Here is a 144,179-nt window from a genome sequence, read left to right as displayed (position 1 = left end):
GAGGTTAACGGTTTGAACCGGAAAGTGGAAGGGAGATGGAGAAAGGGACAAGCGGGAAAGAGATTAAAGGCTACACTGATCATCACTGATCATCACTGGTGCCCAGGGGTTGGAGGGAGCACGGCAGTGAAGAAGACAAGCCAAAGAGGCGATAGTGATGGAGTTTACCAAGCCAGAGCTGCTGTAGGAGGAAGTTTCTAAGCCAGACACATGGACTTAGGGGGCTTCCAGGTATCGGTGGGAATTGCAGCCAAGGGTATGATCGTCCAGGGATGAGGGGAGGGAGAAGAGAAGAAACTGGAGTCCTGGGAAACACTGTTGATATGGACAGGTGAATGCAAAGGTGTGGCCAGGGAAGTGGGAGGAGTACCCAGAGCCGCTGGTACCCTGGAGACAGAAGGGGGGTTCCTTGAAGAGGTGGGAAGTGCCCAGCGCACCACACGACGCCACACTAAGATAAATCGCAGGACATTCTCCATGAGACCTGACAACAAGGGGTCATCGGTAACCAAGGTGTGAGCGGTTCCACCGCTGTGGTGGGGCTCATGGCAGATTGCAGTGGTTTAAGTGGAGACGCATCCTCCAAACCTCCACCTGGGAGAAGGGAGACAGCAGTGGCCAAAGGGAGACATGGGGTCAGTGAGGGATGTTTTAGAATGGAGGAAATTGAGAAGGTTCTTGGGCTGAGAGGAAGTTCTGGAACTCAACTTTGCACAACTTGTGTTATCTCAGGCTTGCTTCCTGACCCGAGGGCTGGCACAGAACGCACACACTCAACATTTAAGGGACTGACATTTGGTCGTGTTGTCCACCACCTCATCCTCTACCCTACGGACCTCTTACCCATTCTTTTAAGGTAGCTGGGAACCTCCTGCCAAAATGAAGCCAGCACCAGGGAGAGCGCAGCCAGTTTGCCTGGGAGCCCAGTCCCCCGGAGGTATCGGAGGTGTTGGCTACTGTGACTGGTCAGGAGGTTCACGTGTCGACCCCTAGGGAAGACACCAGCCTCCTGGGGAGGAGGCAGTCTCTGGCTCACTGCTCTGTGCCCATGGATTTTGAGGGTGTAGGGATGGAGGAGTGAAGGGGAGGCTGGTCCCTCTGCTCCTGTTTTATCAACACCTAAGCCTAGGAGGCGCTATTGTGCTCCACGCATCACCCCCAATCTGCACCTGTTACCCAGAAAGCCTTTCTTCTGCGCACCAATTCAAGACTGCTTTCAGCCCTGGTAAGGGTTCCTCACATTTCTTTCTTCTTCCTTGTGGCTGGATCCTGGATTCCATGTCTTCCTCTTGCTGCTCTCGTTTAACCCAGGGATGGGGGGGGATTTGGAATCAGCAGCTATCTTGGCAGAGAAAACTCGCCCAAGAGTAGATGTGCTTCTTGAAGAAGTGCTTGGGGTCAGCCCCCAGCCACCTAGTGCGCACCGTGGGTAGTATTCCCTAGGCCAGCCTGCACCCCCCTCCCCCTCTCCCACCCTGCCCAGCTGCAGTGTTGTGGGGGCACAGGCCTAGGCGTATGCAGCTCCCTTCTCCCCCGCTGATGGGGCCTGGCTTCGGGGATGGCTCTGCAGGGAGCAAGGGTGCCAGCCCCCATTCTGCTCACCAAGCAGTGAGCCAGGGGACCTCCCTCTGCCTGGAAACGGGGTACCTTTTAAAAATTTGCATAGAGGAATCTTATAGACTAGCAGGTGCTTCTGCCTGTATCCCCCAAGGTTCCCAAGCCCTAGAAGCTCATCCGACCCCATTCCAGGGAGAGAAGGTGGGGCCTTCTCAGGAGGGACAGGAGGCCTTGCTGCCACCTAAGACAGGCCCTGAAGCAGAGGCAAGGGTCTCACTCTTCCCTCCGGCTGCCTAAAGCCTAAATCCCTTCTCCGGGGAGAGGGGAGAGGAGTCCTTCCAGAAAGCAGGGCTTCCTGAGGGAAAAGATGAGGGTACCTGAGGTGGGAATGAAGAGGGGCCTGAGGACCAAAGGGTTTACCTGTTTCTCCCTGAGCCTGTTTTTGCACCTGCAAGACGGCATGGGAGCTGGGCTTATAGTAAACACATGATGCTGTCATTGAGGTTTCGCTAAGACTTTGGCCTATCCCATGTGTCAGAGCAACCTTATCTCTTGAAGGCAAGGCTGGAATGAAGGGGGCTGAAAACCCTCAGTCCCAGGTGGGAAAGAGGCAGCTGGAGCTGAGGATTTCAGTTCCCTTGGACCCTTGCTCAAAGCCCTTTGCAACTCTTGGGGGCAGGATTGCAGGAGGAGGGGCCTAGGGGTGGGAGTGAGTGATAAAACACCCCCTCCTCATTGCCCTGCTCTTGTCTTCCCCGTGGAGCTTCGTAGCAGCCTGGTGAGGTGGGCAGCATGGGGCGCGAGTCCACCTTCATCCTAGCCGTTGGCCCATGCTTAGTAAGGGAGAGGGCCAGAAAGAGGATCCGACTTTTGACTGCTGCTATAATTCTCCTCCCTGTTGCATCTGGGCATGCGGCCTCCCTGTTTTCACTTGGGGCATGTCACTTGATAAATCCCTCTGGTTTCTGGTGGGTACCCTAGGGAAGTTTGTGGAAAAGGCATATTCCTGGGCCCTGCCCCCAGAGATTCTGATATCTGGACCTCCAGGCCAGCCCAGGAATCTGCAGCTGAGACAGATCCCCAGATGTGACTGACGCAGGGGGTCCTTGCCTGCATGTTGAGAAACACAGCTGTCCGTGGGTGAGTCAGCCCGTGGCAGGGCAGGGTGGCCAGGTGCCTGTCTCTGCAGACAGGAGAGCTTGGCAAAGGACGCCGCAGGGCAGGGCCACCAGGTGGGGTGTCTTGGAGCTGGCTTCTCGTTCTAGCTCTGACTCGGACTTGGAGCAGCTGTCTCAGGCCACCCTTCCCCCTCTGCGGTGCGAGGCTGGACCAGGAGGTGTTTCCACAGCTCTCTCCACAGCTGCCTTTGGCTGTTCTGTTTCCATAGGCCGGGTTAGGAAGGAAAGGCGCCCCCAGAGGAGGGTGACCTGAGCTGGGCCTCAGAGGACGGATCCTGGGGGGGGTGGGCCAGCAGGGAGGGAGGCAGGGAGCCCCGTGCCCCAGCCACACGGCTTGTTTCTGTGGTGCTGCTTCAGTCCTCCAGCCGCTCCACTTCCATCGCTTCGGAGCCCAGAGGTGGGCGCGCGCTGCCTGCTGCTGGCTCCTCCCCTCGCGGGGGTTGCTGGCTGCAGCTCATGCCTGGCCGGCTCCCTTCCTCATCCCCCAGCCCCACATCCCCTGGGCTGCTGCCTTGCTTATAAAGAAGCGGCAAGATTCCTTTTATAGGAGGTTCCTAGAGGAGTCAACCTCAGAAACAGAAAGTAGAACGGTGCTGGCAGGGGCGGGGGATGGGGAATTCGTGTCTAGTGAGTACGATGGAAAACTTCTGGAGACGGATGGTGGTGACAGTTGCGTGACAGTGCGAATGTACTTAATGCCACAGTACGCTTTTAGAAATGGCTAAAATGGTAAAATTTGCGTTACGTGTATTTTACCACAATCTTAAAAGAGGACAAAGGAGAAGGAGAAGCAGCAGGAGAAATTCTCTTCGGACCAGGCCCTGTTCCCCTCTGTCCTGGCTTGCACTTTTTGCTTTGGGAGCCTCACAACTGGGAATTTGGAGTGGATGTGGCTGGTGTGACATTTCAGGGGCGACAAAGACCAAATTTCAATGTCAGTACAGTTAGATGGATTGAACAGCAACCAGAGAAACCAGGCCCATGGTGGTTACACTGCTTGAGTATACCATGCGGAGTCCAAAACGTCTGGGTCCAAAGGCCAGCTCACCATCCAATGCCCGAGTGACCTGGGCCGCTTCCTTAATCTCTGTGAGCTTCAGCTTCCCTCTCTGCAAAACGAGAACCACACGTGAGGAGGGCTGGCCCAGGGCCCAGCACTTATTGGTATACAGTAAATGGCAAAGGTTAATTTCATAAAGAATTGGAAAATTCACATCATTTAACCCATCTCTCTGGCAGAGGGGAAACTGAGGCCCATAGAAGGGATCTGACTTGCCCAAGGCCACACAACAAGTCCGTTACTGAGCTGTGACCTCAGGATATCTTGGACCTCAACCCAGATTTCTGTCCACCCACTCGGAGCCATCCTACAGTTAAGCACGGGTCCCCTACCCGGGAGATCAGGAAGCCAGGTGAGAATGGACATCAGGCTGTCACATGACCCTCGCGGTTGTCAAAGATGCCGCCAGCACCCCACCTATGCATTCCTTCATGAGAACAGGATAGTCTTTTATAAGGAGGAGGTGAATTTTATCAGCCAAGCCGATCTGTGGTTTAAATGTGGGTGGAGATCCATGGGCTTTCGGCAGCTTTGTTGAGTTCACGTGCTGGCCCTGTACTGCAGCTCGTGGGAGAAGAGACACCGTCTGGTGTGAATTACTGTGAACTAGTCATCTTGGTTTAAGGAAGGGCCTCCAGACAAATGTACCAGCATGTCTAAGTATTCTCTTTGGAGGGAGATGTATGTAGCCTTGATGAGGAAACCTGGCCTGAAGGCAGCAGCATTGGAATGACTTACTAGGGGTTTTAAGGAATTAGTCATTCACACGTGCATTTGTTCATTCACCCAAACCTCACAAGCATTCCGTGTCTACTCTATGTCAGGGATTAGGGGTAATGGAGAGAAATCGGTGTCTCTTGAGCCTTGACTGGGGCATCAGGGAGGTAATCACCACAAGGTACGATGAAGTGCCACAGAAGAGTGACTGATGTTCCAAGTTCTACAGGAACGCCAAGGAAAGAGGCACTGAGCCCAGGGGATGTGGGAGAACCTCACAGAGGTGACATCTGAGCAGAGGCCAGAAGGACAGGAAGGCCTTTTCCAGGTAGAGAAAGGAGAGGGCATAGTTGCTTAGCACACAGGCCATGCTGCTCTAAAAGAAAACAGAAAACACAAGGGCTTCAACAAGGCAGGGTCCACTTCGCTCTCATGGAAGGACAGGTGGGGTGAACAGTTCAGGCAGACGTGGTGGTGTGGGGCTGCTGGGGACCCAGAATGCCTCCATCTTGTCGCCCAGCCCGCCCTACCTGAGGATGGCTCACCACCATACCTGCACATTCTAGTCTTTGGGAAGAGGGAAAGAGGAGAAGGAGCCTAATACCTTCCACGGCTGGGAAATGTCAGCTGTAGCTGGGTGACCATGCTAATTATCCAGTTATTCTCTAAGAAAGAAGAGATGGGGTGGGGAGAGGTGTGAACAGACAGTCTGCCACATGCAAAGGCAAGGCAAAAGAGGAAAGAGCTTACATGTTTGTAGATTTGTGGCATAGACAGGAGTGCAGGAGATGACTCTGGAAAGGGAGATGGGCCTGAGTGTTTTTTCAAAGGATAGGAGTATATTCTCTATGTCCTGGGAGCCCTGCAGGGTGTTGGGGTGCAGGGGGAGGTTTGCACAGATCGTGACACAAACCAGGAGCTGAGGCAGAGTGTGGTAGAGAGAGCATGTGGGCTGAGAAACAGCAGATGGTGAAGATGTTTTCCGTTACTGAACAAGGATGCAGAGCCCCGATTCTGAGCTCCAGAATCTTCTCTGCTGGGGGGAGGGAGGGGCAGGGGCTGGAGAGCAGTAACTATAATCTCTTCTCTCATTTCCTCTCCTCAGACTGTTCTGCGGATTGTGGTGCTTGGGATCTGGGATTATATTGAAAACAAAATCGAGGTAAAGGCCAGTGTCCACACCCACCCCCCATGCTGGCCGTCCTGGGAGCTGGAAAATGTCCCTCCGGATGGGAGCATCAAAAAGGCCTGCTCCTTCCACACTGGATGCAGGAGTTTCTGCAGCTGTGTTGTTGGGGTTGTGGGGAGGGGGCAGGCAGACGCAAAAAGTTCCTGGCAAAGGGACGGTCTAAAAATTCTCCTCAAAATTCGGCAAGATTTAAAAAGTTTTTCTTGAATCATTTGGAAAAGCTTTGAAATGTGTCTTAAAACAAATGAGTCCACTCTAAAATGGCCCAGTGGTTAGAGAGCTGGGCCAGAAACCATCTAGGCACTTCTCAGCCTTGTTTCAGCAGAGCATCCAGCTGCTCTGCTTCGTGTAGAAGGGCCTGGTGCAGTGAGTGGGGATGAGGGGCCGAGGAAGCCTGGCTGTCGCTGGGAATTTTGTGCACTTAGAACAAGGCAAGGCGGTCAGTGTCTGCTGTCCATTCCTTCCTCGCCCACCCCCCACCCCACATCCACATTGTAGCATCTTTGGGCCTAATGCTAACAGAGGCCTGGCCCATAGAAGTCTAGATGAACCCAAGCTTGAGCAGGTAGATAGAAGGTCAGGGCTCAAGGCTGAATCACCCCATGCTGAATTGCCTATGCTGGGCCCCCTCTTCTTCTAGCCCTGCCTCCCTGTGTGGTGAGAGACTCAGCATCAGATAGAAATGAGATGTGGGCTCTGGGCTCCTGTGCTACCCAAGGGGAAGGGTCCTGTCTTCAGCTCCCACTGCCAGTGAGGGATTCAGCGAGGCTAGAACAGGAACCCTGGGACATGGAATACAGTCCCCATCGCAGGAAGGGACGAGACGCTGGGAAAAGATGCTGGGAGCAACCCCAGGCCATCAGAACAAAGGCTGGGGATGGGCTGAGGTCACTTAAGAGGAAAGAGAGTGCTCAGGAGCATGTCTAGGAGCTAGTAGGTCACTAAAGAGACTGAGGAGAGTCAGGAGAGACAGCCAGGGATAGGGGAGCCTGATGTGGGGACAGATCTCCTGGAGAAACCTGCCAGCACCAGCTGCTTTGCCTGACCTGCTTCCAGGACATTCAGGAAGGTGGCCCAAGACACTGAAATCTAATTCCTCTCACAGGTGTTTGACGGGGCTGTGATCATCCTGTCCTTAGCCCCAATGGTGGCGTCCACTGTGGCCAATGGGCCCAGGAGCCCCTGGGATGCCATCAGCCTCATTATCATGCTCCGGATCTGGCGGGTGAAGAGGGTCATTGATGGTGAGTGGTCCAAAAAGGGTCAGCAGAGCTGGCTGGGTGGCAGGTGGCTGCTACCGAACCTGGAGCTATCAACTAAGAAAGGAGAGAGACCACGTGTTACGGGATAGGAGGGAGGGATGACCCAGCCAGCCTCAGGGATTGGAGGAAGGAGACTGCTGGCTCAGGGAGACCAAGCCTGTCACTGCTCATTCCATGTCACGTGTTCGGAAACTGCACACGGTGCCCAGATGTCACATGCAAACACTTGAGCGTTCATTCCAACAGACCTATTTATTTTATGTCCCGACGGCCAGTGCCTCGCATGAGAACTTACAGCAGGGCTTGCCATTCCAGAACGCCAGTGTTGTACATCCTGAGTGTTTGGATGCACGCCTGCCACTGACTCACCACTGGCTTTGTCCAGCTGACTGGTCAAAGGGTTGCTCCCTGTGGGGCCCATCTCCCCACTGTGTCCAACAAGGGGTGCCCCACCCAAGCCTGTCGACCCACAAACAACTCGAGAGTGTTTCCAGGGAGGTGCTGGCTTGGTCTGGGTTTTGGCTTGTTTTAGTCAGTTTCAGTGACGCATGCTCCCATCTGGGCCTCCATTCCCAGAGAATGTCTGATCCACTCTGCTCTCTCCCTGCCTTCTACCTTCAGAGTCAAAGGCCACCCTTCCCACGGGGCCACCTCATTTAGAGAGCTCTGCCCTAACCCGGATGGTTCATCTATTTCCAGAAAGTGGTGACAGACCCGAGTGTGTCTCCCACCCCAAACCCCCCCCCCCCCACAACCACCACAGGAAGGGACGCCTGGCTGAGAGAAGACTGGAGACCTCGTCCCCGAAGAACAGGACAGGGAACTAGAATGGGGTGGCCTGGGGATGGGGAAGATGGAGGAGCCAACTCCAGGTTCCAGAGGGTGGTCCTTGGACCTCGCAGAACATGACAGGGAGGCCCACCTCACCTCAGCCAGACTAGGCACAGAGCCACTGCAGATGGGCTGGTCTGCCTCTCTAGGAGGTGGGCTCCTGCGGGAGTGTGGGCAGCCTGAGCCAGGTGGTCGTGTGGAGGGGCAAGGCCCGACAAGGAGGTTGTACAAATGATGATTCCCAAGCTTTTTTTAAGTAGCAAAACCCTTTCTTCTGCAAAATCTTATGCAGCTCTCCAGTGTGAAAGATAGATTAAAAGTGGAGCGTTTTGGTTGACTCGGAGTGGGGGGCCAGAGCCCACTTCCTTGCCTCTCTTCTCCAGGGGGCATCTCTAAGGACCTTCTGAGCCTCTAGAGCAGGTTCAAACCACTGGGATACACTGTTAAGACTATAGACTGTATAGTATATAGACTCTAAGGTCACTCTGGCCCGGAATTTGGGTTGCAAATGTCGGAAATCGTGGCTATGAGAATACCCCAACAGCATTTGCCAGGCAGTGGGGGGAGGGTATGAGGCAAGAAGGACAGCCTCTGGGGTCTCTCATCCCCTGGCAGGGCACCCTCTCCCTTTCCCTGCCCCCACATCCCACCCAGTTAGCTCTGTTGGGTGTGATGTCTTGTCAGGGAGCTAGCTCCTAATCCAGAATCTTCATCAAACTGGAATGTGACTGGTCCAACTTTGGAAGGCCCAAACTGGGAAGGCGCTGAGAGGTCGTCTAGTCCATTCCTGTCACTTGACAGATGGGGAAACTGAGGCTAAGAGGGATAAGGGTCACACAGCAAAGCAGGCTGTGAGCCCGAAGTGGAGCTCAGGCCCACTGGCAACCACCAGTGTGCTCTTTGTCTGTTCACTCACCCCCATCTGCTCAGGGCGCTGTCCTTGGCTCCATTCACGAGAACATCCTTTCCCTGCCGAACAGGAACAGCGCCTTCTGGCTCTTCTCTGCCGGCCCTGAACAGCTGGACACCCTCACACTGATGGATCTGACAGCCCATTGTGAATGCTCTTCCCAGCTGCTCCCCCTTTTTCCTGACACAACAGGCGTGGCTGTGCCACTGGGAGCCTCAGGATAGGGATGTGCTGTGTGGTTGTGGGGGTGTTAATTTGCTTCTCTCACCCTGGGTGTGAACTGGCTTCAGCAGAGATCTGAGGAGGCAGAAGCCGCTGGGGCCAGCCTCTGGAACCCACAGCCACACAGGAGACTCAAAAATCCAGCCCTTGCTCCGGGCAGCTGTGCACATGGCCAGAATGAAGTGTGCTGTCACTAGGGCAAAGGAGGAAAACGGATCTCTTGGTCACCGCGGGTTGGGGTTCTAGCCCTCTTAGACTGTCTGGGTGCTGTGGGGGGGGCCTAGCATCCCTCCAACCCCCGCACTCCCTGGCTCCTCTAGGAACTGCTCCCAGACTTGAACCTGCAGCTGGCTGGCTGCTGGCACCGGCCCCTCCCCCGCCTGAGTCCCGCTACTGCCAAGTTCTTCACGGAGCTGTCTCTGTCTTCCAGCCTACGTCCTGCCGGTGAAGGTGGAGATGGAGATGGTCATCCAGCAGTACGAGAAGGCCAAGGTCATCCAAGATGAGCAGCTGGAGAGACTGACGCAGATCTGTCAGGAGCAAGGGGTAACACCCTGCCACTTCCGGTTCTGTTCAGGGCCCAGGGTCCCGGTGGTGCCCATAAAGCCACAGGAGGCCAGAACTGCAGGGCCCCCCAAGGACACATGGGGAACCTAAGGCCCAGAGAGTGGGAAACCAGTCTCTTAAGGTCACTCCTGCTCAGCCTAGCCAGGCCTGGGCTCGGCACCGACTCCTAGGTCGGGGTGCTTTTTCTTTGTACCACAGTGACCAGTCAGCTCTCCAGCCTGAGCCAGCCGAGTCACCGACTCAGTTCATCAGAGTCTTCTCGACACAGTGGTCTCTAGAGCAGGGGACAACTTCTGTCTGCAGAGGTTGCTGGGCAACACTGTGGGCCAGTCACCACCCAGGACCCCCAGACACCCCCAAAGAGGTGTTAATAGTTCTCTGTGCTTCCCAGGAGCTGTGGGGAAGACAGAGAGGTGACAGGCCCCATGAGGCCATGCTCAGCAGAGCCAAGGGGGCGGGCAGCTGGGTCCTGCAGCAAGGCTACAAAGCTCTGTAGAAACACAGCCTCCAGGGAACGAATGATCTGGTACCCGGTATGCAAGGTGGGAATGCCATAGAGGGGACCAGCTAGCAAGGTGGTAGAAAGTGTGGAGGAGAATAGACGAACTGACATATATGGTCATTCTGGCTTTTCCGTTGCATTCTGGGGAAACAACAGGGCCACTGCCCTTTGCTCTATGAGCCACATAAGCTATGCCCCCCACCCTTAGTCCCCAGGGCCAATCCAGGCATAGTATGCCCCAGCTACTTATCCCGTGTGGGGCTCAGCACTCTGGCTTGCAGTGCAGTGGGGCTGGACACCCGTCGGTCCCTCCCCCTGCCCCACTGCCAAGCACCTGGGCACTCCCCATGGGGTCTGAGGGCCGCACGCGTCTGCCTAGCTTGTCAACGTCATACCTCCTTCATCTCGTACATAAACACTCTGACCGAGTCAGATGGAGTCACCTGCCCTTCTGACAAGCCCCGTGCCATCCCATCCCTTCGTTCTGGTTGTGCTGTGCCCTTTGCCTGAACCCTTGCCAGCCCTGCCTAACTAATTTGTGTGCAGCCTGCAAGTCCTGGCTTTTCCACTAAACACGGCACTCCCCTCCCACAGCAGTCGCTGCTCCCTTACTCCCCAGCCCTTCTGTGGGCCTCCACAGAGCACTGGGCACTCACTGCCGTGGGCTCTGGTTACCTGCACGCGGGACTGCTTCTCCTGCTGAATGCGATGCTCCCCCAGGGCAGGCCTCGTCTGACTCACATTTGCCTGCAGCCCAGCGCCCATTCGTGGTGGGTCTCCTGGCTCCTCCACCCCAACCTCTCCTAGTTGGAGGAAGAGCTGGAGGGAGTGGGAAACCTGTGGAATGTCAGCACAAATTAATCCCTAGAAATGTCCCACAGGAACAGGCACACAGAGTCTTCAAAATCATCTCCTTGGAATGTCTGTCAGGGAGCCAGGTCTTTTTATCTACTTTGGGAACACCATGGCCTTTCATTTTAGCACAACATGCTTATGAGTGACAAGAGGGGACATCAGGGGACACAGCCCTCAGGAGCACATCATCCGTGGGATCCTGGGTGTGGGGCAGTCTTTACAGGATTGTGGACCTGGGAAGACCAGTGTTCTAGTCCCAAAGTGGCTGGCATCAGCTTCATTCTCCCCTGTGCATCTGGTCCACCAGCACCATCCCAACCTGTGCTGGGCACTGGGGGCACTGCCGTGGAGAGGATTTGGCCCCTACCCCCAGGAGGCTCTGGGTGACTCGAGTCTGGCAGGCCCATAAATAAACAGGGGCAGTCTGGTGCATGCATGTTTCAGCAGGGACAAGTCTGGGGTTCTGCACGCCAGGGCTCGGGGGCAGGGGAGTGGATGGGTTTCTAGAGGAGCCGACGTTGGGCAGGGCCACTTGGAGAAGGGTGCCTGGCAGAGGGGACAGGTGAGGCATTAGAGTGGGTGTCGTACCAGGGGAGCTCAAGGCCATTCAGGGTATGAGCAGAGAGAGGAGGTAGGAGGATCTGGAGGCAGGCTTGGGAAAGGCCTACGTGGCTGACCAGGGAATTTAGGCTCCACCCTGTAGGGAAGGGGGAGGCCTGGGGGTATTAGAAGCAGGGGTGGGAGGTCTGCTCAGGTTGGAGTTTTTGATGGATCTCTCTGGCAGCTGTTGGAGGCAGGATGGGCGAGGGCAAGGAATGGAGATAGAAAGCCTGGGTTGAGAGGCTGTTGTAACCAACCAGGGGAGAGAGGCCTAGGTTTGGGGCAGACAGAGGTCTAGAGGAAGAGGGGAGAGGACAGATCTGGGTGTCATCCAGGACCTGGCTGGAGCTTGGTCAGGCAGCTCTCAGTCTACTGTCTAATAGGAAAATGAACACCACGGGGCTGCGGTTGGCCATGTGACAGACACCGACAGGGTGCCACATCTGCCCTTCATAAACTCTCACACAGCCTCCCAGCCCGGCAGAGAACAAGCTGACCCTACTGCATGCCCCACAGTAACAGCGTATGGGCCACGGGGCTGAGAGAAAACCCTAATGGCAACCCCACCCCCAGTGCTTTCCATCAGGAACCCCCGTCCTGAGCCCACAGAGACCCCACATGTGGCCTCCTTGCCAGGGGTCCTGGCCAGAGGGAGACTCCCTTGGATTCTGCACAGGAAAGAGCTAATAAATAAAGACAGATTCCCTCTAGGTAGCGACATCTGGAAAAGAGATGAACAGAAACAAACCATTTTAATTTAAAAAACACCTGAAGCCTGTCATCTTAGTTGAGACAGCAAAAAGGGCCAGCTGGGCTGGAATCCCAGCGGGCCACAGGGAAGGCGGGGCGGGGGGGGGACCGGTAAGAGCAGAGAAACCAGGACTGCTGCTCTCCCAAAGCTGAGTGATGCCCACTCCACGGGGTGGGGCACGTGGACGCCTCATTTTCAGCTCTGTTTTAGGACCAGGTTTGAGACTTGACTGGGTCACAAATATCCTTAAAAAAAAATGAGAGTGCCGGCTCATTACACATCAGGGATAGCCAAATGCTTTGAGAGAGTAGTGTCTAGAACGGTTAAGAATAGACTTTAGGGACAGACCTGAGTGCAAAGCCAGCCTGGCCACTTATGGGCCTTGTGGCTTTGCTTACTGAGGGGACCTGCATGGCCCTTGATTTTCCTAATATGAAAAAGAGGAATAGTAATAAAATCCTTGAAGGATGGTTGTGAGATGGTGTAGCCTAAAGCCTAACCCATGATGAATGGTGACTATGCGAGCCCATCCCCTCTCCCCCACATAGACCCATTTATTTTATAGATAAGATGACAGAGCAGTGGGTGACTTGCCCGAGAGCTCACGGCTAGTTGAGGGCTTTTAGAGCCAGGAATAGACCCAGCTGTCCTAATGGAACACTGTTCTTTCCCAGCCCACCTTGCTTAGGGTCATTTTTCTACCCATGTCACTTCTCGGCTCTTGGTGGAGACATTGGCCAGATAAGGCGCCAGGGTATCTTTAAACCAGAGCCTGCGTGCAGCTCAGCTGTCTCAGTGGCATTTCCAAAGAGTCCCTTGCTGCTACCCACCTCCCTGCCACCCCCGACTCCCCTTCAGGTCATTCTAGTCCTCTTTGTCAAAAACTCTTGCTCTCTCTCTGCCTGCTGGAATTCTCAGTTTAATAAAGCAATCTCCACTCTAATTCATATGTGCTACCTAAAACACTGAAATTTACCAAAGTTCCCATGAAACGTGTAGAATCTCAGTTTAAATGAAACAGTCAATTTGCATTCATCCCGCTCTCTCCCTGAGATATATCTGTATAAATAGTTCCCAAGATTTTATTCATCTTAGCTCTTTTTTTAAATAAACTTTATTTTTTAGAACGGTTTCAGATATATAGAAGAGTGGTAAAGATGGTACAGAGTTCCCACATACCCCATACCCAATTTCCCCTGTTAACATCTCACATTAGTATTGTGTGTTTGTTACAATTAATGAATCAATATTGGTATGTTATTATTAAAGTCCATACATTTTTCCGATTTCCTTAGTTTTTAGCTAATGTCCTTGATCTGTTCCAGGATCCCATTCAGGACACTGCATTACATATGGTTATCATATCTCTTTAGGCTCCTCCTGGCTATAAAAGTTCCTCAGACTTCCTTTGTTTTTGATGACATTGACCATTTGGAGTACCGGGCAGGTATTGCGTAGGATGCCCCGTGACTGGGATTTGTCTGATGTTTTTCTCATGATTAGACTGGAGTTACGGGTTTTGGCAAGGAAGATCATCACATCACATCACATCACATCACATCACATCACATCACATCGAGGGTGCCTACTATCAACATGACTTCTCACCGCTGATGTTGACCTCACCTGGCTGAGGTAGCGTTTGTCAGATCTCTGCTCTGTAAAGTCACTCTGTTTTATTCATCTTAGCTTTTTTAGAAAGCTTAAATTGCTTGTTGCTGTGACCCTGTAGAGACTCCCGGGTGACACAGTTTGCTGGTTTCTTGCCTGAATATCTTGTACAGTTGATCTTTTGCGCCCCGTGGTAGCTCCTTTCTTACCACAGGCACACCCAACATGCCCCAGAACCACTGTATGTTATAAATGAAAGGGTCTTTAGAGGGCATCTGGCCCAATCCTAGATTCGGCAGATGGGGGTGCTCTGAGGCACAGAGAAGGGGAGAGGTGTGCCCAACATCACACAGCAGTTAGGAGATGAGGATGGAAACAGGGGTCTCTTAGGGCTCATTGCAGTGCTTCCCCCCTGGACCACACTGGCCTCTGGTCTTTGCAGGGAGACAGGATACAGTGTTTCCCTCATTTTCATCATCTCTTCTGACCCCTGGGCTCACCTCATCCTTAGCAGATTCCTCCTGGAAATCTGGGGCCAACAGAGAAGGAGGATGCTCTGTTGGGCAGTCTTACCTTTCCGAAGCCCTGGCTGGCCTTCGGTGGTCTGCTTCCAGATTGCTCACTTCTGCAACAGAAGCAGATAGCCTCAGACCCTCTGCGGAAAGTTCCTCCCCATTCACTTGTGTTTTGCTCTCTGTCTGGATCCTGGCCAGATTTTCTTAGGCATTAATCTTGCTGGTACACAGATGGATTCCAGAGGTGGGATGCTAGTTACTGTCCTCCAGAGAGATGGTGTTCAAAATTTAAACTGTTTCAAAATTAAAAATTAAAACTTCAAAAATTAAAACTGTTTTAGATGCAGTGGTTAAGTCACTGCAATGATCTATTCTTCCAACTCATCTTAAGAAACCACTCCTGAGGTTTTATGTACAGCTGTGTGCAGGATCTAGCTCGAATTTTGAAACATATTCTGAAGTCCCTGTAAGCTTTGCCTTTGGCCTAGAGTTAATAGGATCCAACTTGGCCCACTGTCAAAATGTATTTCTCTTCTCTGCTGGGTCCTGTGGGAAGGATGGAAGGAAGTTAATTTCTCTTTCCTCAGTACCATTCACCCTGAGACCATTAGCAAAAACCCAGGTATCTAGGGTGACTTGAGGCCCAGCCTGCAAAGGAGGCCCATGAAGCTCTGTGAACCCCTTAGGACAGCCTCAGGCCTTGGGCCAGCATCAGTCCCTGAATAAGGAGTCCTCCGTGGGGGCAGCCCAGAGGGGTGGAGGGAGTCCGCTTAGACGAGGAGCCAACAAGCGAGATTCTAACCTCCACTCCAACAATGACTAGTCTCCCCCTTAATCCCTGGACCTTGTTGGGAAAATGGAGGAAACAAGGCTTATGTCACGAGGATGCTGTAAGGATCAGACTAATTCAAGTAACATATATGAAGTCTAGTCTGGAGTCTTTCAGTAAATGTAAAAAAAAAAAAAAAAGGAAAGAGAAAGTAATACTAAATCACTCATATAATGGTGACCACTTAACAAATGCACTCTCATGTATTTTAGCTTCCTTTAACCTTATGGTCAGAGCGGGTAGGCTAGGTCTTATTAACCCCTTTATAGATGGAAAGACAACAGCTGGGAGAGGCCGTTGCTTGCCAGGGTGGCAGTTTGTGGTGCAAGGGCTGGGGGTGGAACTCGGCGGCAGGGTCTGTTTCCCTATGCCAGAAACAGGATGTCTGGACAAGTCACTGTCAGGAGTAACACAAGCTGCTACATGAAACAAATCCAGAGCTCGCAGTGGCCTAACACAAGAAGAGTTTGTCACTCACATCACAGCCCAGAGCAGGTTGCTGTGGGCAGTGGGTGACGAGCCACCATTCCCCAGTCACTCTGGCCTCCAGGCGCCTCCCATTTTCTAGCTGCTGCCTCTAAGTCCTCGGGGCTTTCTCCCTTCAACAGGGGAGAAGTAGAGAATTGTGCAGTTAGCCAGGCTTCTGCCCCGTTTCGTAAGTGGGACTCACTTACGCCGTCACACTTGAGGCACCTGACGCATACTGAAGTGGTCTGTGTGCCCAAGAACATTCTCTGCCCCTTTCCCTAGTCCCACGGGCACAGTCACATTCAGTAATCCTCCCTGGGTGATGCAAGTCTCCCCGGCCCTTTTCTGGGAGAAACTGGATGATAATCTTGACCTCAAGCAACAGGCTTTTCCGGTGGCAGTCGGCAGTGTGGGGAGGGGCGGCGTCCTGCTCCTCCCCCTCCATCCATCCTACTTTCCTGTGCAGGGGGTCGAAGCCCACTTGTTAGGTGGTGGGAGGTGACTTGGGGGCCTTGCTCTGCACCCACAGCGCCCTGGTGCTCAGCACCCCTGAGAGAAGGCCGATGGCTGCACAAATTCTCACCTTTGAGGCTGGGCCGCCAGCCCTGAGAAGGGCCTCTGTGGCCATCAGGAGATGGGAAACCACAGAAAAGGGGTCCTACCCTGGTTCTGGGGCTGGTGCTTGATGCTGGCTCATTCCAGAGAGTCCCCTCTTTTCCTGCAGAGCCCACAAGTCCCCAGCTCAGCACAATCGCCTTTGTTACCTGGATTATTCAAGATCTCCACTGTGGGAAAGGAAGTGTGTGTGTGTGTGTGTGTGTGTGTGTGTGTGTGTTTAAGCATGGGAAGTGATTTGTAAAACAGCAGATAGCTTTAATGACAAGCCTATTTAGCTGATAAAATTAGCCATCAGAGGAATAACTTATGTTATCCTTTTGCCATAATTTAAATTTATGGCCAACTACCAGTCATCTTCACAATGGATGGAAAGGGGCCAAGGTCGAATTCAGCCTCCCCCACTGCTAACTCATTAGTTTGCAAACTGTCTCCTGATTTTTATTGTTACCAACAATGGCAAAACTAATGGAAATAAACATTGGATGCCATCCAAATAGCAGATAGGTTTAAAGGCAGGGCAGGCTGTGCAGACAGCACTAATAGGATGGAAGAAAATTACTGCTGTTGCATTAGGATGCCATTGAGCTTCTGGCCAGAATGTGCATTGATCAGGCCAAAGCCATGTCAAGCGTACTCCACAAACCAGACCGTTAAAGGCAGAGATGGACTGGGTGGGCCGGCCCTGCAGCCCCAGGGGTCTGGCCCCACCGAGCAGGCACTAAAAGCCCAGCCCCAATGGAAGGGGCCTGACTCACTCTGTAATGCATGCTGAGGACTTCCCTGTGGATCCTGGCCAATCTGCTCAGGTTATCTGATAGAAATACTTAGCTAATGATGCGCGTTAAGAAGGGCTGTGACTACACTTTCATTTTTCCTGAGTCTCGGGATGGTCTTTATTTCCCCAGGCCAGTGTGCCAATGGAAAATATGCTTCATTTTGTCCTCAAAGCCCCCATGTGCCTTCAGCCCTGGAGGCCCACGCAAGCCCTGGAGAGCCTGAGTGTTTCTTCTTACCTGTTTTCATCAGTTTGACTGCAGAGGGTCCAGGGGTGGGGTTTTGTATTTATCCTGTTTAGGATTCTGAGTTTCTTGAATTTGTGGATTGATGTTTTTCATTAGATTTGGAAAGTTCTTGGCCACGGTTTGTTGACTGATTGCTTCTGTCTTCATCCTTTCATCCTCCTTCTGGAGCTGTGGTTGCATGTTAGGCCCTTGGATCATGTCTCCCATCTTAGACCCTCTTCCGTTCACTCACTCTCCCCCCTGCCTTTTTTTTTTTCCTTTTCTGGCCATAAGTTTAGATGTTTTTCTATAGACGTATCCTCAAGTTCAACAGTCTTATCTTCTACTATGTCCAGTCTGCTGCTATATCCATCCAGTGGAATACCCAATTTCAGACATTGCATGTTGAGTGAGGTTCTAGAAGTTCTATTGGATTCCTCTTATAGTTTCTGTTTCTCTGCTGAAATGCTACATCCATTCTGTTTATCTTTCCCCCACTTTAACATATTAATCACAGTTATTTTGAAGTTCTTATCTGCTAACTCAAATAGAACATAGGTCCACTTCAGTGGGAATTCTAAGCAGCCTCTGAACTGCTTTATGTCTTGATAATCTATCACCTTTTTTGCTTATTTGCATGACTAGTAATTCTTATTGTGTGCTACACACTGTTGATAATGTGTTTTAGAGATTCTGGATTATGTTATCTTTCTGTAAAGAGCCGGCCCTCTGGAAATGGGGCATTTCATCAAGGAGCAGGGGGTGGCCCTCAAAACAGGAGCTACCTGTCATTTGTACTTTATTCCCTCCCAGCGGGGGTCCCAGAGCCAGCACGGAGCTTGTCGTAGACTCAGAGTTCAGCTGGTCCATTTGCCTTATTGAACACAGTAAAACTGATGCCCAGAGAGGAAAAGAGACTCACCACAAGTCAGAGTGAGGGAGGGTGATGGGCCCAGAACTCAGGCTCCTGCCTCCTCCAGCCCTTGCTTTTTTCCCACTTGGGAACCTCCTGCTCCTTCCCGGCCCCTGTAACCATCAAGCCCTCTGTATTCTGCTTGAGCTCAGTCTCTTCCATCTCGCCCCTAAGGCTTCCCCTTGACACAAAGTCTGTGAAGCTAGAGGCCAGAGGCCTGGGTTGCAGGCCTGGCTTTGCTTTTGATGCATCCTGTAGCCTTAGCTTTTCCCTACCCTGTCTGCAGGACAGAGGCTCCTTCCCACCCTAGAGCCCCAGCTCACCCACTGACTAATGAGGTCCTGATAGCTCAGGACCCCCGACAGCCCCTCAGTCAGCTGGGGAAGCACACGTGGCCCTGTTCAGTATGGGGGAAGCAGCAGCCAGGCTCTGAGGGTCCCAGGGTCCTGCCAGCCCCCTGGAGCTGAGCTGGGCTGAGCTATCTGCAGTTCCCCTATAAGGAATCCATCATTCCTTCTCAGGGCAAGGGCCGAGAGCATCCAGCCACCCACACCCTCTGAAGCTTGTGAACTTATATCCCTCTCCTTCACCCATTCCATTCATGCCCATGCCCACACTTTGACCTCCTAAATAGCTCCCTTACCTCCTGTCTCCACTGTCCCCAACCTCGTCCAAATTCTGGTCATCAGGTCTGGGTTGCAGAAGTAGCATCTTGGCTGCCACTCCCGCCTCCACCCTGGCCCATCTCTGTCCAATCCTCTGTTCTGCTGCCAGCACCATCCTCCTAGAGTGCTCGTCTGAATCACCGCAACACCTCCTCCAACACTCTGCTTTTCTGCTCGAAAGATTTCAGTGGTTTCTTGTTGCTTTTTTTTAAAAGGCTGACATCCTTGTAACATCTTACCGGGGCTAACAGGCTCTGCCTGGTGTGGCCCCTGCTGATCTCCCCAGCCTCTCTCACCCCCCAGCCCCCTGTCTCGCAGACACACCATGGTCAGCCCTTGAGACTGTCATGGGAGATTTGCTGCGATGCAGCAGACACTGCCCCCCTCGCTTGGGGCCACTGAGGACTCACTTCCAAGCTGGGAGAGGCATTTCCATTCTAAAACACGTAACAGTTTGAACATAGCCCTCACCATGCTTTACCTGAGTAAGTGAATGAATGCATGCCTGCCTAGGAGAATTCCCATACACTTGGGGTTCATATCTCTAGCCTAAAACTTGTCTTAATGTATGTGCCCATGTCTGCACATGTGGGCTTGGGCTGGGCAAGCCCCGGCCTCTGGCTGTCTGGCCTGAATTCCAGTGGGACACTCAGGGGTAGCTCTGGATCAATTACAAGTTATCAATAATGCATCTGTTCAGAGTGGCCTAGGAGGCCATTAGATGGGCCTACTGGCCCTGATGAGCAGCCTTGGAGAAAGTGGGCTACGTATGCCCATGGGAAGTTCAGATCAGCCTGGGCAAGAGGAGCTCAGGAGGTTGCCTCATAGGCCCTATGTGACCTCTGAGAACTTGCTGCCAGAGGGGTAGCTTGAACTCTCTCCCCATGCACAGAAGTCCACCCTATAGTAAGCCAGCCTCACTTTCTCAGCCTCTGCAAACGATAGACCCATTTAAGTACTGGGTTGTTGAGGTCCAGAGTCTGAGCCTAGACCGAGAGCAGAGTCATGGCTCAGTGTATGATCAGGCTTGGGACTCAGTGTGTGAGCAGGTGTAGGGCTCAGAGTAACTACGGCTGGGGCTCAGTATGTGACCATGGTCAGAGCTTAGTGTGTGAGCAGGGTCAGGGCTTACACTTTGTCTCAGCTTTGGGCTAGGAGTGGGGCTCAGCCTGAAACCACAGAATTGAGCAAAGCTGAATAGTTTCATTCATTCATTTATTCAACAATATTTATTGAGGGCCTTCTCTATACCAGGCAGCAAAACAGACAAGATCCCTGCTCTGACAGAGACTATATTTTATTAAGGGGTGAAGGGTAGCAGTGGTGGGCTGGAGCTCTCGCTCCGGAGAGCCAATTAAGGACACCTCTTCCCAGTTCTCCATGACACTGTGTTGGTAGTTTGAAATTGGCCATGGTGGAGTATTTGCACCACAGAGGTTAGCATAAACTACTCATTGGGGCTTTTTTTTTTTTTTCTTTTAACCAGCATACTATCACTGCAGTGAGAGAGAGGGAAAACCGATAGGCAGTTCTTAAAATGGTGGAGTGACCACACATATTTATCTGATCTCCTTTCCCAAACTCCACTAAAATGATAATTTAAAAACCATGAACACATAAGAATTAAGAAAGTGTCTCTTTAAGGCCTGTCCATAACGTCAAAGAGGATAGAGATTTCAGTGGATTTGAAGAAAATGAACAGCGGATGAGAAAGGGGTAACCGATCTACTGGAGTGGAGAATTTATAACTAAAGTGCTTGCGGAGGATAGTGAGGGAAATGGGTTAATTCTCCCCTCAGAACCCCTGAGAGTTTGGGAGAAAGCGGGTGAATGGGAAGCTGACCAAAGGGAGAGGGGTTGACTAAATGCCTGTACACACAATATTTGAGCCCCCTAGGTCCCCTCCCAATCCTGCACAGCCAGGAGACCACACCCGCCCCCACCCTGCAAGAATCATAGAGGTTTGTTCTCTGGAGAAACTGAACCAGAGGGCTCTGCAAGTGGGCCCTGGGTTAGGCAGGGCTGAAACCAAGGATTCATTGAAAATCCTTCCATGTAATGGTGGGACCCTCTACACCATCCCCCTGCCCTGCTCCCACACAGAGGCAGCCAGAGGCTGATGAGCTCTCTGAAAAACTGAGTGGTTTTTCACTCAGAGACAAAGTCTGTGGACACTGACATTGGGAGGTTGCCCCGATGTCAGTCTGCTGCCTGGCGTCCCTAATGTTAGTGAATGCTTTAATTGTGCATTTCACTGATGCCAAAAGAAAAATATTAAAATAGATTTTAAAATATCAGAAGGTGATAAGTACAATGCAGAGAATTCAAACAGGCTGGTGTGACAAAATACCTGGGTGGCTGCCTTGGGTGGGGTGTCAGGTCTGAGATAGGCAGGGTCAGACCATGCACTGCTTTGTAAGTCAAGGGTAAAGAGTTGGGTTTTCTCCCAACGGTCCTCAGTTGTCACAAGGGGGGGTGACATGATCTGATCTAGGTTTGTGAGAATCCCTGTGATTCCTATTGGGGGGATAGATTTAGTAAAAGGCTGTAGAAGTTGGAGTTGCCAAGGTGGTGGAGGTGGAGGGGGTAGACAGGGTTGGGATAGCACTTGGAGGTGGAGTTGGACTTGGGGACAGATTGGATGGTGGGGGAGGGAAAGCAAGGAAGCAAAGGAGGTGATTACATTTTTGGCTCCAGCTAAGATGAGATGGAACCACCTGAGGAGCAAGTTTTTAGATACAGTGAAGAGTCCTATTCTGACCAGGTCATTTTTGTGATTCCTGTAAGCCAATTCCGTGTTGCTGTCAAGTAGGAGTTGGAGATGTGAAGCTAACTTTACAGGGAGGGGTCAGGGCTGGTCACTGAGCATCATGGGGAAGTAGGTAATCTAGGTAGGGATCCCAGGCACTGGGCCTCCCTGGGACCACACCCGCCCCCCCTTCAGGCCTTTGGGGGTTTGCCGGCAGGTTGTGCACAGCGATGCAATGTGTGCTTGGGGCACTAGGTGGCAGTGAAAGCTCTCCTTACCTGAGCCCACAGCCAGGCCCTTCAAGGTCAGACCCAAACTTTGTCTTGGCCCAGATGGCCCAGAAAGGTCCGAGTGTAAACAGCTATTTCAGCCACGAACCCAAGAGGCATCTGGGAACCTCTTTAAAGAGCTTTTCCCAACAACAACAAAATTAACCAAAATCAAAATGTGTGCAGCGTTTTACAAAGCCCTTATTTAGCACTCAAGTCCTCAAAGAGATCCAGGGGGCTGAGAACCCCTATGATACAGATAAGGGAACCGAGGCCACACGGCCAGAAAGCTACAGAGCGGGGGCTAGAGCCCAGTCCTTTCTGAACACCTCCTAGAAGAGGAGTGTGGGTGTTGCTGGAAGACAAATGGATGGTGGACAGACAGCCCAGCGAGCACATGATGCCAGGATGGGCTCCCAAGGCTGGTTAGGCTGGTCCTGGATGTTCCCGGGCATGCGGTCTTCCACTCAGCATCAGTATAAGACACCTAAATAAGGCTTTCACTTTGGCAAGCACCACCTGGGTCGCACATTTAGGCAAGGAACTAGATAGAACAAGATTCAAACCCGGGTTTTTCGCCCCCCCCCCCCCCCCCCGCCCTTCAGTACCCTTCCCACAGACCACAGCTGTGTTTCCTCTCAGGGCCATCTTGTCTTCCCAATGCGGCCAGACTACAGTATTCCAGAAATGAGACACAGGAATACACCTTATTGCTTGGAAAAGGCTCCAGAAAAGTCCAAAGCTCTGGCGATAGGTGTCGTTAGAGATTTTTAAGGACCTCCCCACCCACACCCTGCGGACGCTTAGCGCACGCCTCCCGCCCCCACCCCGGGTCCCAGGGCTCAGGCTCGGCCCGGCACACCCCGCCCGCCCCCGCGCCCCGACCGCCCACGGCCCCTCTCCTCTTGCAGTTTGAGATCCGGCAGCTGCGGGCGCACCTGGCGCAGCAGGACCTGGACCTGGCTGCGGAGCGCGAGGCGGCGCTGCAGGCCCCTCACGTGCTCAGCCAGCCGCGCAGCCGCTACAAGGTGGTGGAGGCCGGCACGTGGGCCGAGGAGACGGCCACCGAGAGCGTCGTGGAGGAGCTGCAGCCCTCGCCAGGTGAGCCCGCCCGCCGCCCCCGCCATTCCCGGCCTGCCCCCGCCCGGGGCTCTGCGTCCAGCTGCCTGCCTGCGGGCGCGTGTCCCGGCGGGCCTGGGGCGGGCCGGGGCTCAGATCGGGGGACCCCCACGACGACCTTTGTGAGCCCGGGAGCAAGCGTTTAGCCAAGATACCTTGACCCAAACTGGAAATGAGCCTAGTGACTTGTACCCATTTCATGCCTGTGGGCCGCCGGCGTGCTTTGCGTGCGTTATCTCCCCGGTCCTCAGAGCAATAGGAAGTATGACTTTCCTATTTTGTGGATGAAATAAAAGTCGTACAAAGGCGCATCACTAATAAATGGCAGAGCTAGGCTTCAAGCCAGAGACCTGAGATTCTTACTGCCCTGCCTGTAAGGGCCCAGATAGTAAGTCCAGGCCTAGGGCCAGTACAGCCCCGAACCTAAGTCTTGGCGCTGGTAGCAAATTGATGGACAGGTGATGTTGGTGGAGATGGGAGCATGGGGCCTGATCCGGGGCAGAGTGCTGTATAGAAGGCCAGCGGTGTCACCTTGGACAGGGGACTTAACCCTCTGAGCCTTGGTTTTGCTAGCTAACAAATGGGAACAATGCAGAGCCTTTCTCACAGGGTTGTTGGGAGGCTCAGGGAAGTGGGTACAAGTGGCCTCCGGAGCTGCAGAACAGTCCCACAGATGTCAGGGGGTATTGTTTTGTCATGGGGTGAAAATACCCTCACCTATGTCAGGTTTGGGCCTTCGCAGGATTTCGGGAAGCTGTGTTCTAATGGGCTCAGGCCAGGGATCTACCTCAGCACAGGGGTGATCTGCGCCCACCTTAGGGCCCCAAGGGGTCCTGGGAGCTCCCAACACAGACCCCCTTCCCCGCCAGGTGCCTTTCCTGTTCATGTCTGAGTCCTCCCTGTCCTAACTTGCACCTGAAAATGTCATTGCTAAAATGATGGGTAAGGGGTTATTTCACTTTACCAAGAAATTCTTTTAAATATTGACCTCCCCTAATAATTCAGAGTAATTCATCTTCACGCTTTTTACCTAAAGGTAAGGGAATGAAAGTTTATCAAATCCCTCCAAGGGAAGTTTTTATAGTTGGACCTGGTTTAATCCTCACACCTCCTTTGTCTCCTATGGAGCCAGAAACTCAGACCCAAAGAGGTCAAGAGAATTTCACAGGGTCACACACTGGAAATGGTGGTGCTGGGCTTGGAACCCAGGCTGTGGGACCCTAAACCCCAGCTTGATCGAGGGCCCCTTCACCTTGCCGTGCCATGTTCCCTTTGCCAGGACAGCCAGGCGGGGCTGGGCGGTTGGGAGGTGGGAGGCCAGAGCCCCGGACTCTGCTACTCCCCAGCTCTATGACTTGAGGCTTAGTGTTCCCTTCTATAAAGGGAAACTCCAGCTCTGTCTGCCTCTTAGGAAATACGAGGAGCTGATGGAGTGAGAAAGCTCTGGAGTAAGGCACTGTGAACAGCTTTTGTGGAGTGGGGTGATTGCACTTATGATCTTCTGAGAGACCTACAGATCTCAGAACTGTAGAATTTGGGGGCTAGGAGAGACTTCTCTGAGTCCAACTGATGTGCTAATCCCATCTAAAACTCTTGCTGGCCTCAGCTTACCTTTAACAGTAGGTGCTCCCAGCCTCCCAGAGAAGCCCACACCAACCCGACTTCAAATGGCTCTGCCTATTAGAAAGTAATTCTTCAGGGGCGCCTGGGTGGCTCAGTCAGTTAAGCATCTGCCTTTGGCTCAGGGTCCTGGGATTGAGCCCCACAGCCGGCAGGCTCCCTGCTCAGCGGGGAGTCTGCTTCTCCCTCTCCCTGTGTCCCTCCCCGCCATTCATGCACGCACTCTCACTCACTCTCTCATAAATAAAATCTTAAAAAAAAAAATGTAATTCTTCAGACTGAGCTGAGGTCTGCCCCGGGGTACCTGCCTCTCCCACTTGGCTGCAGTTTTTATGCATTGGTGAAAGGCATCCTTTCTTTTTTTTTTTTTTTGAGGTATATTTGACATACAATTTTATAGTCAAGTCTCCTTTTGGAGATTGGCCTCTAAGTGTTTTCTCCTCCAGGGACTGTCACTGCGTTTCCACACCAGTCCTCAGGGGAGGAGCTCTCCAGATTCTTGCTGTATTGTCCCTCCTTGAACATTCCAATGTTTTGGTTCCTCTTGGAGTGACATCCAGAACAAAACGCAGTTCTTGGGGAGCTGCAAGACAAGGGTGGAGTGCTAAGAGGCCACCCCTGCTTTTTTGTTCTGAATCTAAGACCCCTTAGATGTGGCTAGAAGGCTCCTGAGCCTTCTAGTGGCTGCCCGGCCTGAGCTCACAGCTGACCCAGGCCCACTGTTCCCCACATGGGCCCCCGCAGCCCATCCCTAGGCAGTGGCTTTTTGCCCCAACCATGCAGCACTTTACAACTATCTGCGTTGGACTGTAGCTTGGATTCCTCCCCAGTTTAATACCTTGGCTGGTGGCTGCTAGGGCTGCCGCAGCAAGCCAGGGGCTTAAACGTCAGTTTACGGTCGCACAGCTCTGGAGGGTGGAAGTCTGAGATCAAGGTCTTGGCAGGGTTGGCTCCTCCTGAGGGCTGTGAGGGCCTCTCTACTAGCTTCTGGTGGTTTGCTCGTAATGCTTGGCATTCCTTGGCGCCCTCTCCACCTGGCATTCTCCCTGTGTGTCTGTGTTCACATTTCCTTGTTTATAAAGACCCCAGGCATCCTGAGCTAGGGGCCCACCCCACTCCAGTATGACCTCACCTTAACCAGTGACTTCTACAACCTCACTGCCACATGAGATTCCATTCTGAGGTCCTGGGGGTTAGGGCAACGGATACGTTTGGGGGACACACAATGATTCCCCCTCTAACAGGTGGCATATAGACCCTTGACGCTCTCGCTTCCGCAGCCTCACTCCTCCCACTCTTTTCACCTTCCCTCAGGCGGGTGAAACATCTAGTTCTGTGAGTGTTTTGTGCAGCTGTAGGTCTTAGAGCTTTTCCACACGCTGTGCATTGGCAGGCCAGGCCTGCCTGCCATACTTCTCTTCCTCCTTAAAACCCATCTCTGAGTGAGCTCCCAGCCACCACTCTCTCCTCTCTAGACCTGACCGGAACTGCCGCGAGGCCCCAGTCAGTCGTGCCGTGGGGCCGCTGGGCCGTGAGCGTTTACATGTATGTCCCCACAAGGGCCGCCGAAGCCTGGCCCTCAGCAGGCTCCCCCTAGAGCTTGTTGCGTGAAATGTTATCTGCAAGCCCGCAGCTGATTAAAGAACGAGACGAGGCTTGCGGATACCATGTGTTCTCGTGTGGGTCCCTGCAGCCCTCTGAGCGCAGGCCCATGTGGCAACAGTCCACTCCAGAAACCCCTCTTGACTTTCAGCTCCCCAGGCTGGTGTTTGTGGAGTCCAAAATACAAGAATATAATAAAAGAATATTCTTTTTGGGAAAGCTCTCTGGAAGTCAGCAGCTTTTGCCCACTTGTCTTACTTCCCAAGGATGGGAGGGACAGTGTCCCTCCCAGGAGCTTCCTCCCTGATCAGGCAGAGGGAGCTGAGGGGATGCTGCTGGGCAGCTTCTTGCTCTGCCCGCGGAGGTGGGGGGGGCTCCTTGTCGCTCGCAGTCCATCTGGAGGCTGCAGCTCGCCTGGGGCTTGGGCCTGCTTGGTTCTGTTCTCTTTTCGTGTGTGCTCACCTGTAAACACCTGTGCTCAGATGAGCACTTCCAGAACAGCCCATGTTCTGTAGCACCTCTCTCATCAGGATCCTCAGCTCTCAAGATAACAGCGTGGCCATTATTACTGCCCCTCAGCCAGTGACCTCCAGACCCTCGACACCTGATGCCCCATTTGGGCCCACAGGGAGTCAAGATCTGGGTTTGGAGAGTCTGCAAACTAAGCCTTTAAAATAATCCCACATGTTCTAGGAGTTCCTGCCTCTCCACTCCCTCCCTCTGCTGTCCCCATAGTGAGCAACTTCCAGGAGGGAAAGCAGGGAGGTGGAGTAAGAAGGGAGAAAGCTGGGTCACACATGAAGCCCATTCAGGGTGAATTTGACCAGCTGTGCGTCACCAGCCAGCATGTCCTGGGGTCTGTGCTGACCCTCCTGGAGACTGGGTGCTGGGCGGGGAGGGTGTCTGAACAAGGCACTCAGGCCTCCCAGAGAGATGCCAAACATGCCCCTCTGGGAGCAGCTGCAAACGCTCCTCCCTTCTAGTCCTGGACCCCCACCCTGCCCTCCGTTATCTCTCCTGTGACACCCCCACCGCCCCCCTCTCTAGATGCACAGCTGCCCTACTCCTGCCCCGGTCCGTGCCGCCTGCCCAGTACATTCCCCCACGCGCCTCTTGTGCCCCCTCACAAGCAGCCTGCAGAGCGATCGACAGCAAAGCCAACACCTCTGAGGCGGAGGGCAGACGCAGGGGCCCAGCAAGCGGCATGCGTGATTCACAGCCTCCAGGGGGCCAGGGAGACAGGGCGTCCCCCAGCTGATTCCTCTCTGACCAGGAGCTGTGTCCAGGGAGGGATTTCCACGACATTAGAAATTACGGCCGGACAAGCTAGGGGTGCTCTGGGCCACTCTGGAGATGGAGAAAGGGCAGCATCCGTTGCTCATGATGAGCTTCAGGCCAGTGAGGGCTCTGAGGCCCACCGTGTCACGACAGTGCACAGACGGTCAGGGGATTAACCCTCAGAAGTGAGCTGGAAGCCACAGGAGCCCCGGGAGGGGGCCGTGCTCTCTGCGGGAGGGCAGCCCCGAAGGGCGGGAGGCCTGAGGGGTCCCCGCGGTTCAGCAGTTGCTTGCAGGTCAGAGCCAGACTAACGCCGACCAGCTTCTGTTTAGACTTGCTCTGGCACAAATCATTTTTAAAACCCAGGCTGCAAAGTTCCAGGCTTTGGGGCCTGTCAAGTTCACGGTGCCCCTGTGTAGTCATTAATACTTCCCTCCCAAATTTATTAGTCTTGAACCTCGCGCATAATTTATGAATTACAGCCACCGGGGGGAGCGCCACAGCGTCCACCATATATCATGGCCAACGGCGGCGGCCCTCCGTGCTGCACCGGAGCTCACAGAAACCCCCCAGACATGCCCGGCGGCCGGTCTGGGCTTTCCTTCTGCCCAGCAGAGCTGGCCCTGGCGTGGGCCCTCAGGAGAGGAGAGGCCCGTGTGCCGCCGAGACCAGTTGGGGTTTCTGCCACCGCTGGCCTCCTCAGGTTCCTCGAAAAGTTAAAAATAGAACTTCCATAGAATTCCACTTTGGGGTATTTATCCAAAGTAAACAAAAACACTAACTTGAGAAGAGGCGCCCCCACGTTCATTCCAGCATTGTTCATAACAGCCAATACGGGGCAACCGCATGAGTGTCCAGTGGTGGACGGATGAGGAAGATCGGGTATGTATACACAGTGGAATATCACTGGGGGGCACTGAGGAGCCGGAGAAGCTGCAGAGCTGTAGGGCTAGACCTGGGAGGTCCTCACACAAGTAGTGAGGCAGCTGATGGGGCAGAGGGGGGTACGGTGATATGAGGAAGGGATACCAGTGGAAGACTCCGGGCTGGGTTTTTGAATCTCAGCTTGGCCTTGAATAAGTGACTTAACTCTCTGAGCAGGACTGGCTCCATGGTTGGGTGACCCCGCTGGTCACATAGGGCCTTGAACTTGGTTCACTGCCCTGCTGTCACCCTCTTGAAATTCCTAATGCCTTTTTTTTAAACTGATGTGTAATTGACATATAGCATATTACTTTCAGGTATGCTATGTGATGATCCGATATTTATATATATATTGCAAAATGATCATAATAAATCTAGTTAACGTCTGTCACCATACATAGTTACAAAATGTTTTTCTTGAGAACTTCCAAGATTTACTCACTTGGCAACTTTCAAAAATGCAATACATTATCATTAACTGTAGTCACCATGCAATACATCATATCTCCACAACTTACTTATTTTATAACAAAATTTGTACTTTTTGACTCCCTTCACCCATTTTGCCCAACCCCCACCTCTAGCAACTACCAATGAGTTCTCTGTGTCTGTGAGCTCCCGAGTTTCTTGTTTTTGTTTTGTTTTTAGATTCCACATAGGTGAGCTCCTATAGTATTTGTCTTTCTCTGCCTGACTTATTTCACGTAGCATAATGCCCTCCAGGGCCATCCATGTTGCAAACGGCAAGATTGCTTTCTTTTTTTATGCCTAAATAATATTCCATTGTGCGTGCGCGCATGTGTGTGTGTGTGTACACGTATACCCCATCTTCCTCATCCGTCCACCACTGGACACTCATGCAGTTGCCCTGTATTGGCTGTTATGAACAATGCTGGAATGAATGTGGGGGCGCCTCTTCTCAAGTTAGTGTTTTTTGTTTACTTTGGATAAATACCCCAAGGTGGAATTCTATGGAAGTTCTGTTTTTAATTTTTTGAGGAACCGCCATACTGTTTTCCATAGTGGTTGCAACAGTTTGCATCCTACCAACAGTGCACGAGTGTTCCTTTTCTCCACATCCTCTCCAACACTTGTTGTTTCTTATGTTTTTAGTTTTAGCCATTCTGACAGGTGTGAGGTGATCTCTCATTGTGGTTTTGATTTGCATTTCCCTGATGATGAGTGATGCTGAGCATCTTTTCATGTGTCTGTTGGCCATCTGGATGTCTTCTCTGGAAAAAATGTCTATTCAGATCCTCTGCCCATTTTCAAATTGGTTTGGTTCTTTTTGCTGTTAAGGTGTATGAGTTCTTTATACAATGTGGATATTAGCCCCTTATTATAATATGATTTGCAAATATCTTCTCACATTCAGTAGGTTGCCTTTTCAGTTTGTTGATGATTTCCTTTACTGTGCAGAAGCTTTTTAGTTTGATGTAGTCCCACTTGTTTATTTTTACTTTTATTGCCTTTGCTTTTGCTGTCAAATCCAAAAAAAATCACTGCCGAGAATGATGTCAAGGAGCTGACTGCCTATGTTTTCTTTCAGGAGTTTTATGGTTTCAAGTCTCACATTTAGGCCTTTAATCTGCTTTGAGTTAATTTTTGTGTATGATGTAACATAGTGGTCCAGTTTTGTTCTTTTGCATGTAGCTGTCCAGTTTTCCCAGCACCATTATTGAAGAGACTGCCCTTCCCCATGTATGCATGGGTTTATTTCTGGACCTTCATGCTTTTTGAACAAGGGGCCCCACAATTATGCTGCTGGTCCTGTCTCTGAGCCCCAGTTTTTCCAAAATAAGAACAGTAGCAGAAGCCTATCTTCCCTGAGAAAGATTGGGCTTTCGGTCATAGGCACAGCTCTCATGCATGGCACACAGCAGGTGCACTCCTTCTGGGAGGGCTGCCAAGTCATGGAGCAGCAAGTTGGAGTCAGGGAGGAGGAGCCCCGAACCAAGAACCAGGGCTTCCCTCTGGGCGCTGGGGCCTGTGTCTGCACAGGATGCGGGGTCCTGGCACCCCCAACCCACAGCACGGCTCCTCCCACCCCCTCCAGGAGCCCCAGCTGACTCACACACAGTCTCTCAACCTCTGCCTTACCAGGCAGGTGGGGCTCCACCCAATGGGCAGACACACATGAGGAGCGTTGCCATGACCAGCACCCCAAGGGCTTTGGACGGATTAGTCAGGATGCATTTGCAGAGCGCTCCCCACCCCCCCCCCCCCCCCCCCCCGGGAAAGAAGGCGCCAGGCAGCCAAGAGCAGCTGCTGCAGAAGACTCAAGACTTCGGGGTTGGAAGGGAACTCCGGGGGCGGGGATTCGGAGAGGTGCGGAACAGCCCTGGGCTAGATTTGACATTCATTGTCTCAGTAAGTCGTACAGCTCACCAGCGTTTTACCTCAGAGGAAGCTGAGGCTCAGAGGGCCTGGGGATTTGCCTGGGACCACAAGGCGGCAGGTTTGTCCTGAGCTCAGCCCTCAGTGTGGGGTGGTTCCTTCGTGGTCCCAGGGCGCCTTGGGGCTGATCAAGACAAACCCTTTGGCGGGGGATTGTTCTTAGGTGGAAAGTGGGCAGACCCCTGTGGAGGCTCCGTGGTGGCCTATTCCTGGCCGCAAGCCTCTGTGCCTGCCTCCTCTCCTTTCCCCCAAGCCCCCAAGCACCCAGCAGTCACCAGTGTCCAGGCAGGTGCTAGTGACCGGGAGCAAGGCTGTGTGCTGAAGGATGACAGTGCCTCGCAGAGGGTGAGGCGGAAGGTGCTGGGAGGCCCTGCAGGCCTCTGACCCAGACACAGTCATCTGTCCAGTCAGCACTCTTTAGTGGAGGCTGGCATAGGCCAAGCCCCGTGCTTAGTGCGAGGGAGATGCTGAGTAAAATGTGGCCCCTGCCCTCAGAGGCTCTCGGCCCCTGTGTGGGTGGGGACACAACCCCAGCCCAAGTGGTCCGTTCTGGAGAACTTGAGGGCCTGCTTGAAGCAGAGAACAGGGAGGACCAGCGTCAACATTGCTGGAGGAGTCCAAGCAGGCCTCCCTTTCAGATTTGTCTTTTTTTTTTTTTTAGATTTTATTTATTTATTTGTCAGAGAGAGAGAGAACAAGTAGGGGAGTGGCAGGCAGAGGGAGGGAGTGGGAGAGGGAGAAGCAGGCTCCCGCCGAGCAGGGAGCCCGATGCGGGGCTCAATCCCAGGACCCCGGGATCATGACCTGAGCCGAAGGCAGACGCTTAACTGACAGAGCCACCCAGGCGCCCCTCAGATTTGTCTTAAAGCTCATTCTGAGGCCCCTGTGTGGGTCCAGGTTTGGAGTAGAGGGAACAAATGCAGACTGGACAAACCTCTGGAGGCCACCTGGGTGGGACCTAGGTTCAGTGTCACACATATCCATGGAGCTAGAATCCTGTTCATTAAACCCACAAATGTGACAAGAGTCCAAAGGGAAAAGCATGAGGTCTGACCTATGGCTGGACCACCAGACCATAGCAGAGGTATCAGGGGGTCCCTCGACTAGTCACAGACTTGGTAGGAGTTGGGTTGTTGGTAAGGAAAGAGAAAGCACAGCGAAGTGACCAGGTTCCCAGCCTGGGTGGGCAAGGAAACCATTCACCAAGATGGAGGTGGAGGGAGAAACTGAGTTCTGTTGTGGACATGTTGCGTCAGTGGTGGCTGGAGGTCCTGCAGAAGACGTCCAGTTGACCAGGTCAGCCAGAAGCTCAGGAGAGACATTGGGCTACAGTTCTCCTAGCCTAGGTGGTTTCTTCAATGGTGTAGATGAGCATGTGGCATTCTCCATCAACACTGAGATAGGAGGAAGAGCTAATCCCTGACACTGAGCCAAGATTAAGAGTGCTCCTCAGCACACTGCCCTCTCTGCTGAAACCAGCAAGCTTACATTAGCCTGGGATGAGGAACACAGAGTCCTCCGTGGGGGTGACACAGCCAAGTGTGCGCAGGGCTTGGCCTGCCCCGCCACTGCATGGAAGCCCTGGGCAGCTCGAGAGTCAGCAGAGTAGGGCGGTCGCTGTCCCCACCGGGAGGGTGCTGGGCTGCATGAGTGGAGTGATCCCAGATCTTGGGAAGGGCCAGTGTACTGAGTCATCCCTGCCTCGCAGGGCAGTGGTGAGGATTAAAGAAGCATGGGGTGTACCGAACCCAAGGTGTGGGGCTTCAAAGGCGCAGTGAATGCCGGCTCCTTCTCTTACCCCCCCCCCCCATTTTGGTCACCTCTGTAGCCCAGAGGGAGGCCTTCAGAGTGGGAAGGCTGGAAAACTCGGGACGGGTGGGAAACGGACGGTGGTTTCCCAGAACAGACTTCTCAGGAGGGCTTTTTAAGTGTCAGAAGGTCTGTCACATAGACAGTGAAGAGCAATGGGCTTAGCCGTGGTACCTGTGGAGACAGGACCACATTCTGCAAGGCTTGACTAAACGGAGATGGGCTGTTTGACCAAGGCATGACATCCTGGGGAGGCCCTGACTGTGTTCCTTGGAGGCAGGGAGTCCTGGCCTCAGTACCCGGCGCAGGGTGGGGCACACTGTGGTCCTGCTGAGCACAGGTGAACAAGAGCTGCCCACAGCTGGTTATCCGAGCTGCTCAACAGAGAGGTGGGCACCCCCTTCCCCAGGTATGCCGGCCAAGGTGGAGAGCCCCTGTCAGCAGCGAGGTGACTCCTGCCCAGGCATGCGGCGATGGCCCTGATGCCTCTGGCCCCCTCCCGCGCTGCTCTCTCCCCTCTTGGAGCTTCCAGAGCTGGTGGATGTGCCGGGGGCGTCCGGCGCAGCCGCTCACGATCCACAAGAGCCTGCCCAGCCCCTGGTGGTACGGATGAAGAAACTGAGGCCCAGGAAGGGGAGGTGACCTGCTCAAGTTCTCATGGCTGCGGCACGCACAGGACGGGAACTAGGATCTGGGTTTTTTTGTTTTTGTTTTTTTAATAAGACTTGCGGTTTCCCTTTTTATAATTTTTTTTTATTGAAGCTCAGTTGACACAATGTTACATTAGTTTCAGGTGTACAACAGTGATTTTACAAGTTTGTATGTTACGCTGTGCTCACAAGAGTGGCTACCATCTGTCACATACCACACTGTTACAGTCATCGACTGGATTCCCCAGGCCGTGCCCTTTATTCCTGTGACTTACTCATTCCATAACCAGAAGCCCGCAGCTCCCACTCCCCTTCGCCCATTCTGCCCATCCTCCACCTCCTCCCATCTCTGTATGTATGGGTCTGTTTCTGCTTTTTGTTTGTTTATTCCTCTGTTCTCTAGATTCCACATCTAAGTGAAGTGATATGGCATTTGTCTTTCTCTGATTTAGCCTAATACCCTCTAGGTCCATCCATGTTGCCTCAAATGGCATGATCTCATCCTTTTTTATGCCCAATATTCCAGTGTGTGTGTGTGTACCACATCTTTATCCATTCATCTATCCATAGACACTCAGGTTGCTTCATATCTTGGCTGTTGTAAATGCTACTGCACTAAACATAGGGGTGCATGTATCTCTCCAATTACCATTTTCATTTTCTCTGGGTAAATACCCAGTGGTGGAATTGTAAGGTAGCTCTATTTTTAACTTCCTGAGGAACCTCCATACTGTTTTCCAGAGTGGCTGCACCAGTTTGCATTCCCACCAACAGTGCACGAGGGTTCCTTTTTCTCCACATTCTTGCCAACACCTGTTGTTTCTTGTTTTGTTGATTTGAGCCAATCTGACAGGTGTAAGGTGATATCTCATTGTGGTTTTGATTTGCATTTCCCCTGATGAGGAGTGATGTGGAGCATCTTTTCATGTGTCTGTTGGCCATCTGGATGTCTTCTTTGTAAAAACGTCTATTCAAGTCCACTGCCCGTGTTTTAATGGTGTTTTGCTGTTGAGGGTATGAGTTTTTTAAGTATTTTGGATATAGCCCCTTATCAAAAATAATTTGCAAATATCTTCTTCCATTCAGTAGGTTACCTTTTCATTTTGTTGATGGTTTCCTTTGCTGTGCAGACACTTTTTAGTTTGGTCTAGTCCCAGTAATTTATTTTTTCCTTTGTTTTCCTTACCTTAGGAGACATTTCGAGAAAAACATTGCTACAGCCGATGTCAGAGAGATTACTGCCTGTGCTCTCTTCTGGGAGCTTATGGTTTCAGGTCTCATATTTAGGTCTTTCATCCATTTTGAGTTTATTTTTGAGTATAGTATAAGAAGGTAGTCCAGTTTCATTTGTTTGCATGTAGCCATCCAGTTTTCTAGGGTCTGGTTTTTCTTCTTCACCCCAGGCCACCTTCTGTAACTCCCTTGGGATGAATTCTTACGGGTCTGCGGATACTTTAGCTGAGTTCACAGTTCTGCCCATGTCACAAGGCCTCCGCAGTCAAGGCCGAAGGCTCATCCCGAGGGAAGTGACCAGAACCTCCTGTCTGGCGCAAGAGGCCTGGTGCCACCGCCTACTCTCACTGCTGGCCAGGAGCAGCCTCCCCAGCCTCCACCTGACCCCCAGGGTGATCTGCAGGGCCACACAGCATTTACCACGTCAATAACGAAGAGCCATGGAGAGTTGTATTGTTCTGTGATTCTGAGGGAGCTTTGCTGGCTGATCCTGGATCAGGGCCTAGAGCCAGCCTCAGGCCCCTCCCTCAATTCAGGCATTAATGCAAAACACACCTCTCACCCCAGGCATTTAAAGATCAAAAGAGGCCAAAAAAGCTTTTGGGAGCCAGGTCTGTATGTGCCGCCTCGAAGCCTCCCAATGTCCAGCCGATTGGCTTCCGCAGTGGTTTCAGGTGTGCCCGGGAAGGCGGCCACAGAAAGCGTCTGGTCCATTCATCCGTAGACCACCGCTCAAGGGAGAAGCGTCCAGGCGTGTGGACTCCCTCAGACTTCCGTAGGAGAGGAAGGACTAGACTCCCGTGTGTTGAAGGCCTTCTGTGTGCCTGAACCCACTCGAGAAATCTGACATTTGTTAGCTCCTTTAATCTCCTTAACAGATAAGGGAACAGAGGCTTAGAGAGAACCTAAACGAAAGGTCCTTAGCTAAAATGTGGTGGGGTTGAGGTTTGAAATCAGGTCTGATTCCTAAGAGGGACCCTAGGACCCAGGGGAGACCACAGTTGCTAAAGAGCAACCCCTGAGCTCAGTCTGACAAGTTGAGTCAACTGAGTCATCTTGTCATTCTCCAAACCCTGCCAGGTCCCTCCTAATTATCACTTGACCCTGATCCCTCCTTTCTGTCCCAACAGGCATCACCACCCATCCCCACCTCAGAACCTGTCAGCCTCACCTGGGCCTCGTTTCTGGTCTTTCTGCCTAAAGTCTGGCACCTTCTGAACTACTCTCCCCACAACCTTGGGAGTGAGTCACACCTGACCATGTTCAAACTTTCCTGTGGTTCTTCAGTGCCCTTAGAACAAGGCCAAGCTCCTTGGGGTCTCCAGTCATCTGCTTTTCCTCCCATTCTCAGGCCACTCTGAATTTCTCACCTCTCCTCTCTCCCATTCCTTCTTTATTCCTGTCAAGACGATGAACCAATATTTCCTTGAGACCCTTGTTCCCATGTCATCTCCTTGGACAGATTTACACCTCGTCATGCATTATGCATGCAATAACTATTTATCGAGCGCTCACTGCATGCTAGGAACTTCATAGGTTGGGGGGAAGAGCAGCCCCCGGCCCATCCCCGTACTGCGTGGGAGACTGGGTCCTCTGATAGGTGAGCCAGCGGGCTGTCACCAACGATCAGCCTCTGCAGCTGGCTGGGTGGGGCCGCTAGCAAGGCTTTGAGACTTTTGTACTGAGGACAGTGGGCACCCTGAGAACCTCAGGTAGACTCAGAGACTTGGGCCATCCTGGCAGGGAAAGCCCTGAGGAACTGTTTCCATCTCACAGTTGGGGGAGACAGGACAGAGAAGGAAAAGGCTCTGCCCATGTCCTATGTCAAGCCAGATGCTTCATGAGGACCTGGGTCCCTGACGCCCAGTCCAGCCCAGCCTTGGGGCGGATCCCCACTGAGGATTGGGAAGCAGCAGAGAGCTCCTGGGAGACATGAGCCTCTTCTCGTGGTGATGGGGAGGGGTGGGAGTACAGAGGGAGGGACACAAACTGGCCACAGCCTGCTCTTGGACTCTCTGCACGCCGCCACACTCCCCTTCTCTGTCCTCTTCTGCCAAGGTGCCGCTGTGAGAGACGACATGAACAGCTACGTTAGCCAGTACTACAACGGGCCCAGCAGTGGTGAGTGTGTGTCCGGGGCCACTCTGCACATGCTGCCCCTTGCAGCCCCTAACGTTGAGGATGGGGACAGTTCGGCCTGGCGTGCCCATCCCCTGGTGCCTGTGACCATCACTGCAGGCAGAGTTCAAGGTTCAAATACCTGCAGCTTTAGCTCCCAGCAGAGTCCAGCGCCAGGGCTATGGGTGTGGAGGTTGGAGTACTCCGTGATCACTAATGAGGGCAGCATGGGGGTCCTCATATGGAGAGGGGGCTGGAATCAGAAATCTAGGAGACCTCAGCGCCTCTCAACCCGAGACCCTCACGGAGTGATCACGATGGGGGTGAGGTAACAGCAGAGCTGGGCTTGAGAAGCAACAGGTGTGGCGCATGTCCTTGCTCGTTTTGTTTCATTCTTTCTCTTGAAAGAAGTTTCAGGGAGCCTAGTGGTTTTCATTTGTGGGAAAGGTTGAGTTTTAAAAGAATACCCCATTTTCCTTGGCCAATGTCTTGAATCTCAGTAGTTTGTATTTGACACTCCTTGAATCCTCGTATACTCCTTTGTGAGGCTAGAATGTTACATTGTATGACATGTGTCATGCAGTGGATTGTTTTCTACAATGTCACCCCCTAAAGATCTCTTCTCTCTTTCTCTCCCTCTTTCAAAGCTTCATCCAGTCTGCTGATTTCAGAGACCACCATCTCTAGCTCAGACCTCTCCCCCAGTGCACTCTCTCCACAACTTGGGGAGAGACCTTGCCCCCACTGTACCCACTGTAATGCAGCCCCTTGGTACTTCTTCCTTAAAGACCTCTGGAGTGTTCTCTGTGCTCACCCTGCAATGCATCCTACAGGGATGACGCAATCTTCTGAAGACACAGCTCTGATCATGTCACTCTCGTGTTGGCCCCATTTAAAACTGAATGACTCCACCTGACCATGAAGCCCGGATTCCTAGTCCTGGCACCTCCTGCTTTCTGAGTTAGGATGAGCTAGGTTATGCTGCCGTGGCAAATAACCCCAACATCTCCGTGGTTTAAATCAACACAGGTCCATGGCAGATCAGCCAGGGATGCTGCTCCCGGGTTGTCAGCTTTCCTCCAGCACCTAGGGGGCAGAACAGCTACCGTCTATTCTAGAACACTGCTGACCGCCGGGCAGAGCACAGCTGTTCAGAGAGGCCACAGATCAGTCCTCACAGATGATTGGCCAGTGCGTGTCGCGTGTCCGGTGAAGTCCGCCAGAGGAGGGCGGGGCGGAATCCTTGCGGGGCCGGGCCGTGAACTCTGGGAAATTGGACCACAGACCCAGGCGTCCCCCAGCAGAGCCCGTGCACACTCGCTAGCTGCCATTTGGGTCAGAGGCGCCCCCATCAGGGCCCACAGAGGTGTAGCAGAGGGTGAGGTGTGACGGGCATCCCCTCCTTTCTTGCAGACAGTGGTGCCCCAGAGCCAGCCGTGTGCGTAGTCACCACAGCCGCCGTTGACATCCACCGGCCCGATCTCTCCTCGGACCTCTGCTTGGTCGACGTGGCCCTGAAGCCCAGCAGCAGTGGCACGTGTGCCAGTGCCACGTCCGAGAGCGCCTCCCGCTCAACTTGCAGCTCTGTCACCCGGGCCCAGAGTGACAGCAGCCAGACGCTGGGCTCCTCCACAGACTGCAGCACCGGCCGCAAGGAGCCATCCTCCGAGCCCGGCCCCTCTCCTCGGCCACTGCTGCCACCACCCCAGCAGCAGATGGCAGAGGCCGCGGTCCAGGACCTGCTGTCCTCCCTGTCGGAGGACCCCTGCCCGTCCCAGGGGGCCTTGGACCCAGCCCCTCTCACCTGGCCCAGCCCCACGGGCTCGGCCCAAAGCAGCCCTGAGCTGGAGCCCAGGGTAAGTCTTTTCAACCAGAAGAATCAGGAGGGCTTCACAGTCTTTCAGATCAAGCCTGTCATCCACTTCCAGCCTGCTGCACCCATGCTGGAGGAGAAGTTCAGATCTTTGGAATCCAAAGAGCAGAAGTTGCACAGGGTCCCTGAAGCCTAGAGCCTCCAGCTGGGCTGGGTGGGAGGAGGGCCAAGAGCTATCTGGATGCTCTCCGAGGGCCCCGGAGGCCACGGGGGGCCACACGCAGGGCCTCCCCCAGGGTGCTGCCTGCCTCCAGGGAGGTGTCACCGAGCCAGGAGGCCACATGCCTCAGACCTCAGAGCCCAGAGTGGCGTCTCCTCGGGCCTTGCTCAGGGGAGGGTGGTGCTCATGGCTGGGGTCTTTTTAAACCATTTTTACAAAAACCAGCCTGTGGCCCAGCTTCAGCAGGGTAGAGCGCAGGGACCAGCCCAGCCTCCTCGTGGCCTTCGTCCCTGGCGCCCACCCTGAAGCCCTGGGAAGAGCACTGTGAGCAGGGGCTATCTAGCCCCACCCCCAGCCGTCTCGTCTTTTCCCGGAATCCGGGGTGGAGCCGACACAGTCACACAGAGACCACCATCTGAGACCGCCATCTGAGCCTATTTCGTTCGTCCTCATTCTCTCCTTCGGCATGAGCATCTCTGAGTCTTTTCCAGACAGATCTAGTTTTCACCTTCACAGGACATAATGGGATGAATCTGGAGGTGGGTGGGAGGGCCATGGTGGGGTGCAGGGACAGCCGTTTTACAACTTGGCTTTAATAATAAAAACCAACTGCACTGAGACTTCTGGTTGGCGGAGGTTTTCCTTTGCAATTGCTAGCCCCTGGGGGAAGAGGGTTTGGGTTGGCCCGGCCTGGTGAAAAGCCACCCAGGGAGGCCCCAGGGAGCCCTGGACCCCAGGCGAGAAGCTCTGGCACTGCCTGGTGAGGCCGCTGCCCTGGTGTCTTCCCCGCCCCCTTTCATCTTACCACCGAAACAGAGCTCAGAATTCTGCCTTCCCTGTCGACAACTCCCACACTCAGCTCCCTGACGCAGGCAGGACTCCATTCCTTGAGGTCTTCGAACTCCGCAGGTCCAAAGCTGAGTGCAGTATCTTGCCCAAAGGCTGCTCTTCCTCCCAGGTTCCCAGCCAGGGCACCAGCATCCACCCAGCTATGAAGATGCATGGCGTTGGCGCCCTTGACTCCCCCTCCTCCCTCACAAGCAGTCATGAGCCCTGGCCATTCTGCCCTCCAGAGCATCGGCCTTAGACCCCATCACAGCCTTGCTGAGGCCCAGCTGTAGCCTCTGACTCCATGTCCCACTAGTGGGTCCTCCCAGGCTGATGAGCCTGATCAGTGTCTCCCTTGCCAGAGAGCCTCTAAGGGATTCTGGGTTTGTAACCCCTATGTTTTGTTTTATGTTTACAGCAAAGGGAAGACTTAATTTTAATTTCAGGGGTGCGTGTTGCCCTAGCTGAACTCAGCATGGTCACAGCCCCTTAGCTTACCTATCCCTCTGGCTACCCTCCCAACTGGTTCTTCGTCCCCTCTGTCTTTGGGTGGTTCTCACTGTGTCTCACTAGTCCCTCACTATAGGTCAGGATGTCCTCGGGGCTTCTGTGGCCCCTTGGACTCACTGTGACAGTGCAGTGATTCCCATGGCAGCATCTGCTTCCCTGCCTGCCTTTCCCTGGTCCTCGAAAGCGGGGCTCAGGCCCGAGTCCCATTAGAACCCCACAACCCTGCATAGGGCCACAGGCTTGGGCAGAGCCCCTTGGGAAAGACAGCTAAATTGTAAGATAGCCCCACCTGCAGGCAAAGAGCTGCATCTTGATTCGTGGGGAGATGAGCAGTGTCCACCCGAGCCGTCGGGGGGGAAAATCAGAGGCATTCTGAGTCACGGACGGCGTCATTACGGCCACCCTTGCTGAGCACTCTACTAAGGCCTCTACTCCCTTGGGCTCCTTTAGCCCTTCCAGCAATCCTGTGGGCAGGTATTTCTAGCCCCATTTTATAGATGGAAGAATCTGGGGTTCAGAAAGGTTTAAGAGATTTTCCTGAGGTCAGACACTAACAGGAGAAGCACTGAAACCGGAGCCCATGTGCACCTGGTCGTGTGCTAAGCACTTAGAGCTCCCAGGGTTCAGAGCTTTTGGAAGCAACGTGCTGCTCTCGGCTCTGGTCACGTGATGGGGGGAGGCCATCACGTGGGCGATCATCTCTAGGGTGGGAGCCACAGGGGCCTGTACTTAGCGGTCTGCCCCTGCGGGGCTAGAAACCGCTCCAGTCCCCAGCCAGGCCCAGCTGGCTGAGCCCTCATGGCCCCGGCCCCGAGGCGCGGGCTGGCTACTCTCACAGGCACGGGAGCCTGCCCTGCACCCGCACAGACACCCAGGCACCAGCCAGCACCCGCCTCTGCTCCAGAGGAAACCACAGGACAGGGAGGAGAGCCATGGGGTCAGTTGCTAGGCGAGGGTCACCGCTCTCTGCCTGTTTCCCACCTAGAAATGGGATTTACAGAGGAGCTCTACTTTGGAAAGCTGATTTCTGAGGGCATTTACAAACCGCTGTGATGCGAAATTCTGTGTGAGCACTCAGTGTTGGCTTCATGCCTGAACGGCAGTACCAATGTTAGGCTTGCCCCTCGAGCCAATTAAAACTGAGGACAAAGAGACCAAGAGTGGCCCCCGGCTCTCGGAGGGCAGAGTCCACAGTCACAGTGTTAGAGGCTGCACACACAGAGAGAAAGCCACTTGTCTACCTGGGGACAGGCGTGGGGTGGAGCCGCAAGGCCTGGTATGCAGGAGGTGGAGAGTAAAGGCTTTGGCTTTCCCTGCTCCCCCGGGGGCCATAGCCCAGAGTTATGGTCTGTGGGCAGCTAGCTGGGGGCTAGTGGAGATGGAGCCTGAGCACTCCCTGGGAGGTTTGCAGCTCTGGGAAATGGCTCCCCCTTGCTCGTCTGCCCTCTCACGGAGCCCACAAGGGAGGAAAGCTTGGGGAATAGCCACTGTGTCCTGTAAGCCAACAAGGGGGGTGATAATAATGACTCCCATGTATCCACTTCCTGTTGTCACAGGTGCTCTTTGCAGTCTTCCCTCTTTATCACAGTCTGCAAAGTGGTGCTATTTTCCCTGCTTTCCAGAGGAAAGAGGCACAGAATGATTGATTAAATGACTTGCCAAGGACACATAGCTAAGTGGTAAACGAGTGGCAGAATTCAAACCCAGGTCTATCTGGGTTAGATACCATGCTGGATATGCTGAAATGAGCTTCCTGGAATTAAACCAGGTGTCATCAAGAGAGCCAAAGATAGAAATCAGGACTCTGGCCCCCAGGCCATCCATCCATCAGCCCACATGCCGCCCCCCCACCCCCAGCCCCGGTCTAGAGGGATCAGCCCACTCTGTCTGCAGAGTCCCATGGCCCCTCTTGCAGAGCCAGCCTCCCTGCTCAGCCTTGCCCCTGGAGCTGGAGAGGAGGCAATCCTGTGGCCAGCGTGCCACCCTGCAGTGCCAAATCTGGCAGCAAGGGCAAGGTTCAGAGCTAGGAGTGCTATTGGCCACCTCACAGCAGAGCTGGGCTGGAGCCCTGCAGACCCAGTTCAAAGTCTGCCCAGGACTGGGGAGCTGTAAGGCCCTCCGTGAATGACATACTGGCTCCCCTCCAGCCAGCCCTGGCCAAGGCCTACAACCCAAACCTTGGCTTTTCCTATCAAGTCCACAGCTGTGGGGTTTTTCACAGATCCTGCATGATCGGAGAGAGGCTAGTGGCCTGGAATTCTCTTTAGCATGATGGGCGTTCATTCTATCCACGGCCCCCAGCTCAGGACCTCCTTTCTCACTCCAGGACTGCTCTTGACTGAAGCTCTTGTCCTGGGGCTGCCTCCATGCTCCTCTCTGGTGCAACTTCCTCATCTCAAGAGAAAAGACTAGGGTGGGGGCCCTACTCTCTGAGCTATGAGAGCCTCAAATGAGATAAGGTCCAAGGAAGCCTTCTTAAAAGGAGAGTATCTTACTAACTAACTAGTCAATAGGATACTTGTATAGAGTTGCTTCGCAAGGACACCCAACAACAACTCCAGGGGCTGGCATGGTTAATCCCAGCTTTTGCATGGACTCCTCTGGGCTGGAGAGAAGTCAGGGTCACTCCACCATCCTTCACCTCGGGCGCTGTTAGGCATATAGGGTGTGTCAAAACCCAGGTACCTGGGGCGCCTGGGTGGCTCAGTTGGTTAAGTGACTGCCTTCGGCTCAGGTCATGATCCTGGAGTCCCGGGATCGAGTCCCGCATCGGGCTCCCTGCTCAGCGGGGAGTCTGCTTCTCCCTCTGACCCTCCCCACTCTCATGCTCTCTCTATCTCATTCTCTCTCTCAAATAAATAAATAAAATCTTTAAAACAAAAAACAAAAAAAAACAACAAAAAAAAACCCCAGGCACCTGGATTGTCAGCCCAACCCTGTTTCCATTTACGTGGTTCCAAGCCAATCCTTGGGCCCACCTCCTCCCCCTGTACAACAAGAATAATAACTCCTGGGCCCCCCACCCCCAAGAGGGTTGCTGGGATAGCTAATGACATAATGGAAGGGAAAGCCCTTTGAGAATGTTTCAAGGGAGACAGAGAAACCATCCTTATTAATAATAGATGCCTGGGGTGTTGCACTTCTGGGGAAGGCTGTGCAGGAGATGCTCGGTTATTTCATTTGCTGCAGCGGAGAGTGTGGTGTGGGGAGGGTGGTAGTGGGGTGCACTGGTGCTGGGAGGACAAGGGCCCTGCCCCCAGCCCCAGTGGCCAGCCAAGGCACGGTCTGCTCCTCCGAGCTCTCGCTGCTCGCATATCCCCACTGGTTCCTCTGTAAATGATGCCTCGGAGTCACCCTCAGTGGGGTAAGAGAGTACTGTTCTCCAGACTGGAGGCAACTTGCCGGCCTTCCCGTTCCTTCTCCAGTACAAGCTAAAAACCTTTGTTTTTCTGACATAAACTGAGCGAGGATTTTTTTTTTTTTCACTCCAGTGCTGAAAAGTTTGGTATCATCTCCTGGTGAATAGTTAACTCAATTATCCAGATAAAATGATGGAACATTGCTGCTAAATTTATTGCAAGCTACCAAAGAGACAGTGCTAGCATAATTTTATGCAGAGCCCTAGGCTACAGCATAGGGAGCAGACTGCCTATTCATCCTGAACAAGCAAATGAAATGGACTACCCCGGAGATCAATCAGGACATTAAACACTGCGATGGATGTGGAAGAATTCTTCAGTGTCTGAGATTTACGGGGCACCTTTCACCAAGTGCTCTAGGAGCCTCCTCAACATCAACTAGGCCTCATAACTAGGTAGGCTCACCTCCGCCTCTGCCGCACCAAGAAGGGGCGTTGGGTTCTGGGACCTGGGTTTGCTCAATGTTGTGAAAGAGCCAGTGTGCAGACCAGATCCAGAGTCTAGTACGAAGACCCCTGCTTCCCTGAACAGAGTGGTTCAGAATGGAGGAATATCAGGCAAGCTGGGGAATCAGGGGCTGGGGACCAGAGTCTGTCATGTTCTCGGTTTCTGTACCTTGTCCTGGCCGGGCCTTCTTCATTGGTGGTTTCAGCTGCTCCTTCTGAACTTGGCTCAGTAGCCTTGTCTTGCGCCTCTCCATTCAGCCTGCTTCGGCCATGATCCCAGAGAGGACAGGACATGTGGTTGAGAGTAGATGCTGGCCTAAGGTCGCCATTCACTAGCTGTGAATCCGTGGGCAAGTGTTTTTAAGGTCTGGAGGCTTCCGTTTTCCCATCTGTGGAGTGGAGACTACTGCTGCATCTTGTGGGATAGGAGGCTTGAATGAGGTAATGGGTATAAAGGGCTCAGCCCAGCATCATGGGCATAACAAGCTCTCAAAAAGAATTTTTGTCTCCACCTACCTAAGCTGTTTGCGATCTGCCAACACATTCACAGGTTAAATCTGAAGATAGCTTGAAAGATCACCAAGTTCAGTTTGCCATTTCACAGATGATGAAAATGAAGCCCAAAGGAAGGAGCATGACCAGCCTGGCCCTGAGGCAGTAACAGAACCAGGATAAGAGCACAGGTGGCCCTGTGACCAGCCTACTCAGTGTCCCCAGGTCCCAGACCCCAGTGGTCCCCATGCAGCCCTCCCACTGGCCGGAGGTGGGTGCACTAAAAGTCAGTAGGAAACCTGCCTTTAACCACACGGCCGGCTGTGGGAGGCAAAGGCGAAACCCAGGTCAGGGAAGCCTCACTAGGACCTGGCCACTCACCAATCCAGGCACCGTAGAAAGTAAATGCCAGCTTCCTTCCCAATGAATTCCCAATGCCACCTCTGTACCATGCTTCTAATGACAAGCTCGCTGTTTTGAGGTGACAGCTGCTAGAGGAGAGTCCTGGAGAAGCGGGGGCGCTGGGAGGCAGCCTGGTATGGTGGAAAGGTCAAGCTCTCCAGACCCAGAGCCTCGTTCAGGCCGCACATCTCGCTGATGGCCTCTCGGGTCAGTTACCTCTCAGCCCGTCCATTCATCCAGAAAGCATGGGTGATGATACCCATTTAGGGATCATTGTATTACAGAAGGCTGTATAATGCCCCTAGGAGATTCTTAATAAATAGTATTTGCTAAGAATATTGGTTTGTGTTCTAGTTTTACCATTCGCTTTATGACCTGGGGCACTTCTGAGAGCCTGATTTCTTCACCCTTTCCTACTCTTTTCACTTCTGTTGGGGTAACTTACATGAAAGTGTTTTATAAACCAAGTTATCAGCAACTTTTCCTCATTTGTGCTCCTCACAGGGCTATATGAAATTGTGGCAGTATATCACCCAATATGGGCCTTTTACAAGGTTATCGGTCAAGCCTCCTTTAGCTCAGCAACAGCTAACCAAATCCATCTGTTATAATCAATAGTGTTATTCGGGTTTCCCAGCCTTTTAAGCCCACTTTTATGTAGACCAAAACAAAAATCCCTCATGAGAGACAGCGTGAAATGCAACCAAGCTGATCATCCCTTTCAGAAAGATAGCAGAGCGCACTTACGGTTGGGGTTTCAAGGCCTCCAGCCGCGTACAGACACGCCCAGGCTCTGCCGGCAGCGAGGCTCCCACACCGTCCCGGGAGGAAGGGCCCCACTCTCTGCCAGCCTCGCCCACAGCACTGGACCCATTTCCACAGTCTCCAGGGACCCATTCTGCAACCAGAGAGCTTTCAGCCAAACCCATCTGGGGCATAAGGCCAGAGGATTCCTGCAACAGCTTCCCAATCCCTTCCGTCCTCTCCCCCTAGCCATCCTGAATACACCACCGGCTCAAGTTATTCCCCGAGGTTTCGGGACCCTCCTCAAACAAATGCAATGGCTCCCTGTTGCTAGGAAGCCCCTTATGACTTGTTCAGGTGGCAAGGCCTCAGGAAGTCAGGTAGCACTTTGTGGAATGTTCTTGATATACAGACATATTTAATTCTAACTTGCAAACAAGGAACAATTATCAACTAGCAGAAGGTATTAAGAATTCAACACATGTCCATGAAACAAAAGCTGTAGGGCGTCAGTCCTGCTGACCTCCTTAGCTAATATCCATTGCTACTTGTCCTTTCACTTTGGAATCTGCTTAAATTCCTAAGAAGACAAGGGATAGCAGCCACCAAAGTTTTAGGGAAAAAAGTGTACAGGACTTAGGATTGAGAAAATTCTATTAATTTTCCCTGCAAATCAGAACAAGACCTTTCACACTACCGTAATTCCCGGTCTAACTCCTGAAATGGCAGTATTCCTTGAGAGCAAAGTTTGAGAACCACTGACCTATGGGGGAAAAGGCCAAACTGCTCACCTATCAGTCAGTGGCCTCCACCACCTACCATCCTCAACCCCTGGTTTCTGCCCCTCACCGCTTCAAGCATCCATGTGAGTTCTGTTTCCACTTCTGCCCCACATGCAAATATCAAAGCCTCCAGGCCAGAAGGAATGACCGTGGCTGGCCCACTAAGGGAGCCCTATCCGTATATGCTGTTCATACAAGTCTCCTTTCAAATCACTCCTTAGCTGCAAAATCTTGGGGGCAGGGGCTCTGCCTCCAAAAGCCTGTATTCTCAGAGCCCAGCAGGATGCTACTTCCAGGCGGTGGCTGGGCCAGACTCCTGCAGGGGTTTATTCCAGAGTCCCACACAGAAAAACCAGTTAGCCAGGGAACCCAGCAGGGAATATTCCCCACAGTACTGCTGAGAGAACCAGGACCAGGGAAAATGCTGGATTTCGTGCTTAACTACTGAAAAGCTCAGCCCAGACCCTCACTGGGTCCATGGAGGAGGGCATCTGCTTGATCTAGACAGCTGGCCTCAAGGACCTTTTCAGCTCTGCCCTCAGAGCTGCCTTTCTACATGTGTACTTTTGTCCTCTCAGGGCTTCTGTCTGGCCAGAGTAACCAGGCCACCAAACTCCCAGGGCCCGTATGAGCTTAACCAAAGACTTCAAGCAACTAGGCAGAAAAGCAGAAAACACACACACACTAAAGAAAACTACCCCTAACATCTTTCCCCACACTGCTTCCAGCTGCGGCTCTGGGTCCTCAAGCCTGAGACAGGGGCAGAGGCATCAGGAGCTGACAGCTTGGTGTCCAATAAAACACTGGGATAAAAAGAACACATCAAATTTCACCTTCTGGCATGTATTATAGTTTTAACAATTTGCCTCCACCTCACACAGGTGCCTTTTTAAGGTAAACTCTAAGTGGTCACTTAAGAGGGGCTTTTTGGGTTGAATATAATCCTGCAGGAGAGACAAACCCAGAACACGGGCTCTCCTCCCCAGCTAGGATCCTGAATGTGTGCCCTGCCCACCCGGCACCAAGCACTCAGTGCCTTTTACCCAAGGTTACTGTGCAGCGAGTCTCCCTGTTCCTTGAGCCGAAGTGAGGTAGAAACATCTACCGGTAAAACCACAGCTCTGAAGCCAGACTTCCTGGTTTCAAATCCTGGCTCTCGTTACAGGCTATCTGAATTTGGACAATTCCAGAACTTGTAGTGTCTCAGCTCCCTAGCCTATAAAACAGGGATGATGATAATAGCATCAATCTTCCAGGGTGTTGAGGGCTGAAGGGGTTCAATATGTGCGGAGTGTTACAACGGTGCCCAGCACACAGTGAGCGCCATACTCAATGCTATTATGATGATGAGTTGTACCCAGTAAAACACTTGAGTAAACTGCCTGGAGGTGGGACACGGCAGTCATGACAGGAGGAAACCGAGAGAAAGACCTATCAGTTCCACTTTTGAGGCTAGGAACTATGCAAAGGTACCACCTGGGATCGGTCCTCCGTGAGCCAGCATACCCTAGACTCGGGGTACCTCTGCCTTGTCACCTCTGCATCTCTCCTGTCCCCAAGTTATAGTGTCCAACAGCGTAAATGGAGAAGGCCCTGAGCAAGGTTAGCTCCCCCGGGAAGAGCCTCGAACGCAGCAACAAGATATGGGAATCATGTTCACAAGAGTGGTTCAAACCACATGGCCTTGGACAAGTCAGCTGGTTCTCTTCACCATTTCTCTGTGCTTCAGTGTCCCTTTGTGAACGGGGGTGAGGAACCAGATGGTCATGCTCAGCTCTGACATTCCAGGATGCTGTGGTTCATTTTCTTGCCATCCTCTCATCCTACTAGGTTCAAGAAGGTTGAGATGCCAGAGACATTTAACTTCTAAAAGTGTTTCATAGCAAGTGACTGTGACAAAATCAAAAAGAGTCTAAGCAGCCAAGCCCCAGGCTGGCCACAGAGAGGGACAGGCTGACCACCTCGGCCCCCATCCCCTCTTGTACCACTGGTCACTCCCCATCTCCTCCCCGCTGTTGTCCTTAGCCTGTTGACTACTCTAACTTCTGCAGATCTGCTTCAGGTGGCAGTTGTCTTCATTCTACTCACCTGCTGACCCTGACGTTTCCAGGACCCCTTCCCACAGGACGGGCCAAAGCCTCCCCAGCCTCTGTTCCCGGGCCGCACGCATACCGGCTCCTAGCCCCTGTGACACCCTCCGTCTCTGTCACGCTCTAGGGCAGCAGAGGGAGAGTGCCAAAGCCAGCCACACATGTGGCCATCTCACATGCTTGGCTGTCTTCTAAGAGAGCCCAAAGGAAGCATCAGGAGGGCCAGAGAAAAGCCAAAGCATTCTCTAAGCAGGATTTTAACATTTATAGTATCAAACTGTTAGCATAAGAGGCTGTATTGTGTCAAAGCAGTCCCTCCTTCTCCACTCCCCTCTCCTTTATAGACACAAACTCCTATAAGCTGAACGAAATGGAAAATTAAATTTAATGTAAGGCAACTAAATTCATTTAGCAGGTTCAGGTTTAAGTCTGGTCTGCTTTTGTCTTATTAGTTACGGTTTTCTGAAGACTGGAATATATTTAACATAATATTCATGCTTTGCGGCCATGCTTTTTTAACTCTGAATTTGCCTATCTAGGTCCCTTCTCTCAACAACTAGATTAAGATGATTAGTCTGGAGAGAACATTCATATTTACAATCTTGCCTAAAACATGTCCATGAACAAGACAGGCAAAGAAAAAATAAATTTTTACTCCCTTTCTTCAATTTTCTTTCTTTACAAAGCTAGGCACATTTCTGTCAGTAGTTTTAAAGCTGTGGAAATGTTTTATTATATATTTTATTACAGAATTAGAAAACTTTAAAAAATAATTACTTGGAACCACAAATAAAAGAAAGAATAATAGGCTCACAAAAAAGCATTCTGGCATCTGTGAGAATTTTTCTCAAATTATGATATGTAGCTCTCCAAACTTTCCAATGATTACTATAATAGCCATGAATTTCTATTTCAGTTGAATACTTTGAATACTTTCTTAAAACATTGTAACTCATTTCTTCTTCAACAGCTCAGTCATTTCAGGAACTACCTGCAAATTAAAAAAAACAAAAAGTAATTACGCAACTTGAGCCTTCAGTGTGATATGGTCACAGCTCCTGAAGAAGTACACAGAGGTAGGGGCGCCTGGGTGGCTCAGTCGGTTAAGCATCTGACTCTTGATTTCAGCTCAGGTCACGATCTCAGGGTCGAGGGATCAAGCCCTGAGTCGGACTCCACACTCAGCAGGGAGTCTGCTTGAAGATTCTCTCCCTCTCCCTGCTCACGCTATCTCTTTTGCTCTCACTCTAAATAAATGAAGTTTTTTTTGTTTTGTTTTGTTTTTTGTTTTTTATTTGACAGAGAGACAGTGAGAGAGGGAACACAAGCAGGGGGAGTGGGAGAGGGAGAAGCAGGCTTCCCACCAAGCAGGGAGCCCGATGCGGGGCTCGATCCCAGGACCCCGGGATCATGACCTGAGCCGAAGGCAGACGCTTAACGACTGAGCCACCCAGGCGCCTCTCTCACTCTAAATAAATAAATAAAATCTTTTTTTAAAAAAGTACACAGAAACCAAAAGAAGCCATGTGCATTGCTGCTGAGGCTTGAGGTGCGCCCTCATTCCCACCACACCCCCCTAGGCTCTCCTCTTGTCTGTGGGAATGTGGGATGACTACATACCTTTCTTTTTTAAAGATTTATTTATTTTAGAGAGTGAGAGAGGGGAGAGCATGAGTGGGGGGAGGGGCAGAGGTAAAGAAAGAGAGAGAATCTCAAGCAGACTTCCCACAGTGCAGAGCCCCATGAGGGGCTTGACTTCATGACCCTGAGATCATGACCTGAGCCAAAATCAAGAGTCAGATGCTCAACCAACGGAGCTACCCAGGCACCCCAAGACTTTGAAGGGAAGATCACCCGGACACAAGGCTGCTAAGACCATGAGCACACACACTGCCTAGGAACTTCTCTCTTTTTTCTTTTTTTTATTAAATAAATACTTATTTATGTATTTTAGAGGGGGAGGGGCAGAGGGAGAGGGAGACTTTTTTTTAGATTTTATCTATTTGAGAGCAAGAGAGCGAGAGAGCACAAGCAGTGGGGAGGGGCAGAGGGCAAGGAGAAGCAGACTCCCCACTGAGCAGGGAGCCCGATGTGGGGCTCAATCTCAGGACCCTGGGATCATGACCTGAGTGAAGGCAGACACTTAACTGACTGAGCCACTGAGGCACCTGGGAGAGAGAGTCTTGAGCAGACTCCACACTAACCATGGAGCCCGACCTCACAACTCTGAGATCACGACCCTGAGATCATGATCTGAGCCAAAACCAAGAGTCAGACGCTTAACCGACTGCGCCACCCAGACGCCCTGCCTAGGAACCTTTCTGACACAATCACAAACCTCAGAAAGGCACCACAACAAACAGGAGCCCACTTTTTCTTCTTTGAGGAGAGTAATGTGTATTTTTTACCTTCGTGTTTTCTGGGTATTCTTCTTTCCCTTACTGCATTCCTGCCTTTGCTTCGAAGTCCACACCAAAGTCTCTTGTTCAGACATGAGCCTGTCAACCTCCTCCAGCACTTGTTTTCTCATTGTTCATTTGCTCACTCCTCTTTCATTCCACAAACACTGTAGTTGCTTCCTCAGCACATGTTCCTATCTTTCAGCACATAAAAATGACTGCATGCCGAACATTCAATTTCATCATTCTTTATGAAATTAAGGCCTTGTGCTAACGCAGTGTCTGGTCAGCAGACAGAGAAAGAAACCACAGTGAGGGAAAACTGACTGAGTTGGCTCCCATTGTAAAAAGGATGAATTACTCTTAGTCTTGGCAGTTCAGTGACTGCAACTGGAGCTTTCAGTGCGGAGCTGCTCTGGGGCAGCGTGGATGGCACAGGTATGCGGGGCACGGGGACTCAGAGGAATGTCACCCGGAGCCCACCTGAAAACTAGCTGAGCCACCTGTGTAAAATATCAGTTACCCAGTCTTCCACGGGGCTGTCAACTGTCCTAGCTCAGAGAGATCCCAGCTGAACTCACCACTGATGAATACAGCCTCTCAATTATTTAAGAGAGCTACATTTCCATTAGGTGGAAATAATGTGTTCGTACAAAATTTATTAAGGAAATTGTCGACATGTTGTTTCTTCCGAATGTCACTTTGTCTCTAGCCTATTAAAAGGCCCATGTTTACCATGGAGCCAGTAGGCATTAGCTGAGGGGCAGCACTAAGTGCTGGCACCACTTCTCCCAGCTCTGCTCGCGGAGAGACCATGAGCTGATGCCAGTCACACAGATGACATGCTAAACAAGCCTCTCATGGGACCTACGTGTTTCATGAAAAATAGGCTAGAGCCCAACTTCTTTTAAATGAAACATTAACTCAATTTAGAACATACAATTTTTAAAAACCTTCCAGAATGTCTCCCTGCCACACTCCCCTTTGTGGAGTGTGGCAGGGAGACACAAAAAGGGCTGAGGGAACTTTGTCCATCATCTATATCCTTTTTTACTAGATCAACCTCAGACTTTCCAAGCATACTACACAATGTCTTATTAGTTAGGGAAAAGAAAATGCCACTCAAGTTCACTGAATGTCTGACAGCCTGAGCAAACTCAGAGATCTGGATTCTTATTTTTATTTTAGATAGTGTAGACACAGCTCCCTAGTCAGTAAGACCAAATGAAAGTGAATTTACATTTAAAATAAGACAATCTACTGATAGAAATCACAACACAACTATATTTCAGTCATTTAATTAGTATTTCCCCAGGGTAAGCACCATGGGAAATAGAGAAGTTCAGGCCTAATTTTTGCCCACAAAGAGTTCCACTCCCTAGCTGGGGAGAAAAGACAGAGACCTATGAACCACGCAATCAAAAATGTGCCCATCTTACACTGTAATGTAAGATGATAAGAAGAACGGCACTAAATGCTCAAAATCCAGGAGTTCTGAGGAAGAGATTAAGTGTGGACTCAGAAAAATCAGAACATTAACATGAAGAAGAAAAGGATTTTGGAGGAAGCAGACAGAGATAAGCCCTGCAGGTTCCAGAGAAAGAGTGTAAAGAAATTAGAATGACTCTAGTGAACAGCTATGTTGGGGAGAAGTGGAAATAGCTTTAAAAAAACATGTCATATGCAAAGTCCAATCAATGGGAATAAAATAGTCTCTCCAACAGAGACAGTGCTGTGACAACATGCAAAAGAATGAAGATGGAACCTCACCTCACACCATATCCAAAATGGAACAATGGCCTAACTACGGGAGCTAAAACAATAAAACTCTTAGAAGAAAACTTAGTGCTAATCTTCATGACCATGGATTTGGCAATGGATTCTTAGATATGACACCAAAAAAACATCAGCAACAGAAGAAAAAAATAGATGAATTGGACTTCATCAAAATTAAAAACTTTTGTGCAAAGGTCATTATAAAGAAAGTGAAAGGACAACCTACCTACAAAATGGAGAAGATATTTGGAAATTATATATCTGATAAGGGTTAATAACCAGAATACATAAAGAACTCCTACAACTCAAGAACAAGGACAAACATTCAATTAAAAAATGGACAAAGGATTTGGATAAACATTTCTCCAAAGAAGCTACACAAATAGCCAATAAGCACATGAAAAGATGCTCAACATCATTAGTCATTAAGGAAATGCAAGTCAAAACCACCATAATGAGATACCATTTCATACCTACCAGGATGGCTCTGATTTGAAAAATGAAAAGTAACAAGTGTGAGCAAAGATATAGGCAAACTGGAAAGCTTGCACATTGCTGGTGGGAATGTAAAATGGTGCAACCACTAGAGAAAACAGTTCAGAGGTTCTTCAAAAAGCTAAACACAGAATTACCATATTACCCAGCAATCCGTGGCATATACACAAAGGAAATGAAAGTGAGGACTTGAACAGATACTTGCAGGCCTATAATCACTGTACTGGATTAGGCAAAAGTTTCACATATATGACACCTACTAAAGGACAAGCAATAAAAAAAATAGATAAACTGGACTTCGACAAAATATAAGTTTTTGTGCATCAAAGGACATCAAGAACATGAAAAGACAGGAGCTCCCCTCTATTTGCTAAATGGGATGCTGCCTGATTCATGACTTGTTTATTAATAAAGCCAATAATACAATAAACAAATAAAGAAGGGAGGGAAGAGAAGAGAAGAGAAAAAAGAAAAAAAAGAAACCCTCATATATTATTGGTGGGAATGTAAAATGGTTCAGCCACTTTGGAAAACAGGCTGGCAGTTCTTCAAAATGTGAAAAATAGAGTTATCGAGTGACCCAGAAATTCCATTCCTAGATATATACCCACACGAGATAAAAACATATATCTGCACAAAAACTTAAATGCTCACAGCATTATTTTTAATAGCAAAAAAAAGTAGAAACAACTCAAATGTCCATCAAATGATTAATGCATAAACAAAATGAGGCATAGCCACACAACGGATATTATTCAGCAATAAAAAGAAAGAAAGTGCTGATACAGAAGTCAACACAGATGAATCTTGAAAACATTATGCTAAGAAACCAGCCATAAAAGACCATATATTACATTATTCTGTTTATATGAAATGTCCTGGACTGGCAAATCCATAGAAACACAAAACGATTAGTTGTTGCCAGGGTCTGGGGAGAGTGGGGAACAGGAAGTGACTGAGAAGAGGTATGCGGTTTCTTCTCGGTGTGATGAAAATGTTCTGGAATTAGATAGTTGATGGTTGCATAACTCCGAATATACTAAAAATCACTGAACTATACATTTTAAAAGGGTGAACTCTATGATTTGTGAATTAAATCTCAGGAAAACTATTTAAAAAAACAATAACAACCAGTCAGGTAGTGTCCTATACTCTGTCACTCTGACTCCGATTATAATATTTACCATTTATTGAACACCTACTATGTACCTGTAGGAAAGGAAATACAAAAAGGTAGCCTAATATTTAACACAGACTGTACTAGGTATGGTATAGTCTCATTTAACCTTCAATACAACCTTGTGAGGTATGTAGTATATTTGTATTACTGTTGAGGAAGCTTATATTCAGAAAAATTAAATAACTTGGCCAAGATAATTTAACCAGTATGTGGCCAAGACAGAATTTGAATTAAAGCTCTTAACTACCGTACTGTATTATTTTTCTTATATGAAGAAAAAAAGCAACTCATGTCTCTTAACTCATGATTGTTGAAGAATGAAGTAAAACAATAAATATTAAAAAATAAAATACATACACATTTTTACTCCAGACACGATAAAGTTTGGTGGACACCCTATCATTCAGAGTATTATTAGTCTGTTATGTGATAGTTTGAAATTTAAAATTTTTACACAGAAATTTAGTCTAAAAAAGTCCTTTTTAAAAACATCACTATTTTGTGACTTATGATATTCTCTTTCTTTTCTTTTTTTAAAAATTTTATTTTTGGGAATGCCTGGGTGGCTCACTCTGTTAAGCGTCCAACTCTTGATTTCGGCTCTGGTCATGATCTCAGGGTTGTGAAATCAAGCCCTGCATTGGGCTCTGCACCGGGCGTGGGGCCTGCTTAACATTCTCTCTCCCTCTGCACCCCTCCTCCCTCTCTAAAAAAATAAAGATTTCATTATAATTTATTATTTATTTTTTTTAAGTAATGTCTACCTCCAGTGTGTGGGGCTCAAACTTAAAACCCCAAGATCAAGAGCCAGCCAGGTGCCCCAACTTAAGATATTTTCTTTAAAATCTTAATCTGAAATAGATAATGCTACCTCTCATTCATAATTTGCATAACCATATTTTTATGTGCTGTTACACCTTTAAATATTTGATTTTTTAAAGACAGAGCATGGTTCTGAGGAGCATATTCATACACCACCTTGTCCATTCTTCGGTCAGAATTACTATAATATTCATCTATGTTATACTCATTCTGCTTTCAACTGAAAACACAATTTGATAGATATCGTCTAGGTTCCTAGAGTCTGCCAAAGGTGAGGTCCTTTTTACTGCAATTTATCAAGGGTAGAGGAGTGGTGGTGAACCACCTGGCCAGAGTCCCTGATGAGTCGGAAAGGTAGGGTGATGAGTGAAAGAACAGAATCAGGAGCCTTGCTTAATTGTTCCTAAAACTTGCTGAATAATTTCCCCAAATCACATCTCTTTGGGACAACAGACAACTTAAAAAGAACATAACTCGCTTGTGTTACATATGTACTAGCAACTGGGAGGCTACAACTCAAGCAGTACTTTTTTTTTTTTTTTTTTTTTTTAATTTTATTTTTAAGCAATCTCAACACCCAATGTGGGGCTTGAACTTAAAACCCTGAGTTCAAGAGTTGCATGTTCTACCAACCAAGCCAGCCAGGTGCCCCTCAAGCCAGATTTTTAATATTTTCATAATCTAATCAGTTTTCCTCCCAGATTGCTTTTTAAAGGATTAACTTTTCTCCCTTTATATTAATCAAAGGCATATATAACTGTGCTTCAGAACTTCTGAGCATGAGATAACCACTACCTTAATATAATTCTAGCTATAAGCAAATAAATTTTAGGTCTTAGTCCAAACACGTTATCAAATGTGGGCTTCTTAAAACACCAAAAGTAGCTTGAGAACCTCTGGTTAGAAATCAGCTCACTGATTCTTGAGGTCCCTTTCCACTTCTACTGTCTTAGGATTCTCACCAAAATACCCCTTTCAACACGTACATGTGCACACACCCTCACTTGCTTGCATACTCTCTCTCATCTCAAACCTGGGAGCTGCCCTTAACGCAAGAGGCATAGTGTGTATGACACCATTCCATCAGTCATTGCTACAAAGATGCTCCTGCCCCAAGACAGGCATCCACTGTATAAACATCACAAATTTCCAACTGTCTAACACTTCATCCATTTATCAAGTAAGCCCACTCTGTAGGTTGCAATACATAGTACACAAGAAAACAGAAAAACGTATCCTAAAAATAAAATTAGGGGCGCCCAGGTAGCTCAGATGGTTAAGCATCTCCCTTCGGCTCGGGTCATGATCCAGGGTCCTGGGATCAAGCCCCACATTGGGCTCCCTGCTCAGCGGGAGGCCTGCTTCTCCGTCTGCCTGCCGCTCTCGCTGCTTGTGCTCTCTCTGTCAAGAATAAAATCTTTAAAATAAAAAAAAAACAAAATCCAAAATTACTTGTAAACTTACTTAAATATGCTCTTGGAGAAAAATACAAGGCAACCACAGTAGATGTCTGTTTGCAAACATGTCAACTCGATACATGGTGAGGGTTCAGAGGTGTTTCATTTTTGAATTAAAAGGTCTTTACTCCTTTAAGCTTCTCACTGTAGCTAAATGCTTGCTACCTGAACCAAGTTATCCTTGTACAGAGATACAAAAAATTTCTCTTTCATACTAACTTTTCCTCCCACTGGTATATTATAGTGGTCAAATGACTGTCATTAATTATCGTTTGTTCTTATACAGCTGGGCCAGGTAACAGGAGCAGCAGAAATACTTAAATCCTAAATTTCAATTACAGAACCCCAGGATCACTGAGGAGGGGCTGTATTCTTCCCAAAGGCAAGATATAGGCTCTTTAAGGGGGCGGGGAGGGGGTGCCAAGGGGAAGGCTGACCCAGGGCAACAGCCCCATTCTAGTCTCTGCATGAGCAGATGAAGGGTCCATCTTCACTGAGCATGAACATATATATACTTCAAAGTACAGATGTGCTCTCAAAGTATACTCATTAGTTCATCTCCATCATATATAGTGCTGGTGAAGCCATGGTAATGGGCCAATTCTCTTGCCAAGGGGACCACCCTGGCTCTCTTCTCAGGCTGCAGCCTCTCTATTAAAGGCCCACAGTAACTTGCTGTAATTCTGTGCGAGGGGTTCCTCACTCTAGCAAACCCACTTAGCCCTCCCAGGGTTGGGTGCTACTTTCAGAGCCTCAATGCCTGCATGAGTGATTTCTGCACAAGGCAACAAGGAAGTTTGTAGGCAAGCCCTGAGGGACAGAAAGAAACCAGGCCAGGCATGAGCTATGACCTTTAAATGTGGCCAAATGGTGCACATCAGTATCACTAAAGTAATTTTGCTCATGGGGAGAGCAAATACAGGGGTGGTGGCAGGGTAAAAAGAACACTCAAAAAAGTACGAGAATGGGAAATAAGTGTTCTCCCCTACATATATCACATCAGGAAGGCCTTTAACTCTCAAACACAGCAAGCAGAGCATATTTGTTGAGTCAGATAAGCTGTACTTGAGTGCCCAGTCTTCCCTTGAAATGTTGTAGCACTGGGGTGCCTGGCTGGCTCAGTCGGAAGAGCATCTGACTCTTGATCTCGGGGTTGTGAGTTTGAGCACCATGGTGGGTGTGGAGGTTACTTAAACAAATAAAACTTAAAAGACAAGAAAAGCTGTAGCATTTCTGGCAAATCTCTGAATGAGGGTATTTGATGTGAATTTAAGGTACCTGCCAAATATGATTCTAGGTCGTAATTTCTTGAGTCACTTCACACTGTGTACTAACTTAGTGTGTGGATATTTTAAAGACAGTATGGACTCCTTAAAAGTAAAGTTATAATGCTCTATATAAACTTCATGTATTTATTAGGACAACTTCACAGTTCAAAACTGTGTACCTATATTAATATAATACATACAAAGACAGACACCCAGGTACACAAACATACAATGTTTTCCTGACCAACTCTAAGAGGTTCTTGGATGACAAGCTAGGTAACAGCCATCTCTCCCAAGGCCAGCTTACCTTAAATAAATCAGCGACTATTCCATAATCTGCCACTTGAAAAATTGGAGCTTCTGGGTCTTTGTTAATAGCCACAATTGTCTGTGAAATAAAAACAAAGAGTTTGGCCTTTATCAAGAAAACGTACCATAGATTGATGGTTCTAGTTTAACACTCCCAACAACAAATTTATATGGTTAAAAATGTCTACTAAATAAGATTGATTTGATTCATTTGTGCCAATATTGTAAATTTAGAAATTTCTGGGTTTGCACATAAAATTATCTCCCACAGCACCACTAGCCCATCACAGTATTTAAAACGGTTTTAAACCATTATTTTTCTAAGTTCTTTACTGACATATGAAAAACGTTTTAGGAAGTAACAAATCAGAGGAGAGGATTCTGGGAAGATGGCAAAGTAGGAAGCATCAGGAGGAATCTGTCTTCCTACCTACACTGCTAACAACTGCCCTGGCAGAATCTGTCTAATGTAACCATTTTGGAAATCCAGAGTCTATTGAAGGTCTGCAACTTCCAGGGGAAGGCTTGCATGAACTGCAGCTCTTAGTGCAGTAACAGGTACTCATTCCCCACCCCCAATGGCAAGCAGCTGTGCACATGTTCCTGCAGCAGACTGTACACAGCCTGCAGGAGACAGAGTGGACAAAAAGAACCCAGTCCTCCGACGACTGGGGACCTGTGCTTGGATTACTGACTGCTGCTACTGATCAAAGAGATGCATACAAAGAGGAGGAAGACCATTGCTGTTGCACCTCCCCCACTGTTACAAGCCCCTCGCCTCCTCTGGCTAAAGTTACCTCCAGGGGATTTAAAATGTCAAAGCACTTCTGCCTCCCTTCAATGTTCTTTTCTCCTTTTGGGAGCCTGACATTCAAGACTAGGACACTCAAAAGCAACTGCATATACAGGGAAAATTACAAACTAACCTCACATACAGGCTCAGAAAAGACACAAAAAGACCTTAAGTTTATACCTCAGGTTAATCTTTGGCACAGAGATAGCCTACAACAATAAAAAACCAAGAATTAATTAAAACAAGAACAACAAAACAGCAAACCCTGGGGAAGGAGGAGAATCTGATTTCCAGGAATACATCATTAGATTCAAATATCTAGTTTTCAACAACAACAACAAAAATCACAAGGCATACTAAGAAACAGGAAAATATGGGACTATTCAAGGAAAAAAAATCAACAGAAACTGCTTCTGAGAAAGATCTGATGGCATCTCCATTAGAGAAAGACTGTAAAACAACCATTTTAAAGATGTTCAGGAATTATAAAGATGTGGAGAAGGTCAAGAAAACAATGTATGAACAAAATGGAATTATCAAAAAAGAGACAGAAAACCTAAAGAGAAACCAAAAAGAAAATTCTGGAGATATAAAGTATAATAACTGCAATGAAAAATTCACTGGAAAGATTCAAAGGCTGATTTCAGCAAACTTGAAAGTAGGACAATGAAAATTATCAAGTCCTTAGAATAGAAAGAAAAATATTAAAGAAAGTAATCAGAACTTAAGGGTCCTGTGGGCCAACATCAAACAAACCAAAATATGTATTGTGGGAGTCCCAGAAGAAAGAAAAACGGGCAGAAAGAATAACTGAAGAAACAGTGGCTGAAAACTTTCTAAATTTGATGAAAGACATGAAGATAAACATCCAAGATGCTCAACAAACTCCAAGAAAGATGAATTCAAAGAGACCCACACCAAGACAAATTATAATCAAACTTTCAAAAGCCAAAGATAAAAAGAGAATCCTGAAAACAAGGACAGGTGACTCATTACATACAGGGGATCCTCAATAAGAATATCATCAGATTTCTCAGAAATTTTGGAGGCCAGAAGGCAGCTAGGTGATACATTCAAAATGCTAAAAAAAAAAAAACTCTTGACCAAAAATCTTATATCCACTGAAACTGTCCTTCCAATGACATTTTTTGCAAAAATTAAAAAACCTATCCTAAAATTCATATGGGATCTCAAGGGACCCTGAATAGCTAAAACAATCTAGAAAAGGAGCAAAGCTGGAAGATCCACACTTCCTGACTTCAAAACTTACTACAAAGTTACAGTAATTAAAACAGTGTGGTACTGGCATAAAGAGAGATATACAGACTGAGGGGATAGAACAGAGAACTCAGAAATGAACCCTCACATATATGGTCAAATAATTTTTGACAAGTGTCAAGACCATTTAATGAGAAAAGGACACTTTTCAACAAGTAAATTACTATGTCTCCAAAAGATCCTCTTATCTCCTATAAAATTTTTTAATGTGAAGGGCTATAATGACAGATTTGTAACAAATTAAGAAGAAATAGTCCTAAAAAAGGTGCTACATTTACCAATTATTCTCTTATTAGTAACAGATTTATATATAAAAAATAGTTTGGTATTCTCCATGATGCTTTAAAAAAAAAAGATTTTATTTATTAATTTGAGAGAGAAAGAGAGCATGCACGCACATATGGGGGGAGGGGCAGCAGGAGAGGGAGAGAGTCTCAAGCAGACTCTGTGCTGAACACAGAGCCCGAGGTGGGGCTCAATCCCACAACCCTGAGATCACGACCTGAGCCGAAACCAACAGCTGGATGCTTAATTAACTGTGCCACCCAGGCATCCCCTCCATAGATGCTTCATTTAAAGTAAAATTAAAGTTTGACTCTAATATTTGACTCTAATGTGGTGTTATTTTAATAGATTATGATATATATCTCCAGAAGTAAAATTAAGTTTCTACCTGCTTGTGACTCTATCACCTGAAAAGAGCTGGAACATATTTAAGAAAATTTTGATACAGTCTGACTTAACATATAGGCTACATGACATATGTGTAACTCCCCCAGGGTCTCTCAGAAAGATAAAAATATTCCAGAATATCTGAAATTGAAGCACAGTGTAGTCCAGGTAACTACTACTCCAGTCAAACATGCCATATATATTAAAAGATGGGTGGTCAGAGACCAGAAATGATGGTTTCAGTATGAGCCTCAAATCCAAAGTCACAAGTACAAACATTTGGAATCACAGGCATTTGATTTGCATCGAGGTGTTTCTCTTCTGGGAATATGTAAGCCTGCTTCATAGGAACTAGCAGAGATTTATTTAATTAATGATGGTTAATGATTTCCCTGGAGGCCACCTAGTCAAACATCTGACAGTTTAATCATCTGAAAGCTTTTTCATTCCCACTATATAAAAGTTATTTTTAAAGCAAGAGCACACAACTGTGGGCAAGGAACCACTGAAGTATTTAAGAAGAAAGATTTGGGATGGTTATAGTTTTTCAAATCACTAAAAGAATATTCCTGGGGCGCCTGGGTGGCTCAGTTGTTAAGCATCTGCCTTCGGCTCAGGTCATGATCCCAGGGTCCTGGGATCGAGCCCCGCATCGGGCTCCCTGCTCTGTGGGAGGCCTGCTTCTCCCTCTCCCACTCCCCCTGCTGTGTTCCCTCTCTCGCTGTGTCTCTGTCAAATAAATAAATAAAATCTTAAAAAAAAAAAAAAAAAGAATATTCCTGAATTGTCAACTGTAAATGAGTATCATAAAATCTTGCTTGCATCCTACAGCTCTCTTAATATGTCCTTATAAATTCATGCTCCTCTCCTTATACAGCTTTTAAAGCACAGATTGTATTCAATATTAATGTGTATATAGTTCAAAAAGTACTCTCATTACATTGATTTGTTTGATATAACAACCAAATCCCATAATCTTTAAACTATATGACGATGTTAATTAAAACTGTAACTAGTATGCCGTGTGAGTATCAGATTTAAGCCAATTACTCTAATATCCCATTTTAGACCTTAACCAAAATCACAACCAGAGATTGCTGTGTCTCCCACACGAGGCGGTGACAACAAGAGCTATGTTTTTTTCATTTAAGCATCTAGTACAAAGTAAGTGCTTAATAAATATTTGTTGACTGCATAAACATACAACATCTTGGCTCAAATTTATTCTTATAGACGGTTCCCAACACTGGTCTCCTTACTTCAATTGTTCCCTTTTTGCTTTAACATACACTAGCTAGTCCATCTCTCCCCCAATCCAGACCTGTTGCCACGGCATGACAATTTTTACCAGGATCATCTTGGCAGGCAGAATCTTTTATTTTAGAGAAGTAGAATTCTAGATATGTCTGAACACACCCAGCTAAAAATATTTTTTAAGGTTGCTGGTGTTGGGAGTGTTTTTTTTTTCCTTTAATGCAGCAGTAACATTTTCCCCACTGGCACTGCTTGTTTTCATAGCTCAGTAAAGAAACCTGCCATCCAACTGTGAAATCTGACTGGTTTTGGGCCAATTCATTTAGAGGTTACAAGGAGGTAGTGAATGCTTTTTTTCAAGTTAGAAGTTAAACCTGTTAAAAGTTTTATTACCTTTTATATCAAACTTCCATCTGAATGGATAAAATCTGGAGTGTCAGAAGCATCTCTGTCTTCATGAAAGACTAAGTTCATAATTCAAACTGTGCACTGGTATGCATGAATTCATGTGTCATATTCTGAAATATATGCTCAGAGAATCCTTACACAGGGCTTCCCGATATAATCCAAAGTAGCAAGTTAGCATCCAATGTTTCCTTTATACACTATATTGTTAACAATTACTGAGAACTGAGATATTAAGATGCTCCAACCCTAAATGTGTCTGTCCCACCTTAGTAACAAACCTGAGAAGAGGAGCTTTGCTGCCATATGAGGGTGGGACTTTTAGGGGACTAGGGTGAAGCAGACAAAGAATCAGGGATCAGAAACCTCATAAACTAGTTAGATGGTCAGAACCTCATCAAGCTCTCTTCAAGCTAAATTTTCTACCCATAGATGGTCAGAGCTGAAAGGGACCTTAGACATCATCAATGAACAGCTGTATTAGGCAAAGAACTGAGGTGCAGACAAGACACATCATGTGGTAAGCTAGGGGCAGAGATGGGACTCAGGGTCACACTTCTTTCCATGAAATAGCACTGCCTCTCTTACCAACGGTACAGCTTCAAGCAGTGAACAGCACCTTGTATTTCTTTCTATTCGTAGACAGAGCGTTAATCTGAATGGTTGAACGTACATGCACTGTAACTATATGGAAACAGAGTGAAACCAAAATTTTAAAATATGAAAATTTTTCTTTTAGGATTATTATTGTGTAGTTACCTTGCTGTCTTTCATCCCAGCTAAATGTTGGATGGCTCCAGATATTCCTACAGCAATATAAAGCTCCTGAAACAAAAGAGACCATATCATTAATATGTACTTATACATATTATATTGTATCTTCCACAGTATTGCTATTAGCAATTCAAGTCTTAGGCTAAAGATAAATTAAATAAAAAGATGCAATATGTTTTACTTAAATTATGTTTTCCTCCTTCCCTGATCTAACCCATAGTCTTCTTTTTCCTCTGAATTCCTACACTAGTGGTGATATAATAATAAATATGCGGATAATGAAAATCAATGAGAAGTATGTGCTAAGCATTTTACATCAACTGTTTACTTAAATCTCACAATTTCCTGTGAGGTAGCACTTTTTGTCTAGACTGCTCATTTAGATACCACATTTTAACACATCACTCTGTATATATCCATTCACTATACACACACACACACGTATATTTATCAATATCAATATATATCCATATATATCCATTCACAATATATACACAATGTACATAAAACACATACTCATGCGTATTAAAATATATTTTGACTTGTTGCCTCCTCATAAAAGGATATTTGTTAAGATGATAATTAAGATATATTTATTAAACTTCATATTTAGAAAAAAACAAAAGTACAAATCAGCCTTAAGAGGTTCTAAACACAGACACACATACATGTGCACATGCACACACAATCTCCCTAATAGAAACTTCTTGAAGGACTAGGCTAAACCTCTGTATTTCAAGGTTTATAAAAGGACTCCCAGACTGTAGTTTCTAAGCAAACATTGATGATAGTATCTGCACCCCCCTCTGACCCTCTGCCCCCAGTAATAACAAAGAGCATGACCACTGACTGCTGCTCTCTGCTCCTTTATCTAAAAATTTAAAGTGTCCATGTTTGGAAAACTAGTAAGTGCTTAATTTAAAAAGCTTAGCTGCTTCATTCTGTCTACTAGATATAATTAAAGCTTTAACTGAAAAGCTTTTCCCCACACATAAAATGAACACACATAGTATCTGTCTACTAGATATAATTAAAGCTTTAACTGAAAAGCTTTTCCCCACACATAAAATGAACCCAATGCTTTGGGTAGGGGTTCATCTACCATGTAACCAAACTGATGCTACGGTTTTGTCACAACGGACAGCAGTCTCTCCTCACTATGAATAACGAGGGAGGCACTGAAGGTGGCTTTGTCACACTCAGTTTTATTACAGGGCAGAGACTTTAAAATCAATGACAGCGTCAGGTGGTCCCACCTTGTTTTCTGCACTCGTTATGATTTAACAACTGCTCGCTCCAAAATGTGAGAGCATTTCTTTTTTTTTTTCTTTTTTTTATTCTTACGTTAATCCCCATACATTACATCATTAGTTTTAGATGAAGTGTTCCATGATTCACTGTTTGTGCATAACACCCAGTGCTCCATGCAGAATGTGCCCTCCTCAATACCCACCACCAGGCTAACCCATCCTCCCACCCCCCTCCCCTCTAGAACCCTGTTTGTTTTTCAGAGTCCATCATCTCTCATGGTTCATCTACCCCTCCGATTTCCCCCGCTTCATTCTTCCCCTCCCGCTACCTTCTTCTTCTTTTTTTTTCTTAACATATATTGCATTATTTGTTTCAGAGGTACAGATCTGAGATTCAACAGTCTTGCACAATTCACAGCGCTTACCAGAGCACATACCCTCCCCAGTGTCTATCACCCAGTCACCCCATCTCTCCCACCCCACCCCCCACTCCAGCAACCCTCAGTTTGTTTCCTGAGATTAAGAATTCCTCATATCAGTGAGATCATATGATACATGTCTTTCTCTGTTTGACTTATTTCACTCAACATAATACCCTCCAGTTCCATCCACGTTGTTGCAAATGGCAAGATCTCATTCCTTTTGATGGCTGCATAATATTCCATTGTATATCTATACCACATCTTCTTTATCCATTCATCCGTCGATGGACATCTTGGCTCTTTCCACAGTTTGGCTATTGTGGACATTGCTGCTATAAACATCGGGGTGCACGTACCCCTTCGGATCCCTACTTTTGTGTCTTTGGGGTAAATACCCAGTAGTGCAATTGCTGGATCATATGGTAGCTCTATTTTCAACTTTTTGAGGAACCTCCATACAGTTTTCCAGAGTGGCTGCACCAGCTTGCATTCCCACCAACAGTGTAGGAGGGTTCCCCTTTCTCCGCATCCCCGCCAACATCTGTCGTTTCCTGACTTGTTAATTTTAGCCATTCTGACTGGTGTGAGGTGGTATCTCATTGAGGTTTTGATTTGGATTTCCCTGATGCTGAGTGATATTGAGCACTTTTTCATGTGTCTGTTGGCCATTTGGATGTCTTCTTTGGAGAAATGTCTGTTCATGTCTTCTGCCCATTTCTTGATTGGATTCTTTGTTCTTTGGGTGTTGAGTTTGATGAGTTCTTTATAGATTTTGGATACTAGCCCTTTATCTGATATGTCATTTGCAAATATCTTCTCCCATTCAGTTGGTTGTCTTTTGGTTTTGTTGACTGTTTCCTTTGCTTTGCAAAAGCTTTTTATCTTGATGAAGTCCCAAGAGTTCATTTTTGCCCTTGCTTCCCTTGCCTTTGGCGATGTTTCTAGGAAGAAGTTGCTTCGGCTGAGGTCAAAGAGGTTGCTGCCTGTGTTCTCCTTTAGGATTTTGATGGACTCCTGTCTGTGAGAGCATTTCAACCAAGATTTGAGGATAATGTCAGTAAATAATGCTATGATTTTTCATAACACCTCAGTGTGTGTGGCTGTATGCAAGTCAATTTCCCCCTCTCTCAGTTTCTCAACTGTAAACAGAGGGGGTATAGCCCCAAAATTGGAGCTTCTTAAAAAAGTTCCCCAGGATACTCTAATGTGCAGCCAGAGCTAAGAACCACTAGAACAGATGATCCCTTGGCTCATAAGAGCAGCTTAAAACCTATAATTCTTTCCAACAGGACCAGGCCAGGGGATGGTATATACCCAGGCTTTATCTTTAAAGGCATAAAGTGGGGGTACCCCTGGTGGTTCAGTCGGTTAAGCGTCTGCCTTTGGCTCAGGTCATGATCCCAGGGTCCTGAGATTGAGCCCCACGTCAGGCTCCCCACTCAGCAGGGAGCCTGCTTCTCCCTCTCTCTCTGCCTGCTGCTCCCCGTGCTTGTGCGCTCTCTGTCAAATAAATAAATAAAATCTTTTTAAAAAATAAAGGCATAGGGCGCCTGGGTGGCTCAGTTGGTTAAGCGACTGCCTTCGGCTCAGGTCATGATCCTGGAGTCCCTGGATCGAGTCCCGCATCAGGCTCCCTGCTCGGCAGGGAGTCTGCTTCTCCCTCTGACCCTCCCCCCTTCTCATGTGCTCTCTCTCTCATTCTCTCTGTCTCAAATAAATAAAATCTTTAAAAAAATAAAAAAATAAAGGCATAAAGTGTCCAACTATTTCTAAAGCAGCAAGATACCACTATATACCCTGGAAAAGGAGACAACCTAGTCCCCAAAGTGAGTTCAATCATCTAAAAATGAGGTGGGCTTGTTTTCCAATTCAACTTGCTCTATAGTTATCACGAAAAGCCTAAATGTAAGTAGGTGCAATTTGGTCTAAAAACATGGTCTTAGGCTGTAGGAAGTAAAATGTATGGGTGAGGATAAAAAAAAAATCCCAAGCTCCATGATTCTATCTTAAACATATGCAATGTGTCTGTTATGACCATTTACATTTGGACAATGCAATAAGACCCTGTTATACTTCTCATCAGACATGGCCACTACTACCATGAGTGATAAACCAGCTTCTTTTTTATGAAAAAGCACCACTATTTTTTACTTAAGATTTACAGGTAACTTCAACTGATAATTTCAATATCATTTCCACTATTCTGACTAGCATTTCTTTCCTAAAAGGACAATCATTAAATTGTTAATCAAAAAAATATACTTATTAAATATCACATTCAGGAAAACCAGGCCAAGATTTTCAAAGCAAGTTATTTAGAAAGACAAACATCCAGATAGACAACTGTCTCACTAACCACTCTTCCAAGTACATTCTCAAAGCAAGCATTGGAAAAGATCAATAGTTCTGTAAATGAGCCCTTCTAACATACATGTCTACATTAAAATTCAACAAGTCTTAAAAGCTCCATTTGCATCATAAAATACTAATAAAAAATGATCATTCTGGCAGTAAACATCTACATAAATATAATATAAATGAAATGTATTTTAAAACCCCTGAGAAATGAATACCATTACTTTAACCATAAATGTCACTAAGGAAATTAAAGAAACTGGGCCAAAGCAAACCAAAGGGCCATTCCTGCCCTCTGGCCAGAGTAAGCGATCCAGATGGGTTCACATGACCAACACGACCTCATTTTACTGTCTTACAAATATGGTTCTCTGAATAAATATAAAAGCATTGAAACAATAACGAGAAAGAGTCCTGGGATTTGGGCTGCTGATCTGAGATCTGTTCTGAGATCTAATAGCTCTCTCAGGCAGGAAGAGAGACTTTTTTCTTCTTTTTTAAAAAACATGTACAGGCAATTAGACTATTATCTTAGGATGCTTCTTTATGGCTCAGAAAGCATTTCTGTATTTCAATAATAATAATTAGTATGTATAAAACTCTCTACAGATGCTAATTTATGGAGCACTTTAGACACTGCTTCACAACATAACAAGGCAATCCCTGCCCTGAGGCACTTACCTTCTAAAATCAGAAAGTAAGATAATTTGGATAGAAAATGAGATGTGATTTTGGAGGGGGCAGCAATTAAAGGTTCAAAAAGAGGTAGGATTAAAGAAAGGAGCAGACACAGAAGTAAGGAGGGCTAGTCCTGAAGATAAAATCCTAGGAGCCTTAACAAAGGGAAGGAATCTAGAAGTGAGATTAGATCAACCTACATGAGTTGGCAGCAGTTTTGGCTGTCATTCTGCAAATGAAGAATGGGGACTGGTGGGAAGAAGTAAAGCCACCAGGGCAGTAAGAGGACCAGAGGTTATTCTGAAATATAAAGAAGGGACAGCACTTACTTCAACAGAAACAAGGACCAGCAGAAGAAAGCACAAATCCCTCTTCTTTTGTCAAAACCTAAAAAGACTGACAGCTGCAGACTCATCCAAAGAACTCAGGGGCAGGGCTCTAAAACACCTTACAGTGGGCTGAGATGAAAATAGGAACAGGGCTTGGAAACTGCTGCATCCAGTTTGCAAGAGGAATATATTACTGTGGTTAAGAACCTAGGCTCTAGAGTCTCATTGCCTATGTTTAAATTCCAGCTCAGCCACCTGATAGACACGGGACTGTAGGCCAGCTATTTATCCTCTCTATGCCTCTGCCTGCTCATCTGAAAAACTGGGATTATAAGAATCCTTACTTCAAAGGGTACAATGAGGCTTCAGTCCTTAGCATAGCATCCAGTTTCCCAAGACACTCATGTGCCTTGAGTTTTGCTCAAATATTGATTCTCTCAGCCCACTGGCTGGCCAACTAGGCTCCTGGGGTGGTCTCAAGGCTGCCACATACAGCTGAGCTACTAACTGAACAGCTCTGGAGGGAGGTGTCACTTACATCATAGTCATTACAGAACTCATTTTTATTACAATAATTTTCCAACAGATGGCAGTAAAGTAACTTGAGAAAGAGGTACTTTTCTCCTAAATCATACAAAAAAGTTGTATGTACAGGGCATCCAGAATCCTCTGTGGTACAAACACAATAATTTTCTAAGTATGCCGTAACAGGAAAAAGTTGAGAGACAGTAGTTAACTATGATTTTACTGTTGTTGATACTGCTGTTATACCTTACAGGTACTATATAAAGACAACTGTGATTCTTTGTCCCATGTCCTCAAGAAGCTCACAGTCTAACAGCATAGGTTAAGGTAAAATAATAAAAGTCTATAATCCTGACTGTTGAATCACAGACCTGTACCTCTGAAACAAATAATACATTATATGTTAAAAAAAAAAAAAAAAAGAAGAAGATAGCAGGAAGGGAAGAATGAAGGGGGGGAAATTGGAGGGGGAGACAAACCATGAGAGACTATGGACTCTGAGAAAGGAACTGAGGGTTCTAGAGGGGAAGGGGGTGGGGGGATGGGTTAGCCTGGTGGTGGGTATTGAGGAGGGCACGTACTGCATGGAGCACTGGGTGTTATGCACAAACAATGAATCATGGAACACTACATCAAAAACTAATGATGTAATATGTATGGTGATTAACATAACATAATAGTAATTTAAAAAATTGAAATTACTATTAAAAAAAGAAAGGGAAAGTGTTAAGAGAAAAGTGGATATTTTAGATTATCCTAGGAGGGAAAAGATTTATTGGAGATATAATCTTGGAATTACTTTTTTATAATTAGACACAAGTCACTTACCAAAATAAAATTATATTAAAAATAAAAAATAAAAAAGTCTATAATCCAATCTAGGGGGAAAAATCAAAGTATGACAGAGCTCTGCTCTCTTATGCAAATGCTTTCAGTACCTGCCACTGAGAAGTGGAAAGGTCTCTGGAAGCAGGAAGCAGAACAGGGGATGACATTCCTCTGAGGTCATTTCTACTCTCTGCCAAACAGGAACCCACTTTTGCAGCTTATCCCATCTGCTCTGGCTCCCTTAGTCCTTCAGACGAAACAAGCTTTTATTTAATTTTTTCAAAACAAGCTTTTAAAAGCAGGTTTTGTTGTCCTAACTAAATGACAAACCTGCATGTCTGATAAACAGAAAGATGACTGGAATGAAATCTTAAATACTTTTACAGAAATTTAACCAGCCTGTGGAATCAACATGGCCAGAGTATTCTCTGATAGGTGATTTGAGTTTTGGTTACTTTCTTCACAAAGAATGAACATCACTCCTGCTTAACCCAAACCTTGTGCAGGAAACCTGGAATTCCTAGAGGTATTATCTGAGTCCTACTCTCCAGAGGATTTTAGTGCAGAAGCTAAGGAGAAAGTGGTCTCTTACTTGCACATTGTGATTTTTGTCTAACGCTGTTATTAAATCCAAAAAAGATTTATAACGTGAGCCACATATTTAATTTTTAAAAATTTTTTAAAGATTTTATCCATTTGAGAGAAAGAGAGTGCCAGAGAGAGAGCACATGAGTGGAGGGCAGAGGCAGAGGGAGAAGTAGATTCCCCACTAAGCAGGGAACCCAACACGGGGCTTGATCCCAGAACATCAGGACCAGAGCCAAAGGCAGAAGCTTAACTGACTGAGCCACCCAGGAGCTTAACTGACTAAGCTTAATGAAGCTTAATAGCCACACTAAATAAAATAAAAAAACAAACAAATAAAGCTAATTTTAATAATGCCATCTCAATTCAGACTAATTACATCTCAAGTGCTCAACAGCCACATGTAGCTTAGTGGTTATCATACTGGACAGCACAGATCCAAGATAATTTTAGAATAAGCTAAAGAACAGGTTTCTTATAAACTCTACAAGGTTACTATGGCACATGGTCTGACAGTAGATCTAAAGATAAAATGATATTAGTCTCATGTGTCTGCTTTGCTTGTATTGGCTCAGAACAAGATTATTTATAGGTTGTTTTAAACTCTGAGAGAGAACCAAAAAGGAAAGTCCGCAGTGTAACAAAGCTGAAGACCAGCATGAGAAGCAGCAGGATGAAACAAGAGGGCAGCCAAGACAGTCACAAATAGATGACAAAAGTCCATCAAATTTTAGGTAGTGTGGACCATTACAGGAAAGCCAGAAGCAGATGAAAACCACTGGCTTAATACAGTAAATTTATACTCTGAAAAGAAACTACCAAATTTTATCCTCTTGTAAGTTATAATTTTTCTTAAAACTCTAGAAGGACCTGAAAAATCTATCCTTAAAAACACACTTTTCAAAAAAAAAAGTATCTAAATAATCTGAGTAAAAAAAATTTTTTTAAATAGAAATTTAAAAATACTTGGAATGAAACACCAAAAAAAGGCAAAGCTTATCAGAATTGTAGGATGCAGCTAAAGTAATACAAAAAAAATTTATACCTTTAAAATTTTTATATTAGGAAACAAGGATTATAGAAAATTAGTGAGCTAAGATCTCAATTCAAGAAAGTTGAAAACGAGGGGCCCCTAGGTGGCTCACTCGGTTAAGCATCTGACTTTGGCTCAGGTCATGATCCCGGGGTCCTGGGATTGAGCCCCACATCAAGCCCTGCATAGGGCTGCCTGCTCAGTGGGGAGTCTGCTTGTCCCTCTCCCTCTGCCCCTCCCCTCTGTTCATGCTCGCTCTCTCTCAAATAAATAAAAATCTTAAAAAAAGAAAGCTGAAAATAATCAAGTATACAAAACCACTACATTTATTCAATCACTATTATAACCAAATAAATAAGATCAGAGAGAGATGGGTTCAGATCCTGACTGTTCCACATACCCTCTATGTTCTCAGGCAAGTTATTTAACCTCTCAAAATCTCAATCTCATGTGTAAAATGGCGATAAACTGTAGCTAATAGGACTGTTGTGATCATTAAATAACTCAATGCATGTGAAGTGTTCAAAATAGGTTAGATGTTATTGTTTATGCTATTATTATTACTAAATGATCACTAAATCTTTAAACTAGAAAGCATAAGACAGCCAACTATTATCTATATTCCACTTTAAAGTGGCAACCACCACCTCAAGGAAGTTGTTATTAATCTGATGTGATTTTTCTGGGATAATGTATTGGGAAAATTTCTTTTCATCGATACTTAGTAGTTTCTTTATTGCATATAGTACTAGCAATAAAGTTGGAAATTCTGCCCAACTTTCTAGACAGTGCTGGCTGCCTTAGAAAGTTGGGGTAAATTTCTTTACAAGATTCTAACACAATCTTATATGGAGATACATACCACAGATTCAGGTACCAAGACATACCATATTGGTCATATAAAACATATATATATATATGGGGCGCCTGGGTGACTCTGGTTTCGGCTCAGATCATGATCTCTGGGTCTTGAGATCAAGCCCCATGTTGGACTCCATGCTTAAGATTCTCTCTCCCTCTCCCTCTGCCCTTCCGCCTGACTTGCATGCTCTCTCCCTCTAAAAACAAAACAAAATCTGTGTATATATATAAACAAATATATATATGAAGTTGAAATTACATGAGTTTGTGATGTAAACTCATACATTCACTGTTTTTCTGGAATTGGACAGTATTCTGCCTGCAGCCACTTTAGATCTGCTTTACTTTAAACAAAGTAGAAAGATTTAAACATTCATTTTTTTGTTTATATGAAATATGAATATGAGTGGAGTAGTTAAATGTGAAGCTTTCCGAGCAGAAAAGCCAAGCCAATATTGTTTCATCTCTTTAAAAATCAGGTTTAAAATTTCTTTTCTACCAACAGTCTTCCTTTCTAGATAGAGATGAGGAAGGAACATAAAAAACTACATTTCTTCAAAGATAAAAATTTTAAAAGACATCCTCTAAGTAATTCCAGAGCTCAGAGATCCAATGTTATGCACTCAAAAACAATAACCTTACGACGGCTTCAGATAGGACAACAGTTTCCCAAAATGGCAAATGCTTTCTCAACCTTCTCCTTTAGAAGACTACAGAGGCATTACCTTAAGCAGCAACTGTTACAGCTAAAACACAACACACATACATAGGACAAATGCCAGGTTAGGAGTTAAATGTAATTTATCATAGCAAATAATGAACATCTCTGAGAAGTAGATTAACCAAACTATACTTTCTAATTACTGCAAGTCTCCTGTGCATTAGTATTGCTATATTTCATCCTGTTGCTCACTTAGAAGGCCAAACTATTTCCTCTGTTTGCCAAATTGTGTTAAGTCTCTTCTCTTTTTGGAGGAGGCCCCAAAACACAAAGCACAACTATCTGTGGCTCTTTTCTCCAACAGCTCTATGCCTGTGTTATGAAGTCTCAGGCAGGATTATGGCTAAACTAAGTTTTACAATGGAGGACTTTACCCATACTCTTGATTTAAAGCTGAACATACGTCCCAGCCATTAGATAATACTTCTATACTAGGACTAGCTCAGGTTTTTATCAGGAGTCAAGATGGCATACTAATCATCACAGTTACATGAATTGTCTATGATATTCTGGTAACCACGCTGTACTTTACAGACATTATCTCACATAACTATGACAGTAACTCTATAGGATAGGAATTACTCCCATTTTATAGAAGAAAAAGCACAGCTTCAGGCAGGCTGTGTGTTGTCCAAGGTTATGTATAGTGTACCTAGTAAAAGGTTGGCTTCTTAACTCAATCCCTTTGATTTTAAATTCAGTACTTTTGGGGTGCCTGGGTGGCTCAGTCGTTAAGCATCTGCCTTCGGCTCAGGTCATGATCTCAGGGTCCTGGGATTGAGCCCCGCATCGGGCTCCCCACTCAGGGGGAGGCCTGCTTCTCCCTCTCCTACTCCCTCTGCATGTGTTCCCTCTCTCGCTGTATCGCTCTCTGTCAAATAAATAAATAAAATCTTAAAAAAAAAAAAACGCTTTAAAAAAAATAAATTCAGTACTTTTTCTACTATACTACAAATAACTCAATATTATGACAGTACATAAAAGTAATATGCTTTTAACTGAAGCCACTAGTCTATAAAAGTGCAATAAATATATTTATTTTAGAGAAAAATCACTAACACAAGATGAGATTAGATGAACAGCTAACTTAAATTTATATATAAAAAAGTACCATCAATTTTAGGGGCGCCTGGGTGGCTCAGTCAGTTAAGCGCCTGCCTTCAGCTCAGGTCATGATCCCAGGGTCCTGGGATCGAGTCCCACATCGGGCTCCCTGCTCTGCAGGGAGTCTGCTTCTCCCTCTGCCCCTCCCCTCACTCATTCTGTCAATTTCTCTTGCTCTCGTGTTCTCTCAAATAAATAAAATATTTAAAATAAAATAAATTTTTTAATATTTAGCTATTTTGCAATTAAATGTGCAGCATTTGCCTAGTTCACTTCTATGCTAATTCACAGATTTTCCACTGTGGGAAAATATTCCTCAAGCATACTTGGAATAATAGAAAGCCAAGTTTATTATTATATACTTTGCTAAAATTATTCAGATGATTAATTTACACTGAAATATTTGGGAATATACCATCAAAACACTTAGATATAGAATCAGTCTATTTACAAAGCTTCGCATTTTAGCAGGTCAAATAAAAACTTTGATTATCAAATTTTTTGTCAGCAAGGTTTTTTAATTGATCGAAATCAGTTAGAATTATATATACCTACGTAGAATTTTGTAGTAAGGCACCTCTGAGATTACCTATGTAATTGCTTTATTTTATCAATGAAAAAATTGAGGCCCCACAAAATAGAGATGGCACTAGGACCTGACTTCCAAGCAGTATTCTTTTCCCTCACCAAGCTGTCTCTTTCCTAAAATTACTAAGAAGAGTTAGGCATTGCTTCTGCATAGCATTTCTTGATCTTTACTCTAAAATTCTTAAGATAACTTCTATGCCAAGGACCTCATGAGAGCTACAAAGTAACCAGAGGAAAGCAGTTTGGCCATTCCTCAAAAACCTACACACAGAATTACCATATGACCCAGCCATCCTACTCTTAGATATAAACCCAAAAGAACTGAAAACAGACTCAAACATATACTTGTATGTGAATGTTCATGGCAGCATTATTCACAATAGCCAAAAGGTGAAAACAAAACAACCCCCAAGTATCCACCTGCAGATAAATAAACATGGAATATTCATGGAATATTAATGGAATATTTTTCAATCATAAAAAGGAATGAAGTTCTAATGCATGCTACAACATAAATGAAATCTGAAAACATAACTAAAATAAGACATTCACAAAAGGACAAATACTGTTATGATTCCACTTTTATGAATTATCTAGCAGAAGCAAAACCACAGAGACAGAGTAGATGAGAGATTAGCAGGGACTGGGGTGGGAGGGAATGGAGTTACTGTTTAATGGGTATAGGGTTTCAGTTTGGGGTGATGAAAAATTCTGGTTTTGTCTTTTTTTTTTTAAGATTTTATTTATTTATTTGACAGAGAGAGAGAGCACAAGCAGGGGGAATGGCAGGAAGAGGCAGAGTTCGGAGAAGCAGGCTCCCCGCAGAGCAGGGGGAGCCAGATGTGGGACTCGATCCCAGGACCCTGGCATCATGACCCGAGCTGAAGGCAGTCACCTAACCAACTGAGCCACCCAGGCGCCCTGGGGTGATGAAAAATTTTGGACATAGATGGTGATGGTTGCATAACACTGTTAATGTAATTACTGCCACTGAACTGTACACTCAAAAATGGTTAAAATGGCAAATTTTATTAGATTTTACCACAATAAAAAAGTCATTAGAAAGTTATCACCTTGGGGCGCCTGGGTGGCTCAGTCGTCAAGCACCTGCCTTTAGCCTGGGTCATGATCCCAAGGTTCTGGGATAGAGCCCTGCACCAGGCTCCCTGCTCAGCGGGTAGCCTGCTTCTCCCTCTCCCACTCCCCCTGCTTGTGTTCCCTCTCTCTCTATCTCTCTGTCAAAAAATAAATAAAAAATCTTTAAAAAGAAAGTTATCACCTTGACAGAGCCTTCACACAATTCTCCACCTTCAAAAAACTTAAGTTCTAGAATTTTGTGGTTTTGACAATTATCAAAAATAAACAGTTCATATAACATTAAAAAAAAATATCAACAAAAATAGGGGAAACCAAGTACAGGATTTATGGAAATTCTCTGGAGTATCTTTGCAAATTTTCTGTAAAGCCAAAACTGTTCTCAAAAGTAAAGTTTACTTAAAAAAAAAAAAGGCGACCAGAGTTGTGAAGTTCAGTCCAAGTTACACAAAGACTCCTTTTAGTACTTTCTAAAGTTATAAGAATTTTAGTGGTGCTAGTAATGTGGAAAAGGAAAGTGCCTATAAGAAAATAATAAATTTACTATTCACCCAACCTAACTAGAGACCCTCTAAGTAATCTCACTTCAAGGAAATGGAATACACGCTTTTGTCCCAAACACTATACCACTTTCCAAATTCCTTTTCAGACTAAATTTAGTTAATATTAATATATAACATTATATATTAATTATATATATAAAAATAATTAGACTAAGTTTTTCAAATATTCTTTTGTACAAGATTTTAAGTTTTCATATCTTTGGCCCTAAAGTGAAAAAAAGACTGAAGTACATAGGCTAAATGATCAATTATCCATTAAATAAACATTTCCTTCTATCACAGTGTCTCATGTTCTCCGACATTCATGTGCATGTTTATCACATCTGAAGCTATTTATGAGACAATAAATTAGCATTTATGTGAAAGAACCAAAAATACAATTAGAATAAGAATAGAAATTTAGAGTAGTTTTATTCCTTTCCAGTTACCACATAAAGATAGCTAAGACAAAGATCTGTTGTCTACGCTCATCGACTTTCATGCCAGCTGTGAAATTAGATGGACTGCCTATACGACATGTCAACTTATCATAACAGTGGCATGCTTTTAAACAGCTATATATGAAAAAAGAATTCAAGACTCTCCAAAACTTAAAAATTTCAACCTTATATATAAAATGGAAATGAATAAAAAACTTCACTGATATTGGTCCTCTGGAATAAATGTTTAAAGAAATCAGTCTAATAAAAATTAGCTAAGAAATCAAAGCTACAATTTGAATGCAAAGATACAATCAGAACTAATTTTTAGCAAAAAGATTTTTACTGCACAACTGAACAATTTATACTACCTAACCTCAGTTTATAAATTCTACAACTTCTCCTTTGTCATTTTAAACTTCATCGTCAGGACTCTGATCATCCAGGCCACATAATTACCTTTAAGAAGCATGCTTAGGGTGTTTTCTGGACTGCAGGTCCATACAGCAGTTCTCTCGGCCCTCTTAGGAATAGAACATCAATTGCTTTCAGCTAAATGCACTCACATATGAATATTTTAGTACAATTTAATGCTTCTATACCAACCCCAAAGGAATAGAGCATCAATTTGTGAACACAGTTCTCCTGGAGTTAAAAGCCAAGCTGGATAATGCAATATGAAAGAGCTTGTCAATCTTTAGCTTTTTAGCAAGTCAGAAAAGCAGTCCATAAAGTCAGTCCCAGCTGTATACAAATAACTCTATCAAGTTTGTTCCTACACAGACTTTTCAACATTAGAGAATTTTCAAAAGAGAACCCCCAACACAAAATTTCTTGTATTGGTAAATTCCCCCAAACTGCTTGTTCACCTAGTAACTATTCATCTACTCTCAGAGTTATAAACAGACCACTGATCTGTTAGTAAAATACCAAAATATAGACAAAGTAATCTACTTCCACTGAGAAGTTGCACTAAGTGTAAAAAGACATTTCCCTGGCAGTAGGTAACAGATTCTTTAATCATTGCAGTATGCTTATGTTTGGATGCACAGGAAGGTTAAGTCACAAACAGAGCTTCTAAAAGGCAATCCAGAGAAAAATGTAAAACGGGAACTACCATTATATATGCCAAGGCTTACAAAGTCATTCGAATTAAATTCTAGTCATAGCATAAACACGTCACTCCACCGAGCTCAACAAATACTAATTAATGTCCTAAAAAAATCCAATGAGACTGTCAAATATGAGTTATAGAGTAAGACTGCGATACCTGTTCATGATTTCAGAACAAAAAAATCTCTCAGCAAACAAGGATTTGTAACTGTAAAAATAGCTAACACATAGTACTTATACTATACGCCAGGTATGGTTTTAAGTGTTTTACATATACTTATTCTATCTTCACAATTTCCCATGAGGTAGAGACATTCATTATCACCATGATATAGCTGAAGAAACTGTGGTACACAGAAGTGAAAGTTAAGTTACACAACCAAGCAACTGTTATATGACACTATTATAGAAAACTTCTTTAATCTCATAAAAGATATCTACTAAAAAGAGATAGCAAACATCATACCTAGTGGTGAAACCTATTAGAAATTACTGGAAAATAAGGGACAGGATGTTTATCATCACCACTTCCATTAACAACGTCCAGGGAGGCACAGCTGACATAGTAAGAAAAAAAAATTAAACAAAAGGATGAAACAAAATTTCATTATTCCCAGAAGACATGACTATGTATGTACAACACCCAAGAATCTACAGATAAATTAATAAAAGCAATATATAAACATAAATTGCATTCCTATTTATCTATCTACATTTATAAAGAAATTATAAAACTACCTAAATAAATGGAAGAAATAAAATCATGTTGTATAGAAGACTAAATATTGCAAAGATATCAACTCTCCCCAAATTAATCTATGCATCCACAGTTCCTCACTTGGAGGAATTTTTGCTTCTGAGTATTTACTACAACTTGTACTTCTCAAATCCAGAAGTCACTAATCAAATAAATTTTTTTTAAAAACTATAATGAATTTGCATGAGTGCACATTTAAAGTGCTTATGAATCTCAGAGAGACTGCTGTGTCCACTCAGCAGTTGTGTCTCAGCTATTTAACTGACAGGATCATATCTCATGCTCACACTGTATAACTACAAGTAACGAGAACACAAGGAGGTATCTATTTTGAGATTTTTTTCATCTTGTTGCTTAACTGCAGTCTTTGGACAATGATTCAGAGCATCTATTTCTGGAGTCTCAGGAGCCATGAAGAGAAAACAGCCCATCACCTCTCAGCATCTGAATGTGAGCCCCTTTACCAACTCCTTCCCGCACACCCTGACTCACCACTTAACTCTCCCAATTTGCACTACCAAATCTCACCCAGGCAAGTCCTCAATCAGTAAATTATCATTTTTAAATGACCTTGGTTATTAGCTAAGAATTATTTGCCTTCATCATGTATCTTTAGCATATTTTTTCATTATTTATTCACATTACAATTCGTACATGTTTGGAGTAGCACAGAAGAAATATCTGACACTGTCCAGTATCACTGAATTCTGTCCAGAAACATACTAATGAGTTTATAGTAAGTGTGAAACAACTAAGTAATTGATTTTAAATATTTTATATTATGTTGAAAATCTTGGTGTATTTTTATTATTTAAGGTTTTTGGGTGGATTGGGAACTAGTTATTAATTTTCTCTTTTAAAAAAATAAAATAGAGATTTGGGCTCTCTGAATTTCATCAACTACACACTTTCAAAAATCACACCAAATTTGGATAAGACAAACTTACATTTCCAATCAAAACTTCAACTGTGGAGTTTGACAAACTAATTCTAAAACTGCAAGAGAAAGGCAGAGAGCCAAGAATAGCTAAACAGTTCTGAAGAACAGAGGAGAGAGGAATTGCCCAACTAGGTAATATTATTACTACAGCTTTAGGTGTAGTACTGATACAACGACAAACAACTGACTGATAGGCAGAGAGCCCAGCAATAGACCTGTGCATGTATATAAACATGTACGAGGTGACTCTAGAGACCGGTGGAGGAGAAAGAGAATGTGTAATCAAAGATTAGTTATAGGAGGATAAAACTGAGTATCTACTTCACATCAAACATAAAAACCAAATCAAGTAGATTAAAAACCAAAATGTGCAAAGCAAACTTTACAAGTTATAGGGAAAAAAGTGGCACCTAGGTGGTTCAGTCAGTTAAGGGTCTGCCTTTGGCTCAGGTCATGATCCCAGGGTCCTGGGATTGAGTCCTGCATCAGACTCCCTGCTCAGCAGGGAATCTGCTTCTCCCTCTGTGCCCCCCACCACCCGCCCCACTCATGCTCACTATCTCTCTCAAAAATAAAATCTTGAAAAATAAAACTTTAATAAAAAAATACAGGTGAATATCGTTATGACCCTGTCTTAGGAAAGATTCCTAAAACAGACTGTAGATACTATAAAGGAAAAAAATAAGTTCAACCACATTAAAATTAAAAGCTCTGTTTATCAAAAGACATAATTTTTTAAAAAAGGAAAAGCTGGCTAAAAACTGAGAGAAAATTTATGCAACACACATAATCAACAAAAGATTAGTAACTAAAACGTTTAATTAAAAACTTCCAAGAACCCGGGGCACCTGGGTGACTCAGTCGTTAAGCGTCTGCCTTCGGCTCAGGTCATGATCCCAGGGTCCTGGGATCGAGCCCCGCATTGGGCTCCCTGCTCCGCGGGAAGCCTGCTTCTCTCTCTCTCTCACTCCCCCTGCTTGTGTTCCCTCTCTCTCTGTGTCTCTGTCAAATAAATAAATAAAATCTTAAAAAAAAAAAACAAAACAAAACTTCCAAGAACCGGTAAGAAAAAAAAAATTCAACAGAAAAATGGGCAAAAAGATATGAACAGGAAATTCAGGGGGAAAAAATCATTAACAGACATTTAGGACGCCTGGGTGGCTCAGTCGGTTAAGCATCTGCCTTCAGCTCAGGTCATGATCCCAGGGTCCTGGGATCGGGCTCCCTGCTCAGTGGGGAGCCTGCTTCTTCCTCTGCTTGCCACTCCCCCTGCTTGTGCACGTGTGTTTGCGCTCTGACAAATAAATAAAATATTAAAAAAAAATAAAACAAACAAAACCCATTTAGAATATAAAGATGCCTAATAACAAATAAAACAGATAAAACAAAAAACAGTGAGATTTCATGCCCATCAGACTAGTACAGCTTTTTTTAAAAAGCTGTGGCAAATATACATTACATAAAATTTACCATTTTAATCACTGTTAAGTGCAGTTCTGTGGCATTAAGTATATTCACCTTGTCATGCAACCATCACTGCTATCTCCAGAACTACCATCTATCTCCAGAATGGCAAAACTTTAAAAAACCAAAAATACCAAAGTTCAAAAAGGATGGGAATAAAGGTAAGTTTTATAAACTGCTCATAAGTATAGCTACTTTGGTTGACCCTTCATCAACATCTGGAAAGCTGAACATTTCCTATAATTGAGCAGTTTCTCTCTCAGGCGTACTTCCCTAGGGAAACACTAACATACAAGGAGATGTAAGAATCTTCCAGTAACATTATTTGTTTCTTTCTTTTTTTTTTTTTTTAAGATTTTATTTATTTATTTGACAGAGAGAGAGACAGAGAGAGAGGGAACACAAGCAGGGGGAGTGGGAGAGGGAGAAGCAGGCTTCCCGCAGAGCAGGGAGCCTGATGCGGGGCTCGATCCCAGGACCCTGGGATCATGACCTGAGCCGAAGGCAGATGCTTAACGACTGGGCCACCCAGGCGCCCCTTCCAGTAACATTATTTGTAACAGCAGGAATTATAGACTACCTAAATAAAGATCCAGTATTAGGAAAATGGGTGACGTGTGACATATTTCTATAATAGGATACCATACATTAATGAAACACAAATGAAAAACTGCTACCTGAATTAAAATGGATGAATCTCACAAACATAAGATTGACTAAAAAAAACAAAGAACACATACAGTATGCTGTTGCTATAAAGTTAAAAAAATGTATACAAAAAAACCCAAAACAAAAACAAAACAAAATGTATACAAAACAATGTTACCTATCAGTGTTTCCTAATTTTTTTATATCATGGCACACAAACAATGGCAGCATGTGTGTGGTACCCTGGGCTACGTGAACAAGTCTAGTCATAATGTCTCCTGTTCCAAAGGCTGAGAGGATCAACATCTCAGCACACTTGTAAATCATTCACGGTACTCAAGTTGAAAAGTTCAGCAATATACTGTTTAGGGAACTGTAGATATACAGTAAAAGTGAAATGTATTGAAATCATCATCAAATTTAGGTAATGATTACTTTTGAGGGAAAGGAAGGATGTGTATTAAAGAAAGTACATAGGGGCTTTCAACTGTATTATAATATTGTTTCTTAAATTTGGTAGTAAAAACAAAGGTGTATACTGTATTCTTTATATTCCTTATATATATTCATATATATATAAAATATCTTTTGTATATATATTCTTTATATACATATAAATTTTTTAAATAAATAGGAAAGAATGGGAAGCAAAGTGGATTTAGCAAACGTAAGCTACTTTTTCAAGCTTAGCGTACCAAGAGAGATGAAAAGGGAGGTAGCTAGTAGAGAAAAGAGGCTGCTGGGTAGACAAAGAATTTTCCTTTTTAAGATTATAAAAAAAGGAGCAGGAGGGAGAGGTTCTGAACCCAGAACACAGGGGTAAATAATGGAATACTGTCCCAAAGGAGGTAGGAAGTAATGGGATCCAAGGACACAGGTAGAGAAATGAGCATTAAATTAGAAAAGGCTCACCTCTTTCTTTGATGTACATAGGTTAAGTTGTATTGTTTTGCTTTTATAGAGAGGACAGTAAGTTGACTTATGAAGTAGAAGGAAAGATCAGCAACTGAGAATAAGGGAAATAGTACTAAATAAGGAGTTTCTAAAATTGGTACAATTTAAGATAATGTTGATATATACTAACAGAGGACAAAAGCAAAAGTCAGTTCAGAAGATCTATTTGTGGAAAACTGAGGCTATGCAATCCACCAGTTTTTCCTGGACAAGTGGTTTTTAAAATGTGCTCAGGGCTCTAATCATTCTGCAGAGGGGCCATAGAGACTCTTTCAGAAAAATGAGAAGGGAAAGAGCTATGTTAGCAACACTCTAGGTTACACCCCTCCACTGCAACTCCACTTTTCCTATTATCCATGGGGATTCCTGACAAGATTTCATCTGAAGGGTTCTACAACTAAGTCACTACTATGAAATTTTATCCTGGAAAAGTCAGAGCAGCAAGCCCCAAACCAAATAATTTTGGGCCCTTATGGAAATGCACTTAAATATTAGGCAATTGGCTGACATTGAGGGACATTATAAAAAAAAAACAACATCCTTATGAAACCACTGTCCTATTTATAGTAAAGACATTGTTGAGGATGTTAATCAATAGGGTCCTCTTTGTAAGGGCTCAAGGGATAAATCTCTCTCTCTCTGATCTTGCTATCAGGCCAAATTATGCTTCCCATGTGCAATTAGTTTGTTTTTACCTTAGGGACACTATAAATCAGGACACTGATCTTGTTTCCCAATATGAACTGGCTTCTAGAAAACCTAGTGCCAAATTTGCAGACTAAATCTGGCAAATGAATAGAATGATACAGAATTTATTTTCTTTAAAAACGTCTCTCCTAGTTTTAACGTATCTCCAACCTTTATCTTCCATCTGAGTTTTCTCAAGACCAAACTGTCAACCAGTACCTCCCATGAAGAGACAAAAAGCAGTTTGGCTACTACAGCTAGGGGGGTGGGGAATAGGAGTAGAACACTAAGAAGGGTACAGAAGGCCTAAGACTGAGGCTAAATAAGAAGTGAGAGTTACTCCTTACTACAACCACGAGACTAAAGGTTAAAGAGCTATGACAACTAAATGCAATACCTGACCCTAAACTGGATTCTGTATGGAGATGGGACAATACTATAATGAGCATTATGAAACTAAATGATAAAACTGGCATATCCCATTAGAATATGGAAGACAAATTAGAATTTAAATTGACAAAATCCAAACAGAGGATGTAAGTGTACTTTGGTTGTGTAAGAGAATATTTCTGTTCTTAGAAAATACACACTAAAAGGGGCACCTGGGTGGCTCAGTCGGTTAAGCGTCTGATTCATGATTTCAGCTCAGGTCATGATCTCATGTGTTATGAGATTGAGCCCCATGTTGGGCTCCATGCTTAGCAGAGAGTCTGCTTGAGATTCTCCCTCTCCCTCTCCCCATACTTGTGCCTGCTCTCTCAAATAAATAAATAAGCGAAATACACACTAAAGTATTTAGGGGTCATGATGTTACTGTCATATGTTCAGGAAAAAAAAACCTGTGTGTATATGTGTATACACAGACACTGTACTATTTTTAATTTTGAACTTTTTGTTAAGTTTGAAATTATTTCCAAATAAAAAATTAATTAAAAAATGAGGAGTAATATAGAAGAATTTGTTGCAACAGTAAGCTGTAGATAGATTAGTGGTTCCCCATCACTAGGTCTGAATTCTTGCAGGGAACATGAATCCATAAACACACCAGGAATTGTTCTCTCTATGTATGTTCAATCGTCTGCCATATGCATGTGTAAACTGCTATGAATGATAAAAATATATTTAAAAGTATAACTAAATTCATGGCATCTTTTGGGTATTATATATTTTCCCATTTTCTTAAACAATCGGTAATAAAAGTGTTTTGTAAGGATAACAAAATTTGCCTTTGTGGTCCCCTTACTTGAATAGGGAACTTCTTACTGTTTTCATCAGAGAGAACCACAGTGATGCTTCTCATAGCTATTACCGAATGGCAACAAAATAGAACACAGGATCTTCAAAGAATGTAAAGTTGAGAGGAATGTGAATAGAAATCAAGCTTTAAAAGATTCATGAGGCTTCAATGGTGGAGAACAAAAACCCAAATTTAATAACGACAGTGTTCAGCTTTAAACACAAAGAACAATTATTAGACAATGGAGACATGGGTTTAACAGACAATAAAATATGGGTGAAGGAGAAAACTGAGAGTTTGGATGTCCACAAGTGTAATACATGCCAACAGTGGGATATGCCTGCCAAAAACCTAATGCAATATTAAGTAGCATTAATTAAAATATTATTTAGGAAGATAATAATCTAATTCTGTACTCATCAGAGCACATATGAAGTAATGCATTTGACTCTGGGCCTTAGGACTCCTGCACGTGGTCCTGAGGGAACTGCTTATATCAGACTAAACCTTCCTGCAGAGAAAAACTACGAAACCTTGTTAAAATATAGACAGCAACTACTTAAATACTCTGGAGATCAACCAAGACAGGCAGCATTTAAGAAGGCCGACTTCTGTAGGGGAGGGAAGCACAAGATGAGTCTAACTCATACCACTACTTTCTCCCTTGGGGCATTTGCAGATTTCCCACAGGGGATAAAAGCCAATCAGAAAGCAGTCGCTTTGGATAGAAACTGCAGTCTTACTAGTTCAGGAAACACACAAACAAATTTGTGGCTGCCACGTTAGCTGGAAAGGAAGAAAACAATTCCAGAGAGAGAACCACCAATTTGAAAAACGTACCCTGCTTAAAACCCTGGGGACCCCTGCATTAGAGATGTGCAAGGTGGCTTCTCAGCTGCCCGGCTAATATTAACAGAGAAGACAGTTTGGAGTTGCAGCTTTGTTTTGTGTTTTAGTTGTATTTGTCCAGAATCAATACCAACTAATCATTTAAGAATTCCTTTATGTGAATGCTTGGCAAAAAGAATGGTGCTCAAATAAGTACTCAGGGTTAAATAACTTTTTTGAATCTCATTATTTTTCCTGGAAAAACTGTATTGACCTTTGCACTGATGATGCAGAAAAACAATAGTGGGTAAAACTACTGTCTGCATTAGTCCAGACAGCCACACCAAACTGAACTAGTTGTCACAGCATTCTTCAAGGCCACATACTCAGTTTAAAAAAAACCTGAAAAATAAAAAGCTGGTTTCACTTAAGATTGTTCTTGATGCAGTACAAATTATTAGTTTTATTAAACCTTGACCTTTGAGTACACATTTTTTAGTATTCTGTATTATAAACTGTGAAGTACACAAGGTACTTCCACTGTGTATCAAAGCACAACAACTGTCTTGAGGAAAACCATTTGGGTGATGGTTTGAGTTACAAGCTGAACCAGCCACTTTTTTTATGGACCAACATTTTTACTTCAAAGAACAAGTGGCAGATATTTGATGTTTTTTAGCAGACATTTTATTGAAAATGAATGAAATGAGCTTATCAATTCTGAGAAAACAACTTAAAAGTTTTTGTTGCCAATGACAAAATTTGAGCTTTTAAGTGATAATCAGAATTCTAAAAAACTTATATCCATAAGCATGAGGTTTAAAGACTCTTCTAATGAGATCAGTGGTGATATTAATGAACCTGACTTTTTGATACTGATAACATATGTCAACATTTGGGAGATCTGCAAAACTCAGTTAACCTTTACAGCATACTTTGGGAATACTGTGGGTTCAGTTCTAGACCACCATAATCAAGCAAATATCACAGTAAAGCATGTCAAATTAAGTTTTTGGTTTCCCAGTGCATGTTCACCCTATACTGTAGTCTATTAAGTGTGCCATAACACTATGTCTAACAAAATAATGTACATACCTTAATTTAAAAGTACTTTATTGCTAAAAAATGCTAACCATCATGTGAGCTTTTCACAAGTTATAATCTTATTGCTAGTGGAGGGTCTTGCTTCATGTTGATGGCTGCTGACTGATCAGGGTGGTGGTTGCTGAAGGCTGGGGTGTCTTATTTCTTAAAATAAGAAACAGCACAGTTTGTCACATTTTTCTCTGTAATTTCTCTATAGCATGTGATGCTTTCTGATTTTATCCACAGTACAACTTCTATCAAAATTCGTTATCACTAACTCTATGTCATATTCTAAATCCTCTGTTGTCAACAATCTTCACAGCATCTTCACCAAGAGCAGTTTCCATCTCAAGAAATCACCTTGGCTCACCCATAAGAAGCAACTCCTCATCCATTAAAGTTCTATCATGAGATTGTCACAATTCAGTCCCATTTTCAGGCTCCACTTCTAATTCTAGTTCTCTTGCTATTTCCACCACATCTGCAGTTACTTCCTCTACTCAAGTCTTGAATCCCGCAAAAGTCCTCCATGAGGGTTGGAATCCACTTCCTCCAAAATCCTATTAATGTTGGTATTTTCACCTCTTCCATGAATCATGAATGTTCTTAATGGCATCTAGAATGGTGAATCCTTTCTGGAAGGCTTTCAATTTACTTTCCCCAGATCCATCAGAAGAATCACTACCTATGGCACTTAGAACCTTATAGAATGTATTTTTTAAACAATAAGACTTGAAAGTCAAATATTGACTCCTTGATCCATGGGCTACAGAATGGATGCTTGTGTTAGCACACATGAAAACAACATTCATCTTATACATCTCCATCAGAACTCTTGGGTGACCAGGTGCATTGTTGATGAACAATAATATTTTGAAAGAAATCATTTTTTTCTGAGGTCTCCACATTAGGCTTAAAATATTCAGTAAACCATATTGTAAACATACGTGCTGTCATCCAGGCTTTCTTGTTCCATTTCTAGAGCACAGGAAGAATAGATTTTGCATAATTTTTAAGGGCCCTAGGATTTTCAGAGTGGTAAATGAGCACTGGCTTCAACTTAAAGTCACTATCTGCATCAGCCCCTAACAAGCTTTAAAGCCGGGCATGGATTTTTCCTCTCTAGCTATGGAAGTCCTAAATGGCATCTTCTTTCAATAAAAGACAGTTTTGTCTATTTTGAAAATCTGTTTAGTGTAGCCACTTTCACTAATTATTTTAGCTAGATCTTCTAGATAACCTGCTGCAGCTTCTACATCAGTACTCGCTTCTTCACCTTGTGAGACAGCTTCCTTCCTTAAACTTCATAAACCAACCTCTGCTGGCTTCAAACTTTTCTTCTGATGATTCTTCCTCTCAGGCTTCACAAAATTGAAGGGATTTGCTCTGAAGAGAATTGCTCTGGAGTAAACGGCTTAAAGGAATGTTGTGGCTGGTTTGATCTTCTATCCAGACCACTGAAACTTTCTCCATATCAGCAGTAAGGCTGTTTCACTTTCTTATTCATCTGTTTACTGAAGTAGCTCTTTTACTTTCCTAGGAACTTCTCTGCATTCAAAACTTGTCTAACTGTTGGACACAAAAGGCCTAGCTTATGCCCTGTCTCAGCTTTCAACATGCCTTCTTCACGCAGCTTAATCATTTCTAGCTTTCGATTTAAAGTGAGAAATGTGCAATTTTTCCTTTCACTTGAACACTCAAGAAGCCATTGAGGGTTTATTAATTGGCCTGATTTCAATATTGTTGTGTCTCAGAAAATAGGGAGACTTGAGGAGAGGGAGATAGATTGGGGAACAGCCAGTCAGTGAAACAGAACACATACAACATTCATTGATTAAATTAATTGCCTTATATGGGTGAGGTTCATAGTGCCCCAAAACAATTGTAATAGTAACATCAAAGATCTCTGATCACAGATCACTATAACAAATATAATAATAATAATGCAAAACTTGAAACTATTGTAAGAATTACCAAGATGTGATACAGAGACACGAAGTGAGCAAATGCTATTGAAAAAATAGCACTAATAGACTTGCTCAATGCAGGGCTGCCAAAAACCATTAATTTATAAAAAAACAAAACAAAACAAAACATCAGAATGTATGTGAAGTGTAAGGGAAGCACAATAAAACAAAATATGTCTTTATTTTCTAAATGAACAATGCATGATGTACAAGATGGTAAAAGATCCATTCAAACTGCAATGTAGACCAATGGATTTTAATATAAAAGTATGAAAAGGTCAATGATATGGTTTCACATTCCACACTGTAAATAACCTTTAAGAAATTACTACTTGTTGGGGCATCTGGGTGGATCAGTCAGTTGCGCATTCGACTCTTGACTTTGGCTCAGGTCATGATCTCAGGGTCCTGGGATCAAGCCCCGCACTGGGCTCCCCGCTCAGCGGGTAGTCTGCTTGTTTCCCTCTCCCTCTGCCCCTCCTCCTGCTTGCTCTGTCTCTCTGTCTCAAATAAATAAATAAATCTTAAAAAAAAAAAAAAGATTACTACTTGTCAAATTTTGGTATAATGTAAAAGTAAAAGAAAGATATCCACAATTTTCTGAAGAGGCTATTAAAATACTTTCTTCCCAACTATATATATGTGTGATGGTAGATTTTCTTCATGTATTTTAATCAAACTGATACAAGAAAACAGTGGAAACAGAAATAAGAATCTAGTAATTTTCTTTTTTTATTTATTTTTTTAATTCTTATGTTAATCCCCATACATTACATCATTAGTTTTAGATGAAGTGTTCCATGATTCATTGTTTGTGCATAACACCCAGTGCTCCATGCAGAATGTGCCCTCCTCAATACCCACCACCAGGCTAACCCATCCTCCCACCCCCCTCCCCTCTAGAACCCTGTTTGTTTTTCAGAGTCCATCATCTCTCATGGTTCGTCTACCCCTCTGATTTCCCCCGCTTCAAGGAATCTAGTAATTTTCTATTAAGCTAACTATGAAGCCAAAAATGTAAAGCAATGCAACTATTCCCATTAAAATCATTTTTCTTTTAGAGAAGTTATTTTCATCAAAATGATATTTATATTAAGAAAAATAGTTTTATTATTTTCAAGTAAATAAATATTTAAAAATATTTAAAATTTTTCTCAGTTTGAATTTCTAATACAGTCAGTATTAATAGATATGACCCACATAAACAAAAGCTCTTTGAGAGCGCTCAATCTTGAGAGGGAATCCTAAGACAAAAAATTTGAGAAGCACTGTACTACACATATAATGAAACAGGAAAATGTGAAAATACAATCAAAGGAGATCAACCTTGAAATAACTCAGATTTTGGAATTAGTACACAAGGATTTTAAAGCAGTTATTGTAAGTATGATCAAGAATGTAAAGGAAAAGTTAACTGCAATGACTGCACTAATAAGAAATGTCAACAGAGAAATTAAAATTATAAAAAGAACCAAATGCAAATCTAGAACTGAAGAAAATCTGAAATAAGAAATTCCCTAGATTTTTTTTTTTGTTTTTTTTTGAAGATTTTATTCATTTATTTGACAGAGAGAGACAAGGCGAGAGAGGGAACACAAGCAGGGGGAGTGGGAGAGGGAGAAGCAGGCTCCCCGCTGAGCAGGGAGCCTGATGCAGGGCTCAATCCCAGGACCCTGGGACCATGACCTGAGCTGAAGGCAGACACTTAACGACTGAGCCATCCAGGCGCCCCTCCCTAGATGGTTTTAACCGCAAATTTGAACTTATGGAAGAGTCAGTGATCTTGATGATAGACCAACAGAAATTATTTAAATATACATTTAAAATACGTGTAACTGGAGTTCCAGGGTAAAGTACAGGTGGCACACTGTCTATAAGTGTTCAACAGGCCCAATCTAGACTGCTGCCTGTTTCTGTATATAAAGTTTTACTGGAATAGAGCCATGCTCATTCATTTATTTATTTGTCTATAGCTGTACATTCTATGGCCCATAGAACAAAAAATACTTGCTGTGTTACTCTTTACAGATAAAGTTTGTTGACCCCTGGTCTAGATCTTTTATGTTTTTACTGAATTTCTTGTTCTATTATTTTATCAATTACTAGGAAAAAGTGTTAAAATCTCCAACTATGAGTATAGATTTGTCTATTTCTAACTTTAGTTCTCTTAGTTTTTGCTTGAAGTATTTTGAAACTATGTTGTTGGGCACTTCTACAATCATGATTGTTCTGTCTTCCTGATAAATTAATCCTTTTATTATTATGTTATGTCTCTCTTTATCTTTGGTAGTAGTCATTGTCTTAAAGTCTACTTTCTCTGATATTAATAAAGACATTCAGATTTCTTAATTTCTTATGCTTACTGCTTGTATGGTATATCTGTTTCTTCCCCCCCCCCCAAATTTATTTATTTTATTTAAATTCAATTAATTAACATATAATGTATTATTGGTTCCAGAGGTAAAGGTCAGTGATAAAGATTTATTTATTTATTTGAGAGAGACAGAGAAAGCAGGTGCACACAGGGAGGGGCAGAGGGAGAGGGAAAGAATTTCAAGCAGACTCCCTGATGAGCATGCAGCCCAGAGGCCAGACACAGGGCTTGATCTCACAACCCTGAAATCATGACCTGAGCTGAAATCAAGAGTTGGACGCTTAACCGACTGAGCCACCCAGGCACCCTGGTGTATCTTTTTCTTTCCCTTCCCTTTCAGTGTATATCTTTTTTATATTTAAAATGCATTTCTTACAGGTGGCACATAGATGAGGTCTTGCTTTTTATACATTCTGTCAGTCTCTGCTTTTTGACTGGAGCATTTAACTCCTATTTTTCTGACTGCTTTTAAGAATGTCTTTTTATCATTCTTTAAACACTTTATGATGTGCCTTGTAGTTTCTGTCACATTTACTGTTCTTGGGGCTTATGAGCTTCTGAGATCTATATGTTTATAGGTTTCATCAAATTTAAAAATTTTCTGGTCATTATTTCTCCAAAAAGTTTAGCTATTCCAACTGTACATATATTAGGCCTGCTAAAGTTGTCCCACAGCTCATCAATGCTCTGTCCATTTTTTTTTTTCTGTTTTTTTTCTTATTTTCTCTCTGTGTGTCATTTTGGAGTTTTGCTACCATATCTTCAAGTTCACTAATGTTTTTTCCTGCAGTGTCTAATGGCACAATACATTCTTTTCAAGTTCATCAAGATAGGGCATTTACCATGCCATGAGTCTCAAAAAATTTTAAGATTGAAATATTAGAGAGATATTCCCCAAAATTAAATTAGAAATCAGTAATAGAAAGCTCTCTAGGAAAAAAAAAACACAAATATTTAGAAATTAAACATTTCTAATTTTATAAATTAGGAAGTATTTTTAAATGATAAAAATACAATATATCAAAATTTGTGTGATGCAGCTAAAGCAGTGCTTAGACAGAAATTTATACCTTTAATATTTACATTTAAAAATAAATAATACAGCTTGGCTGGCTCAGGTGGAAGAGCATGCAACTCTTGATCTCAGGGTCATGAGTTTTTTTGTTTAAATTTTTTTATTGTTATGTTAATCCCCATACATTACATCATTAGTTTTAGATGTAGTGTTCCATGATTCATTGTTTGTGCATAACACCCAGTGCTCCATGCAGAATGTGCCCTCCTCAATACCCATCACCAGGCTAACCCATCCTCCCACTCCCCTCCCCTCTAGAACCCTCAGTTTGTTTTTCAGAGTCCATCGTCTCTCATGGTTCGTCTACCCCTCCGATTTTCGCCCCCTTCATTCTTCCCCTCCTGCTATCTTCTTCTTTTTTTTTTTTCCTTAACATATATTGCATTATTTGTTTCAGAGGTACAGATCTGAGATTCAACAGTCTTGCACAATTCACAGTGCTTACCAGAGCACATAGCCTCCCCAGTGTCTATCACCCAGTCACCCATCCCTCCCACCCCACCCCCCACTCCAGCAACCCTCAGTTTGTTTCCTGAGATTAAGAATTCCTCATATCAGTGAGGTCATATGATACATGTCTTTCTCTGTTTGACTTATTTCGCTCAGCATAATATCGGGGTCATGAGTTTAAGCCCCACGGTGGGTGCAGAGATTACTTAAATAAGTAAACTTCAAAAATTTTTTTAAAAATAAACAATACAAAATTAATAAGTTCTGCCTTATGAGCAAGGTAAACCTGAAGTAATTAGAGAAACAATGAAAACAATTAAACAAAGCTAAAATTTGGCTCACTGTTGGTGTAGCTGCTATGGAAAACAATTTGGCAGATCCTCAAAAGGTTAAACACAGAGTTACCATATGATCTAGCAAATCCACTCCTAGGCATATATACAAGAAAAATTAAAATATATGTCCACACAAAAACTTGTAAATGAATGTTCATATCTGCATCATTCGTAATAGCCAAAAAGTGAAAACAACCCCAATGTCCATCAAATTATGAATGGATAAATAAAATGTGGTATACCCACATAATGGAATACTATTAGCAATAAAAAGTAATAGTATGACATGGATAAACCTTGAAAACATTATGCTAAATGAAAAAAAAAAAACACAAAAGACCACCTATTATATAATCAATTATTATGAAATATTAATATGAAATGTCCAGAATAGGCAAATCTATATAGACAGAAAGTAGAATGTTAATTGCCTTGGCCTGGAGGAGTTGGGGAAAAAAACAGGTATGTGTCTTCTGGGGGCAATGAAAATGTTCTAAAACTAACTGAGGTGATGGTTGTATAACTGTGAATATACTAAAAGCCACTGAATTAAACATTTAATTGGATGAACTGTATGGTACATGAATTATATCTCAATAAGTCTGTCATTCTAAAAAAGTTGGATCACTGAGATTTTTAAAAAATTTTTATAAACTCTTCACTAGACTGATGAAGAGAAAGTGAACAAAAAAGAGAAGACACAAATTACCAATTGCAGAAATTAAAGAGGAGCTTTCACTCCAGATCTTATAGACAATGAAAATAGGGCAGTATTATAAACACCTTTATCCAATACATTTGACTTAGAAAAATTGGACCAATTCATCGAAATATATCACTTAGCCGAACAGACTCAAAATAAAATCAAAAATTTGAATAGCCCTAAAACCATTAAAGAACCTGAGTTAATTGTCAAATACTCCACCAAAGAAAATTCCAGGCCAAAATGGCATCACTGGTGAATTCTATCACATTTAAAACAAAACACAAAACAAAACAAATATATCAATCTTACACAAATCATTCAGAAAATAGAACAGTAGGGAACACCTTTCAACTCTTGGTAACTTTATAGCAGAGAAATTTCACAGCTATCACCTTAATGAAAAGATCAAAGTAAAAATCATTAGTAATAAGACAAAATGAAATTGTGTACCACCTGATAGGATGAAATACCACTTTTGTGATAATCCTGTCAAAGATATATAACCTGAATTGAATTGTGAGGAAACAAGACAAACCTAATTTGAGGGACATTCTACTCTTCAAAATAGCTATCCTATAATCTTCAGAAGTGCCAAGGTCATGAAAGTCAAGGTAAGACAGGAACTGTTTAAGATGGAAGGATACATGACAACTATATGCACCATGTGATTCTGAGCTAAAGCCTCTTGCTATAAAGGACATTACTAGACAATAGGCAAAACCTGAATGGGATCTGATGATAAGATGGAATTAATGTATCAATTGTAATGTCCTGATTTTAAAAGTTGTATGGTGGTTATATAGGAGAATGTTCTACATAACTTATCTGGGGATGATGGAGTATCATCTCAGCAACTTACTTTCAAATAGTCCACAAAAATAAAGGTTTTTGGTCTGTACTCACAAGTTTTCTGTACACTTGAGACTGCTTCAAAAAGGTTTTTTTAGGAGAGAGAAAGAGCACTCATGCACACATGAGCAGACGGGAAGGGCAGAGGGAGAGGGAGAGAATCTTAAGAAGGCTCCATGCTCAGGGCAGAGCCCAACAAGGTGCTCGATCTCACTACCCTGAGATCATGACCTGTGCCAAAACCAAGAACCAGATGTTTAAACAACTGAGCCACCCAGGCACCCCTAGATTGTTTTAAGTTTTAAAGCCTAAATGTGCGCGCGCACACACACACACAAATACATACATATATACATGACCAGGCCTAACTCAGAGTTAATAAATCAGAATCTCTGGGGATTATATGATTTATGTTAAAGAAAGTCTTTAAAGTGTTCAATATATTTAAATTCCTTATAAAAAAATTTAAATAATTCTATATTCACAATGGCAATGTTGAAGAAAGCTGACTGTATGACATTTATTTTCTTTTTTTATTATATGTGGATTTTATTTATTATATCAGCATTTTTTAAAAAAATTTATTGTTATGTTAATCACCATACATTACATCATTAGTTTTTGATGTAGTGTTCCATGATTCATTGTTTGTGGACATTTATTTTCAATACAGATAAGGATGCCACTGGTCATTCCATCATTCAGCTGTTCTACTTAACAAGTGCTGCCTTTCAGTCAAACTAAATAAAAGTTTGTTTGCCACCTCAGTGCATTCTGAATTTCTTGTAGTATTATCATCAATTAGGAACGTTGTGGGTCTGATCTTTTGTAAATTCAAGCCTGAAGATGTCTACTCATGTAATATGAATAATCATTAGATACGGTTAGTGACTGAACTTTGAAACCAAAGTATTTATTTTCTAAGTTTTGGATAGGTTTAACTGAAGAATATTCTAGTATCACTTATCTATATGGATGAGAATGTTCTGAATTTCATGCAGCTAGACAAAATAAAAGAGATAAAGTAGGTGTTCAGAATGAGACAACTATTATTCATAGCTCCTGATTTCAAGATTCTGTGTTCATTAATACAGTTTTTATTAATAATAGGCTTTATGGTAAATAAATGTTAATGTGAACTTATAAAATCCATTTACTAATAAAATGTTATTTTCACCAATTTTTTATTTGGTGTTGTGATGTGAATTTTTTTTAAAGATTTTATGTGAATTTGACAGTGTTCCGCTGCTTTAAAAAAATCCAGAAGACATTGGAATTTTTTTTTTTAAGAGAGGGAGAGAGAGGGTGGGGAATGGCAGAGAGAGAGGGAGAGAGAGAATCCCAAGCAGACTCTAGGCCCAGCACAGAGCCCAACATCGGGCTCGAACTCACAACTCTGAGACCATGACCTGAGCTGAAATCAAGAGTCAGACACTTAACCAACTGAGTCACCCAGGCACCCCAAGACATTGGAATTTAAATAAAAACTTTAAAAAAAAAAATCTGAAAGACAATGCTGGATTAAAAACTGCTAACCATTTTAACTGAGACCAAGAAATCCACAGACCTCGTGAGGACATGTTCACCACTGTAATGGCTAACTGCTTAGATACACTGAAAAGTATCTGAGATGGTTATTCAACAAATATATATATACACACACAAACTTTTTATCCCCAGAGAATTTTGCACGGCATATTTTATCGCAATACTCACTGGTGCTACGATTTTTCCCGTCTGTCCAACTTGCATGTCATTGGGAACAAAGCCAGCATCAACAGCAGCACGAGAAGCACCAACTAAAGAGGAAAACATATTTGTCATTTTTTTTTTAAGCTCTTCATCAGCTGGTTGGGATATTCACTAATAACTGTATAAAAAGATACTGATAAGTACAATTACAAATTTATTTTATAAAGGCCTTGTTTTAGAAAAAAATCCCCTTCTCACTGATCAAGAATTCTAAAATGAAGTACTAGTGCACTTTATACACAAAACTTCAAGAAATGCCTTCTATTTTAAAGAGGGCACGTTCTGCATGGGGCACTGGGTGTTATGCACAAACAATGAATCATGGAACACTACATCAAAAACTAATGATGTAATGTATGTTGATTAACATAACAATAATTTTTTTTTTTTTTTTTTAAAGAAATGCCTTCTATTTATACCCAAGGATTTTAAATTTTAAATTTGGCTGAAGTCCTCTGCTTGCTTTATCAAAAAGGCCTCTAGGCATTCATAAAACATATATTATCATCTGTTTGGGATACCATTATATAACCCTCCTTTATGCAATAACTTCACAACTTTTGAAGGTACTATGATATCATTATTTCTTGTGATCAGATAAAGATAAGTTACACATAACACAAGATAAATTTTAACCTATCTAAAAAAAAATGAGAAGTAGCCTTGTATCCTCCTTCAGCAGGAGTCAACAAAGAGCCCTGTACTTGGAGTAAGGTCACCCCTCTCAGCAGGGGTCAAGAACGAGTCTCGGGTCCTCTTCATCTTCATCTAGAGAGGACAAGAGGAAGCCACAGACAGTATTCCTACTACCTCCTAAGGCACATAGTCTCAACACTACCTGAATCAGTGAGGATTGGTCACATACTGCCCTTTATTTACTTCAGTCACTACAAGGCCCAGACTCAAAGGTTATCCTTCATAATTCACACACTAATCTCCATAATGCTCTGCATGCTCCCTAATCTACACCCATCTTCTCATTTGTCTAGATGTTCCCTGATGACAATGACTCCCCTGCAGTTCCCTCCAGATGTTGCTCTGTCTGCCACCATCTTCATACCACTGGGCCTGGAGGTGGGACTCTTCACTGACACCTTCAGGAAGTTCTCCCTCCTTCCTCCTTAAAAGCCTTCAGCTTTGAATCTCACGTCGTCAGATCATGTCACCCATTTATTGCTGTGTCAGCTATTAACCATGAGTCCAATCCCCTTCATTTCTCAATGATTTTTAGCTTCTGGGCCATTGCCACTTTCTCCAACACTAGTCTTAATTCTCAGAGATCTCAACACCTGGCCTCTTGGTTCCTTAAACTCTTCTCCAATCATCTATGTACTCAGCCACACCCATGGTCATATCCCCAACCTTTCCATTACCGATATCCCTTGACAATCTCAATTTCCAATGTCTCTCTGTGACCTACTCTTTCCAGCTGACTCCCTTCACACCCAGCTCCAACAATCCTCTGACCTCACTGGGATCTATATTTCTATTCACTGACCCTCTCTCCCACTATGTTGTCTCCTCCTTTTTTTTTTTTTAAAGATTTTATTTATTTGAGAGAGAGAATGAGAGACAGAGCACGAGAGGGAAGAGGGTCAGAGGGAGAAGCAGAACCCCCGCTGAGCAGGGAGCTGGATATGGGACTCGATCCCGGGACTCCAGGATCATGACCTGAGCGGAAGGCAGCCACTTAACCAACTGAGCTGAGCCACCCAGGCGCCCCATGTTGTCTCCTCTTTACCTAGCTTAAATTCTATGATCAATGACTCTAATCACTTCATTGCATACGCCTTCAATCTCCTTGCCTTCATCATCACTCTCAACTAGAAAAAATCTCAATCTCCAGTTAACAGACTAAACAACCTCTCTATCTTTTCCTTACCTGTCCCCTGTAGTTCAGCATAACTGGAGAAAAACACCAACACTGAGCTGTGTTAACTAGGTTTTACTTTAAATAAATAGGCCTTAATTCTGTTTCCTAAATTAAAATTTCATATCTTTTCTTCTCTTGTCAAATGTCCAATACTCTTTAACATCCTCACTCTCAGCTGATGACCTTGCTTCCTATTTCACTTAAGAAATTGAAATCATCACAAGCGAATTTCCACATGTTCCAACTAACATACACCCATCAACCTACAGCTGTGTCCATATTCTTTTTTGCCTACTTAAGGACATTACTCCAGCAACTCTCCCCTCCCTCTCCAGCATAATTAATTTTTCCCTCTCAACTGGAGCATTCCCATCAGCACAGAAGCATGCTATTATTTGTCCCCTCTTTAAAACGCCCCTCTGTTGGCCCCATTCTCCCCTAAATACTGTTCATTTCTCTGCTTTCCCATATAGCAAAATCTCTCTAAAGAGTTGTCTGTATTCATTGATTCCAATTCCAGGCCTCCGAATCTTTTTCTAAAAACTTTATTAAGACATAACACACGTACAAAACACATGCAAATCACAAATGTACTGCTCAATGGTTTATCATAAAGTGAATGTAGTCATGTAACCACCATTTAGGATCACTGTTTTAAGTCCATTCCACTCAGGGTTTTGCCCACTACTCCACTAAAAATGCTCAGTCACCAATGACTTCTAAGTGGCTAAATCAATTAGTCACTCTCAGTCCTCATCTTCCTTGACCTACTATAATACCTGACTAAAACACTTCACTTGGATCCCAAAACATCATGCTCTCTGTCCTGGTTTTCCTGCCTTACTTACCACACTCCTTTTGGTCTTCTTTCTCTCCTTCTCCTCTTTTAATCTTACAGTGTCTAGGGCTTAGTCCTGCGACCTCTTTTTTATCTACACTCACTCCCTTGGTGAGGTCATCTAGTTTCATGGCTTCAAATACCATCAAAATGCAACTGATTCCCAAATTTATACTCCAGCCCAAACTTCTCCAATGAACTCCACATTCCTGTACCAACAGTTTAATTGACATTTCTATTTGTATGTTTACTGTTAAAACTTAATATGCCTAAAATGGAATTCCTGATCTCTCCCTGGAAACTGTGCCACTTGGGGTCTTTACTGTCTCAGCTAATGGTAATTTCATCCTACCAACTGCCAGATAAAAACTCTCTCTCATAATATATATGTCCAATCTATCAAGAAATCCCAGTTTCTTTACTTTCAGCTATATATCCTGAAACTATTTCTCCCTACATCTACTGCTACTAACCTGATTCAAACCACCAGTATCTCTCACCTGAATGATTAAAACAACCTCCTAACTGATCCCCCTGTTAATGCACTTATCCCCCTACACTCAAAACTTATCCCCCTATACTCAAAACTGTAGCTAGAGTGTCAGGTCATGTGACTCCTCTACTCAAACCTTTCAGTGGTTTCCTATTTCATCAAGAGAAAAGCAATCTCCTTACTAAGGCACATAATGCCCTATATGGTCTGGTCTATTACTCTCCGTCTTATCTCTTACTACCCTCCCTTTTTGCACTTTCCATTCCATTTCCATTTTGCACTTTCCCTGGTCTCCCAGGACCCTGGGATCATGACCTGAGCCAAAGCAGATGCTTAACCAACTGAGCCACCCAGGCGCCCCATATATTCACTTTCTAATCCCCAGAATCTGTATTACCAACATGGCAGCAGATATGATATAAAGGATCTTAAAAGAGGGTGCTTATCCTGAATTATCTAGGTGGTCCCTTAAACGTCATCACAAGTATCCTTATAAAAAAGGGATACAGAGGGAGGTTTGATACAGATACACAGAGAAGAAGGTGATTTGAAGACAGAGGCAGAGATTGGAGTGATGCAGTCACATGCCCAGGAATGTTGGGGCAGCCTCTAAAAGCTGGAAATGAACAGATTTGCTCCCAGAGTGTGGTCCTGCCAACACCATGATTTCAACATACTTCTGGTCTCTAGAACTGTAAGAATAATTTTCTGTTGTTTTAAGCCAGAGTTTACAGCAGTTTGTTACAATAGCCACAGAAACTAATACAAGTCTAGTCTTACCCAAATACAAATATAACTTCCACAAGGGGAGAGACTGCTTATTTTGCTCACTGCTATTTCCCAGTTCCTAAAATAATGCCTGGCATATGGCAGACACTCAATAAATATTTGTTCAATTAAAGAATAAGTGAATGAAATAAACACCCTCAAATAAAACCATCTGATTATAGAGTCAATATCATGCCTTTATTCAGACAAAACCATTACTGTTTCTATGAGTACATAGATCAGGTAATATAAAAGCATACGAAAAACCTAGAAAGTTATACACAAAACTCTTAACAAAGGGGAAGAAAGAAAAGAATGGAGACTTTCTTTCTTCTTCTTTTTTTTTTTTTTATATATATAGAGAGAGAGAGATGGGGAGGGAGTGGGAGAGAGAGAGAATCTTAAGCAGGGAAGGACGGGGAGAGTGAGGGAGAGAGAGAATCTTAAGCAGGCTCCATGCCCAGCATAGAGCCCAATGCGGGGGCTCCATCTCACGATCCTGAGATCGTGACCTGAGCCAAAATCAAAAGTTGGACACTTGAGCAACAGAGTTACCCAGCACCCCACTGTAAAAAGAATATATTCATGCAATAGTTCTATAGTTAAAAACTAAAATATTTATTTTCTGATTTCAAAAACCATTCCACTCTCATCAGTACATTTTTAATATATTCTATCTTTCCTATAAATGGTTAACTACAATTTTAAAATAATGTTAATTTCTACTTTTATAAGAGATTGTTATTAAACTACCAATAAAAACAAGGGCATTCCTGAATCTGAAGTAGGCACATTTAAAAAAATTTTTTAATGGAAAAACAGAGGCGCCTGGGTGGCTCAATCAGTTATGTGGCTGCCTTTGACTCAGGTCAAGATCCTGGAGTCCCGGGATCGAGCCCCCCATCGGGCTCCTTGCTCAGTAGGGAGTCTGCTTCTCCCTCTGCTCCTCAACCTGCTCTCATCCTCTCTCTCTCTCAAATAAATAAATTCTTTTAAAAATAAATAAATAAATAAATAAATAAATGGAAAAATAACAAAGATTTCACAAATATAAGAGTGTCAGATAAACAATAAAAAAGCATAAGGACCCTCTCCACACTGAATGGTATACCATTTACTTGGAGACTAATAAAAACCATTTCAGAGAGAAAAGTTGAAAACCAGAGAAAGCAAAATAATCTGCAGCCTTGAGTGACTTATATATAAATGAAATAATAAAGAAAAAATATTTCCAACAAAAAGGGAGTATTTTTCTACTAAAGAAAATATCTTTACCTGCAGCATGTAGTTGATCTGCCAAATCATATAACAACTTAAAGTTCTCTCCACTCTTCAAACCCCGACCTAATTGAAGAAGATGGAAAAAAAAAAAATTAAGTAAACATAAACTCCATTCCATACAGCTGTGGAGATGATTTGTACCATGCTCCCCCTGGTGCCAGCGATACAGATATGCAACTGAGAGCCCAAATTGTGTTACCATCGGGCTCATTTCATTTTCCTAATTGGTAAAATGGGAATAATATTTGCAATCTTATCTACTTCTTACATTTGAAAAAAGAAAATCTGTGCTGCTCTAAAATAAATACTAATAAAATCAATTTTAATTTTACAACATCTTTTAAAATTAATAAATTACAATATTCCACTTACCACCAGATACCACCACTTTGGCACCAGTTAGCTCCGGTCGATCACTTTTTGTTAATTTCTGGTCAAGCCACTCTGCTATCCCCACTGGGGAAGGACTTGATACTGCGTACGTTGATACAGATAACAAAAGAATGACCGTGAGTTAAAATTCAATAATAGTAATTTTTAAAAGAAACACATAAAGAATTAATTCCATGAAATTTAAGTTTGTTAGTTACTGTGAATTTTTTGTGCTTCTAATTTCATTCTCTCTGATTTTTGGAAAGAATTGAAGGGATTAGATTCCAGCCTTCACCTCATTAGCTATATGACCTTTGAGAAGTCATGTAATTCTCTGAGTCTATCTATAAAACTGGAATAACCCTCCATGAGGTTCAAATAAGCTATCTATCTATCTATATCTATCTATCTATCTATCTATCTATATTAAAGAGTAACATCCTCTATAAATTCACTATTAATTATATTCTTCTATTATATGGAGTCTCCCAAGTATTATAATAGGAAACAGTGAGAAAAAAGTAAAGCAACACCCCTTTGATCTACGAAAGCAACTATACCAATACCAAAACTGATATGAAAAAGGCACATTATAAATATTTCTTCTTTTTGGAAAGCTTGGGAATATTATTTAGACTGAGCTCTCAGACACTGTTTAAGAAATTTAACCAGAGGCCATCTCTTATTCTAATATAATCAGTGAACTAAAAAACAAGAAACAAAACAAACTTCAAACGAACACTCACCCTTTTCTGAACTGGCACTACCTCCACTTGTTGCTGCAGCTTCAAAAGATGTTCCTCGGACAGAAAACACCTTCACTTTCTCATCACACTTCACTGTACATAAAGCATTTCCTGAAATACACAATTTATTTTTTTAAAAACACCCATGAAAGGCAAGTAACCCTTTGAGATTCAGAATTTACTTCATGAAAACAAGGAAGAAATAACTATGAACCAGTTGTTTTCTACCTCTACTAAGTACAGAAAAAAGGACCATAATACTTAAGAAACTTATCAGTGGATATTTGTATAACCTTGGATGTTTTATTTAAAAGCAGGACAAGTGCTGACCTGCCTGGAAGCAAGAAATTGGAATAGGCTAGGAAGCCACACTAATAAGGTGTACTCTTTCTAAAAGGAATATAAACAAAAGCTTCCTTCTCCAAAAACACAGTAACTCAAGAATATGAGCTGCAACAACTTAAGAATGCAGCTACTAGGCTTACTAAGAGAAGAAAATAAATGAAAACATGATAGGGCAGGGGCACCTGGGTGACTCAGTCAGTTAAGCGTCTGCCTTCAGCTCAGCTCATGATCCCAGGGTCCTGGGATGGAGCCCGGCATCGGGCTCCCTGCTCAGCGGGGAGTCTGCTTCTCCCTCTGCCCCTCTCTCTCCCCCGCTCATGCGCGCATGGGCGCTCTCTCTCTTTCTCTCAAATAAATAAAATCTTTTTTTAAAAAAGAAAGAAAACATGATAGGGCATAAAGAACAAGAGGTATCATGTGCCAAGACTTTAAAAGAACTTAAGACATTTCTTATGGGTTAGCAATCACATAAGAGCAACCTAAACTTGACCAATATTTCCCCTCAAACTCTATTAAAGATGAAAGATCTAATTTGAGAACTGACCATTAAATTGAAAACACACAACTTCAATCAGAAAGAACAAAGAGTTCACTACTTTTTCTAGCCGCACTAGAGACCAGTGTGCTTAGCAGAAGATCAATCAACTAAAGAGACACTGAAATGAATTTCTTAATGCAGACGGAAACGGAGTAGAAGCAGTGAAGATTAAGAATACTATTTTTTTTAATGGAAAAGTTTTGCCTCTCCAGGTGCCACTAGTGAATCTAATTTTTATTGATGACTGGAAAAATCTCATCGCTCTGTAAACTGAATAACCAAGCAGGAAAGAACTGTGCTCTGGATCTATCAAACAGATTGTCATGTCATGGTCTAGAAGCAAATCTAAGATTAAGATTTTTCTCAGAAACTTTTAAGATGGTCCATTTAAAGCAAGTGTATGACTTGTTTAAAATACTAACTTTAAATTAATTTCTGCTTTTAAAATTCATGAAAAGTTAACATGTTGATTCATTATTTTCCTTGGGTACTCACCTGCGTAAATAGTTCTCACAAATATGTCAGGAGACTTGATTGCAATGATGTCAGATATTGGGGCAACATCAAGTTTGGCTGCTATTCTGGGCAAAAGGTTCTAAAAGCAAAAATAGCAGTAAATTACACATATATAGACTTATGGATAGCTATCAACTATCAACACTAACATTCTCAAAATGCATATTCTGCAGAAATTTTAATTCAAATATTTTATAGTTCATATGCACCTTTAGACATACTATAACTTCCAGCACAACTTTTTGGATAGTCTTTGAGATTAAGTACGAGTCTATCATTACTCTAACTACATCAAGAGTTTTATGAGTTTTAAAGTAATAAACCATCTTAACTCATTATGTTGAATTACAAGATATGATATTTGCTTTAATAAACATCACTCACAAAGTGTGACCATCATGGATTACTGAATTTAGGTAAAACAGAAAAATGTTTAGAAGAGTAGTAAAATTCTCAAATACTAAAACAGATTATATATGTATATATTTACTTAATGTATATGAAAGAAAAAATTTCAAAGCAGACATTTTCACCTTTTTAAAAACTCAGTATTGCATTAAAAAAGATCAAAACTAACCTAAATATCCATCATCAGGGGATAGGTCTATTAATTATAGCTCATCCATATAATGGAATCCTATGTAACCATAAAACAAACAAGAATGAGAAAGGTGAAGCACAGCCTATATAATCTGTACAGGAGGAACAAAATTAATGTAAATGCTTTTCCTTGTATGTGCACATAACATCTCTGAAATAGATATGTGTGCTGACTTTGCCCTCACTAGCAGAGATCACTGGGAAAGTATCCCCAGGTCTCAGTTACTTCACCTCATAAATGACAGGAAGAGAATTCCTAGTTTTAGTCTAAAATTCTATGACTCTAGGACTCTAAAACAGAGTTAGTGAAGACTGAATGTCCCTATTTTCTAGTCTCAAAGGTTTCCTTAGATGATAACATCATCAAGTGTAATAAAAAAAGTGAACTGTTGCTTTTATTTTTTAACTTAAAGATTTATTTATTTGAGAGGGAGCACACATGCACGTGCCCACGAGCAGGGGTGCGGTACAGAGGGAGAGGGAGGAGCAGACCCACCACTGAGCAGGGAGTCCAAGGCGGGGCTCCGTTCCAGGACTCAGAGATCATGACCTTAGCCGAAGTCAGATGCTTAACCCACTGAGCCATCCAGACATCCCGCGTTGCTTTTATCACACAAATAGAAAGCTGAATTCTACACTGCTTTCTACACAGAGCTTACTCCATGGCATCTCCTGAACTTGGTACATGACACCATCTCTAGCAAACGCTCACTATAACAGTATTCAAGTTCCTCTCCTCCATTCCATCCCCAAATCCTCTTTGTTCTCTAAGAATTCTCCCAAGATTACCCTCTAATTACTCATTTATTCTGTATCCTCCTACATGCATATACAATTACATTATTTAATTGGCACTAACATGTAGTTTGTTTTAAAATAACTTGAATAGGGGCGCCTGGGTGGCTCAGTTGGTTAAGCGACTGCCTTCGGCTCAGGTCGTGATCCTGGAGTCCCGGGATCGAGTCCCACATCGGGCTCCCTGCTTGGCAGGGAGTCTGCTTCTCCCTCTGACCCTCCTCCCTCTCATGCTCTCCGTCTCTCATTCTCTCTCTCTCAAATAAATAAATAAAATCTTTATAAATAAATAAATAAATAAATAAATAAATAAATAAATAAATAAATAAATAACTTGAATATACATACTTATAATGACCCTCAACTAAACTTAAGCACTCCCAGGGTAGAGGTTTTATGTCTTCCATTCCTCTTGTGTCCTACCCTATATCTAATAAGTGGTTCTATATATACTGATGCTAACAGGTGTTGATGGCCTGAGTCAATTTTCCTTGTGTTGTATCTACAACAGGAAAGATTTTCTAATTTTCAGTTTATTTTTACCTTTATTATACAGCAGTCCTCTTTCAACCATGACAGGAAGAACTACTGAAAAGTACCACAGTTTATAAAACCACAAATAGAAAAAAATAAGATCTCTTAGAAAATAAAGCATTTGGGAAAACAATTAAAATGCCATTAAACATACTTCTAACTTGGTAAGTAAGTTTAGAAGATACCTACTTTCGAAACAAATCAAATTTGATAGTATTTAAAGCCTGCTTCGCTAAGTAACTCTTTTTTGAAATCACCTTCTTTAACTATTCAGGAAATACCACTGGAATATTGTTACCTGGCTAAGCAAATTCTATTACAAACATTATGTTATGCAGACTGTGTCTCTTTTTATAGTTTTTAACTTTCTAAATTGCTTGAAACTTAGTATCTTTTGTACTTCCATTATTCCATGTTTCATTTTAGCACACCTTGAAAAAACTTTACCATGGTGCTTTAAAGGCATATGTTTCTCCAGGTCTGATCTTTCACTTAAATGTCCTGAGAGGGTAGATGGTGAACAGATCTATCTCTACACTATCCAAACAGGCTTGACCACATTGGTTTCAGGGGAAAAACCTCTCTCTCTCTCACTCTCTCGAATGAATAAAATTAAAAAAAAAAACCCAACTTTCGTATGTTACAACACAGCAATCAAGGTCAGACTATTAAAATCTAGCTAATTAGATGCAACAAACACCCTTTCTTGGTTTAATAATCTTTTCAGAGAACTGTCACCACAAACTCAAGACTCATGAAATTTGTTTACATCATCTAACACAGAATCAAATTCTCAGAGATAGAATGGTCCACAAAGATCTTTTAGTTCAATGCTCATCTATAACATAAGTTGGATTTTAATCCTCTGACTTAATCTTCTCCAGAGTTAGGGAAGAAACCCATCCCCTTTTTTTTAACATCTCTCTTTGGTAGACCTTGGACATCACTTGGTCATACTGCGTCATTTTACACATAAGAAAAACAGACTTCGGGAAGGTAAAATGACTAGCCCAAGGTCATATAGGTCTGTGGAACCACTTTACTTATCAATTACTAAATTCTATAAAAAAACTAAAAATTTATAATAGTCTATAATGTGACAACCTAATAATAAAAGGATAATTGTTCATTAAACTCATGTGTTTACATTGTTACTGCCTAGAAATTGTTAACCTTAAAAGAAAAAATTTAATGAGTTCAAACTGATAATTCTAAAGGTTAAAAACAAACTACAGCAATTTACATGGTTATTCTGCAAGTTCTCTACATGGTTTGCCGTGATTCACGTCTAGAAGCAATACTGCACCACAGATAAATATTCACGAACACTACTCATTTTGCAAAAAAAGAGATCGATGTCTTGGAAGCTCACTGTTATTGTCACTGAACATGATTATTTGATATAAGAGATTATATCTTATTCCTCAACTTATACTTTAAAATCAGTTACAACAGAATTATGAAAGTAAAAGGAAAAAAGTTAAATCGAGACAATTCAAAGAAGAAATAAAAACCAATAACTGTATGAAAAGATATTTGATCTCATGATCAAAGAAATGCAACATTTTTTTAAAATATTTTATTTATTTATTTGAGAGAGAGAGAGATAGCGAGAGCAGGGACACAAGCAGGGGGAGTGGGAGAGGAAGAAGCAGGTTTCCCTCTGAGCAGGGAGCCTGATGCGAGGCTCGATCCCAGCACCGTAGGATCACGACCTGAGCCGAAAGCAGATGCTTAACGACTGAGCCACCCAGGCGCCCCGAAAAGAAATGTAACATTTAAAAGGATACAGTTTTTCACCCATCAGATTGGGGGAAAAAATGTTAAAATGTACAATACCAGGTGTTGGCAAGTCACCCTCTCATGCAACCTGAGACATCCTCTTAAGATAGCAATTTAGCGATATATATCTCAACTTTAAAAGTACATAGTCTTTGACCCAACTATTTCACTTCTAGCAGCACATGTATACAAGGATGTATGTACAGGGACATTTCCTTATGGCAAGGTTTACAAATGCAAAAAATTAGAAACAACCTAACTGGTCATCCTTGGCTAAATTTGGAGTATTAGGCAGCCATAAAAAAAATGAGACAGCCATGTCTTATTTTTCAAGACACACTCTTCTTTTTTTTTTTAATTTTATTTTATTATGTTATGTTAGTTACCATACATTACATCATTAGTTTTTGGTGTAGTGTTCCATGATTCATTGTTTGCATATAACACCCAGTACTCCATTCAATACCTGCCCTCCTTAATACCCATCACTGGGCTAACCCATCCCCCCACCCCCCTCCCCTCTAAAACCCTGTTTGTTTTTCAGAGTCCATAGTCTCTCATGGTTCGTCTCCCCCTCCGATATCCCCCTCTTCATTTTTCCCTTCCTACTATCTTCTTTTTTTTAACATATAAGGTATTATTTGTTTCAGAGGGAGAGGTCTGTGATTCACCAGTCTTACACAATTCACAGCGCTGACCGTAGCATATACCCTCCCAATGTCTATCACCCAGCCACCCCATCCCTCCCACCCCCCACCACTCCAGCAACCCTCAGTTTGTTTCCTGAGATTAAGAATTCCTCATATCAGTGAGATCATATGATACTTGTCAAGACACACTCTTAAGTAAAAACCACCAGTAACAAAACAATTCATGATATATTATTACATTTTGGGAGTAAAAAAAAAATTTATACAGGTATTATAATTTCAAAATCCACAGCAAGGGGACTAAAAGAATGTACAACTGTTAACACTGTACTTCTGAAACAGGAAGACGGAGTTGGGAAGAAAGGGGGACTTTGATACCTTGCTCTGCATACTACTGTACTATATGCATCCTTTATAATAAAAATGTATTTGTGTACAACCTAATTTATAATCTTTAAAACTAAAAACTGCAGCTTATTAAGAATGGGATAAAAGAAAAGGGAATTAGAAAACCCAGGGCCACAGAGAAAGCAAGAACAACCCAGTGACAAATTCTCTTAGGCTCCCCCTTAGTTTCCCTCCATCTTTTTTAAAACTTCGTGCAGGTAACTAACCATCTGATAGCACATTCTTTCTTCAGACATATCACAATGCACATGATCAGATTACAGCTTTCTTTACCCTAAGGATGTTTCCAACTACCACACAGCCCTTCCAAATCCCCCAAGGAGATAGAATTTGGCCTTTGTAAATATCCATCAGCCACCCAAATAAACCACTGCTTAAGATGGGTTACTACTACAAATTACATTTACAGGCACAGACAATTCAACATTGTTTTTAAAGAAAAATAATCTTTAGGAGCGCCTGGGTGGCTCAGTCGTTAGGCGTCTGCCTTTGGCTCGGGTCATGATCTCAGGGTCCTGGGATCGAGCCCCACCTCGGGCTCCCTGCTCGGTGGGAAGCCTGCTTCTCCCTCTCCCACTCCCCCTGCTTGTGTTCCCTCTCCCGCTGTGCCTCTCTCTGTCAAATAAATAAATAAAATCTTTAAAAAAAAAAAAAAGAAAGAAAGAAAAATAATCTTTAAAAATATCCTAGAGTTTTCTCCATGACAAAATTTGAAAATCTGGAAGTGGCATTCTAATAATTATGACAAAATCTTGAAAGAATAGAGTTGTCTCTGTGAAAAAATTTGAAAATGTGGAGATGGCATTTTTACAGAAATTTTAACAAAGTCTTGAAAGAATAAATTTTAGCAAAACTACCATATTAATTCAGAAAGCCAGGATTAGCTACCTAAACAGAGTCTGTTGTACACTTTCAGCACAATGAACGCTAACGCCTTCCAAGTAATGACATCAGATTCCACATTCTCAATCTTCTCACCTTTCCGAAGGCAGATGCTCCAGCACAGATGTGTGTGTAACTGAACTGCTTCTGAGTCACCAGAATCAATGGCGTCAGCTCCTCTGAGAATTAAACACATTTGATAAACACATTTCATAATATTTTCATATTCTTATATTCAAGCATACTTCAGACATTACACTTTTTCCACTGGAAAAGCTCACCTGGAAGGAGGCCTTTGTATGTATCATGCTGAGCCACCAGAACTTTTGCTACACCTGCTACTTTGCAGAGATCTTGTACCACCTATAATTAAAAGTTTTTAATTATCCATCTAACAGAAAGATACAAATAGAGCCACCACTACAAATATCAACAGAACATAAAATCTGATAGCCAACGACAGAAATAATTTTTTTTAAACTACAGAAATTGTTCTGAACAGAAAAAGGGTGACGTAAGTGAAAAAAAATTCTTTAACAAAAAAAAAAATCTTAGGCCAATTGATCTTACTACCAATTATCTTAAACAAAAATTCCTGCCTTGGAAAAGAAAAGTATTAATTGATAAGCCAAAACTGGCACAGCTCTCTATGCAAATTTAGTTATAAATTGTGCTTTTTACCTTTCAATTAATGCAAGTATAAATTCATCATTGTAGAAATGGTGAAAATGAGGCAATGGTTAGGTTCTCTCTCACACACACAATAATAACACAACGAATGGGTTTCCTAGAGGTAAAGAATAGGACCTAACCACACTGGTTTATAGGCCACTGCACTTTATTTGGCAATAATAATTTCTGCTGAATTTAAAATTAGTGAATTTAGGCAATAGAAAAATCTTATGTAACAGTCCATTGTCAACTTCTGAGTTCCTGCCCACCTACATATATTTATCTATGATAAAGCAAAATAATTTTTTATTTTAATTCCTCATTTTTCCCGTGTGGAATGAGAATGAAGTTCTGGGAAGGCTTTTTGACTACTCAGATTTCCTATATATAAAAGGCAAGTAGAATTCCCCCTTTTAATTCTCTAATTACAGCAAGACTGGCTTTCGCTTTAGCAGAGACCTAACAATCATATCATGGTCTCTGTCTTCTTGTTTACCTCCATGCTGATTCACTGATGAGTAGGCATAAAAAGCTGTGCCTCCTGCCCCCTACTCAATGGAAGGTAAGGCTGCAACAATAGTCACTGTTTCCCAGATAGCAAAAAGTACCTCTGCTGAACCAAGTATGGCAGACTATCCTGTACTACCAAAACTATCTTTTTTACCAGCAAAAACTTCTGGCACTACACAGAAAAATCACTTGCTGCTTACGATAAATGACTACAAAAAACAGTAGAAAACTGAAATCTGCCTAAGCTATTAATAGAATTTCTCTATACAGGTACTGTTTTTCTTTCAAATTAGAAGGCGACAAAACAATAAGATTGTAACTAAAGAGAAAATGGTTTCTGCTTCGATTTTTCTCAAAACAGTGTGAATAAAATAGCATTTCAAATAGTTTTAAAATATTTGAATAATTATTTAAAATCACAGCCAAATAATCAAACCCAGAACTTGTATATCTAAAAGCAGGGCAACCAAAAAAGATAGCTTAGCCATGTCATCACACCTTCTGGTTACTATCAAATAAATAAGATTCCTAGTTGTTAGCAGGATTTAGGTAAAGAAACCCATACAACTTAACCCCAAACCTGCTAGAATACATTCTTTCAGGATACTAATTTCATGTGAGAAATTAGACGGAAGTGACACTAGCATTCTGAACCTGCATTATAACACATGCTCTGCATCAATGCCCTTTAATAAAAAATAAATAAAATCCTCTAAAAAGAAACATGCTTTCTCCAGATTTCTTCCTCTGAGGTCTAAGTCCCCAACTGCACACTTGGCAATTCCTGTATGGTACGGGAGGGAATTGGTAGCTCAACTTAACTGAGGCATGATTTCAACTACACTGTAGCCCAGTGGTACAGATTCTGCAAACCATATTCTAGAACCTTCCTAGAGGGTTAGTTTACAAACCTGTATCTCATTTCAACAACAACAACAAAAACAAAGAACACCTTTTACTAACAGCTATAGTTTGAAAAGCATAGTACTTACATTTGAATTCTTACACCAATCAAAAATTAATATCCATGATACTTTGTCCAGATTTACCACTTTCAGGAATTAAACGCAATTAGCTGGTATATTCATCAATACAAAAAAGGGATCGGCTATTAACCTCTAAGGAGACTCAAATATTATCATTCTACTTGGTACCTGATGGCACATGATGGTGCCAGTGGAACTAAATCAAGTATTTTACCTCATTTCAAAAGACAAAATGCTTAGTGAGCAAACCTTTTAGTTCCTTTTTCACATGTAGTAATGACTATGACACTGGCCATTTAATGAGGATTAGAGCTCAGTTTGGGTTACAGTCCTCAGCATAATTCTCTGTGGCCATCTTTCCCTGTCTCTTGATGGAGATTATATTTGCTATGGTTGACCTTAAAAATTTCTCACCTTGTCACATTTGGTTCCAGCTACTAAGCAAGACACTTCACCTCCAAGACGTTTGGCTGCAGTGATGGTATTTAATGTAATGGGTGCTAGGGTATCATTTGCATGCTCGGCTATTACCAGGGTACTCTGAAATCGTAGCACTGAGGCCTAAAAGGGAAAAAAAGGTGGAAAAGAATATTGTAATACAAATAGGTTTTTAAAACTCTAATTATTAAGCATGTATGCTTTAAAAAAACCGTACACAACACTCAGTTCTATAAATGTATTTATAAAGTACTTACTCAATGGCAAAAATTAAGCTATTTGTGTCTATCATTCTATTACTAATATTCTTACTTAATAAAAACAAAGTGCAAGTTTGTATTCTGTTAGAAAAATTTAATTATTTCAAAACAACTTTCCCACTAATCTATGTTTCTGAATATTGTGTGTTCAATGAGAAATTGCTAACTACATCTAAATTTAAAATTCTTAAGTAGAGGGGCGCCTAGGTGGCTCAGTCAGTTAAGCATCCAACTCCTGATTTCAGCTCTGGTCATGCTCTCAGTGCCATGAGACAGAGCTTGGGATTCTCTCTCTCCCTCCCCTTCTGCCCCTCACCCCCACCCCCGCTCAGGCATGCATGCTCTCTCTCTCAAAAAAATAAAATAAAAATAAATAAAATAAATGTAAAATTCTTAAGTAGAACATATTACCTATCAAACTAGGAATCAAACTATTACCAATTACATCCACTTGCAGCACAACTGCTAAAGATACAGTATATCCAGAAATAATGGGTTTGAAATCAATTACTATAGTCAATTTCTATTGCTTTCAGGCAAAATGCATTCAATACCCAAATAACTGATAATGTAAATCTGTCTTTAAAATACAATACCACACAGTAATTTTGCTAGGGTTCCAACTGTTTAAACATACTTCTGAATTCAAAAAAGAAGCTTGCAGACCATATCTTGGAACCAACCAGCATCCACCTATATCTACTGTGGACTATCAAGAGACCAATAATAGTTCACGGTCATTGGAATAATTTCAAACACCAGGAACACAAAGATGAACAAGAATGGTCACTATACTCAAAGATTTTAAGGGAAATACGACTTGTTTACATACAATTATGAGAACAGTTTTTCAATCAATGAAGAGATCCAAAAGGCTGGAGGTTGCAGATCATGAAATATAGAATCAAGAGGAAGAAAGGAAGAATTTTAGGTGTTCCTGTCATGTGAAAACATGAGGAAGGGCACCATAGATGTGACAAAATAAGAAAACTCTGGAACTATCCTTGTGAAAAATCACTATGAGAAATGAGAAAAGGAGGCACTGAGGATCAAGTGGCATGGTTGTAAGGCTTAATTCAGCAATAATCTTTAATCTGGAGCTGGAGTGAGGAAAGCATGGTACAAAATTTACACCAGAGCTGGAAATTTACAAAGGAGGGAATGAATGAAAGGCAGACAGGCATGGGACTATAATGCTCATTACACAATTAAATTTACAAAATACATATTTTTTTTCATTTACTATATTGTAAATACCAATTGCTATATTTTAATATTCTTTACCTTTTTATTGCTGTTAAGTATATGAGCATACCAGTTTAACCAGTCCTATAATCATTTGGGTAGTTAGTAATTTATTATTTTTTATAAAGATTTTATTTATTTATTTGAAAGAGTGAGAAAGCACAAGCAGGGGGAGCAGCAGAGAGAGAGAGAGGAAGCAGACCCCCCCCCCGCCCGGGGAAGGGAGCCCAACATGGGGCTGGATCCCAAGACCCTGGGATCATGACCTGAACAGAAGGGAGACGCTTAACTGAGCCACCCAGATGCCCCAGTAGTTTTATTATCATAAACAATGCAGGGGCATCTGGCTGGCTCAGTCAGTGGAGCATACAACTCTTGATCTCAGGGCTGTAGTTTGAGCCCCACATTGGGTGTAGAGATTACTTTAAAAAAATAATAAAATGGGGCACCTGGGTGGCTCAGTTGGTTAGGCGACTGCCTTCAGCTCAGGTCATGATCCTGGAGTCCCGGGATCGAGTCCCGCATCGGGCTCCCTGCTCGGCGGGGAGTCTGCTTCTCCCTCTGACCCTCCCCCCTCTCATGCTCTCTCTATCTCATTCTCTCTCTCAAATAAATAAATAAAATCTTTAAAAAAATAATAATAACAATAAAATGCATAAAAACCAAACAATGCAGAAAAGACCATCCTTACAGCTACATCTCTGCACTCATCCTCAACAAATGAGAGTTTTAGTCTTGAAAGACCCTTCTGATTGGAACCTGGCCAGAGCTTAGCTGCTCTCCTTCCATAGAAGACTAAGCCAGATTCTCTGCAACCTTCAACAAGTTATAGGGACCCTCTTCCCATAAGCTTTCTACCTGTACCAGTTCATCCTCAACCTTCTCCTCAGTCTTCTCAACCATCTCTATCCTTGATGAACCAATCCCAGAGCTGGGGACCAGAGACTACAGGGATATGCGAGAGGAAGGAATCACTGCATTATGTATCATGGATGGCATTTCTTGTCTTTTTCTTCCCTTTCTGTTTACTCAAAGGAAGCAAGGAAGGAGGTGGGGGGATGAGACTTTTGTTGTTGCCAGATCAAGTACCTGCTTGTATAACTTTTTCTTTTTTACAATAAAAAAAATTGCCTTCTTACAGGAGGTGGGTTAAAGTAAGAAATCTTTATGCATATCTTACGATTATTTTCTTATAACAAATTCCTAAAAATGTTAGATCAAGAGGTAGGCACACTTTTAAAGCTTTTAATACTGACTGACACAAACTGTTCTCCAGAAAGTTGTAGCAATTCACAACAGTTCACAATTCTTGGGATGGAATGAAAGTTCTTAGAAGGCAAATACCATGCCTATTCAAAGAATCCAGTACAATTTTTTTAAATATACATCTGTAGAAATATATAGTACTTTCTCTTTTTTAATCAGAAGATCACAGTATCTTTTACAAAGAATTCTAATTAGGACTCAGTGGCATAATTTATGATTTAAATCACATTTCACAAGAATTGCCAGTAACAAACTCCTTATTACCAATACATAACAGATACCATATTTTTTATTATGTTTCACACATCATTTATTATAAAAATTATGAGATTTCCATCACCATTTCAAGAATAAATCCAACATTTGGTGGCAGAAGGCCCATATTTGCTGTAAATTATAGTTCTATCATAAGATAAATTAGGCAGTTCTCCCAAGGAATCATCAAGGTTTTTGGAACTTCTAGGGGGACACTGTATATATATATTTTTTTAATTTTTTAAATTTTTTTAAAGATTTTATTTATTTATTTGACAGAGAGAGAGAGAGACAGAGAGAGAGGGAACACCAGCAGGGGGAGTGGGAGAGGGAGAAGCAGGCTTCCTGCTGAGCAGGGAACCCGATGCAGGACTCGATCCCAGGACCCTGGGATCATGACCTGAGCCGAAGGCAGACGCTTAACGACTGAACCACCCAGGCGCCCTGTATATTCTTTTTAAAAGACTATTCAATATTATAACAGTAAACAACAACAAAAGAACATACCTAAGAACCCACTCATTCATCTACCTGATCAATCTTTACTAATTACTATTACATCATATAGGCACTCCATATTACTTTATCACTTGACTCCTTACAGTTTTTTTTTAATTTATTATGTTATGTTAATCACCATACATTACATCATTAGTTTTTTGAGGTAGTGTTCCATGATTCATTGTTGGTGTATAACACCCAGTGCTCCATGCAGTACGTGCCCTCCTCAATACCCATCACCAGGCTAACCCATCCCCCCACCCCCCTCCCCTCTAGAACCCTCAGTTTGTTTCTCAGAGTCCATCGTCGCTCATGGTTCGTCTCCTTACAGTTTTTATTTTTTAAAAAGATTTTATTTATTTATTTGACAGAGAGAGAGAGAGAGAGAGACAGCATGAGGGGGAACACAAGTAGGGGGAGTGGGAGAGGGAGAAGCAGGATTCCAGCTGAGCAGGGAGCCTGATGCGGGGCACGATCCCAGGACCCCAGGATCATGACCTGAGCCGAAGGCAGTCGCTTAACCGAGCCACCCAGGCACCCCTCCTTATAGTTTTTAATACTAAGCTTCTTTCTAACTCAGTGTTCTACCTTCTATTCCTCAGATACCACCGAAAGAGAAGCTACAGCACCTAAACATGGTTATGTGGCTTAATTCAGCAGTAATAGTTGTGTGTAGCAGAAGAAATTGGTCTGTAGTCTTTCAAATGTTATGCCTCAATCTAGAGCCCAGTTTCTTTATCTGTAAATTGAGGGAGATGAGCTAGCTCAGAGGATTTCAAACTACATTCCATATAAGACTAAGGGTGTCAGGGAGGCACACCTCAGGAACCACCACACAGGATAAAGTAAAAACCAGGCAAGCGGGGTTGCCAGAATGGCTCCCCAGCTCTGCTTTAACCAAATTAAATAAACCAAAAGATACAGATATTGGGAAAGAGTTGACCCTGGAACAACATGGGGGTTAGGGCACTGACCCTTGATGCAGTCAAAAATCACATGTAACTTTTGACTCCTCCAAAACTAATACCCTACTGTTGACCAGAAGCCTTCCCAATAACAGTAGGCAATTAACATGTATTTTGTATGTTATATGTATTATATACCATATTCTTACAATAAAGTAAGCTAGAGAAAAGAAAATATTAGGAAAATCATTAGAAGAGAAAATACGTTTACTGTACTGCACTCTTTATCAAAAAAAAAAAAAAATTCACATACAAGTGGACCGATGCAGTTCAAATCCATGTTGTTCAAGGGCCAACTGTGTATCTTACTTAAAATTCATAACTCTATGACGTAGGTATTATTATTACCTTGACTTTACAGATGAAGAAACTGGAGCTTAATGGCTACCTAGCTAGGAAGCAGAGCCTGTTTAAAAGTGTAAGCAGTCTGGGGTGCTTGGGTGGCTCAGTCAGTTAAGCAGCCAGCTCTTGATTTTGGCTCAGGTCATGATTTTGGCTCAGGTCATGATCCAGCCCCGCACTTAGCCACTTAGCAGGTAGTCTGCTTGAGGATTTCTTCCCCTCTCCCTTTGCCCCTCCCCCTGCTCATGCTCACTTGCTCTATCTCAAATAAATAAGTAAACCTTTTTTTTAAAAAAGCGTAAGCAGTCAGACTCCAGAATTTGTGTTTTTAATTACTAGGTCACATCAAAGTACCATCATTTTTAAGTTCTTTTATATAGGTATCCCCAGCTTTTCAAAAATTCATTTTATGCCACTTCACTTTTATGAAAGACCTACATGTTTTCTTTGTTTTTCTTTCTTTCTTCCCTTTCTTTTTTAAAGATTTTATTTATTTATTTTGACAGAGAGAGACACAGCAAGAAAGGGAACATGAGCAGGGTGAATGGGCAAGGGAGAAGCAGGCTTCCTGCCGAGCAGGGAGCCCAATTGGGGCTCGATCCCAGGACCCTGGGATTATGATCTGAGTCGAAGGCAGACACTGAACGACTGAGCCACCCAGGCGCCCCCCTACCTAACCAAAAGAAATTGGAAGAGGATCTTCATTTTTATGAAAAAAGGTGAAAAGCAAAACTAGCATTCAGCATTTGTTTTGCAGCAAGCTGTACCCCAAAGTGCTTTACCGTGCACCCCAAAGCAGCAAGAGGGGCACCATCAAGCTCCTTCCCTGGAACTACACTCAGCATCAAGCCACCATAGATTTGAACTGTGTGAGCATTTGTGATTTGTCTTAATTTCTTTTGTGCATCCGTTAACAAGATGTATCCTAAGAGCCTAAGAGAAGTTATTTCTTGAGTCTGAGAACACTAAAAAATGTTTCCGTATAAGTTAATGGCAACTGCTTCTTCACTTTACACTGTTTTAGCTTATGAAAGGTTTTATAGGAAAGCTCTATTTTGCATAGCAGGGGAAACCTGTAGATGGGTCATTCCTATAAGATTTCATTTAGCAAGTATTTTCCTGATTTTTAAAAAATAGCACTGATCAAAAAGAACCAAAAAAAAGATGATGTAAAAGTTCTCTTTTCCAGCTCTAAACATTTTAGAGCCCTAAAATCCTACTTTAGGTATAAGCGTGGTATAGATAACTACTAAAGATTCAAAAAGGTCCATTACTGGAAAGGTTTTTAAACAAGTTACATTTTATTATCTTATGATCCATTGCATCTGTGTACTTTAGGGCCCTCTTTTTTTACGGGGGGAAAAAAGGAGCCAAATTCTTTAACATTTAAAGATAACTATAGAAAGACTTAATAAGGTAACAGTCCAGAAAGGAATCTCAACCTCTTGAAAACACTGAAATTACTTAATGCAGGCTGCTGTCACCATAAGCTCTGGCTCATCGACCTTATCTGGGCCCTCAAAATTGCCTGACAATGTTCTATGTTATCCACATTGGCACTTTCACTTTCCAAAGCAACTCTGATCAAATATCCCCTTCTGATGTTTCTCAATTGCTAATAGAGTCTGTTTCCTACTCTCAGAAGAGAGCCTCATTTCCTACTTCATTCACAATGAAAACTGAAGCCATTAGAGAGGACCTGCTTCACCTTCCTGATATCCAACAGAAATTACTGTCCCTGTCCTATCAAAAAGGAAGCTGCTACAGGTCCTAGATTTGATTGCTTTATCTGGGCTCTAGGTTCTGTCCTCTCAAATCTAGTTGGAAGACTTCTTTCTATAATCTCTCAGTAATATCTCTAACTTCTCCCATTTTCCAGAGCTGCTTCCCATCAACATTTAAACATGTTTGAGGCTCCCCAATTTTATTTATTTATTTTTTTTTTTTTTTTAAGATTTTATTTATTTATTTGACAGAGAGAGACATAGCGAGAGCAGGAACACAAGCAGGGGGAGTGGGAGAGGGAGAAGCAGGCTTCCCGCAGAGTGGGGAGCCCGATGTGGGGCTCGATCCCAGGACCCTGGGATCATGACCTGAGCCGAAGGCAGACGCTTAAAGACTGAGCCACCCAGGCGCCCCTGCTGCCCAATTTTAAAGAAGCCCAAAATTAAAAACCCACTAGCACCATCTTCCACTCCAATTCTCTAATTCCTCAATTCCCATTCATGCCTCAACTGCTTGCACTCTGGCTTATGTCCTCACCAAAATTACCAACAGATACTTTTCAGGCTTTACCTTACTATTCTCACAGAAATATTTGAAATTATTGACTATTCACTTCTCATTTCCATGCCTTAATTTATAATTTACCACCTATAAAAGAATCACATATATATTGGAGGAAGGAGGGAGAAAGAGATGTTAAATCTCGTTCCTAAGTGCTAGACCTGAAATTAAGTTACTCTCTGCACTTTCAACTGCTTAACTTGCCTGTCTCCATCAAACACTCTCCAACTCAGCAGATCCAAATCTTAATTCATCTTTCCCCTGATCCTCTAGCTCCTTACCAGATTTTACATCCAGAGTTCTTCAGGAGATGTACCACTCTCTAACAAGCTGCCCAAACCATGATCTGAGAGTCATATCTGAGTTTTTTCTCAGCCCTCACATCCAATCGGCTACTAAAGTCATACCAATTCTCCCTTCTAAATAAAGTATCTCCTAAATCCATTCACTTCTCTCCATCATCAATGCTACCACCTAGGGCAGGCTTTTATCCTTCCCCTATAACACTCCAAACATCTTCCAACCCAGCTTTCTCCCCTCCAATCCATTTCTCTGTGATCTTTCCATGACACAAATCTAGCATGTTACTCCCCTGCCTAAAACACATCAATTGCTTCCTGCCCCCCTAGGGATACAACTAGACTCTTCAGGTTGGCTTACCAGGCATTTATTTTATGGCGTGATCTCTCTCTCTAGCCATATATTCCTCTCTCCATTTACACCCTATTTTCAGATACTTGAACTTGCCCTGCTCTCTCTGACCCCCAGCCTTCCCTCACATTGTTCCCTCTACCTAGAGGACCTCTTCCCCTGTTACCCGATTAGCTTCCAGTCAATCATCCTTAAGTTTTCTGCTTAAATGCCAATCTTTCCAAGAAGCCTTAGTACAGGGCAGTGGTAAATAGTATAGGCTCTGAAGCCACCCTGCTGGGTTTGAATTCCACTTCCACTGTAACTTCTCTGCGTCTTGGTTCCCCGATCATAAAATAGAGATGATGCTCTCACAACCTCACAGAGTTGTGAGAACTGAATTATTGGAATAGTGCCTAGAACATAAATCGCTCGATAAACATTAGCTAAACATAAAAACTTTCTTTGGATCTCCTTGGACTAGTTAACTTTGCTAGCACCAACAGAGTACACTGAATTGCCTTCATTATAGCTTATCACACTTGACTATATTCACCTGATTATTTTGCCTTCTCCACTTGATTTTGAGGACAGGGGCCATATCTGATTTTCTAACCACCATAACCCCAGCTTCTACTTTAGTGTCTAGCCCAGAGGAGATATGAATAAATGAACTGAACACTGATTTTAAAAACCACTTCATCAAAAGAATGAGATGACAAGCCACAGACTGGGAGAAAACTATTTGCAAAAGACATATAATAAAAGGCTGTAATCTAAAAGAACACAAAGAACTCTTAAAATTCAACAGTAAGAAACTGATTTTTAAATATGGGCAAAAGATCTGAACAGACACTTCACCAAAGAAGATATATGGACAGTAAATAAGCACATGCAAAGATGTTCAACATCATGTATTAGAGAACTGCAAATTAAAACAAAAATGAGATACTACTGCATACCTATTAGAACAGTGAAAATCCAAAACACTGACAACATCAAATGCTGGCGAGGATGTGGAGCAATAGGAACTCTGGTGGAAATTAAAAACTGTACAGCCACTTTGAAAGACAATGTGGCAGTTTCTTACAAAATTACTCTTGTCATATAATCCAATACTCATACTCATTGGTATTTACCCAAATGAGTTGAAAACTTATTTATATACAAAAGTCTGCATATGGATATCTACAGCAGCTTTATTCATAATTGCCAAAACTTGGTAGCAACCAAAAAGTCCTTCAGTAGGTAAATGGATAAACTGTAATTCATCCAGAAAACAGAATATTCAGCACTTTAAAAGAAAAAAAGGCGTTATCAGGCCATGAAAAGGCTACATACTGTACAGTTCCACTTAGACAACATGCTGGAAAGGCAAAGCTGGAGACAGTGAAAAGATCAGCAGTTGCCAGGGGTTGGGGGCAGAGGGGTTAGAGGGAAATAAGCAGAGCACAGATTTTAGGGCAGTGAAACTGTTCTGTATAATACTGTAACAGTGGATACATGCCACTGTACACTTGGGATACACCCACAGAATGTAGAACACTAAAAGTGAACCCTAATGTAAACTATGGAGTTTGGTTGATAATATGTAAATGGAACATCAACTGGAACAAAAGTACCACTCTGGAGCAGGATGCTGATAGTGCAGAAAGGTGGGGACAAGCAGGGGGAAATACATGGGAACTCTGTAGTTTCTGCTCAATTTTGCAGTGAATCTAAAACTGCTCCCCAAATAGTCTATTGTTTTTCACATATGGTCTATTTAAAAAAAAAAAAATCTGTTGCTTTAAAAACATCCTTTAAATACTTCTACTCTATACACTGAGCTATAGAAAGCAATTAAGACTCTAGATCAGCCTTTCTCCAAGGCTGCTCATCTAAGCCACAGAAAATCTAAAAGACTGTTGTCTTAATTCTCCCAAGAATGAACATAACTAGGACCATTCTAGACACACAGGAGAGAAGTTAATTCATTGCATATAGTGCTTTAAATGCTTGTTGCCACCTTACACTTATATCTTCCTTTTGTATGTGTGAGTGTACAAGTTTATTGGGGAGTACTCCTGGAAACAACATCTATGAGCATCAAGGAGTCAGGACTGGGTAGTGGAGGAAGCTAAACTGCAAGAATGCAGTGCAGTCACAACAAAGATCTAGGCTGAACCCACAAAGTGCCATAGAGCTATGACGGCCCTTCAGAGTTATACAGAAATGAAACAAGGGTGCTACAGATCTTACTTTTCACACTGTGTCATTATTCCAGGACTATTTTTTCTTAATTTCCAGGGCTCCTTCAGCATGTTCCACCTTACCTTACACAAAATTCACATGGACATTCGATTTTGTTTTGTTTTAACAGTCAAACTAACACGACTGATGCTTTATTTCTGTTTCTAGCTCAACCCTGCAAATAATCCATATTTAAAAACCAGAATATCTAATAAGAACACATACAATATGAACAGAATTAAAATAAACAAGTGACTTAAGACAGACAAAACTCAAAAATGATGTTTTCATCTAAAGAAAATCCTCCACCCTATTACTTCATCACTCAATAACAATTATAAAGCACGTCAGTTTACAAATAATTTCAGATATCTTGTCAGTTTCCCCAGCCCCCTAATTAGATTATCCTCCCTGCCACTACATGTTCCCCAAATACCCTATACACCTGTTACATCGATCATACTTAAAATAATGTGTTCAATGTCTGTCTTCCTCATCTATCCACACCATGTGGGCAGGAATTAGGCGTGTCTGTTCCCCACTGTGAATTTAGTACCCACTAAGTGCCTGGCACACAGCTGGCACTCAAGAAATGTTTAGTGACTGGGGCACCTGGGTGGCTCAGTCGTTAAGCGTCTGCCTTCAGCTCAGGTCATGATCCCAGGGTCCTGGGATCGAGCCCCACATCGGGCTCCCTGCTCTGCGGGAAGCCTACTTCTCACTCTCCCACTCCCCCTGCTTGTGTTCCCTCTCTCGCTGTCTCTCTCTCTCTGTCAAATAAAATCTTTAAAAAAAAAAAAAAAAAGAAATGTTTAGTGACTAAATGAAATTTCCTCAGAATGATAAACTAAAAAGCAACTCTTTGTTATCTCAGTAGTAACTTAATTATCCAAGAACAGTATATAAACTTGTTAAATCACTACAACAGATACCCCATCATGCTTTCAGAAAACTTAGCAAAACTGATCAGACTTAAATAATAAAATGTGAAGTTTTCTTTCACATACCAACGACATACCTCATAGAGCTCACTGGCCTTTCTGAGAGGGTATACTTTTTGAGGGCAGGGCTAAAAGGGGTTATCATTCTCTCTCCACCCTTTCAGAGCCAAACTTCTTGAAAATAATACACCTAAGCACCAATTACTGCCTCATCTTTCTCTCCTTTACTCACAGCAAACTGGCTTTCACATCCACCATAAGACTGAATCCAATCTCTTCAAAGTCACTAACAACCTTGTTATAGCTAGATCCAATGAATATATTTTGGTCCTTCTCTTATTCAACCTTAACAGTGTTGACACTGCCTTTGATTTTTTCAGTCTTTGGTGTAACCAAGAGATTTACTGCTCAGGAGTTCCTGCTATGACTTGAACTCTGTGTTCATGTAGTAAACTACCGTAGGTGTTAGAAGAAAAAAAAAAGCTGGATTCTAACTCCCTGCTTTACCCTTACAAACCCACTCAAACCTAACGTAGTAAGAATAATTTTAACCTACTCCCCGCCCCCCCATCATCTTTGAAAACGAAGTGAGATATGGGTAAGGGGAAGGACAACATGAGGGTCTTTTTGCTTCTTAACTCAAAAATAAAAAGGTAGGAATAAACTATAAAATCTTTCCAAGTTCTGGGGCACCTGGGTGGCTCAGTTGGTTAAACATCTGCCTTCGGCTCAGGTCATGATCCCACAGTCCTGAGATGGAGCCCCGTGTCCAGCTCCCTGCTCAGTAGGGAGCCTGCTTCTCCCTCTCCCCTCTACCCTCCCACCCCACTTACGCTCTCCCTCTCTCTCTCAAGTAAATAATATCTAAAAAAAATAATCTTGGGGCGCCTGGGTGGCTCAGTTGGTTAGGCGACTGCCTTCGGCTCAGGTCATGATCCTGGAGTCCCGGGATCGAGTCCCGCATCGGGCTCCCTGCTCGGCGGGGGGTCTGCTTCTCCCTCTGCCCTCTTCCCTCTCGTGCTCTCTGTCTCTCATTCTCTCTCTCTCAAATAAATAAATAAAAAATCTAAAAAAAATAAAATAAAATAATCTTCCCAAGTTCTAATGAAAAAGATAAATAATATGTAATTAAAGTCACCTATCCCTATTTTAACATACATTTTGTAATATAAAATGTATAGTACATTTTTGTACTTAAAATAAATAACTTACTTTAACCTCTTTAATAATAAAATATGGTAGCTTTTAATCATTACTAGAAATGTCATATGACATTGATTATAATATTAAAAACACACTCAATTTACTTCACTTTAAAAACAGACAAGACCCTTAGTAGACACATTGGCAGGCAGCGTAATTTTACAGAATTCACCTTATACAATAAATCTTTTAGAACCATCGAAATTGGCTCTCTTTCTTCTTTCAAAAGAAATTAAAATTTGCATGCAAATTACACAGTTCAATCTCATTTGTCAATGATAGGGCATGGACTCTGAAAAATGTCATGTTTCTTCACACCAATTTCATAGCTTCTGAATCATGATTGTTATGCCTCCCCGTCTGGCAATGAATACAAAAACAGGAACATTCAAATGCCCTTGAAAAGGGTTGCTTCACTCTCCACATAAAGTATTTCTTTGGTATCTTAATTAGTCAACAAATCAATTTCAAATGCAAATGAATATAAAATAATACTCATAATTCAGATTGATTTCCCCACAAGAATGTTAACTAATTGCAAATGCCTACCTATTTTCCTCTTAATGTGTTCTCTAGCTCTTTATTGTAGATGTAAAATACCACCTCCATTAAACAGATGACATTGAAGAGCCCCCCAAAGATGAAGGACTTTGCTCAAGGGCACAAATCAGGTCAATACTAGAAACAACTTGGATACGAAATGCAAGTCATTTAACTTACATTCTAACAATTTAAGGTATCTTTTTTTTTAACTGCAGTAAATAACACTTATAAAATTTATCATCTTAATCTTCTTTTTAAAAGATTTTATTTATTTATTTGACAGGGAGAGACATAGTGAGAGAGGGAACACAAGCAGGGGGAATGGGAGAGAGAGAAGCAGGCTTCCCGCCAAGCAGAGAGCCCGATGTGGGACTCGATCATGACCTGAGCCCAAAGGCAGACTCTTAATGACTGGGCCACCCGGGCACCCTCATCTTAATCATTTTTAAGTGCGGTTACTATATACACATTGTTAACAGTTCAAGACAACCTTTTAATAATCTATTATTAAAAATATAGATTTGTAGAAATATACCTTCCTAAATAACTCATGGTTAGCTACAGAACAAATTTTTTAAATTTCAAGAGTAGGGATTTCAGATAAGCTCCTTGACTTTATGACATCACTGATGTATAAATGCTAAGGTTCAGAGACGATGGCCAAAAAAGAATTCTTGAGATGTCTTCAGTGCAAAAAGGTGGTTTTATTAAAGCACGGAGACATGACCTGTGGCAGAAAGAGCTATACTGGCGCTATGTCGGGTGACTAGCTACTGAGGGGCTAGCCATTGTTAGGGAAAGGTCATTTATTACTGTCTATAACCTTCGTCATGAGACCCTTCAGATTAGAAGGCCATATTTTTTTTTTCAAGATTTTATTCATTTATTTGATAGAGACACACAGAGAGAGGGAACACAAGCAGGAGGAGTGGGAGAGGGAGAAGCAGGCTTCCTGCAGAGCAGGGAGCCCGATATAGGGCTCGATCCCAGGACCACCTGAGCCCAAGGCAGACACTTAATGACTGAGCCACCCAGGCGCCCCTAGTAGTCCATATTCTTGGAGGATGATTGCAAACATGTATCTTGAGGGTAAAGATAAAGGAAGTTTCCAAAGGAATTTATATGTTAAAGAAGACTTACAGGATCCTGGGAGTCAGAGTAATGTTAATCATAAAGGGAGGTGAGTTCCTAGAGGAAGGTCACTCTACCTGTTTCAAGGACTTGTCAGTGGGCTGTAGGCAATAAGGAAATTTAATTTTCTTCTTTTGCATTTGTTTCCCACATCATCATTAGAAAACAGTAGCCAGAGGGACTCCCACTTTAGAAATATAGGACTTGAGAGCATCAAAAAATTAAGATAGTGAGGCACCTATGTGGCTCAGTCAGTTAAGCAGCCAGCTTTTGATTTCAGTGCAGGTCATGATCTCAGGGTCCTGGGATGGAGCCCCATGTTGGTCTCTGCACTCAGCGGGGAATCTACTTGAGGATTCTCTCTCTCTCTCTCCCTGTGCCTCCCCCACCAACACAAGCTCGGGGGCGCACACATTCTCTCTCTAAAATAAACCTTTTTTTAAAAATGTGATATTAGAGGGAGGAGCAAGATGGCAGAGCAGTAGGAGACCTGAATTTCGTCTGGTCCCAGGAATTCAGCTAGATAGGGATCAAACCATTCTGAACACCTACAAATTCAATAGGAGACTGAAGAAAAAAATAGCAGCAACTCTCTGAACAGAAAAGCAACCACTTTCTGGAAGGTAGGATGTGCGGAGAAGTGAATCTGAGGCAATATTCGGGAGGAGAGATGGCGGGGGAGGGGGCCTCCGGCGGCCACTTCCAGCCAAGTGATAGAGCAGCACAGCACAAAATCGAAAATTTAGAAGTCGGCTCCACTGAGGGACGTTGCTCCAGTGGCTAAGCGGGGGTGGGGGGGGTGGGGGGGTGGAACCATAGCTGGGACAGTGTGGTCTCAGGACCCTCGGGATCACAGAAAGACCGGGGGTGCCTGAGTGCGGCAGAGCTCCCAGGTATCCGAGCAGGGAAGCCGGCTGCAGAGACGGAGCTGAGGAGTGGGCTCCCAGCTTGGGGTTGCCATAAACCGAGCACACTGCAGGGATCTGCTGGGTTTGGAGACTCCACACGGGGTCAGATGCCAGAGATAGAAATGCTCGGTCACAGGCCAGGTGAGCAAGGAGTGCGGCCAGAGACCGGGGAGATGGGAGTGAATGACTGCTTTCTCTGGGGGCTCACTGAGGAATGGGGCCTCGAGTTCTTGGCTCCTCTGGGGCAGAGACTGGGAAGCCACCATTTTCACTCTCGTCCTCCAAAGCTGTACGGAAAGCTTGCAGGGAACAAAAGCTCCCGAAAGCAAACCTGAGCAGATTACTCAGCCCGGACTGGCAAGGGCGGGGCAATTTCACCTCCGGCAAAGACCTTTGGGAACCACAGCAACAGGCCCCTCCCCCAGAAGATCAGCAAGAACAGCCAGCCAAGACCAAGTTTACCCATCAATGAGAACGGCAGAACTCCAGCGCTAGGGGAATACTGCACATAGAATTCATGGCTTTTTCCCCATGATTCTTTAGTCTTTCACCAAAGTTATTTTTTTTTTACTTTCTTTTTTTTTTAATTTTTCTTTTTCCCTTTTTCAACCAACATCTTATCGATCCCTTTTAAAAAAAAATCTTTTTTATTTTTCATTTTTAGAGTCATATGCTATCCCTTCATAGTAGTTAACCTTATTTTTGGTATATATATATATATATATATATAAGTTGTTCTCTCTTTAAAATTTTAGGATACAGTTTCTTCTAACAGACCAAAATATACCCTAAATCTCTAGCATATGGCTTTGTTCTAGTCTCCTGCCTGATCACATTCTCTCCCTTTTTTTTCCTCTTTAAATCCTCCTCTTTCTTTTTTCAACCAACTCCTTATCTTATCAACTCCTTTTATAAAATCTTTTATAATTTTCATCTTTACAGTCATATTCCATCCCTTCATCGTATTTACCCTTATCTTTGTACATATATAAGTTTTTCTTTCTTTAAAATTTTGGGAGGCACTTTCTTCTAACAGAAAAAAATATGCCCAAAATCTAGTGTGTGGCACTGATCTATGCACCAGCCTGATCATATTTGATCATATTCTGTTTTGTTGTTTGTTTTTATCTTTTTCTTTTTTTTCCTCTCTCTCTTTTTTCTTTCTTTCCTTTTCTCTTCCTCTGGTTTCAGGTATCTTCTGATTTGTTTAGTGTAGATTTTTCTGGAGTCATTGTTACCCTGTTAGTATTTTGTTCTCTCATTCATCTATTCTCCTCTGAACAAAATAACAAGATGGAAAAAATCACCTCAAAAAAAAAGAACAAGAGGCAGTACCGACTGCCAGGAACCTAATCAATATGGACATTAGTAAGACATCAGAACTAGAGTTCAGAATGGCGATTTTAAAGATACCAGCTGGGCTTGAAAAAAGCATGGAAGATGTTAAAGAAACCCTTTCTGGAGAAATAAAAGAACTAAAATCTAACCAAGTCAAAATCAAAAAGGCTATTAATGAGGTGCAATAAAAAATGGGGGCACTAACTGCTAGGATAAATGAGGCAGAAGAGAGAATTAGTAATATAGAAGACCAAATAATGGAAAATAAAGAAGCTGAGAAAAAGAGAGCTAAACAACTACTGGATCACGAGGGCAGAATTCGAGAGATAAGCGATACCATACGACAAAACAATATCAGAATAATTGGGATCCCAGAAGAAGAAGAGAGAGGGGCAGAAGGTATAATGGAGCAAATTATAGCAGAGAACTTCCCTAATTTGGGGAAGGAAACAGGCATCAAAATCCAGGAGGCACAGAGAACCCCCCTCAAAATCAATAAAAATAGGTCAACACCCCGACATCTAATAGTAAAACTTACAAGTCTCAGAGACAAAGAGAAAATCCTGAAAGCAGCTCGGTACAAGAGTTCTGTAACCCACAATGGTAGAAACATTAGATTGGCAACAGATCTATCCACAGAGACCTGGCAGGCCAGAAAGGACTGGCAGGATATATTCAGGGCACTAAATGAGAAAAATATGCAGCCAAGAATACTGTATCCAGCTAGGCTGTCACTGAAAATAGAGGGAGAGATAAAAAGCTTCCAGAACAAACAAAAACTAAAGGAATTTGCAAAACACGAAACCAGCCCTACAGGAAATATTGAAAGGGGTCCTCTAAGCAAAGACAGAGCCTAAAAGTAACATAGACCAGAAAGGAACACAAACAATATACAGTAACCGTCACCTTACAGGCAATACAGTGGCACTAAATTCATATCTTTCAATAGTTACCCTGAATGTAAATGGGCTAAATGCCCCAATCAGACTGGATACAAAAACAAGACCCATTGATAGGCTGTCTGCAAGAGACTCATTTTAGACCCAAAGATACCCCCAGATTGAAAGTGAGGGGATGGAAAACCATTTACCATGCTAATGGACACCAAAAGAAAGCTGGGGTGGCAATCCTTATATCAAACAAATTAGATTTTAAACCAAAGACTATAATAAGAGATGAGGAAGGACACTATACCCTACTTAAAGGCTCTATCCAACAAGAAGATCTAACAATTGTAAATATCTGTGCCCCTAACATGGGAGCAGACAATTATATAAGCCAATTAATAACAAAAGCAAAGAAACACATTGACAACAATACAATACTAGTGGGGGACTTTAACAGCCCCCTCACTGATGGACAGATCAAATAAGCAAAAGATCAACAAGGGAATAAAGACTTTAAATGACACATTGGACCAAATGGACTTCACAGATATATTCAGAACATTCCATCCAAAGCAACAGAATACACATTCTTCTCTAGTGCCCATGGAACATTCTCCAGAATAGATCACATCCTAGGCCACATTCAGGTCTCAACCGGTACCAAAAGATTGGGATCATTCCATGCATATTTTCAGACCACAATGCTTTGAAACTCGAACTCAATCACAAGAGGAAAGTTGGAAAGAACTCAAATACGTGGAGACTAAAGAGGTTCCTACAAAGGAATGAATGGGTCAACCAGGAAATTAAAGAAGAATTAAAAAAATTCATGGAAACAAATGAAAATGAAAACACAACTGTTCAAAATCTTTGGGATGCAGCAAAGGCAGTCCTAAGAGGAAAGTATATAGCAATACAAGCCTTTCTCAAGAAACAAGAAAGGTCTCAAATATACAACCTAACCCTACACCTAAAGGAGCTGGAGAAAGAACAGCAAATAAAGGCAAAATCCAGCAGAAGAAGAGAAATAATAAAGATCAGAGCAAAAATCAATGAAATAAAAACCAAAAGAACAGTAGAACAGATCAACGAAACTAGGAGCTGGTTCTTTGAAAGAATTAACAAGATTGATAAACCCCTGGCCAGACTTATCAAAAAGAAAAGAGAAATGACCCAAATAAATGAAATTATGAAAGAGGAAAGATCACAACCAACACCAAAGAAATACAAACAATTATAAGAACACATTATGAGTAACTCTATGCCAGAAAATTAGATAATCTAGAAGAAATGGATGCATTCCTAGAGATGTTTCAACTACCAAAACTGAACCAGCAAGAAATAGAAAACCTGAACAGACCTATAACCACTAAGGAAATTGAAGCAGTCATCAAAAATCTCCCAACAAAAGCCCAGGGCCAGATGGCTTCCCAGGGGAATTCTATGAAACATTTCAAGAAGAATTAATACCTATTCTTCTGAAACTGTTCCAAAAAATAGAAATGGAAGGAAAACTTCCAAACTCGTTTATGAGGCCATCATTACCTTGACCCCCAAACCAGACAAAGACCCCATCAAAAAGGAGAATTACAGACCAATATCCTTGATGAACATGGATGCAAAAATTCTCACCAAAATACTAGCCAATAGGATCCAACAGTACATTAAAAGGATTATTCACCATGACCAAGTGGGATTTATCCCTGGGCTGCCAGGTTGGTTCAACACCTGCAAATCAATCAATGTGATACAATACATTAATAAAAGAAAGAACAAGAACCATAGGATCCTCTCAATAGATGTAGAAAAAACATTTGACAAAGTACAGCATCCTTTCTGGATCAAAACTCTACAGAGTATAGGGATAGAGGGTACATACCTCAATACCATAAAAGCCATCTATGAAAAACCCACAGCCAATATCATTTTCAATGGGGAAAAACTGAGAGCTTTCCCACTAAGGTCAGGAACACGGCAGGGATGTCCACTCTCACCAATGCTATTTAACCTAGTATTAGAAGTCCTAGCCACAGCAATCAGACAACAAAAAGAAATAAAAGGCATCTGAATCAGCAAAGAAGAAGTCAAACTCTCAACTCTTTGCAGATGATATGATATTTTATGTGGAAAACCTAAAAGACTCCACCCCAAAACTGCTAGAACTCCTACAGGAATTCAGTAAAGTGGCAGGATATAAAATCAATGCACAGAAATCAGTGGCATTCCTATACACCAACAAGGAGATAGGAGAAAGAGAAATTAAGGAGTCGATCCCCTTTACATTGCACCCAAAACCGTAAGATACCTCGGAATAAATCTAAGCAAAGAGGCAAAGAATCTGTACTCAGAAAACTATAAAATACTCATGAAAGAAATTGAGGAAGACACAAAGAAATGGAAAAACATTCCATGCTCATGGACTGGAAGAACAAATATTGTGAAGATGTCAATGCTACCTAGAGCAATCTACACATTCAATGCAATCCCTATCAAAATACCATCAACTTTTTTCAAAGAAATGGAACAAATAATCCTAAAATTTGTATGGAACCAGAAAAGACCCCGAATAGCCAGAGGAATGTTGAAAAAGAAAAGCAAAGCTGGTGGCATCATAATTCCAGACTTCAAGCTCTATTACAAAGCTGTCATCAAGACAGTATGGTACCGGCATAAAAACAGACACATAGATCAATGGAATAGAATAGAGAGCCCAGAAATGGACCCTTAACTCTATGGTCAACTAATCTTCGACAAAGCAGGAAAGAATGTCCAATGGAAAAAAGACAGTCTCTTCAACAAATGATGTTGGGAAAATTGGACAGCCACATGCAGAAGAATGAAACTGGACCATTTCCTTACACCACACACAAAAAATAAACTCAAAATGGTTGAAAGACCTCAATGTGAGATAGGAGTCCATCAAAATCCTAAAGGAGAACACAGGCAGCAACCTCTTCAACCTCAGCCGCAGCAACTTCTTCCTAGAAACATCGCCAAAGGCAAGGGAAGCAAGAGCAAAAATGAACTACTGGGACTTCATCAAGATAAAATGCTTTTGCACAGCAAAGGAAACAGTCAACAAAACCAAAAGACAACCGACAGAATGGGAGAAGATATCTGCAAATGACATATCAGATAAAGGGCTATTATCCAAAATCTTATAAAGAACTTATCAAACTCAGCACCCAAAGAATAATCCAATCAAGAAATGGGCAGAAGACATGAACAGACATTTTTCCAAAGAAGACATCCAAAAGGCCAATAGACACATGAAAATGTGCTAAACATTGCTCGGCATCAGGGACTCCAAATTAAAACCTCAATGAGATACCACCTCACACCAGTCAGAATGGCTAAAATTAACAAGTCAGGAAACGACAGATGTTGGCGGGGATGCGGAGAAAGGGGAACCCTCCTACACTGTTGGTGGGAATGCAAGCTGGTGCAGCCACTCTGGAAAACAGTATGGAGGTTCCTCAAACAGTTGAAAATAGAGCTACCATACAACTCAGCAATTGCACTACTGGGTATTTACCCCAAGATACAAATGTATGGATCCGAAGGGGTACATGCACCCCGATGTTTATAGCAGCAATGTCCACAATAGCCAAACTGTGGAAAGAGCCAAGATGTCCATCAACAGATGAATGGATAAAGATGATGTGGTATATATATACAATGGAATATTATGCAGCCATCAAAAGGAATGTGATCTTGCCATTTGCAACGACATGGATGGAACTGGAGGATATTATGCTGAGCGAAATAAGTCAATCAGAGAAAGACATGTATCATATGACCTCACTGATACGAGGAATTCTTAATCTCAGGAAACAAACTGAGGGTTGCTGGAGTGGTGGGGGGTGGGAGGGATGGGTGGCTGGGTGATAGACATTGGGGAGGGTATATGCTATGGTGAGCGCTGTGAATTGTGTAAGACTGTTGAATCACAGACCTCTCCCTCTGAAACAAATAATACATTATATGTTAAAAAAAAAAAAAAGAAGATAGCAGGAAGGGGAAAATGAAGGGGGGGGGGATTAGAGGGGAGACAAACCATGAGAGACTATGGACTCTGAGAAACAAACTGAGGGTTCTAGAGGGGAGGGGGTGGGGGGATGGGTTAACCTGGTGATGGGTATTAAAGAGGGCACGTACTGAATGGAGCACTGGGTGTTATATGCAAACAATGAATCACGGAACACTACATCATAAACTAATGATGCATGGTGATTAACATCACCTAATAAAAAAAATGTGATATTAATGGATTACAATCTACTAAATAAAGGATCCATAATAAATATATAGATAAGCAAGAAGGAAATGTTTTTCCTTATAATAGAATGCTAATAAATGTAGAAGGAATGATGGAATTAAAAAAATTACCATTTTACATTTTAGTAATAATTTCTCTTAACAACAATAGATGTTAAGACTAATGGGTGAAAGTCTGATGAGAAACAAGAGATTTACATAATCTCAATATATCTCCCTACAAATTAGTTAAAAATCACAAAGGTAAAAGTAGTAACTTGTTAGTGGAAAAACTTGGTGAACAACACTTTAGCTAAGTAAAGTTAGTATCACCAATAATGGGATAAATCAACATTACGAGCCTCCTAACATGATGCACTGAGAACACATATCACTTCTGCGAGACTCCCACCAAAATAACCAAGAGGAAACACCAGACAAACCTAAATCGGAAACAGTCAACAAAAAAGAAGGCCTGCACTCTTCAAAAATGTCAATGCCAGGGGCGCCTGGGTGGCTCAGTTGTTAAGTGTCTGCCTTCGGCTCAGGTCATGATCCCAGGGTCCTGGGATCGAGCCCTGCATCGGGCTCCCTGCTCAGCGGGGAGCCTGCTTCTCCCTCTCTCACTCCCCCTGCTTGTGTTCCCTCTCTCGCTGTGTCTCTCTCTGTCAAATAAACAAATCTTTAAAAGAAAAAGTCAATGCCATCAAAGCTAAAGAAAGGCTGAGGAGCTTTTCTAACAAAGACTAAAGAGACATGAAAACTAAATGCAAGGCATGATCCTGGACTACCCTAAACCAAACTGTTAGAAAAATTGCTATAAATGATATTAATGTGACAACTGGCAACATATGAATGTCTGCAATTAGATAACAGTACTGTATCACTGTTAAAATTCCTGACTTTGTCAATTTTACTGCGGAAATGAAAGTGAACCTCCTTGTTCTCAGAAAATACACACTGACTTACTTAAGAATAAGGGGCATGTCTGCAACACATTCTCAAATGGTTCAGAAAAATAATAGGGGCACCTGGGTGGCTCAGTCAGTTGAGTGGCCAACTCTTGGTTTCAGCTCAGGTCAGGATCTCGGCTCCATGAATCCAGCTCCACAGGATTCTGCTCCTGGATTCTCCCTCTTCCTCCCTCTGGCCCTCCCCCAGAGTGCATGTGCTGGGGCGCGCTCTCTTTCTCTCGCGCTCTCTCTCTCATGCATGCACACGCGCTTTCCCTCAAATAAATAAATCTTAAAAAAAAAAAAAAAAAGGAGAAAGAAAAATAAGTATATATGAAAAGAAATAAAGCACATGTGCCAAACTATTAACAACTAGTAAAACTGAAAGGGTTTTGAGAATTATGTACACTATTCTTACTGCTTTCCTGTAAGTTTGAAATTATTTCAAAATTTAAAAAGTTAAATATGTATGTGTATTTATGGATCTATTTTAGAAGTGTTCCCGCCACTTCCTTATATTCTTGAAATTCAACTCTGAAACATTCTTATGACTTTAGGGCAACTACTCTACTTAGCTTGACTTCATATTTTCAAAGTAAGTCAAGGTCAAACTTTTTGGCAAACCACAATAAAGATTTGGAAATACCGTGTATGTCTATTGGCAAATTGTGTTAAACTTAAGCTAATCATTCCATTTTTTCTGTTAGATCTATAAAACATCTGAGTCCTAAATTGCCCCCACTAAAATTATTTCACTTATTTTTTTTTTAAGATTGTATTTATTTAAAGAGAGAGAGAACACAAGCGGGGTGGGGGGCAGAAGGAGAAGCCAACTCCCCACTGAGCAGGGAGCCAGACATGGGGCTCGATCCCAGGACCCTGATATCATGACCTGAGCTGAAGGCAAACACTTAATCAACTGAGCCACCCAGGCGCAAGATTATTTCACTTATGCCAGACTCCTAACCTGCCCACAAAACTACCTTCTAATTACTGCATAGCTATTTTTCTGCCAGTCTGACTCTGATACGTGGGATTTTCCCAAATCAATGACTTTAACTTGTTTATATCTGTATCTTCTGAGGAAAAAAAATCTCCTGGGATAAAGAATGAGCAATGGGGGCGCCTGGGTGGCTCCGTCGTTAAGCGTCTGCCTTCAGCTCAGGTCATGATCCCAGGGTCCTGGGATCGAGCCCCACATCGGGCTCCCTGCTCGGCGGGAAGCCTGCTTCTCCCTCTCCCACTCCCCCTGCTTGTGTTCCCTCTCTCGCTGTGTCTCTCTCTCTGTCAAATAAATAAATAAAATCTTTAAAAAATAAAAAATAAATTAAAAAAAAAAAGAATGAACAATGCTCTGAAGGATGGGGATTTGAACTTTTCTCACAGGAGACAGGGACACACAGGACTTTTTTTTTTTTTTAATGAAACAAGGAATACACAGAAAAAGAACCTACAGACATCTAGGAAGATTGCCAGCTATGTCTCAGTTAGAAAAATCTCTGTGGTGTGATGGGAAAATATGCATGCATAAAACAACCTGTAGAAAAAGTACAAAACATCAGCAAGGTTTCTGACCCAGTTTAACAATCTTGTTTTTCAGTTAACCTAATTGTAAACTGGAAAACTTATAGAATCCACAATATAAATTGTTACTTGACTTGTAATGGGTCAACCTCCAAATACTATTGTCCCATAGCATAAAGACAAAAATATACTTTCTATCAGTATTTCTCACAAGAGAAAAATGTGGTAAACTCATGATTTGTCACTAAGGAAAGTATCAAAAACTTACCACTATCAACAGTTCCCTGGCTCTTTAACCAACAATCTACTACTGGTTTAAAAGCAGGTCAGCCTGTAGTATGAAAAGATGCCTGCTTTTCAAAACTGACTAAAGCTGTCAACTTGGATGGTTGACGTTACACTACAATCATCTATCCTCAGCACTGCCCCAATAGCCAGGGAGCACAGCAAGCTTCCACAAAATCACCCTTCCAGCCCCCCAGTCCCCCAGACTGTGAGCGGATGCCAGCAGCCACGACGCGCCCAGAGAAAAGGTTTTAATTTCTCCAGAAACGTTGGCTTCCAGGTGAATTCAGGTTTTAAACTCTTTCCAAAAGGGCCTCCCAGCAGCGACATTTTCCTCCCTCCGCTGGTGATTCCCGGGGACGTGGCAGCCTGCTCCCCGCCAACGTGGAGAACCCGGCGGCCTGGGAGAGCGCGGAGTAAACCCGGAGGTGGGGGGCGGCGGGGGGGGAAGCAGAAGCGCAGCTTCATACTTGAGGTCACCCTGACCTCTGACTTCGCCCCCGCCCCCCAACGCTGGCGACCCGGAAGGAGTCCAGAGCAGGCCCCAAAACTCTGAGCCCGAGCTACAGATCGGGCTGGGCCCGTCTGCGTTAAGGCCGGTCAGGTCTGTGGGAGACGATGACCTTCGCCAAGACTCTCACAGGGACAGCACACTGAGGCCGGACCGTCACCGGCCCCGGCCCACCCCTCCGGGACTCACCGCCCGCCTGAGCCGCCCTGGAGCCGCAGCTCGGAACATGGTCTCTGCTCCCGTCCGCTCGAAACACCGTCACCCTTCCAGCGCCGGGAGCCGAAACCCGCCTCTGGGAGTCACTATAACGCTCGCGAGACGCGCGAACGAGAGCGGAAACACCTCAGGCGAAGAGCGGGAGCTCACGGATTCTGTCTGCCCATTGGGCAGTCGCGCAACCAATGGGGACGGCGGAAAGTTAGGGCCCAGACTTGGAAGTAGGGAGAAGGTGAGGCTTTGCTCTGGGAGGCCGCGGATGCCGAAGGCCTGGCAGAGCTGGTGACTTAGAGGTGACGGTGGCCCAGAAGGCCTCTCAGCCCCACGGTGGGCACCGTTATTACAGTGAACTTTCCCCCTGAGCTGCTGACGTCACTCTCCTGGCTTCCCAGCCCTCTCCAATTATTCTTTTGCTCGTTCATTTACTCATATCAATGCTACACACCTGTAACGTGCTGAACATATTTTCCATGTCAGGGGAATATAATAAAAGGATGCATGAGATGTTGACCTCACCAGACTCTGGAGGAAACATACAAATAAACATATCATTCCTTTATGGAAAGAGGGATTCACCAAACTGTTGATATTTGAGCTAGGTTCTAGAAAAAAGAACCCTGTGGGCAAAAACCCATAAGGGGAAGGTCCAAGGACAGGGACAGGACCATGTGCTGCCTGCAGAAAGAGGCAAATGGCTGGAACAATAGACTGGGCAAGGCTTTGGATGTGGATGACTTGGGGCCCACCCTGGCCCTCTCCTCTCCCCACTCTGCCTGTCATTGGGCACCCCACCCACATCCTGGCTTTAGTGCCTTTGGCTGCCAAATCTCTCCTGACCTTTGGATCCACATATATACCAGCCTACTTGGGCATCTCCTCAGGAAGTCCCGGAACATCTCAAACCCACACAATTGACAACATCCCCTTCCAGATTTAATTCTCCTATATTCCCTTTTTCAGGGAATGCTTTCCACCTCCACGCAACTGCTCAAACCAGAAACCTAGGGACCATCCTTGACTCCTTTCTCTCCTTCATTCCCTTATCCTACCAGTCACTAAATTCTAGCGACTCCACTCCCAAACAGCTCCCAAATCCATCTAGGACTCTCTTCTACCCGACTCCGTGTTTGGATTGCTCTAGTTTCCTTCTTACTGTTCTCCCAGCTTCTAGTCTTCACCCTCCAATCCATCTCCCACTGCAACCAAAGAGCTCTTTCAAAAGGGTAGATTGGTGATGTTACTCCCCTGTTGAACACACTTTAGTGACCCCCTATGGGCTTTTAAGATGAAATGCAAACCCCTTAACATGACATATAAGCCCTATTAGCTCACATAGGGCTTATATGTCAAGGATACACATTTTTGTTCATTTGTTTATTGCTGATCTGTTTGCATGGGAATGTAGGTTCTCTGGAGCAAGAACTTTGAGTCAACAAACATTTTAAGGGCCCCGTGCTCAGATTTTGCTCTTTCCACTTTCCTCTTCCCCACCTCTACTCCACCTTTAACACTCCACTCAGGGGACATTTCTTCTGTAGCGTCTTCCCTGATCTTCCAGGATAAACGAATCCTTCCCTCTTTTTCATCCTCCTGGTTCTGTGAACAATGAGGGGAGGACTCAGCTTGAACATAAGCTGCAACCACCTAGATGATGTCTGTGCCCATGAGGAGACTGGAGCTGTTGGATGCCCTCCAGTGAATCGTCTGTGGAAGGGACAATTTAGTGTTCCACTTATCACTGCATTTGCCTCCCAGTCCGGTCCCCCACTCGATTCTTATCTGAGTCCTGTGGAAGTGGAAGGAAGAGGGTGGAGTACTTTAAGTAAAAACTGAAAGGGATATTTAACTAAAAAACCATGTCAAAAATGGGTACACAAACTAACCTCCTTCCATGCCTCCCCACCCATGACAAAGCATAACACAAAAGTGGGGAGAACATGCCCCAGCCTCACCCCCATGGGACAGCTCTGGCACCTCCCAGGCTGCAGTGAATCAACGGCATCTGTGCCCGCAGAGGTGCAATACCCACAGAGTAGAGCGGTTCCTAGCAGAGCAGAGCCAGAGGAGAGGAAAAGGCAGAAAACTGCCGAAGTCTGTGATAACGGACCAGACCTACTCCTGAACACACGTGAGACGCCCCCTAGGGACTTTGTGGGGGAGTTTTATGTTTACCTGGAGGTCAAGTTCCACCAAAACATTTATATTAGAGGATTTTCTACATACATATTTGGATGTCTGTCGCTCCCACTCAGTTATGAGATACTTTGGTAGCAAGACCCATGGTTTTTACTACCTGGTTCATGTTTGTGGATGTTCAGTGAGTGGAAAAGGAAGAGGTGGGTGGGGAAAGGGAGGGTGGATTTGCCACAGCCAACCCTAGAAGGCCTACTCCAGTCTATTTTGGAAAACACCTCACCATCTTCTTTCCTCTTCACAGGCCAGTTTCAGGAGAGCTCCCCCAGGATTCCTGGTGGAAACGTAGAAGAGGAGGGTGAGTGGGACAAACTACAGCCCCAACTACTGCACCTGTCCATGGGCCACAACTGATACTCATTGTCTCCCTACTTGTTTTCAATCCTAAATTCCCCTCCCCCTCAGCTAGCATCTCCTCTGGTCTTAGTGGCTTACCTGACCACCACAATTTCTCAGGGGCTCAGGGTTGCTGCACTTGTCCATTTATTGTCAAAATTGAGCAAGAGAGTACTGAGAAGCACCCAAGTAGATCACTCCAGGCCAAGATGATGACTTTCCTTCTTGCCTGCTGGTCCCTGCAAACAAGGTGTCCAAAGTGCTCAGGTAGCTACTGTAGCTTAGTTCAATAGGACTCTTGCCTTGTCCTCTTGTGGAAGATTCCCCCTTTGGGGACAAATGCCTCTAACCCTGCAGAGCCCAGAGTTGTGAGATTTGGAAGCCCAAATTCTACAAGTGCCCACTGAGAGTAATGGTAGTAGGTCTCTCCTGCTTCTACCCTGTGGTTCCTGGGTCCGTGTATTCTTCTGACTGGGGACACAGCACCATATAAAGGTCTTTGATTCAAGATGTACGTAGCATCCTGGAAGATGAAGTCTATCCTCATAAAGTATTGCCTCCAAGCTGGCACTCCGAGTGGGCCTTCAGGAGGCCATTCTGATGCCCTTTCAGGCCAGCAGCTTCTGGGTGGTCCAGTCTATGACTAGATGAGTGAATCCTGTGATCAGGGACTCATTCCTGAACCTCCACTTCAGTGAGTTGGGTCCCTGATCTGACATGATATTATGTAAGATCTTGTGCTGGTGAATGAAATATTCAAAAAGCCCTCAGGTAGCGGTACTGGATAGGATCCTGTGGGCAAGAAAGGTAAACAGTACCCAGAATATATGTTAATTCCTGCCAGGATGAATCATGGCTTCTCCAGGATGGAAGGGGTTCAATGTAGTCAACTTGCTACTACATGGCCAACTGGTCTCCTGGAGGACTGCTATCATACTGGGGATATATTCAGCAGCTACAGTAGCTAGCAGTAGTCCTTGTAAGTGGGATCCTATGCTATTAGGCTCATACTAGCCTCTATATCTGCCACTGTGGCCACTTTATTCATGTGTCCTTAGTGCCAGCACTGGGTGGCTGATGACAGAGACTGGCTAAGGTCACCTAGCCAAGTGAATTTTGCCTTTCTTAGTTATTTAATGCCTCTTCTACGGTGGATGCCTTCTGGTGGGTGTTAACATGTGATACAAAGATCTTCATACTCTAGGAGCACCTGGCTGGCTCAGTCGGTAGAGCATGTGACTCTTGATCTTGTGGGTCGTGAGTTTGAGCCCCATGTTGCGTGTGGAGACTACTTAAACAAAGATCTCCATACCTTGTAGCAACTCCCATACATCTATCCATCCTTGTGCCTCTATCCCAAGCTCCTTATCCCTAATCTTCCCAAATTTCTTCTTCCAGGCCCCTACCAGCCATATAGTCCTTTCACCATTGCCCCTGAGTTCATATATATTCTAACTTTGGGGCACTTCTCTGTCCACAAAGTGGATGCCCAAGTGCACCTCCTGAAGTTCTGCCCACTGAGATCTTCTTTCACCCCTGTTTCTCAAGGTCACCCCTAAGTGAGGCTATATCGTAACTGCCATCCATTCTCAGTCACATACTGAGGCAACTCTCCACAAGCCAAATAAATACAGGATTTTTCCTTCTCCTGCAGCTGATTGTAAGGAAGCCTACATATAGCCATCAGTGCGAGCTGAGGAGGTGCTGGTCTAATGATGGTGTGATGACCTGACGTCTGGGCTGCCTGCTCAAGCAAAACTTGCTTGAACCATCTGAGCCTACTTGTGTTCAATCCCAGATGCACCAGTTCCGCCAGAGGATGGATTGTTGCTGGCTGCCTGATATTATGTCTTGGTGGGTTTGATAGAGCCTGCCTCATGATGGGTAGTTCTGACATGCGGTCACTTGGTATCCTATGATCAGGCCCTGCACGTCAGCAGTTTTTTTCAAAAGGCACATAAATCTCTCCTAGAGATGGCATGGCTGAGCTCCAACGCCCCAAGGTTGTGACTCCCAGTGGAACTCGCCATAAACTGCACAGAGCATCTTTTTCTACCACTGAAAACACTGATACCATCTATACCATCTATAGAAGCATAAAGGGACTGCTTGCACTGCAGCCTGAAACTGCTCTATAACCTTTTTCTGCCCTGAGCCCCAAGGAAAGCTGGGGACCTTTTGTGTCACCTGGTATGTGGGCCAGAACAATATTCTTGGTGTGAAATATACTGTGTCCAGAACCCAGAGAGAACTACCAGGCATTATACTTCCTTCTTCATGGTAGGAAATGCAGTAATTTCTCTTTTTCTTTGGATGGGATATGTGGCATGCCCTTGACACTGGACCCCTAAACATCGTTCTGATATGACAGGCCCCTGAACTTTATACAATTTATGTCCCACCCTCTGGAGTATATGTGTTACACCCAGGTCTCTAATGTGCTAGCCAAATTTTGCCCATCTGGCTGAATTAGTATGATGTCATCAATGTAATAGCTTCAGTGTGATGTTCTGCAGGATTGTGACAGGTGGAAAGTTAACATAACTTTGGAGGAAGACCGCAAATGTACGTATACTGTTGTATGTTCCATGTGAATGCATACTGTTCCTGAGCCACTCTTCTCATAGGGATTAAAAAAGAACCCAAAAAAATCTTAAAAAAAAAAGAAAAGAACCCATTCATCAAATCAATGTCCATAGGAAATATACCTGGGGCTGTGTTAATTTCTCTAGCAAAGATAGGAAATCTGGTGTGGGAGCTGCATAGGGCTACTCCTTGGGTGAGTTTGTGGTAGTCTACTGTTATCATCTAGGTTTCAGCTGATTTTCGCAGGGGCAATACTGGTAAATTAAATAGAAAAATGATGGGGATCCTTTAGATCCTTGAAGTTTGCCTTGCTATAGGAGGCCTCTAGCTTTTATACAAGTGCCTATTAATTACTCCTCGCCTTTATTTTTTATTTTTTTAAAGATTTTATTTATTTATTTGACAGAGAGTGAGAGAGATTGAGAACAGCAGAGGGAGCGGGAGAAGCAGACTCCCCACTGAGCAGGGAGCCTGATGCGGGGCTTGATCCCAGGACCCCGGGATCATGACCGGAGCTGAAGGCAGACGCTTAACAACTGAGCCACCCAGGTGCCCTGACTCCTTGTCTTTAAAATAATTTTTTCCATAAGGCCTCAGTGAAGCTTAATAATTGCCCACCCAGTCCCATCCTGCCGTTTCCTTCCCCCCGGGTCTCTCAGGTGCCTCGTACATTCCCTTCTGGAAGCATACCGTCCCAGTTCACCACCAGTGAAAGTCTTCACACCTGGACCACCACTTCACGCTAAGAGTTATCTGTGCCCCAGGTCCCGGCGGCGAGGGGGTCCTCGGTGCTAGGCTAGCAAAGAGAAAGATGACTCCAAAACCCCATCCCATCACCTGCTTTCTCAGACCACCCCTACATTCCTGCTCCTCTTGGAAGCAGGCTCTTCTCGTGGAACAAGCCCATGAGGATGAGCAGGAGGGTGCTCTTAGGATCCACAACTGTGTAAGGTGAGACAGAAGCAGAATTGTGCAGAAGGAGAAGCTGGGCTGATGTGCCGGCCTGAACGGTAATCCAACGGAATGTGAATTCTTCTGTTATTGAACTAGATGGCAATGCATTGTGTTTATTATGCAATAACATGATACCCATGCTAAAAGAATGCAATATATATTGACAAAACACCCAACACTACATTCTCAATTCATAGGAGAACAACCATCAGAAAAACTAGAAAATTTAAAAGGGAATATAAGCTACGTGAGATATTTAAAACAGACTATCTCATTACATCAGAATTTCTTCAAGATGGTAGAGAAGGCAAGTGAACTGTAACCAAAGTTACTGAGTCATTCATTTGTTAGCCAAACAAGGAGGGCCGTTTACTGATGGCAAATTCCTTAAATTGGGCCTGACTGCAGCAGCTGACAAAATGTGTGCAGAGAGAATGAACTTGTTTGCTACTATGAGATTTGGGGGCAGAAGAGAAGGGGTGGGGGGGAGGAAGTCAGTAATCAATTGAGAGCCAAAGCAGATTATTTCCAGTAGCTTTCCCTGGCTTTTGATGAGTTAACAGATGTTACTGATACCGCTCACTTAGTATTGTTTATTCGAGGAGTCAATGCCAAATTTGAAATGACTGTAGGATGGGCCTTTGTGAAAAGTCTGAATGAACAGGATATTTTCAAAAAAGTTGAGAAAACACTAATTCAGTACAACCTGAAGTGGAATCTGCAAAGATGTATTACAACTGATGGTGGTAAAAGTATGTGTGGAGCAGAGAAAGCTCAGTTAGACAAATGTAAAAGCTTGTGAAAACATAAGGCGTGCAGAGCCTGTAGGGGTCCACTGTGTTGTGCCTCAGCAGCCGTTTCATTGAAAATATTTTGAATCTATCACGTGTCGTTTGCTCACAGTGCCAATAGTGAACATCATGCGTTCTAGTGGAATATTGTCAGTTCCACAATTTTTTGTGTGTCAGAAATAGAAGCTGAATATTCTGACTTGTCCTGTCACACAGCAGTTTGATGGCTTAGCAGTGGGAAGGTTTTATTGCCATACTTCCGCCCAAGACCAGACTGAAATTGTACTCAAATGTTTATAACAGCTTAATTTATCACAGCTCCAAACTGGAAATAATCTAACCACTTATTCACTGGGAGATTCATGGAACAAATTGTGATCTGGTGTAATCATTTGTGCTGTGGACTGAATTATATCCCCCAGAACTCATACATTGAAGACTTAACCCCCAATTTGATATTTGACGATGGGGCCTTGATAATTAGGTGTGGAGGAGGCCATGAGGCTGGAGCCCTCGTAATGGGATTAATGTGCCTGTGCCCTCTCCCCCATGTGATGACCCAGAGAGAAGCTGGCCATCTGCGAGACTGGAAGAAAGTCCTCGCAAGAACCCAACCATGCTGATACCCTGATCTCAGACTTCTAGAACTGTAAGAAAACATATCTCTCTTGTTTAAGTCACCCAGTCTATGGTATTTTGTTAGAGCTTCCCAAAATGACGACGGATGGTCTATTGCATCCACTGTAAAGCCGTGAACAAGGTACACAGTACTGTCACATGCAACTCCGTGGATCAAGCTCAAAAGCACTGTACTAAAT

General features: G+C 43.5%; 2 protein-coding genes and 1 long non-coding RNA gene across 8 annotated transcripts in view; 1 reads left to right on the top strand and 2 right to left on the bottom strand.

Annotated features, from left to right (window-relative positions):
- Positions 1-39,223, top strand: part of TMEM266 (transmembrane protein 266) — a 118,987-nt gene extending 79,764 nt beyond the window's left edge. For all 4 annotated transcript variants that reach the window (XM_034993536.1, XM_034993534.1, XM_034993535.1 and 1 more), the window contains 6 exons: positions 5,618-5,674; positions 6,807-6,945; positions 9,357-9,472; positions 22,751-22,940; positions 36,530-36,592; positions 38,003-39,223. In XM_034993536.1, the coding sequence (XP_034849427.1) occupies positions 5,618-5,674; positions 6,807-6,945; positions 9,357-9,472; positions 22,751-22,940; positions 36,530-36,592; positions 38,003-38,598 (1,161 nt within the window). In that variant the 3' untranslated portion in view covers positions 38,599-39,223. The remainder of the gene's footprint in view (positions 1-5,617; positions 5,675-6,806; positions 6,946-9,356; positions 9,473-22,750; positions 22,941-36,529; positions 36,593-38,002) is intronic.
- On the bottom strand, positions 9,372-14,817 carry LOC118002932. The gene is made up of 3 exons (XR_004677230.1): positions 14,386-14,817; positions 10,671-10,832; positions 9,372-9,456 (listed from the first exon to the last, which is right to left on the bottom strand). It is a non-coding gene; the product is annotated as an uncharacterized LOC118002932 (long non-coding RNA).
- A 9,749-nt stretch (positions 39,224-48,972) lies between the features above and the next one.
- Positions 48,973-136,637, bottom strand: ETFA (electron transfer flavoprotein subunit alpha). Of its 3 annotated transcripts, none has more exons than XM_034994636.1 (12): positions 136,475-136,637; positions 111,799-111,945; positions 109,498-109,579; positions 109,313-109,395; positions 103,545-103,644; positions 102,167-102,277; positions 101,421-101,522; positions 101,043-101,111; positions 95,760-95,842; positions 63,203-63,268; positions 58,040-58,120; positions 48,973-49,326 (listed from the first exon to the last, which is right to left on the bottom strand). In XM_034994636.1, exons 1-12 carry the CDS (start codon positions 136,511-136,513, stop codon positions 49,288-49,290), a joined length of 1,002 nt encoding a protein of 333 aa, XP_034850527.1. In that variant the 5' UTR covers positions 136,514-136,637; the 3' UTR covers positions 48,973-49,287. The 3 variants fall into 3 exon arrangements, 2 of the variants coding, with proteins under 2 accessions (XP_034850527.1, XP_034850528.1); XR_004677355.1 differs by lacking the exon at positions 48,973-49,326 and adding an exon at positions 62,432-63,127 and having other exon boundaries at positions 58,037-58,120; XM_034994637.1 differs by lacking the exons at positions 48,973-49,326; positions 58,040-58,120; positions 63,203-63,268 and adding an exon at positions 78,171-78,243.
- Between the last annotated feature and the right edge of the window lie 7,542 nt (positions 136,638-144,179).

Source organism: Mirounga leonina, unplaced genomic scaffold (assembly GCF_011800145.1).
Source record: "Mirounga leonina isolate KUSES-001 unplaced genomic scaffold, KU_Mleo_1.0 Mir_91, whole genome shotgun sequence".
In the NCBI taxonomy this organism is placed as follows: domain Eukaryota; kingdom Metazoa; phylum Chordata; class Mammalia; order Carnivora; family Phocidae; genus Mirounga; species Mirounga leonina.
Note: the sequence above shows the minus strand (reverse complement) of the source record. Positions and strands in the feature narration are given on the sequence as shown.

What these genes read in the sequence shown, in the direction of transcription:
- ETFA (XM_034994636.1), bottom strand. Translation starts at nt 136,513, where the DNA reads ATGTTCCGAGCTGCGGCTCCAGGGCGGCTCAGGCGGGCG. An exon ending in GAGCATCTGCCTTCGGAAAG is followed by an intron (nt 103,645 to 109,312) that starts GTGAGAAGATTG and finishes TTTTGCTTTTAG; the next exon opens with AACCTTTTGCCCAGAATAGC. An exon ending in TAGTGCCAGTTCAGAAAAGG is followed by an intron (nt 101,523 to 102,166) that starts GTGAGTGTTCGT and finishes CAACGTACGCAG; the next exon opens with TATCAAGTCCTTCCCCAGTG.